The sequence below is a fragment of the Rattus norvegicus genome, chromosome 15, assembly GCF_021556685.1.
Source record: "Rattus norvegicus strain SHRSP/BbbUtx chromosome 15, alternate assembly SHRSP_T2T, whole genome shotgun sequence".
Classification (NCBI taxonomy): Eukaryota; Metazoa; Chordata; class Mammalia; order Rodentia; family Muridae; genus Rattus; species Rattus norvegicus.
Genome location: NC_141548.1, coordinates 77003627 through 77147805, shown reverse-complemented (window position 1 = coordinate 77147805; position 144179 = coordinate 77003627).

Below are 144179 nucleotides of genomic sequence, written 5' to 3'. Positions count from 1 at the left end.
AAATGCAACTCAGCAACCAAGAACAGAACCTTTTCCTAGTACAGATCCACCTTGAATGAATAACTTTCTATCTGAACTAAAATGATTAAAAAATGAGGGGAGGGGGTGTGGGAGACGGAGGAAAGGCGATAACAATTGAAATATAAATACATAAATTATCCAAGAAAAATAAAATGAAAAAACTTAGCAAGCAAGGTTTATTAACCCTATTAACATACCTCTAATACAAACATACTCCCCTAATGTTCAATACCTGTCAGTACTGGCTTAGCAATGGATGACGAGTTTGAGTGAAATGTATCAGACACTCCTTGCAGAAGATAGGCACACCGCCTTGATCTCTGGGACCCTTATGTAATCAGAACTGTGGATAAAAAGAAAGAAAGGTGATAAAAATAAAGTTAGGGTGAATACTACTAACAGGATTAGCCAGGAAAATACGATTTTGCCCTCTCTTTGTTCGGTGAAAGCTAAGCTAGAATATGTTTTTCTCGTCTATAAATAAATACTACCATGTCATAGTCTGGCACAAAACTATTAAGTGGGCAAAGAATCTGAAAAATGACTAAAACTCCACGCCCATGTGTTAAAGCAAAGGATAAAAAACTCGGTATCAGTCTGCGTGGTAGGTATGTAGCTCTACATGACTAACAGGAATTACAGAAAGAACACGAGAGTCAGAAAAACTTCCAGTAAATTTCATATGCCGAGGGACATGAGGACATCTCATAGAATTATAGGAAAGCCTAAGAGAGGCTGAGCCAGGCACTTCGGCCCTATGGCCCCCCCAGTGCTCTCTGGACATAATCCTCCAAGCCACCTCTGATGTTTCGCCTTAACTTCTTTCACACTATCCTTGCCTTGCAAAACTTAAAACAGCTTATATCTTTAGCAATATTAGCTTGGCCTGATTTCTTTTCTTCAGAGAACCAGTGGTGAGCATGTTATAATGCTATGAAATACTGCCTTCCTTTCTAAATTAGATGACTTTTTAGGTATCTTCTTATGTGGCATCATTGTTGATACAAGCTTATACCTAATGATGATATAATTAACTGTTTTTTTTTCCTATAAAATATACTATTCCTTAAGGCCTATCACTATGTCCCTTGGTAGTTACTGTCATAATTTATTTCGCAAGTAGAAGGTGAGTAAAATCAGAAAGGTATTCCCTATTTTGTGGTACAGGTTATCTCACTCAGGGTATTTTTTTTTCTAGATCCATCAATTTACATGTAAATTTTATAATTCAATTTTTCCAAATGGATGAATATTTTTAATTCTGTATGTTAATAGATTACAACATACTGCATATAATATATAATATATTACTTTCCTATATTATATATTGCACATATTATGTATTATATATAATACATTACATGCACACACATCGTGTGTGTGTGTGTGTGTGTGTGTGTGTGTGTGTGTGTTGTATGCAATGTTTCAGGACTGACCCCTGGGTGTTAGACAACCAATTAGCGTAATCACTTCTGAAGAATTCTATTTATTCCTGTCTCAGCGTTCCTTATTCTTCTACAGCACTTTGGGTTAGGTAAACACTTTAGAACTTACATGGCCTGCCTTACGTTGTTGTTCCTGTTCAGGGCATGCTTGGGCAATCATGTTGATGAGACTTTAGGAGTGTAGCTTCTCACATAAATAAGAGAAACAACCAAACAGAAAAGTCGCTGAGTCTCTGGGTTCATAAACTCCAACCCCCTTTTTCTGCCGTGTTCCTTGAGCCTGAGGTGTGGCAAGTGTTTTACAGACATGTCCCTTGTGACTGGGATGCACAGCTAGCTCTGTGTGTAATTTGTTGGGGCTTTCTGTAAGTGCCTCCCTCGTTTCCACAGATGAGTTGGTTTTTGTTTTTGTTTTTGTTTTTTTTCTTTTTTTTTTTGTTATGGTCTGAGAACAACATTTGTTTTGAGATATAGGAACAAGTATTAAGCAGTTGTTAGGGATTATGCTGTTTTAATGTGCTAATTATAGATTTGTCTTGAATATTTCTGACTTTAACGCCCTAGATAGTTGGTTGGGTTTTACTTTCAAGAATGGTTTCTCTCTTGTTGAGAAGGTCTTATATCTATTCAGAAGTCTATTGGACAACCCTGTCCAGCAACACAGAGGAGGCCTCAAAAATGCCTGCTTTTAGGATCATTTAGAAGGACTTGGCTCTTAGAGAAAACAGTTGGTGATCAACTAATATTAGAGATCATCGTTTTTTTTTTTCAAGAACTTTTCATAATCTTATGGTGGATGAAATCTTTCTTGAGCCTTAGAACCATTTGTTTGATTCTAAATGTCTTCAATAGAAATTTCATCTAACTACCACCCCTAAATTTAATAAGCATTATGTTTTCAGTGTCTATTTATAAGAAACAATACTTCTGACAATGATTATCTTAAGAACATAATGAGTTGATTTCTGTTTCTCAGGTTTATTTCCATTACTCTCATAAATTTGTCTTAATTAAAACAAAAATACTAAAATATTCTACTTTTCATTTTTCATTATAGATAAAACCAGTAAGATCTTATTTTCTTCAAGGATAATAAAGTTTACTAAAAGTTATAGGTTTAAGTGACCAAAAACTCTAAGAATCTTTGTTCTTATGTAAAATATTACAGATTTCATAAAATAATGATATATACAAGATTTTTAAAAGCCAAAAGACCAAACTATGAACTGAATATCAGTAAACGATTATCTTCATACTAGTTCTGTCAATAGTAGGTAACTTGTAGACTATTTTATAGACACAATAGAAAGTGATGTAGTCTGGAAACATTTTCACAACTTTCCTTTATATTGAACACCAATGACATTTTACAAGACTGTCATACAGTGTGTCTACAATTATATCAATATATTCCATACATTTCTAGGAAAACTGCTGTGAATAATCACAAATACCTCATGTCCTCTACACTTCTAGATCATAAGGTAATATTTCTACATCCATATTTGTAGCTGTATAAAGTCTTCAGTTTCTCACATTGTTTTACATTTATTTCTATTTTTCTAAAGTACCAAAGAGTTTAATAATTGTATGTAATGTTCTTAAAATAAAATATATTCCCAAATCACAATTTTAATTTTTTTATGTATGTGGTTTTTAACAGCTCTGATTTTTTATGTGGCTATAGATAGTACATGGATTTATATAGGAAAATAATACTCCTTAACTGCAACACCATAGGCACATTATTTGTGGAGGAGTTGACACATTTATGCATTTTGGTTTGAAATTATCAAATTCACTTGAGATAGTTCACATAAATAACAATTTTTAAGTTTTACTCGCATCAATATTTTTTAAAAGGGTGACTTTTATAAATTTATAAACATATCAAATCATATACATTGTGATGAACTGATTCTCCTTTTCATAGCTTTTAATAAAAGGTAAATCATAAATTTATTCTACAACTTCCTTTATCGATATATTTTGGTTAGGTAGATTTTGAAAATTATTTTCCTCAAGCAAAAGAATTGGACATATACAATCGTTAGAATAGTTTCTTTTGTTGTTGTTCCTGTGTGAACTAAAACACACCATGAAGAAACAACTGTACATTGAGCTACAGAACTCTGGCAGGAAGAAATGCATGGATTAGATGCTGCCTCCTCATGAACTCAAGGCATTATTTTGTTTCTTCAACACTGTGCACTTTCAGACATACAGTTCTGTGAACAACTTGATAATCCTGAAGGGGAATACTACAAGGAAGTATTAAGGTTATCAAAAAGTTATAAATAACTTTTAATTACCTAAGAAGCTTGAATTCCAACATTTGTAAATCCCGTTGGACAATGGAGAAGCTTTGGCACTGAGGCTATACTAATCTCCAGCTCTTGCTCTGAGTGACAGTTTAAATGCCCTGCTGGCGATTGTCACCTTTGTGGGCTCAGAGGAATCTAAAATATGGAAACCCACACATACTAAACCTAATCATTTAGTTTTTTTCATTAGAAGATGTTTTAAGATGTTGGAGAAAATATGTTTTCTTTTTCTACTTTGAGAAGGACATAGTAAGAAAGATAAGTAGAGAAGCAGTTATAAAATATGTTATTTATTTTCCAAGAAGTATAAGAAAAAGTCAAATACAGCAGAGTGAAGAAGCCCCAAGAAGGATCTTCATGCAGCTGCATTCCTGAATTTAGAAACTGTTGTCCCTTCTGCTGTCATTCAAAAAGAAAGGACACAGAGTCAAACTGAAGGAAGAGCAGTGGAGAAGATCTGTCAGTCTGTCAGTGTGTAAGTTTGTCTGCCAAACCTGCTTCTCCAAAGCCAGAGCATAGGCCTCAACAGCCTCAGCAAAGAAGGGAGAGAAGCTAACCAAGGAGAAAAGAGAAAGTTCGATGCTGTTAAGTATATGAATTCTCCTGCAGAAAATGGAGATGACAAAACAGACCATGCACAGTAAGCTGCTGCTGCTGAAAAGACCAAGAGATGGGTGTATTTTGATAGTTGTGTACTTCTGGCAACTGCACATTTAAAACACATGTTTTTTATATCAAGTTTTATTAAAAAATGATGTTTTTTTTCTCTCCCACCTCTTATTTTGCTATGCTACGTTGTTAGTACACAGAACACTTGGATTTTGATTTTGGGAGCATGGGGCAAGGAGTCACTTAACAAAAAGTCTTCTAAGCTCAACTCATGACAGAAGACATCTTTACTTGATAGTTTTGAATGATTCTTGATGGCTCCTGAAAGAGACATCCTACTGTTGGCATATGTAGCCAACATGGCAGAAATGTCTTGTGGTAGGGGAATACTCTAGATATATTTTTATATCATCTTCCCCTCTATCATCACCATAGGCTTAACTTCCTTAAAACCAGAGATCTCTTGGAAACTGATACCCAAAAGCTGAGAAGGGGGAGAAGCTTAGAGTAAGAGCCAACATTTCACATTACATACTAACTGTCACAAGCCAACCCTGATTATAAGGAAATAAAAAGAAAATGTTGGAATTTGAAGATCTATAGTCTTTTTATGAAGGAAAGCCTTTTCAAAACATCATATGAAAATTTCATTTGTCATTTTTTGTCATAATCTATACAATAAGTGAGTTAGAAAGTTCTTGAATACCATTGATGACTGCTTGTCCATGTCTTCCCTGTGATAGCATGATTGTTTATGAAAAGTATCTTTAATAAAGCTAGGAAGAGTTTGAAAACAAGAAAATTGAATGCAATGATTTATACACAAGATAATTTCTAATAAAAGACAATAAATCATAAATCTTTTTTACATGTGGAGCATAATATTCTTGTCATTACGTAACCATTTTAAAAGATACTGATGTCAGTAATTTCACATCAAGTAGTGAAAATAATAAATTATAAATGATTCCTACTTCTATCTATGTATTGGATATAAACGTAAGCTTCTAGCTCTATTCAAACAATAAAGTAAGATATATTTTTGAAATATTGCATGCTGAAACTATAGAAAATTGTGTTTATACAAAAAAGTAAAATAAAATTCTGTTTTATATATCAAATCTAAATTTTAATATTTGTTAACTGGATTGCCTTTTAAACTATATTTTAGTAATCTAGAACACAAGACAGAAAACACACATATTTTCAAAAATAATTTTATCTTTCTTCAAGTAATAGGCAGAGAGATAAATATTTCCAGGTACTAGAAAGTGATAAAGTAAGGGAAAACTTCTTATGGAAGACTGCAGAGACTCCGGACGTGCAGTGAAACATTTAAAGTAACATAAAGATCTCATTTTACATTTTTCCATTTATGATTGCTTTTTACCTGAGAAGTTTTTGCACTTCTTTGGTCGTTTAAGAATATGAAAACGATATATAAATCAAATGTTTAGTACTAATTTGTCATGAATGAAATTATCTTTTAAATAGTTATTTGGTGCACACATAATTTTACCACTTATTAAAGATGATAGCGAATTTGCATTTTGATGAGTGGGGTATGCTCATTTATTTTTCACACAAAGATTTTAATGCTACAGAATGTAGAAGATAGGCGATAGTTTTTCAGACTTGATAGACATTTTGGTTCTAATCTGAATCCAAGAGTCCTTTATTGATTTTTATGATATATGTCCGTAACTCAAAGAACAAATTTTCAGTCAAATATTCTAATATAATCCAATACATGGATATACTAATTTGATGCTTACAGACACATGAGAGTGGGAAAATAATTTTGAAATGTTCTTTTCTATAAATTGATATGCTTTGTATGAAATCGTAGGTTCAGTAAAAGCATTGAGGTTCCTAGCATTTAGTAGTGTTAAAACTAATCAGTGTTATTTTTTGCAGGGTTCAGTGATATTGTGTGCCATAGAAGCAACACACTAAACAAAAAGAGCTCAATTTTCTGTATGTAGAATCAAAACTGCCATGAAATCTCATTGTGCAACTTGGGCAAGCATTGCCAGAAAGACCAGGGATTCATCACTTATTTGATTTTACATTAACATTTGTTTAGTTCCAAAACCTTTTCAGCTGAAAACATTTTTCATCCCATATGTAGTTATATTTTATTACCCCAAACTTTAAGAAGCTATGATTTCAGGGTATAGAAATTCTTTCAAAATGTTAATCGAAATCAAATGAAAAATAAAACATCATTTCTATTTTAAAGAGCATGTATAGCAATTAAATTTTGCTTTTAAAATATCAGATTAATCATTAGAAAAAGAAAAAAAGTAAATTATAATGTAATGGTTATTTTTTTTTAATTGGTACAGCTAGAGTTAGCTGGGAAGAGGAATTTTTAACTGAGAAATTGCCTGAGGCAAACTGGCCTGAGTGAATATATGTGGGTCATTTTCTTCAAAAATCATTGATCTGAAGGTCAGAACCCATGCGGATATGCCATCTCTGAGTTTCGGCATTGGATGAGTAAGAAGTTGAATGGTAAGGCTGTATGGTTGTAGCTTCTAATATTAATAGGAGACAGAATCTCAGAGCACACTCCCTAATTCTCGGGTACTTATGGTCATACAGCTCCCTCTTTCACAATATTTGCTGAGCCTTATGAGTTGGAATGATTTGTAGATGTACCTATTAGGCCTGGGCTCACTTCACAACTCTGAAATTTGATTGGTTGGAGATTTCTTTTTTTTTTTTATTAACTTGAGTATTTCTTATATACATTTCAAGTGTTATTCCCTTTCCCGGTTTCCGGGCCAACATCCCCCTAACCCCCTTCTCCTCTATATGGGTGTTCCCCTCCCCATCCTCCCCCCATTGCCGCCCTCCCCCCATAGTCTAGTTCACTGGGGGTTCAGTCTTAGCAGGACCCAGGGCTTCCCCTTCCACTGGTGCTCTTACTAGGATAGTCATTGCTACCTATGGGGTCAGAGTCCAGGGTCAGTCCATGTATAGTATTTAGGTAGTGGCTTAGTCCCTGGAAGCTCTGTTGCTTGACATTGTTGTACATATGGGGTCTCGAGCCCCTTCAAGCTCTTCCAGTTCTTTCTCTGATTCCTTCAACGGGGGTCCTATTCTCAGTTCAGTGGTTTGCTGCTGGCATTCGCCTCTGTATTTGCTGTATTCTGGCTGTGTCTCTCAGGAGCGATCTACATCCGGCTCCTGTGGGTGTGTCTGTTGTAAAGAGGAATTTCCTTGATGAGCACTAAGGATGATACTTCTCTGTATAGACTAAGAAAACGTTAGGGATTAGGATGTTAGAGTGTACTTGACTGTGTCTCTCCTCCAAGATCTATAAGTCTCAACCAACATAACCATCTAACCATGAACTGAATAAGGACATTAAGGATAGACACGGCATAGTCGATGGAGGAAAGCCAATGTGGCCTCAACCCTGCACAACAATTTACACTCACAGAGCTTTTAAAATAGCTCATGGAAAAAGGAGCTACTTCTCTCCTGCTATTCTATTCTGTAAGCAGTGGAATTCAGAAGTCACTCCTGAAAAGATAAATTCCTTCAGCACATATTCCAAATTTTAAGACCTTTCTGAAGAAAAAAAAAGAATAGCTTATATAAAAGTCCTAATAAAGGACATATTTATTTATTTATTTATTTATTTATTTATTTATTTATTTATTTATTTATTAATGAGTGTACAAGAATGTTGTTAGATATTTTCTTGCTACATTCCCTTAGAAGAACAGTACTATTTGGTTTTCCCTAAGGTTCCAGGACTGTCAGTTCTCAAATTCTTGGCCTCTTGAACAGTATTAGTAATGGGTTATATCTCATGGAGTCTACCTTAAATACAATCAAAATTTGATTGGTTACTCTCTGAACGTGCTCTCAAAGTTTATGCTAATCAGTGTGAATCAATTCTATCTCAAGAGAACCACCACTAGCAGTTGTTGGTCCTTTCTCTAGTCTAGGATTGACATAATGGATAATTCTTTGGCTGTTTTTATTTTTGAGTGATGCTTAAGACTATTAAGAACAAATTTCACTCTAGACATCAGAATGTTCTTGATGAGATGGGGAAGGATAACTGTAAGAAAGTGCTATACTTATGGGTTGCGGTGGGTATGAGCTTCTCAAGAATTGGAGTTGCCTATTTTTGTATAAATTTTTAAATTATAAAAGAACACATTAATAAATAAAAAGCTTGTCTTTATATTATATTGCTTGCTTGTTGTCTGAAGGTCTAAGCAATTCTTGATTTTTTTTCTCAAAGACAGCTTTCATAGAATGTTTTTCTCCCACTAACAGAAACACCGTCTTGCTACTTGTCCATAAGAAAGATTATCTTGTTCCCTCAAGATAGCAATGAGTTGAACTTACTCTAAATAGACCCTAATACTCAGGAAACACTGTACCATCAATAGTCATAAACTGTGTGTACCAAATGATTAACTGCAACTTACTTTGGGAAGATGATTAAATTTTCATTTATTTTATGATGTTCACGGAAAAATATGGTTCAGGTTGTCCATAGAATCTTAAAATGTTTTCAAACACCACATTTGGTTTTTCCTTTGAGGACTGCCTACGTTTGATTCTAAAATAGGCTCTTGATAACCCATTGAAAAAGTGTGTTGCCTTTCCATGCCTCCATTTTCAAATTCTAAAGTTATGTTGTTAAAGTGTATTTCTCAGCTTTGGCTTCCTTCTACTTGGCTGCTCGCCAGAGGTTTGCAGTAAATTTGTTTTAGTGAATTACTTTTTCTCCTTTTGTACTTCTTGCCACCTTTGCTGCCTCTCTGTTGTTGGCTAGCTTCCCACTGTACCATGTTAAGCTTCACTTTAAAGCGAGGTGAAAAAAATAAAATCTGTTCATAACATTTTAGACAAGAGATTTATTTATTTAGCGTTGCTAGGTTCCTTTCGCTTCTCCTTGGCTAGATTCAATACATATTCCATCCGAACACTAAATTCAGAAGTTTTAGGATATTAGGTTTCTTTAAAGGGACATCATGAAATATTAAATGAATTTATTTATTTAAATTTGCATTGTGTTATCCATCTTTATTTTCTGAACATCAAGGACACTAACTCAAAATAACTTTGGAATATGTGTCCATGAATTACGAACAAAATCTCCAAAACAAATAAAATAAGTGAAGTTAGGGAAAACTTTGTAAATGCAATGATCCTTAGGTTTCTTGAGAAACCTTTAATTGTCAAAGGCTAATAGATAATTCTAATTTAGAATGAATGTGAATGAATATTTTTTGTTAGAATCCTTGTCTCTCAGTGATTCACACCCTTGAATTTATATATTAAAACCATATCTTTGGCAGTGGCTTCATTTAAGAAACATGAAATGAATCTGTTCATTTTATTTACAAAAATAACAAAATAAATGTAATCATATGTATTTTAAATATTACGGTTAATCCTACAGCCCTGTACTTCATATAAGTTCAGTGGCAAATAGACTCAGACATATTTAAGCAAATGACACGAGGTTTTCTCTGGTTATTTTTTACTGTATGTTAACTATTGTCAGAATGGAAGGTTTCTGTAATTTCATGATGTCAATGTTTAATAAGTTTTCAAACATAAATTATGATGGATACACACATTTACAAACAAAATAATTTGCTTAGTATGGAATTTTTAATGAAAAAAGGAGTTGACTTGGCCAGTATTAGGCAATGTACTGAAACTGTATTTACAAATTCAGGGGAGAAATGGTAACCCACATATTATATTGTATTATATTATGAATTATATTATATTATATTATATTATATTATATACACTGTCCTATTTAGGGTTTACTGCTGTGAACAGACACTATGACCAAGGCAAGTCTTATAAAGGACAGAATTTATTTGGGGCTGGCTTACAGGTTCAGAGGTTCAGTTCATTATCATCATGGCAGAAACACGGCAGCATCTAGTCAGGCATGGTGCAGGAGAAGCTGAGAGTTCTACACATTCTTCTGAAGGCTGCTAGCAGAATACAGACTTCTAGGCAGCTAGAATGACAGTGCTAAAGCTCACCCCCACAGTGACACACCTACTCCAACAGGGCCACAGCTACTAATAGGGCCACTCTCTGGGCCAAATATATTCATCCACCATTCTTAATGGTCTTAAGAAAACATTATGTGACACACTCTATCTTGAGACTAAACAAACCACAACCGTGTAGCAATTATCTATAAATGTATTAACCCACATAAATCTTTATCAAAATTTTGATAGATGTTATTTAAACTCTTAAAATATTAAGGTTATCTCTATTTCCATACTTTATTTATACTAACTAGTTATTCAAGATTGACACATAGCCACTTAACACTAGAACTACTTGAGATATTTTGAGGAAGAGCCTTGTATATTTTGGTATTTGATCCTCAAGACATTTTTACATAAGCTAAATGTTCAACAAATGTCAAAATCTATATGTTGTCTAATGCTTGTTGTATAATTTTAGAATGCACAATAAATTATGAAAATATTCTTAATCTACAGAGAAGGAATGCAAATTTTCTCCCACCAAAATTTTATAATACAGACAATACCTCCATAATAACTGTAAAAGTCAGAAATTGATTTTGTTTATAGTTTATTTTTAAAATATACTGAAATGCTTCTCAATAATTTATTCTTTAACCTACATTTTGACAGGAAAGAATTGTACTCTAAAGTATGATTATTTTGTCAATCCACTTGTATAATTTTATACGTAATTTTAATCAATGAGCATCCATTAAGATCACCAATTTATAAGACTTGCCTTGGTCATAGTGTCTGTTCACAGCAGTAAACCCTAAATAGGACAGTGTATATAGTATAATATAATATAATATAATATAATATAATATAATATAGTATAATATTATGTTATATTATATTTTACTATAATAATATAATACAGTATAATATGTGTGCCATCATTTCTCCCCTGAATCTGAATATACAGTTTTAGTATATTGCCTAATGCTGGCAAAGTCAACCCCCTTTTTCATTAAAAATTTCATACTAAGATCAAATTTTGTTAAATCGTAAGTACATTAACTTTTATTTTAAAGAGAAAATGATTGATGGTGTGCAGAGAACATTGAACAAACAGGAAAACAAACTCACATTTATTCTACTTCTAAATAACACTACATTTTAGTGCATTAATTTATCTGAATGAACTCTCCTACAGTCTTGCTGTCTCTGGGAGCAAAGTGCATGGATATCCTGCCGCAGCAGTGTGCTCACAGTTTGTTTTAAGGGTAAATTGAAAACAACTGTATTCCCATTTTGACAGTGATTATTTCTAAAGAATATTTTCTTTTGTTTACATGACTTGCAGTTGGGAAGGTACTGTGAAATTATCTTTTTCTTAAGAATCACGTACTAGATTTTGAAAAACAATGTCATTATGACATTGTTTGATGGGCATATACAGGAACTGATGGAACACAACCAAGTCTGTTCTGGTTTCAGATATACACTGCAACAATATTGCATTTCAGGAAATAAAGGCTATTGATAACTGAAATACCGAAGTGTTAGCAAATTACAATTAGAATTCAGGGAAACTATCTTCTAGAGCATCCTAGTGAAACTGATCGTACATGTCATTTAAAACAACATAGAAAAGAATATAGAATGAGACTGAATTTTACAAATTCTATTTTTGTTTTAAAAAAGTAGAGATTTTTTATTATTAAAATGCTTTTAGAACCGTAAACATCTAGGACTATAAGGAGACATTGGTACAAAATGGCATGCATAAAAACTAAAGGATATGTCCAGTTGGTGTGAGGAAATTTTTTTTGTAATTACTATTTGTGGATAAAATGCATATCATTTATTGATATTTTATCATTTCTTGAGAGTTTTAATTTCCCAAGACGTGAACTTAAGTGTTTAAACTTAGATTTACTGACTTGAAGGGTATTACACAGTAATTACACACAAATATTTTATATTTATCTCTTCCACTTAAAAGGAAAATCTGAGAGACATAAAAATGTCATTTTCACGCTCACAGAAAATAAGAGAATCCTTGATGAACAATCATGTCCCTATGGCACATCAGTGGCAGATCATCGTAGATTTCCTTTGAAAACCTCTTTAATGTCTCACTAATTATGTTATAAGACAATGAGACAACTAGGAGATTATTTCCATACACACACACACACACACACACACACACACACACACACACGTATAGATATAGATATAGATATATAGATGTGTCTCTGAAATCAGTACCAATAGGAGAATATGAAAGACATTCTTAAGAAATGAACTTCTGAAATTCAATCTTTTACCTTCAATTTTGCAATATTGGAGTTCCAGGTTCTATTATCCCATCCACTGTGTAGCCATCATTACAACTGTAATGAGTTCAATTAGAGTCCTTTATGTAACGGGCATCTTAAACTTCAGTCAGAAATTAAGCATGATTACCCTTTGCTATCATGTGGAGTCTGATGGCACTGTCTAATAGATTTTGATTTCTTATTTATTTCATATCACGAATTAATAGTCATGACTCTTGGACTTCAACATCATAGAAAATGTATCAGAAAATAGCTTAGAGCAGGTCTTGCCTGTTATTATTTTTTGTTTTTCCAACCAAAATACAGGTAACAGAGTCTTATAACAAGCATTTTATTTTGCATTTCTTGTGCTATTGGCTCAAACATATGCCTTCAAATACAAGTGCCATGTTTCATAATGGAGAAAAGGATTGTATACTATAAACTGTAGCAGTTGCTGCTCAAGCAAAGGAAGCTTTTGTTTTATTTCATCATCGCTAACTAAAATGAGCTAATCTTAAATCTCATGTTTAGCTATGGATTTCCAAGAGCTTATAAATTTCTAGACTGGAAAATATTTTCCCATAGATTGCACTAACATGGGAACAAAATATGTACCATATTGGCATGCAAGAATTGATAACCCTAAATTATCATTAGTTTTTTTCTTTGTCGTTTTGCTTTATTTTTGTGAATGCATATTCATTGTAGCACAAAAAATCCCAGTGAATAGAAAAGATTGTTCCAGATTAACAGCACATCTACAATTGTTAAAGTAACTGTTATTCTCCTGATATAATTGCTGTCTCTGAGACTTAATGTCTCAGTCAGCTAACCTAGGACTAGTCCTGAAATCCTCTAGTCATGACACAATGTTATCTAGGCCTAGAATGTTTTTTAGCCTCTGAGAATTACTGCTAAATAAGCTCACACTTCTAGTTCTTTCTGAACTCTCACTGGCTAGTTCAATTTAGCTGCTGGGCTCAAACTCCTCTCCAGATGGACTAGAAAATTTATCTTTTCTCAGGTTCCCGCCTCCTTGAATTGCTCTGCTCCACCCCAACCTAACTGAAAATCTGTTCTTACCTTCTGGATCCTTCTTTCTCTGGCTTCCCGTGTCTAACTTGTTAACTTGTTCTCTCCCAGTAAGGCATCTCTCTCTCTCTCTCTCTCTCTCTCTCTCTCTCTCTCTCTCTCTCTCTTATTCTTCATAAGTCACCTGTCTTTCTTCTCTGTTCTCAGGAAAGTTGGGCATATCCTATTCTGTGAAATCTGTCTCTGATTCTTCACATTACCTGCCTCAATTAAATATTCCTTTCTGTTTTGCTTTATTGTTTTATTTATTTACATTCCAGATGTTAACCACCTGTCAGGTCCTCCCTCCAAGACTTCTTGATACCATCCCTCCTTTCTTTGACTCTAAGAAAGTGCTTCCTGTGCCACTCTCCCCCAACCCTCACCTACCTATATACCCTTCACCTCTTTCACTTCACACCACCCCCTGCTTTCCTATTCCCCAGGGCATCAAGTTTCTACAGGATTAAGTGAATTCTTTCCCACTGAGGCCAGACAAAACAGTCCTCTTCTACATTTGTGTCATAGGCCATAGATAAGCCCATGCATATCTTTGGTTGGTCTTTAGTCTCTGGGAGTTCCCTGGGGTCCAGGTTAGTTGCTATCCTTGATCTTCCTATGGGGTTGTCTTCCCCTTCAGCTCCTTCAATCCTTCCCCTAACTCTTCCACAGGGGTCCCGAATCTCGGTCCATGTCTATCACTTTCAATCATTGATGCTTTCTCTACAAACTAACTTTACCTTCATTGTTTGAGATTAAGGTGTGAGCTAAGGCGGTGATTTTAATATAAACAGGGGTATTAAAGGCATGTGCTAAATTTAAGCCATGCTACAGTGAGAAACGGTTTTTGAAGTAAACATTGGAGTTCATATAAAGATATGATAAAACATTCTGCGATATACAGTAAAATCCTACATACTCATAGTAACATTTAATAATGGAAATATGTAGAATTCAAAAGGACACTTGGACCAGAGGTTATAAAAATGTTATGGGGGTATGTATCAGTTTCTAAGTGTATTTTATATTAAGCATAAATGTCTGTGATATTTTCATAGTAATGGGAATAATTTTGAAGTGATGTCCTGGAGCTGGAAATACAGGTATCTCCTAGAAAAAAAAATTTTTGCTTTCTATATATCAGGAAATATAAACTAGGCAGAAAGTGTCCTTTTAATCACAACCTAAAAATAGCATTTAACCTATAGCAATTCAAGTGTCTCTTCTTTGAAAGCAGACGATCTCTACCTATTTCCTTTGCTCAAAGGAGAATCCACACTGACTTATCTGAGTTCTGTAGTTTCACAGTTCTCACAGGATTTACAAAATTCCTGGCAAAATATGATATGTGGATGTCTTAATGTCCCCCAGAGGCTAGTTATAAGGCTTACATTTCAGTGTACACTGAGCACTTCCTAAAGACTGAAAAATTGAATTGTAGAAAACTAAATAGAATATTTCAAACCAAATATTTTCATATAAGATAAATTAGTGCTGTAAACATTTTGAAAACCAATTTTGTGTTTCTGTTTTTAAATATATCAATATGTATGACTATATGTAGTCACCAACTATGCTGCATAAATATAAAATATAAGTATTATAATTTATAAGTATATACATACAGATAGGTAGATGGCAGATATAGATGATTATACTAAATGACAGATGACATATATAGATACATGGACATGTACATAGCTTGGTAGACAGACTGACAGATATGTAGATAGAGAGAGATGATCAAAGATAGATAAAGAATTGACAGAATGGCATAATGCTTACAGCTCTTATAAAGTCTTGGAAATTTTCATGAGAAATGTAGATTTCTTTAGACTTAATTTTACAGCACTCTGGTATAATATGCAGTGGAAAATTTTTTCTAAAAATTCTAATCAAAATTTTAGAACTTAAAATATGGCTTATTATCTAATTTTTTAATATTTAACTATGCTGTATATTAAAGAACTAAAATATACTTATGTATAGAAGAATATATCTATATATCTATTGAATGATTATCATCTACTATAATCACTGAAATCAATATACATGTATTGATTACATTGAAGTACCATTGAAATATATACATTGATTACATTGAAATGTAAATTATGTTCAAGGTTATAAACATGTTTCTTCATCCAGATTTATTCATATATACATATATTCATATATATATATATATATATATGTTTTCACACAATAGTCAACATTCAGGAAGTAGTTAGTATGTTTTTCTACAGAATAGATCTAATTTTGTAGAGGAATTTTAATCCAGTAACATGGCAAAGGGTACCATCCAAAGACTTTCTAGGTCTATATTACTGAACTTGATTGAAGATATGCCTTGTATTACATTATGATCTGTCTGGAATACAGATATGGTCATGCCCTTAGTATACACCTTTAATCCTAACAATGAGGGTAAAATTAGTTTACAGAAGGAAGCAGCCATATTTGAATGTTCTTGCAAACAAAGCAACAAATTTAGGAAAAATATATATAACATTTTGTAGTATTCATTGATGGCTATCTTCTCTTCAGTAAATGGTGAAGTGGGAGGCCATATTTTATCTGTGTTATAGGCATGAAGGAATCCCTTGGTGTAGGACAGTTAGTTCTTTCTTACAAAGGTCACAGATTTAACTGTGCATAAAGATTCTATGAAATTTCACATAAATGCTTTCTTTTAAATACACACTTTGTTACTTTTAAGCAAATAATCCCAAGTTACATGTCTGGGTCATTTGATTTTCTAGTGCAAACGTAAAAGGTTTTAGAAAACTGCTTCTCAAAGTTGATTACCAGTTTCTGATTGAATCAGTATTTCAGTGAATCTCAATTGCTCTATAACTTTGCCAACCATCATGAAGGTAAGCCTTTTGAATTTTAGCAAATTAAATGGGTAGGCATTTAAAAGTCATTGTGGTTTAATTTGCCTTTCCTGAACCATATGGAAGTTCATTGTGTATACCATTGACTTTGTGTTTTGTGAAGTGCCTCTTCTTTTTTATAGATTAATACTAAGTTAGTTTATCTGCTGAGTGTTTAAGTTGGAATTTGTTCTGTAGATTAACAACAACCTCCTTTTGTGACTCATATCTGATGAATCATTTTTGCTTCAGTTGTTGTTCTGTAAGGTCTCAACATTATTTGGCAAATACAAAATTTTTATTCTATGAAGTTCAATTTATTTATAGATTCAAATGGCAAGCATTTCTGGGATAATTTAAAGTTGGTAGTAAAAGGTGGTTCATTAAAATTTCCCGTGTGCTTTCCACTATGGTTAAAAAAAAAATGCTGTCTTCTGAGAGACCCAATTTTTATTAAACTTTACATTACACTTAAAGGACTCTAACGCTAGCATTTCTTTTCTGATACTGTTGTAAATATTTTTGTTGTTAATCATGTTTCGTGTGTGTGGCATGCATGTGCACTTTCCTGTAAGTTTCACATGCACACATTAAGTTCAGAGAAAAAAACTTGGGGGAAGTGGCGTCTTTACTTTCCGTCTTCTGTGGGCCTCTATTTTTCAGGATAGCTGCTTTGGATTCTTCTGAGAATTAATGGATAATTAGTCCACAAACGTCAAGTGGAGCAAGGTGAATGTCTTAGCTAGAGTTTCTATTGCTATGAAGAAGCACCAAGCCCATGATATCTCTTATGAAGGAAACATTTAATTAGGGCTTTCTTTCAGTTCCAGAGGTTTAGTCCATTACAGTCATTGCAGGCAGTATGGAGGAGATGGTTCTGAAGAAGGAGCTGAGCGTTCTACATCTGTATCTACAGGAAACAGAAGGAAACTGTGTGCAAGACTGGGCTAAGCTTGAGCATGGGAGACTCCGAAGCCAGCATTCACAGTGACATACATTCTCCAACAAGTGCACACCTCCTAATAGTGACATTTACAATGGGCAAAGCATTCACATACATTTGGTTATAGAGGCCATTTGGTATTCAAGGCACCACAATTTGATACCCTGGCCCTATAGGCGTATAGCCAGAGCATAATGCAGAAATGGATTCAGTCTGCCTTCAGAAGTCCACATGATCTATAGCAGTCTCAACTCTGCTTCAAAGTCCAAAGTTCAAAGCCTCTTCTGAGATTCACACAATCTCTTAACTGTAGTCCCCTGCAAAATCAAAATCAAAATCAAAAAGCAGATCACATACTTCTAACATGCAATGACACAAGATATGCATGGCCGCGATAAAAAGACGCATAGTGTGTAAATAGTACAATGACAGCAAAACCAAAAACCAGCTGGACAAACCCCACATACATACATGATATGAAAGCAGTTCCTCTGATACAAAAGCACTCTTCAGATCTCCTGCTCTCTTCAGCTTTGTTGACTGCAACACACTTTTCTCTCTTGCACTCTTCCCATGCTCTGTTAGTCACTTGGCAGGTAACAGACAACTCTCACATCTCCAGCATTTTGGAGTAGTCCGGGCTTCACCTTCAAAACTTCCCATCATGACCTCCCTAGGTGGCCACACAGGGACTTCCCTGCCACTCTCCTGGCCTCAGCAGCTTTTCTTGCTAACAGAGGGAGATTCTGTAACCTGCTTCTTATCCCTGTGACTAAAGCCCGAACCAAGCTGTTGAAGCTGCCAAGTTCTATGGCTTTCTGCATCTGGCATGTGCCCTCTCAGTCAACTGCATTTTTACCAGCTTACGATGCTATGTAAAGAAACCTGGTGGAATGAATCCAAAACTCTTCACCTTAGCCTCAGCAGACTCTTCTGTCAAGAGCAAAAAGCAGCCACATTTTCACCAAAATATCTTAAAAATAATTTCTAAATAACAAACAAAATTTCTTCACTGTAAACTCTTGAGCAAGTCCCCCACAGTTCAAAACACCCTCGGTACCACTCTCTTTAGTACTAGGATAGCCCATTAAGCGCCCACTTAAAGCATTTAACTGCTTTTTTTTTTTATTAACTTGAGTATTTCTTATATACATTTCAAGTGTTATTCCCTTTCCCGGTTTCCGGACAAACATCCCCCTCCCCCCTCCCCTTCCTTATGGGTGTTCCCCTCCCAACCCTCCCCCCATTGCCGCCCTCCCCCCATAGTCTAGTTCACTGGGGGTTCAGTCTTAGCAGGACCCAGGGCTTCCCCTCCCACTGGTGCTCTTACTAGGATATTCATTGCTACCTATGGGGTCAGAGTCCAGGGTCAGTCCATGTATAGTCTTTAGGTAGTGGCTTAGTCCCTGGAAGCTCTGGTTGCTTGACATTGTTGTACTTTTGGGGTCTCGAGCCCCTTCAAGCTCTTCCAGTTCTTAAACCAAAGTCCTAAAGTTTACATTCCTCTACACAAAAGTTGTCGGTCCTTTTATAGCAATACCCAGGTACCTGGTAACAACTTCTGTCTTAGTGTTTTATTATTGTGATGAGACACCATGACAACAGCAAATCTTACAAAGAAAAAAATTAATTGGGGCACGCCTAAATTTTCATAAGTTACGTCCACTACTGTCATGGCAGGAAGCACGGCAGCCTGCAGGCAGACATGGTGCTGAAGAAAGGAGATCAGAGTTCTGCATCAGGAGCTTCAGGAAGCATAAAGAACCTGTGTGCCACACTGGACTTATCATGGGTGTATGTGCCCTCAAAGCCTGCCCCCTCAGTGACAAACTTCCTCCAATGCCACAAGTCCTAAAAGTGACGTTCTCTATGAGTCTCTATGAGGCAATCAAACGTATGAGTATATATAAGACATTTCTATTTAAAATGCCAGAGTTTTATACAGGAGGGTTTAGAGTAAGGAAAAGGGAGAGATAATGTAATTATATATAATGTCCAAATAAGAGAAAAAAATAGACGAGGATTTCCTCTTGATTTTCTGTTGGCAAGAAATTTTAAAATTTATATATGTGTTCAATTTGAAGATCTTTAAGGGGATCTGGGTTCCACTGTTAAAAGCAAATATAGTTCATACTGCAGGTAGCTCCAGTTCCAGGGGCCCTGGTGTTATTTCCTGGCTTCCAAGGGTACTGCATTCTAAGGGTTGATATAAACTCACTGATACTCACACAAAAACTCATAAATAATAATGAAATATATACTGAAATCAATTATTACATAAATAAATTAGAATTCTTTTCCATAGAATTGGAGTGGGAATGCATAATTAAAAAGATTGGAAGCTGAATAAAGCTCCTGCATGAAGCTGACTTTCTCTTTCTAGGTAAAATCTAGATTGTTTTCATGGGAACAAGCATCACACAGGAATTAGCCATTCAGAAGAAGTGTAGCATATATTTTATAACCTTATTTATTATAAACAAATATTTAATGTTGAATATAAAAATTTCACAAGTAGATGCTTGATTCTATCCAAATATAATAGTTGGTTACTTTAAATAAAAACATTAAACATTGAAAGTAATCCTATATCATTAACATGGCTTAACTTAAATTTTCTTCATAACAACAACTATATTTTTTCTTTTTTTTCTAATCTTTCTCTATCTTCCTATTAGGTTGATCATTTCATATAATTCAATTCTATTCTATGATATGGAATATCTTGAATAAAGCGTGTGGTTCAAAACTAGTGTCAAAAATGAGAACAGAATACTTAAGCAAGTTCATAGAAACCAAACACTACAGCATATAATTAAAAGAGTCAAGGTATATTGTAAAGATATGCTTCAGTTTTAAAAGTGTGTTGTGTGTATATATGTGTCTGCATCTATATATTTATGTGTGTGCATGTGTCTACACATGTTGTTGTACACAGCTGTGTGTATAGGTTTATGCATATATGTATGCATGTATGTCCATGTATATGAGTACATATGTTTGTATTTTTGTGCAAGTGGGTGTCTATAAATATGTATGCACATGTGCATTTGTGTGTGCATTCATGAATACAAATGTATGAAATGCATTCATGTGTCTATATGTATTTGCATGTGTGTTTGTATGCTCATGTGTTTGCATGCATTTGTATTTGTTTTATGCATGTTCATATTTGTATGTGTGCATGTGTGTTTGTGTGTCTATACATGTGTGTGTTTACAGAATAAGTCTACATGTGAATACACATACCTAAAGAGTTCAGAAATACATGAAATATTCCGAATCTGTGTGATCTGTGTGCTAAGAAATTACCCATGATTCTCTCTATCCCCAGAGATCTAATCTTAAAATTTGAATGTAAAGGATATTTAAATGATCATTACTCCTAATATTCATTTATTCTACTTACTCATAAACAAATAGTTTAATTAATTTTTTATTTACAAACATATTTCATGAAAGTTTTATAATATCATTTGACTTTCTAAGGAAATCTAAACAAAAAAATTTCCTATACGATAGGAAAATTAGGATAATAACACAAGAACAAAAACAACATCACAATTCTATCAAGCCTAGTTTGATGAGCCAATGTGCTTAGTGGGGTTACTGATGAGAACATATGTGAGTGTTTCTTAGAAGATCATGAGTCATCCAGGCAGCTAGAATACTGCAAAGACCATTCTAGTAAGATTCAGGAGTGCATCATGGGTATTATACCTTTCTGGTTAGTAATTTTATGAGATTCCTGAGTGTGTAAAAGAGTGAGCCTCTGATATTTTTGCCTTATCTAGGGTAGCTTTCATTTCTATTGGGTTGTCTTTTCCAACTTTAATGTAATGATTTTGTTTTATCTTTGTATAGTTTATTTGACACGTGCCATCATTTTCTTATAAGTACCTGTTCTTTTATGGACAGACATGAAGGTGGTAGATCCAGGTGGGAATGGAGCTGGGAAAGAACTTGGAAGAATATGAGGTGGGGAAAAACTGCAATCAGCATATACTGTATGAGATCACTAAAATGGGGATGGGGAGGGGAAATCTGCATCTCTATGAACTGGCTAACAGTTGTCCACTTGACATGACCTCTACAATTCAGACATGTCACTGGTCACCTCTGTGAAACGTTTCCTCCAACAGCTGAATTGAAGGGAAAAGACCTACTCTACCTGAATACAGACCTTATGATGGCATCTAGATGAAAGAAAGCCCAAGACAAAACAAAAACTTAAAAAAGCAAAATCTAAAAGAACAAACAAACAAAAAAACCCAAGCACTTGCTTATGCCTACTTGACTTTATGCTTTCAAATTCATCTACTGTGTTGGAACCTTAATGCTAGTGTCACTGTTGTGTTACTTCGCTGACACCAAAACCTTTTGATATTTCAACATAGGCAGAAGATCAGTGGATCTCTATGAATCCTTTGGGCGTCTAAACCTGAAGGTATATGAGGTATATGTCTTCAAAGACCAAATGGCTACTTGATTCTCGGCCACTACCATTTAAAGACAGATGTAGTTGGGTGACCTCAACCATACTACATATGCCAACCTATCCAACCTTCTTTTATTATGCATTTGTCACACTAAAGAATCCTGACTGCTACAATACACTTTCTACACATTGCAGGCACTTCTGCCTAGGGTCTCTTTCTCTTGCCAGCAAATATTAACTGCTTAAATATTCTGTGACAGTATACAGAGATCGTGAGCCTCTTAAAAAATTTTGTGAGTTTCAGGTTCCCTGTCCTTCATTTCTGGAAGAAATGTTCTAGCTTAGAAAAAAAAAAACCTACATAATATACATCCTAAAAAATGGGGCTCAGGGATTTGTGCAGCATTAAGTACGTGTCACTCCCTATTAGGGTACACTTATTAAATTTAACTTCTGCTAACGTGAAAGTTCAGAATCATAACTAATCTTAGAAATGATAAATAATATAAAATCAGAGGTTAACAAGCATGTTACATTCTAACGTAAAAATAAAAATAGGTTAAAATGTTGTAGGTGTTTCAGTAATAAGTGCAGACAAAGTAAGGATCTCAAAGAGAAGGCAAAACTTTCAATGAAAGAAAAGATTGAAGAAAGTACATAAAGCTTTGTCCTATCATCTATAGCATAGGCCTATCCTTCACAATAATGGCTATTTTAATTTTCAAATTTTACAGCATTCAACATATTTTTTTTTCTTGATGTGACTTCTTTTTTTTATTTTTTTTATTTTTTATTTTTATTATTAACTTGAGTATTTCTTATATACATTTCGAGTGTTATTCCCTTTCCCAGTTTCCGGGCAAACATCCCCCTCCCCCCTCCCCTTTCTTATCGGTGTTCCCCTCCCCACCCTCCCCCCATTGTCCCCCTTGTATATATTTGCATTGATATAGTCTTTGTCCTTCCATATGTGTGTGTGAGACTTACCAAGCATTTGAGATATTACAGGGGGAAACTCTAGCATTCAGATCAATCAAAAATTATCTCTCAGCTACCAGGGAGTCTACCTCAGAAGGACTAACTAATCCTGAATCTTCTTGTCTTTCCCCTGTACCCATACCATTCATTGAATATACTTAAAGTATGCAATATGCTGTGTTGATTATACATGTAGGTACATATACATAATTGTATGTAGTATTCATTATATATGTATATATGAGATATTATTGCTAGTGAAGCCAATTATCACATCCATGTATTCTACATTTATTTTTCCTACTTTGTACATTAAGAGATTTCAAAGGGGTTGGGGATTTAGCTCAGTGGTAGAGCACTTGTCTAGCAAGCTCAAGGCCCTGGGTTCGGTCCCCAGCTCCAAAAAAATAAAGGAAAAAAAAAGAGATTTCAAGGTACACTCAACAAGTTATCAATATATTTTAAACTGTTATTAACTATAGCCTTCATTCCATATAATACTATTCCTAAAAAGTCTGAGGACAAAGTTATTGTGTTTTTTATGCTTTTACTAAATAACAATATCAACTTTCATTCCATTCTTGATCCAGTAAATAAACATGGTAAATAATACATACTATCGATTCTAATAAATATTTTAACATACAGAGTAATATGTAAATATAGTGTAGTAAATATAATGTAACCAAATCATTTACTTTGACATATTTTGTTTGAACTGCAGATTAGTTCTACTTTATTATTACTGTGAAATACCTCAATCAGAAGTTATTCAACTTGCCCTAATGGTTATATTTTAATTTTAAATTATGATAAGGACTAAGAAGAAAACCATTATTCTGATTTTGCTACATAATGTAATAATGAGACATTTTAAGCATTTTATTTAATAGATAGCTTATCCAATCTTTTAAAAGCATCTGTGTTATTTTAGATTTTGTAGAATGAGGTGTATGTATACACGAGTGCAACTTTCTTGCAGGACAGAGTGGGAATTGCAAAATCCAACTTGGAATTAAGTGCAGGGTGTGGGAGCGACTTGATATGGGTGTTGGAAACTGTACTCAGGTCCTTTGAACAAGCAGTGCATCCTCTAAACTGTTGAGCCAAGTATTAACTACAGTTTTATCATTGGTTATTACTATTATTTCAGTAGCAAAATATTTTCCTTCAGTTGCATATATACTAAAATTACAATGAATAGACTTATATACCCCATAATGAAATTTTACTAATAATGCTTTTGATAAGTTGCAAGTGTAAGTCTGGTAATTTAAAAATATTCATGTTTTTCTCAGAAAACTGAGACACTTTACTTTGCATTTACCATGTTGAAAAATCTTACTGAGGCTATCCACCACGTATGGCACCATAAATAAATAAATAAATAAATAAATAAATAAATAAATAAATAAATAAATAAATAAATGAAACAGCATAAACAAAATTATAACATTCAAGGTTCAAGTGTATTTTAATAGCAGAGAATTGATACTAAAAATGATTGAATTGTGCTGAAGTCTTAACTATAATTTTAGCCACTGTATAGACTAGCAATGCAAGGCAAAGTATCTGCAGTGGGACGCATTATAGAAGCTGTTTCAGGGATGTGGAACATGTTAAAGTTGTTTTCCTAGCCTCTAGGATTTGAAATTGATAATGCATTTGACCCTCTCAACACAGTAGACTCACTATCCCCAGAGAGCACTTTCACTGGCTTGTTAATCTCTGTCTAAGTAGTAACCTGTGCTCCAGTATAATAAAGATCAAGTCGGTTAAAGGATCTGTGGTCCTAGCTTAATGCATAAATACTTCTGGCAACAAAGATAAAACCAGAAAATACCCTGAGGTATCCAAGGAACTGCAGAGAGAAGATAAAATTATTCCACTGAGCGGAATTGCTGAATTTAATACCAATAGAGAAATTTTTATCAGTTTATCCTGAAAGAAATTGAAAAAAATATAGTACTTCAAATAATATAACGTTAGAAGATGAAGTGCTTAACTTGTGGTTATTGGTGTAGCTGTCTGTGGACTTCTCTATTTCTCACTAAAAAGGGGAAGTAAATGAATCTTTCAGAGAGGTGTAACTACAGTTTTTCATAAGTGTTTTGAAAGAATATTACTGTTTGCTATGTGGTTAGAGTTCACAAATATTTCCAGTTACCAGAATATTAAGTATTATAAATGTAAAAGAAATCATACTTATTGACGTTTAGGTATGCTGCAAATAGATACCAGATTATTTAAACTGTCCGTATTTCATACCAGACTTACCTAATGCCAACGGTTATGATGATGATGATGATGATTGGAAAGAGGATGATTTAACCCTAATAATGAAATTACCTGATCACTTTGGGCTGCAAAGAAGTTAAGAAGTCAAAGATTTAACCCTAGCCTTTAAAATTTGTTCCTTTAAATTTGTTAGTAGACTTTTCGGCTATTTGAATTTAGTAAGGCATATAATGTTATCTCTTAATATAGACATATCTATTAAGGCTTAATGCTATTTATAATGATATGTGATTTTTATTAAATTCCCTCCATTTTTAAGGCATTTGTAAGGAGGAATATATGATGATGATATAATCATTCCCATTTTTCAAGTCAGATTGCAATACATAGAAAGAGATAGCATAGTATCCTATGTGTCCGGTCAATGCTAGCAGCAAACCACGGAACTGAGAACAGGACCCCCTTGGAGGGAATTAGAGGAAGGATTGAAAGAGTTGAAGGAGCTTGCAACCCCATAAGAACAACAATGCCAACCAACCAAAGCTTCCATGGACTAAACCACTACCGAAAGATTATACATAGACTGACCCAGGGCTCCAATTGCATATGTAGCAGAGGACGGCCTTGTTGGGGCACCAGGGGAAGGGAAACACTTAGTCCTGTCAAGTTTGGACCCCAGTGCAGGGGAATGGGGGGCAATAAGGGGGATGTATAGGGGAAATACCCGTGTGGGGGAGGGGGAGGGGGAGGGGAGGGAATGGGAGCTTATGGACAGGAAACCAGGAAGGGGAATAATATTTGAAATGTAAGTAAAGAAATATAGCTAATGATATATAATATATATGTATATATATATGTATATATATATACATATATATATATATCCTTTCTCATAGCTATGTTCGGGAGTAAGCCAAGTCAGTGAATACTTGCATGACAACCTTACTTTAAATTTCTACTACCCAGTTAAAGCCAAGTGTGGTGGCTTCCCCTCTAATCCCAGCATGTGGTATGCAGACACAGAGTCCTGAAAATCGTTACATAGTCAGCATAGTTTACTTATTGAGTTTCATGAAAGTCACAACCTAAAATACTGACATGGGCAGAATTTGAAGAACCCACATGATGTCAATCTATAGCCTGCTTATATATACAGAGGACGAGGGGAGGGTGCTGCATACACTTTCACACACATAAACCCATGCTTATACATCATATCACACTTACCACATATCCCACACACATATCACACACATGCAGACACATGCACAGAATTATTTGGTGTTCTAATGAAAACTAACCACTTTCTTTGTAGAGATTTCATTTCAAAATATGCAACTGAAAGTGCTGTGTTTCTCACACTGCATCATGTTTTTCTATAACGAGCAGTGCATGTTATTAAAGTAATGGGTTTAGAATCCATGATGTTTCATTCTCCTTACTGATGGGTTATTTAACCCCAAATTGTAGTCTTATTATAGTCTTATTTCTACTTTGATTTAAAAATCATTTGACTTTTGAAGGGATGATAAACACACCTTTTCTTTTCATTTTTTTTTATGTTCGGTGTACATAACTGAAGTCAATCAGCCTTTCACATTATGATGGCTCTGGAACAACTATGTGTCTCACACATCTAGACAGATCTTCCCAGATGTTACAAGAGTTACCATCAATATTAGTGCTCTACCCACATGCCCTTAGATCACTTGTCCTGGTGCTATGTCCACTTTGAAGGTTGATACTTGCTTCATACAACATATCTTCAGATCACAGTGGGAATCACCAGTGAGACTTTGCCCTGAACATTTCTTATCTAACATGTATTGTGTCACCAGGGAAGATTTCGTCCTGAGATTATGTATGTTAGATCTCTTTATTCTGGAAAAGACAATGAATAGTTATAAAATTCTTCCATTGAGAATCCATTGAAAGTAGTCTTACCTGATGTTTCTCTATGTTCCAAATCTTTTTTCATCCTCCAGAAATTTACCCTGCTTTGTCAACAGACACATGTGTTGTAACATATGGATGTCAGCTTGCTGGATAAAGTCAGTTCCTATGTCATTGAGACTTGGACAGAAAGAAGTTGTGTGCACTTCCTTGGGCACTAAATTGTTCTAACTCTGGGTAACTTGTCCCCTGGAAATTCCAAAGAACAATGCAATCCCCTCCCCCTTAAAACCATTTTCTTGTTCCTTTTCCTTACCATTTTAAAAGATACCTAATCATTTTGATAATGATAATTTATTGTGAGACCACTTATAGATTGCCTTATTTATAGTAAATTTTCACTGGTTTGACAAATATTCTTCAAAATTTAAAATTAATGCACTTCCTTGCCAGTAGGTTATTATTTATAAAAAGATGAGAAGATACCACAGGCAATAAAACTAAGAATATGAACTATTCATGAAGATATATTTGCACATAATTGAATAATCCTACTCAATATTTGACCTAAAGTTGTTTTATTTGCTATTGTATTTTTAATTTATTCTTTCAGTATTTCATAGATAATATTTTATCATATTGTTTTATTTCCCCAACTCCTATCTGATACCTTTCTCTGCCGAATCAACTTGATGGTCTTCTCATAAAAATCAAAAAACAAAAAGAAGAAAGAAAGAAAGAAAGAAAGAAAGAAAGAAAGAAGGAAGGAAAGAAAGAAAAAAAGGAAGGAAGGAGAAAGAAAGCACTAAGAATATGAAATTTAATTTGTGTTAGATATCTACTTCTAATCAATGATGTGCTTAAACAAAATGTATGTAAATTATGTATGGTAATATGAGGTATTTTACTATATCAGACAAATGTTTTGTGAATCAAATATTTTACTGAAAACACCATAAAGAGACAATGATCTTTCTAATTGCTCAGATTGAGAGTTCTTGATTTTACTTATATTTCAACAATAGTTACTTTTATAAAGCGTGAAGTGACTTTAATGGTACTGGTGAATAAATTTTTAATAAAATAAGTAGTCTTGTTCATAATTTCAGGAAGAAACAAGAAAAGCTCCAGGTCATAAAGAATACCCCACTCTAAGTAACATGACTTTGTCTGAAATCTATAGAATCGAATCCTCATGGCCTTCCATGGCTCTAATTTTAGATGTGCCATTTAAGTAATACTGATAAAACAATTATGCTTATAATATGCACAAAACTAAGAGGAAAATCACAATTCACATGGTCTTTTAATAATCAGGATAACATTACCTCTGTAATAAGCATTCATCTTGGAGGCAAATGAAGTGTGCGTATTATAGATGCACACTGTTAATGCTTATACTTGAATTGAAATTCAAGTACGTAATACTCAAGTTTATGATACTATATCATTACTAAGGGTTTTACAAGCTCCATAGGTAACAATTTTCAAGGCTATGAGGTTATATTTATAGCTAAGCTTTTTGAGGTCCACGATTTTACCCTGGAGTTATATACAAACAAATTTTTCAAGACTCTAAGATACCAGCAGCTAAAGCAAATCTTTTACTAATATAACACACCAAGTAACTAGTTTTGTCTGCTGAAGAATGGCTAGGTTAGAGTTTGCCTGACTAGGCATCCCTCTGGTTTGAGCTATTTGTGACTTACTCAAGAAATGATCCGTAGTGGGTTGTCTACATTTGCCTGAAATGTCAGCTCTGCTGGTTTCCTAGGGCTGCCTTGTCAAAGAGCATTAAAGGAATTTGTGCATTAACTGAAATTTGTTCCCTTATAGATATGAATACTAAAAGTCTGAATTCATCTTAAAATGTGTGTTTCATTGGAACAGTCACAAAACATTACATTGCCCTTTACATTTTGGTGATGGATGGCAATATGTAATGTTTCTTGTTTTTTAAATATTATTATTATTATTAGTAGTAGAATTTTAGTGTTAGTATTAGTATTATCTAATCTTTTAAACAATCCAATCATTATCTGCCTCCCAGTCTGCCCTCCTACAGTTCCCCATCTTATTCCTTCTCTCCAATTCAAAGAGGACACACCCCACCCCATTCCATCAGACCTCCACATTTGCTGGGACCTCAAATCTCTTGAGGGTTAGGTCCTTCTTCTCTCACTGAAGGCAGACCAGGCAGTCCTCTGCTCTATACGTGTCAGGGGCTTCCTATCACCTAGTATGTACTGTGTCTCTCTTGTTTTGTAGATGTATCAGTCTAATCTTTAGCTCCTTTACCGCATGATGCTCTTTCTCTATTTTATAAAGGTAACAGTCTCAGATGTTGAAATGGATTGGTTCCAAATTCATGAAATTTTCTTAACATGATTATATGTACTCAGAGTATTTTTAAAATAAATCATGTTATAGACACTAATAAATAGTATTTCATCATATCTTTCTGAAGTACTCATTTAAATATAGGGGAGCAAGCTTTCAGATTTCTTCTCCAGTTTTATGCCAAGTAATTTTCTCTTTCATCTATAATTCCCTTTCTCTTCTGTTAATATTTAAATGAGTATTTAGGCAAGTTCAAATCTGTAAAGCACACAAAGTTCAAAGCTAAAAGAATAGAGCAGAAAAGTGACAAATTTCAGTGATGAAAATAAATTTCAAAAAAACAAAATTTAAAAAGATCTTTTCGTAAATAACTATTCTAAATTTAAAAATTATAAAACATTTGAAAAACTCTGAGTCATTTACTCTGAATTTCTGTAACATAGTTGTTGATATTTGAGTAAATATATGAAATGAATGAAAGATTGCAGGAGATGAATTGAACACAGGTGTGTAAAATGCATCATGAGTCAGTGAACTGTAAGTTAAAATTAATTGACATCTGAGTCAAGAACTAAAGAAATGAAACAGTAATGGGTTTCATTATCTACAAGAAACTTGAAAATGTCTTGATGCTGGAATTCGTCCAGAAAGACTGAGGCTATCAGAGAAGCCAAAGCAAATTGAAAAAAGTGAGGTAGAGAAGAATGAACAAGGTGTTAGTAATTGCTTGAGTAAATTTAAAGTTTACTCTTTATATTGCAAATGCTTTGGGAAAAAGTAGCAGTATTTGGAGCATAAAAATACCTGATCTGCATTGTATAAGAAAAAGGGACTATTGAACCTACTCTAATGTGGATTTTTTAAATGAATGAAATAAGCATTGAGCTCTCTCAGGAGGCAGTTATCTAGATGAAAATTAGTAATGCGGATCACAGGTGGCATTTGCAATTATGAGACAGAATTGGGCTCAACTTATGTAGATGCTATAAGAACTATTAATGCGTTGATATTAAGAAAATAAACAGTGTAAAATAATTTCTTGAATAATTTAAGGACATGATGTGTATTAAAAATAAAGGTTTTGAAAGGTCTGTGTGTGAAGGTGAATGAAGTGGTTCGCTAGTATACATGATATTTCTGGTAGGCAAAATTTGCTAACAAGTGAATGAATTAAGGGGTTTGATTGAAGAGTGAAGTTAAGAAGGAACTAGGTAAGAAATAGAAAAGAGAATCTCAGAGGAAGCAGATAAAATAGAAAACATTGACACAACTATCAAAGAAAATGTAAAACATAAAAAGCACCTAACTGAAAACATCCAGAAAATCCAGGACACAATGAGAAGATCAAACCTAAGGATAATAGGTATAGAAAAGAGTGAAGATTCTCAACTTAAAGGACCAGTAAATATCTTCAACAGAATTATAGAAGAAAACTTCTCTAACATAAAGAAAGAGAGAAAAAGAAAAAAGTTCCATAACAATCAAGACACAGAGAAATGTTTTCTCAAACAAACAAAAACATTAAAAAGACAAAGACTAACACAATAAATGAGAAAACAAGATTCTACCTTCTATTTCATCCAAGAAATGCTATTCAAAATGAAAGATATATTTTGCCTTATGGTAAAGGTTTGGAAAGGCATGACATACAAATCGGCCTAAGAAGCAAACTGGGTATAGCCATTTTAATATCTAACAAAATACACTTCAAATAAAATCTAATAAAAAGAGATTGAAAATGACAGTATATACCCATCAAAGGAAAAAGCCACAGAGATGATATTTTAATCTTAATATTTTTGACCCAAACACAAGGATATCCAAGTTTGTACAAGAAACACTACTACATCTAATGACTTTTAAAAACCAACAGTGGTTGAAGTCAGTACCCCACTAGCACAAAGAACAGGTTAGCTAAACAAAAACTGAGAAAATAAATACTTCAGCTAAGAAGTGTTATAAAACAAATGACCCAAGAAGATATCTTACAGATCTACAAATGTTACAGAACATTTCCCCGAACACAAGCTAATATACTTTTTTCCAGCACCGCAATGACTTTCTCCAGAACCAAAACAAAACTTGGACAAATAACAAGTCTCATCAGACAAAAGAAAATTAAAATGCCTTTCTTTCAGAAAATTACAGATTAAAGAAGGGTGTCCATAATAACAGAAATGAGAAAATACTTACAAACACATGGGAACTGAATAGTTCTCTGATTAAAGAAATGTGTCAATGTAGAAAGAAAGAAAGAGAGAGAGAGAGAAAGAAAGAAGGAAAGAAAAGAATTCCTAAAATTTAATGAAAACGGACATATGCATATCCAAATTTATAGGAAACAAAGAAAGTGGTGCCAAAAGGAAGTGCAAATCATTAAGAACCTTTATTTTAAAAAAGAAAAAGAAAGGAGTGATCTAATTCTAGTAACCTTACCCAAAGTCTAGAATTAAAAGAAGGAAGGAAGGAAGGAAGGAAGGAAGGAAGAAAGAAAGGAAGAAAGAAAGAGATACTACCCAGGAGGATAGCCTGTAAGAGATAAACAAATTGAGCACAAAAATCAATAAAATAAAAGCAAAGAGAGCATACAAATAATGAAACAAAGTTGGTTCTTTCATAAATCAACACAATAGACAAACCCTTATCTAAACTAACTAAATGGTAATGAAAGAATATCGAATTTTAAAAAGCAGAAAGGAAAAGAGAGATAAAAACAACAGACTCCACAAAAATCCAGGGAATCACAGGAACATATTAAAAAAGCTAAGTTCCACCAACTGCATAATCTAAAGAATTATATGTATTTGTCAGTAAGTATCATTATCAAAATTAAATCAAGGTAATATAAACAATTAAATATACTTATAACCCCAAAGGAAATAAAAGCAGACATTAAAACTCTCCCATCCAAAAAGAGCCCAAGGACAGATACATTTAGAAAAAAAATTGTACGAAACTTTCAAAGAAGAGTTAACACCAATTGTAGAGAAATTTTATTCCACCATCATAGATGCTCTGGATGCAATAGAGATATATACTTACTACACACCTTTCATCCCAAGCAGTGTAATTAAAATTAGTTTGTAGGAGGAAGAAGCCATGTTGGAAAGTGGCATTTGGAGGGGCAGAATCTATAATGAACCAATGAAAGATTTGCCAGAATGAGTCATAGATTAGACGGCCCCACCTTATATGAGAGAGAGAGAGAGAGAGAGAGAGAGAGAGAGAGAGAGAGAGAGAGAGAGAGAGGTTAGTTCTGTTCAGTCAGTTGATTAACATAAGTCCATTAAAATAAAGAACAAATCAAATTTGTCCACACTTTCTATCTCTATTCATTATAGGACTTCAAATTTTAGCTAGAGCAATAAGACAACTGAAGATCCAAGAGATACAAATTGGGAAGGAAGAAGTCAAAGTATCATTATTTACAGAAGAGATGATGGCATACACAACTGACTCTGAAAATTCCAACAGGTAAATCATACATATGAAGAAAAAAATTACCTCAAATTGGCTGGACATAAGATTAACTCACAAATAATAAGTAGCTTTCACATAGGCAATGATTAATGGACTAAGAAAGAAATCAGGGAAATAATGCCTTTCACAATAAGATCAAATAATATAAAATATCTTGGGGTAATAAAAAAAAATAGCATTTCCTGAGACATATGAGCTACACCATTCTTGGGTATACCCAAAGGACAATTGCTCAGCCATGTTCAGTACAGGTTATTCATAATAACCAGAAACTGGAAACAACATAGATTTCTCTCAAGAGCAGAAAGGTCAAACAAACTGTGGCACACATCAGGATATTCCTCAACTATTAAAAATGACATGGTGACCCGCGGATCCCGGCCCTCAGCAGCTCTCTGCTCCCAGACCCCGTGGGAAAGAGACCTCACTGCCTGGTCAGGAGGGCACTCCTGAGGCTGCAGAGCGGAAGAGACCACCAACACTGCCCACCCCTGCCCACATCCCTGGCCCAAGAGGAAACTGTATAAGGCCTCTGGGCTCCCGTGGGGGAGGGCCCAGGAGCGGCAGGACCCCTGCCTGAGACACCGCCGGAACCTGAAGGAAACAGACTGGATAAACAGTTCTCTGCACCCAAATCCCGTGTGAGGGAGAGCTAAACCTTCAGAGAGGCAGACAAGCCTGGGAAACCAGAAGGGACTGCTCTCTGCACACACATCTTGGACGCCAGAGGAAAACACCAAAGGCCATCTGGAACCCTGGTGCACTGACTCCCGGAAGGGGCGGCGCATATCTTCCTGGTTGCTGCCAATGCAGAGAGCCCGTGGGCAGCACCCCACGAGCGAACTTGAGCCTCGGGACCACAGGTAAGACCAACTTTTCTGCTGCAAGAAAGCTGCCTGGTGAACTCAAGACACAGGCCCACAGGAACAGCTGGAGACCTGTAGAGAGGAAAAACTACACACCCGAAAGCAGAACACTCTGTCCCCATAACTGACTGAAAGAGAGGAAAACAGGACTACAGCACTCCTGACACACAGGCTTATAGGACAGTCTAGCCACTGTCAGAAATAGTAGAACAAAATAACACTAGAGATAATCTGATGGCGAGAGGCAAGCACAGGAACCCAAGAAACAGAAACCAAGACTACATGGCATCATCAGAGCCCAATTATCCCACTAAAACAAACATGGAATATCCAAACACAACAGAAAAGCAAGATCTAGTTTCAAAATCATATATGATCATGATGCTGGAGGACTTCAAGAAAGACGTGAAGAACTCCCTTAGGGAAACACAAGAAAACATTAATAAACAAGTAGAAGCCTACAGAGAGGAATCGCAAAAATCCCTGAAAGAATCGCAAAAATCCCTGAAAGAATTCCAGGAAAACACAATCAAACAGTTGAAGGAATTAAAAATGGAAATAGAAGCAATCAAGAAAGAACACATGGAAACAACCCTGGATATAGAAAACCAAGAGAAGAAACAAGGAGAAGTAGATACAAGCTTCACCAACAGAATACAAGAGATGGAAGAGAGAATCTCAGGAGCAGAAGATTCCATAGAAATCATTGACTCAACTGTCAAAGATAATGTAAAGCAGAAAAAGCTACTGGTCCAAAACATACAGGAAATCCAGGATTCAATGAGAAGATCAAACCTAAGGATAATAGGTATAGAAGAGAGTGAAGACTCCCAGCTCAAAGGACCAGTAAATATCTTCAAAAAAATCATAGAAGAAAACTTCCCTAACCTAAAAAAAGAGATACCCATAGGCATACAAGAAGCCTACAGAACTCCAAATAGATTGGACCAGAAAAGATACACCTCCTGTCACATAATAGTCAAAACACCAAACGCAAAAAATAAAGAAAGAATATTAAAAGCAGTAAGGGAAAAAGGTCAAGTAACATATAAAGGCAGACCTATCAGAATCACACCAGACTTCTCGCCAGAAACTATGAAGGCCAGAAGGTCCTGGACTGATATCATACAGACCCTAAGAGAACACAAATGCCAGCCCAGGTTACTGTATCCTGCAAAACTCTCAATTAACATAGATGGAGAAACCAAGATATTCCATGACAAAACCAAATTTACACAATATCTTTCTACAAATCCAGCACTACAAAGAATAATAAATGGTAAAGCCCAACATAAGGAGGCAAGCTATACCCTAGAAGAAGCAAGAAACTAATCGTCTTCGCAACAAAACAAAGTGAATGAAAGCACACAAACATAACCTCACATCCAAATATGAATATAACGGGAAGCAATAATCACTATTCCTTAATATCTCTCAACATCAATGGCCTCAACTCCCCAATAAAAAGACATAGATTAACAAACTGGATACGCAACGAGGACCCTGCATACTGCTCCCTAAAGGAAACACACCTCAGAGACAAAGACAGACACTACCTCAGAGTGAAAGGCGGGAAAACAATTTTCCAAGCAAATGGTCAGAAGAAGCAAGCTGGTGTAGCCATTCTAATATCAAATAAAATCAATTTTCAACTAAAAGTCATTAAAAAAGATAAGGAAGGACACTTCATATTCATCAAAGAAAAAATCCACCAAGATGAACTCTCAATCCTAAATATCTATGCCCCAATTACAAGGGCACCTACATACGTAAAAGAAACCTTACTAAAGCTCAAAACACACATTGCACCTCACACAATAATAGTGGGAGATTTCAACACCCCACTCTCATCAATGGACAGATCATGGAAACAGAAATTAAACAGAGATGTAGACAGACTAAGAGAAGTCATGAGCCAAATGGACTTAATGGATATTATAGAACATTCTATCCTAAAGCAAAAGGATATACCTTCTTCTCAGCTCCTCATAGTACTTTCTCCAAAATTGACCATATAATTGGTCAAAAAACGGGCCTCAACAGGTACAGAAAGATAGAAATAATCCCATGTGTGCTATTGGACCACCACGGCCTAAAACTGGTCTTCAATAACAATCAAGGAAGAATGCCCACATATACTTGGAAATTGAACAATGCTCGACTCAATGATAACCTGGTCAAGGAAGAAATAAGGAAAGAAATTAAAAACTTTTTAGAATTTAATGAAAATGAAGGTACAACATACCCAAACTTATGGGACACAATGAAAGCTGTGCTAAGAGGAAAACTCATAGCACTGAGTGCCTGCAGAAAGAAACAGGAAAGAGCATATGTCAGCAGCTTGACAACACACTTAAAAGCTCTAGAACAAAAAGAAGCAAATACACCCAGGAGGAGTAGAAGGCAGGAAATAATCAAACTCAGAGCTGAAATAAACCAAGTAGAAACAAAAAGGACCATAGAAAGAATCAACAGAACCAAAAGTTGGTTCTTTGAGAAAATCAACAAGATAGATAAACCCTTAGCCAGACTAACGAGAGGGCACAGAGAGTGCGTCCAAATTAACAAAATCAGAAATGAAAAGGGAGACATAACAACAGATTCAGAGGAAATTCAAAAAATCATCAGATCTTACTATAAAAACCTATATTCAACAAAACTTGAAAATCTTCAGGAAATGGACAATTTCCTAGACAGATACCAGGTATCGAAGTTAAATCAGGAACAGATAAACCAGTTAAACAACCCCATAACTCCTAAGGAAATAGAAGCAGTCATTAAAGGTCTCCCAACCAAAAAGAGCCCAGGTCCAGACGGGTTTAGTGCAGAATTCTATCAAACCTTCATAGAAGACCTCATACCAATATTATCCAAACTATTCCACAAAATTGAAACAGATGGATCACTACTGAATACCTTCTACGAAGCCACAATTACTCTTATACCTAAACCACACAAAGACACAACAAAGAAAGAGAACTTCAGACCAATTTCCCTTATGAATATCGACGCAAAAATACTCAACAAAATTCTGGCAAACCAAATCCAAGAGCACATCAAAACAATCATCCACCATGACCAAGTAGGCTTCATCCCAGGCATGCAGGGATGGTTTAATATACGGAAAACCATCAACGTGATCCATTATATAAACAAACTGAAAGAACAAAACCACATGATCATTTCATTAGACGCTGAGAAAGCATTTGACAAAATTCAACACCCCTTCATGATAAAAGTCCTGGAAAGAATAGGAATTCAAGCCCATACCTGAACATAGTAAAAGCCATATACAGCAAACCAGTTGCTAACATTAAACTAAATGGAGAGAAACTTGAAGCAATCCCACTAAAATCAGGGACTAGACAAGGCTGCCCACTCTCTCCCTACTTATTCAATATAGTTCTTGAAGTTCTAGCCAGAGCAATCAGACAACAAAAGGAGGTCAAGGGGATACAGATCGGAAAAGAAGAGGTCAAAATATCACTATTTGCAGATGATATGATAGTATATTTAAGTGATCCCAAAAGTTCCACCAGAGAACTACTAAAGCTGATAAACAACTTCATCAAAGTGGCTGGGTATAAAGTTAACTCAAATAAATCAGTTGCCTTCCTCTATACAAAAGAGAAACAAGCCGAGAAAGAAATTAGGGAAACGACAACCTTCATAATAGACCCAAATAATATAAAGGACCTTGATGTGACTTTAACAAAGCAAGTTAAAGAATTGTACAATAAGAACTTCAAGACACTGAAGAAGGAAATTGAAGTAGACCTCAGAAGATGGAAAGATCTCCCATGCTCATGGATTGGCAGGATTAATATAGTAAAAATGGCCATTTACCAAAAGCAATCTACAGATTCAATGCAATCCCCATCAAAATACCAATCCAATTCTTCAAAGAGTTAGACAGAACAATTTGCAAATTCATCTGGAATAACAAAAAACCCAGGATAGCTAAAGCTATCCTCAACAATAAAAGGACTTCAGGGGGAATCACTATCCCTGAACTCAAGCAGTATTACAGAGCAATAGTGATAAAAACTGCATGGTATTGGTACAGAGACAGACAGATAGACCAATGGAATAGAATTGAAGACCCAGAAATGAACCCACACACCTATGGTCACTTGATTTTTGACAAAGGAGCCAAAACCATCCAATGGAAAAAAGATAGCATTTTCAGCAAATGGTGCTGGTTCAACTGGAGGGCAACATGTAGAAGAATGCAGATCGATCCATGCTTATCACCCTGTACAAAGCTTAAGTCCAAGTGGATCAAGGACCTCCACATCAAACCAGACACACTCAAACTAATAGAAGAAAAGCTAGGGAAGCATCTGGAACACATGGGCACTGGAAAAAATTTCCTAAACAAAACACCAATGGCTTACGCTCTAAGATCAAGAATCGACAAATGGGATCTCATAAAACTGCAAAGCTTCTGTAAGGCAAAGCACACTGTGGTTAGGACAAAACGGCAACCAACAGATTGGGAAAAGATCTTTACCAATCCTACAACAGATAGAGGCCTTATATCCAAAATATACAAAGAACTCAAGAAGTTAGACCGCAGGGAAACAAATAACCCTATTAAAAATGGGGTTCAGAGCTAAACAAAGAATTAACAGCTGAGGAATGCCGAATGGCTGAGAAACACCTAAAGAAATCTTCAACATCTTTAGTCATAAGGGAAATGCAAATCAAAACAACCCTGAGATTTCACCTCACACCAGTGAGAATGGCTAAGATCAAAAACTCAGGGAACAACAGATGCTGGCGAGAATGTGGAGAAAGAGGAACACTCCTCCATTGTTGGTGGGATTGCAAACTGGTACAACCATTCTGGAAATCAGTCTGGAGGATCCTCAGAAAATTGGACATTGAACTGCCTGAGGATCCAGCTATACCTCTCTTGGGCATATACCCAAAAGATGCCCCAACATATAAAAAAGACACGTGCTCCACTATGTTCATTGCAGCCTTATTTATAATAGCCAGAAGCTGGAAAGAACCCAGATGCCCTTCAACAGAGGAATGGATACAGAAAATGTGGTACATCTACACAATGGAATATTACTCAGCTATCAAAAACAACGACTTTATGAAATTCGTAGGCAAATGGTTGGAACTGGAAAATATCATCCTGAGTGAGCTAACCCAATCACAGAAAGACATACATGGTATGCACTCATTGATAAGTGGCTATTAGCCCAAATGCTTGAATTACCCTAGATCCCTAGAACAAATGAAACTCAAGACGGATGATCAAAATGGGAATGCTTCACTCCTTCTTTAAAAGGGGAACAAGAATACCCTTGGCAGGGAAGAGAGAGGCAAAGATTAAAACAGAGACTGAACGAACACCCATTCAGAGCCTGCCCGACATGTGGCCCATACATATACAGCCACCCAATTAGACAAGATGGATGAAGCAAAGAAGTGCAGACCGACAGGAGCCGGATGTAGATCGCTCCTGAGAGACACAGCCAGAATACAGCAAATACAGAGGCGAATGCCAGCAGCAAACCACTGAACTGAGAATAGAAACCCCGTTGAAGGAATCAGAGAAAGAACTGGAAGAGCTTGAAGGGGCTCGAGACCCCAAAAGTACAACAATGTCAAGCAACCAGAGCTTCCAGGGACTAAGCCACTACCTAAAGACTATACATGGACTGACCCTGGACTCTGACCCCATAGGTAGCAATGAATATCCTAGTAAGAGCACAAGTGGAAGGGGAAGCCCTGGGTCCTGCTAAGACTGAACCCCCAGTGAAGTAGACTGGTGGGGGGAGGGCGGCAATGGGGGGAGGTTTGGGAGGGGAACACCCATAAGGAAGGGGAGGGGGGAGGGGGATGTTTGCCCGGATACCGGGAAAGGGAATAACACTCGAAATGTATATAAGAAATACTCAAGTTAATAAAAAAAAAATGATATGGTGAAATTTGCCGGCAAATTTCAACAGAAAAAAAAAATCATCCTAAGGAGGATAAACCAGATCCAGAAAACAAATATGGTGATTTATTCACCTTTAAGCTGATATTAACCATTAAGTAAATGATAATCAAGCTACAATCAGTAGATTTAGAGAGGGTACAGTGTGGGTCTAATGGTTATGCATGGATCTCATTGGGAAAGGGAATATACGATAGATTTTATGACTATGGTGGATTGGGACAAGAGTGGGATAGATAAGTTGATGGGGGAAAATGAATGGAGAGATAGGTGCTGTGAAAGTTAGGAGGAATTTGGGAGACAGTACAGAAAGCTAGTGTAGTGGAGAATTCTGGCATCTTTGAAAATGATCCTAATGAAGACTCCTTGTAAAAATGGACACTCTTTCTCAACTGGTTATCTATTGTAGCCAGACAAGGCTTCCAGTGTGAAGACTGGGCTGCATTCAATTCAGTTGTTGGCCAATGGAAATCTCCAAATAACCCAGGCTGATGCCTAGATAATGACTCTCTTTTCATTAGCTTATGAGAGAAAGAGAGAGAGGACATTGCAAAGGGTAATAACATGTATCTGACTCTTTGAACATGGAGAAATTGGTAATTGAGCAGGTCCTTCAAAGGAGGCTTCATTCATACCAAGGAAATTATGGCACAGAACTTATGGGAGAAGTCAACTAGTATCTGCTTTGATTTAAGGCTCGTTTCTTGAAAAGAAACCCATTGTTGACACCATTGCATAACCAAGAAACAGAGACCAGATAGTCCAGAATCCTTGGGTAAAACCAAACACGACTGATTCAAAAAATCAATAGAATGATTCCTAATAATATTCCACTATACTCACAGATCAGGGCCTTATTCAGTTATCATCAGAGAGACTTCCTCTGAGATGATTGGAACAGATGCAGAGAACCACAAGTCAGATATTGTAAGGAGAGAGAGAAAGTGACTAAATTGGAGATTCCATTAAATCCCTCCCTGAACAACTCAGAAAATTTTGCCTAAGAGAAAGCTGAAAGTTTGTAAGAGTAACAAGGGATGGAGTCCATCAGGACCTGGGGCCTTCTGAATCAACTAAGCAAGGCTCATATGAGTACCTTGAAATAAAATTCTAAATTCTAAGTACAGCTGCTTCTTGGTTATTTTTTTTACCAAGTCCTCTGCCTATATGTTATAAGTATTGTATTTGTAAGGAACTCCTGATTTTGAGTATGATTGTGTCTCTGACTTTTTAACCTGCTCATGGAATTATTTTCCTCCTGTTGGTTTCAGTATTCAACTTGATATTTTAATATTTGGTTCATTCTAGTAATACTTTATTTTGTCAAATTTTGTTGTTATCTCTTAAAAGCAGTTCTCTATGAGAAACATAACAGGAGTAGACTTGGATGGAAAGGAAGAGGGGAGGAATTGTGATGAACAGAGGGAGGGGAACTATAATTAGCATATGTTATATGAGAACATGGTCAGTTTTCATTTTTTGACAATTTTTAAAATTTATTTAATTTATTTTTTGATTTTTTACAGTCCAATTTTATCCCTTTCCAGGTCCACATTCTGACTGTTTCTCCACCCACACAACAGACCTCCGCACTCCCTGGGGCCTCCAGTCTCTTGAGGGTTAGGTACATCCTCTCTGACTTACTTTAAACCAGAAGTCTTTTGCTGCATCTGTGCTGGGGGCCTCACATCAGGCCGTGTTTCTTCCTGGATGGCAGCACACTGTTTGAGAGATCTACTGGGTCCAGGTTAGTTGAGACTGCTGGTCTTCACATAGGGTTTCCCTCCTCCTCAACTTCTTCCAGCATTTCCCTAATTCAACCACAAGGATCAGCAGCCTCTGTCCATTGGTTGGGTGCAAATATCTGCATCAGACTCTTTCAGCAGTTTGTTGAGTCCTTCAGAAGACAGTCATGATAGACCCATTTTGGACCTTTTGCTGGACTTACTTTTCCTAGGACTGTTTTCCATTTTTGTCCCTGAAATTCTTTCAGACGGGACCAACTCTGAATCAGAGTTTTTGATTGTGGGATGGAAATACCATCCCTCCTCTTGATGCCATATATGTCAACTGAAGGTGGGGTCTACAACTTCTCTTTCCCCTCTGTAGGCAATTCATCCAGGGTCCCTCCCTTTGAGTCCTGAGAGTCTCTTACCTCACAGGAAGTCTGTGGTACATTCTAGAGGGCCCCCGAATTCCAATCTCCCCAGATTACATATTTCCATTCTATTGCTGGCCCTCAGGCCTTCAGATCTGTTTTCCCCCCAATATCTCATCATGTTCCCCCTCTTCCCTTCCCTGTCCCCGTTTCCACCCAGATACCCCCCTTCCCCCTCGTGTGATTGCTTTCTTCTCCCTTCTAAGTGAGATTGAGTCATCCCTACTTGGGTCCTACAGCTTGTCAACGTTTTTGAGATTTGCGGATTTCATCCTGAGTTTTCTGTACATTTTGGGCTAATTCCCACTTAATACTGATTACATAACATTCATGTCCTTATGGGTCTGAGTTACCCTACTCAGCATGGTATTTTCTAGTTCTGCTCATTTACCTGCAAAACTCATGATGTCCTCATTCTCAATAGTTGAATAGTATTCCATTGTATAAATGAACCATATTTTCTGTATCCATTTTTCAGTTGTGGGACATCAGTTGTTTCCAGCTGCTGACTATCACAAAGAAGTCTACAGTGAACACAGTGGAACACATGCCCCTGTGGCATGCTGGGGCATTTTTTCGATTTATGCCCAAGAGTGTTACAGCTGGGTCTTCAGTTAGATTTATTTTCAATTTTCTGAGGAACCTCCAGATTGATTTTTAGAGTGGTTGTGCCAGTTTGCAATCCCATCAGCAATGGCTGACTGTTCCTCCTTCTCCACATCCTCACCATGTGCTGCTAGTTAAGGTTTTGATCTTAGCCCTTCTGATGGGTATAAGGTGGAATCTTTGGGTCGGTTTGATTTGCACGTCCCTGATCACTAAGACTTTGAACATTTCTTTAAGTGCTTCTCAGACATTCAAGATTTCTTCGTTGTGAATTCTCTGCTTAGTTCTATAACCCATTTTTTGGTTGGGTTGTTTGGTGTTTTTGTGATTAGCTTCTTGAGTATTTTATATATTTCAGATATTGGATGTAGGATCAGTTAAGATTTTCCCCAATCTGTAGTTTGCTGAACTGTCCACCTGGCTACGTCCTTTGCCTTACAAAAGCTTTCCAGTTTCAGGAGGTCCCATTTATCAACCCTTGATCTTGGAGCCTGAGCCACTGGAATTCTGTTAAGGAAATTTACCCCTGTTTCAATAAGTTCAAGGCTCTTTCACATATTCTCTTCTATTTGATTCAGTATATCTTGTTTTATGTTGAGGTCCTTGATATACTTGGACTTGAGCTTTGCGCAGGGTGAGAAATATGGATCTATTATCATTTTTCTACATAGAGATTGCCAGGTAGACCAGCACTATTTATTAGAAATGCTTTCTCTTTTCTATTGCATATTTTTGGCTTCTTTGTTGAAGATCAAGTGTGCATAATTGTGTGGTTTTATTTCTGCATCTTCAACTGTGTTCCATTGATCAACATGTTTGTCTCTGTACAAATACCATGCAGTTTGTTTGTTTTTATCACTCTTATTCTGTAGTATAGCTTGAGATTAGGGATGGTCAACTATCCAGAAATTCAGACCTCAGAAGATGGAAAGATCTCCCATGCTCATGGATTGGCAGGATTAATATAGTAAAAATGGCCATTTTACCAAAAGCAATCTACAGATTCAATGCAATCCCCATCAAAATACCAATCCAATTCTTCAAAGAGTTAGACAGAACAATTTGCAAATTCATCTGGAATAACAAAAAACCCAGGATAGCTAAAGCTATCCTCAACAATAAAAGGACTTCAGGGGGAATCACTATCCCTGAACTCAAGCAGTATTACAGAGCAATAGTGATAAAAACTGCATGGTATTGGTACAGAGACAGACAGATAGACCAATGGAATAGAATTGAAGACCCAGAAATGAACCCACACACCTATGGTCACTTGATATTTGACAAAGGAGCCAAAACCATCCAATGGAAAAAAGATAGCATTTTCAGCAAATGGTGCTGGTTCAACTGGAGGGCAACATGTAGAAGAATGCAGATCGATCCATGCTTATCACCCTGTACAAAGCTTAAGTCCAAGTGGATCAAGGACCTCCACATCAAACCAGACACACTCAAACTAATAGAAGAAAAACTAGGGAAGCATCTGGAACACATGGGCACTGGAAAAAATTTCCTGAACAAAACACCAATGGCTTATGCTCTAAGATCAAGAATCGACAAATGGGATCTCATAAAACTGCAAAGCTTCTGTAAGGCAAAGGACACTGTGGTTAGGACAAAACGGCAACCAACAGATTGGGAAAAGATCTTTACCAATCCTACAACAGATAGAGGCCTTATATCCAAAATATACAAAGAACTCAAGAAGTTAGACCGCAGGGAAACAAATAACCCTATTAAAAAATGGGGTTCAGAGCTAAACAAAGAATTCACAGCTGAGGAATGCCGAATGGCTGAGAAACACCTAAAGAAATGTTCAACATCTTTAGTCATAAGGGAAATGCAAATCAAAACAACCCTGAGATTTCACCTCACACCAGTGCGATTGGCTAAGATCAAAAACTCAGGTGACAGCAGATGCTGGCGAGGATGTGGAGAAAGAGGAACACTCCTCCATTGTTGGTGGGATTGCAGACTGGTAAAATCATTCTGGAAATCAGTCTGGAGGTTCCTCAGAAAATTGGACATTGAACTGCCTGAGGATCCAGCTATACCTCTCTTGGGCATATACCCAAAAGATGCCTCAACATATAAAAGAGACACGTGCTCCACTATGTTCATCGCAGCCTTATTTATAATAGCCAGAAAATGGAAAGAACCCAGATGCCCTTCAACAGAGGAATGGATACAGAAAATGTGGTACATCTACACAATGGAATATTACTCAGCTATCAAAAACAACGAGTTTATGAAATTCGTAGGAAAATGGTTGGAACTGGAAAATATCATCCTGAGTGAGCTAACCCAATCACAGAAAGACATACATGGTATGCACTCATTGATAAGTGGCTATTAGCCCAAATGCTTGAATTACCCTAGATCCCTAGAACAAACGAAACTCAAGACGGATGATCAAAATGTGAATGCTTCACTCCTTCTTTAAATGAGGAAAAAGAATACCCTTGGCAGGGAAGGGAGAGGCAAAGATTAAAACAGAGACTGAAGGAACACCCATTCAGAGCCTGCCCCACATGTGGCCCATACATATACAGCCACCCAATTAGACAAGATGGATGAAGCAAAGAAGTGCAGACCGACAGGAGCCGGATGTAGATCGCTCCTGAGAGACACAGCCAGAATACAGCAAATACAGAGGCGAATGCCAGCAGCAAACCACTGAACTGAGAATAGGTCCCCTATTGAAGGAATCAGAGAAAGAACTGGAAGAGCTTGAAGGGGCTCGAGACCCCAAAAGTACAACAATGCCAAGCAACCAGAGCTTCCAGGGACTAAGCCACTACCTAAAGATTATACATGGACTGACCCTGGACTCTGACCTCATAGGTAGCAATGAATATCCTAGTAAGAGCACCAGTGGAAGGGGAAGCCCTGGGTCCTGCTAAGACTGAACCCCCAGTGAACTAGACTGGTGGGGGGAGGGCGGCAATGGGGGGAGGGTTGGGAGGGGAACACCCATAAAGAAGGGGAGGGGGGAGGGGGATGTTTGCCCGGAAACCGGGAAAGGGAATAACACTCGAAATGTATATAAGAAATACTCAAGTTAATAAAAAAAAATAAAAGAAATAATAAAGAAAAAAAAAGAATTGTTTTCATTTTTCTGGTATCTTTGCTTTTCCAGATGAATTAGAGAATTGCTCTTTCCATGTCTTTGAAGAAGTGCCCTGGTAAAGAAATTGGAGAGATCCTACACTAGCAACTTAACAACACACCTGAGAGCTCTGGAGCAAAAGAAGCAAATACACACAGGAGGAGTAGAAGGCAGGTAGTAGTCAAACTAGGGCCAAAATCAACCAAACAAACAAAGAGAACCATACAAAAAAAATCATAAAACCAAAAGCTGATTCTTTGAGGGAATCAACAAGATAGATAAACCCCTAACCAAACTAACAATAGGCCCAAAGGCAGTATCCAAATTTACAAAATAAGAGATGAAAAGTGAGAGATAACAACAGAAATGGAGGCAATTCAAAAAATTCATCAGATCCTACTTCAAAAGCCTATACTCAACAAAACTGGAAAATTTAGATGAAATGGACGATTTTTCTAGACAGATACCACATATCAAAGTTAAATCAAGTGCATGTAAACTATCTAAACAGGCCCATACCCCATAAGGAAGTAGAAGAAGTCATTAAAAAAACCTCACAATCAAAAACGCCCAGGGCCAGATAGCTTTAGTGCAGAATTCTAAGAGACCTTCAAAGAAGAACATGATCTATTTTCACTAATAAAGTTACAAATTTGTTATAGTCTTGCTTTATTCCATTGAAATCAGAAAAGTTCATTATCCTCTATGCAAATTTTCAATGCCTTCTAAAGGCATTAATCAAACATAATATTCTTGGATTTTAACTTTATTTCGAAATGCTATCCAATTCAATATTTCCTGTCACTGTACTTGAAATATTAGATGCTTTGCTATGTTTATGTATAGTATTAAATTTAGACTATATATAAACTATGGAGGTATGAGGTAATTTTCTCAGTTAATTAGAACTTTAGCATTTCAATTAAATCACAAAATAGTTTTTTAAAACGTCATTAAATTAAAATGTGTGGGTGGGAAATAGGAGGAGGGAAGGCAGGGGAAAATAGTATTTCAGATGTAAAAATATGAAAATATCAAATGAATTTAGTCTGAAGCAATTTTATTTATTTGTATTTATATATACATATATGTAAAAAATGTATATATGTATATATGTATATATATGCATATATAGAATCCTTCCAATTTTCTGTATATCCAAATTTTGCATTTATGCAAAATATCAACCAAATTTTACTTTTAATATTCACTTAGTATCCTTTTTAAAAAATCTCAACTTTGCTCTCAAAAATCATTTATCAACTCCCAGATATACTTTTATTGAAACAAAATAAAGAGGGTATGTGCTACTGTAATACAATCAGAACAGGTCTATGAAACTATCAAAGAGTATCAAAATACAGGATTAGTACCAACTTAATGGTCCATGTGTCAAGAGAAGTAAAACTGAAAAAAACACTTATATTTTTCTTTTTGGTGTAAATATTAGAAAACATTTGAAGCAGTAGTTGTGAAAATTCTAATTTTTCTCAATACAACTTATGATGACAAGTTGTGTTAATATAATGTTTACAATGCATTTGTTTAGAAAAAGCATGCTGCAAGAAAATTCTAGCAAATATTCAAATATAATCTAGTAATAGGTATCAATATGATTTGATCCTTTTATGATCTTGGAGAAAATATTAGTTTTCTAAACACTTGGACCAAGAAAATAATAAAAAAAATTCTGGGAAATTTTTATATAAAGCTAACATTTTTGCAATTGTAACCCAGTCAGATAGAAGATCAAATGAAGTCAGAGGCCATGGCTGTATGCACAGACCTGTACAGGTTCAAGCCTGAAGAGGGTGCCAGAGCTGACTGAGGGAATTAGACACTTTTCTCATCCAGAACAAAGAAGCGAGGTATAGTTGATTTCTGCTTGTATAGAAAAAATTGGTTTTAATTTTTTTTCATTTTGTAACATAACATAGCCTCCATGACTATGAGTAGATAACCAACATGAAACAAACTCAATGAACATTCTTATGATGCAATTACTGAATAATTAAATTATAAAATATTTATGTATGTACCATAAAATGCAAATGCCTTTGCTTCACCCTATGAGGCTACATGAATTAATCTATTAATGACTCTATAGCTAGTGAATTGATCATAATAAAAGCAAAATAATTCATTTCATTTACAGGAAGGAAGTGGAAATTTCTGGTTTCTTTGGAGACACAGTTCTATCATGTGATTTTTTTTCTGGAAACTGCATCATCAGGTGATGTTTTGCTGAAGGAAACACATGAGAGGGTGTTTTGCTGAGAACAAATATGAAGTGGTTTTTTTCTAGAACCTGCCTGGAAAAGGGCATGTGATATTTTGGAGGAGTGGATGCTTGAGAGGACATGTGATGTTTAGAAAGTATATAAACATAACCAAAGACAGTAGATGAGGCTATGGCATTAGTTTGGTTTACTATTTTTACTGGCCTTCTTTGGGCTTTGCTGATGCTGGTCTTAGCTAAAAATTCTGTGACATCAGTTCATCTTGCTTTCTCCACTGATGATCTTTTGTCATAACTTAGAAGAGAAAAACTCACCAAAGAATGTCTCATAATATTCCAGCAGTTTTCTCCCACTTGTGAAGACATGGGCAGATTGGCAGAGCATAGAGGTTTCTTCTGGATCAAACTGACATTTGTGATGCCTGAATGGTGTTACCAATTTGTGTAAAGTGAACCACTGATACCTTGATGATGAATACTGAAAGAACTACTGTGAAACAGATCCACATCCCTCTTTGCCCCATTAACCTTTCTTTTCCACTAACTCTGGTGGGTGATAGGTTACAAGGGAAGTTAATTCATTTTTTATATTATTTGGGACTATGGTGAAGGGTGTGGTTTCCCTGATTTTTTTTCTCAGACTGTTTATCCTTTGAGTAGAGGAAGGCTACTGATTTGTTTGAGATAATTTTATACCCAGCCACTTTGCAGAAGTTGTTTATCAGGTTTAGGAGTTCTCTGGTGGAATATTTGGGGTCACTTAAGTATATTATCAACCATCTGCAAATAATGATGTTTTGACTTTTTTCTTTTTGTCCCTTTTCTTTCTTTTACTTCCTTTTCTTGTCTGATTGCTCTAGCTAGGACTTCAAGAACTATATTGAACAAGTAGTAAGAGTGTGGGTAGCATTGTCTAGTCCCTGATTTTAGTGGGATTGCTTCAAGTTTCTCTCCATTTAGTTTGATGTTGGCCACTGGTTTGTTGTATGTTGCTTTTACTATGTTTAGGTATGGACCTTGAATTCCTATTCTTTCCAGGACTTTTATCATGAAGGGGTGTAGAATTTTGCCAAATATTTTCTCAGCATCTGATGAGATGATCTTTTTTTCCTTTGAGTTTGTTTATATAGTAGATTACATTGATGGATTTCCTTATATTAAACCATCCCTGCATCACTGGGATGGAGCCTACTTGATCATGATGGATGATTGTTCTAATGTGTTCTTGGATTCAGTTTTCAAGAATTTTATTGAGTATTTTTTTGTTGAGTATCCCCCTTCAACAGAGGAATGGATACAGAAAGTGTGGCACATTTACACAGTGGAGTGCTAATCAGCTATTAAAAACAATGACTTCATGATATTCTTAGGCAAATGGATGGAACTATAAAATATCATCCTGGGTACACAATCGCAAAAGAACACATATAATATGCACTCACTGATAAATGGATATTAGCCTAATAGCTCAGAATACCTAAGATGCAATTTACAGAATACATGAAGCTCAAGAAGAAGGAAGAACAAAGTGTAGATGCTATAATCCTTCTTAGAAGTGGGAACAAAATTACCCACAGGAAGAAATATGGAGACAATGGGTGGAGTGGAGACTGCAGGAAAGGCCATTCAGAGACTGCCCCACCTGGGAATCCATCCCACATACTGTCACTGAACCCAGACACTATTGTGGGTGCCAAGAAGTGCGAGCCTGATATAGCTGTCTCCTGAAAGACTCTGCGAGAGCCTGACAAATACAGAGGCAGATGCTCACAGACAACCATTGAACTGAGTGCAGGGTCCAGAATGGAGGAGTTAAAGAATGGACTGAAGTAGCTAAAGGGGTTGGCAACCCCATAGGAAAAACAGCAATGTCAACCAACCAGACACTTCAGAGCCCCAGTGACTAAATCACCAACCAAAAAGTACACGTGGAATGATCCATGGCTCCAGCTGCATATATAGTGGAAAATGGCCTTGATGGACATCAATAGGAGGAGAGGCCTGTGGTCCTGTGAAAGCTTTATGCCCTAGGGTAGTGGAACACATGGGGCAGGGGGAGGCAGGAGAAAGTGATTGATAGGTACGGGGCCACCCTCATAGGAGCAGGAGAGGGGGAATATGATAGGAGGTTCCTGGAGGGGAAACCAGAAATGGACTAACATTTGCAATATAAATAAAGAAAATGTCCAATAAAGAAAACAACAACGAAAAAGCATTTTTATCTTATTTTATTTATTTACAGAATTTAAGAACTCTTATTTAAGAAGGTATTTTTAAGAATATAGAGGAGAATCTAGAAATATAAAATTGAATTCAATCATGGAGCAAGATTGGTAGTTCACACTGCATATTCAAAGGTGGGGATACTGAAAATAATTTTATGACATATATACCTTGGAAAAATGAGGGGAAATTATAGTTTTGGCTACCCTTTATCCTTATGTATTATGTATTATCAATTACTTCTCTTTAAAAAATACACATTTTATTTATGTGTATGATTTTATTTGGTGAATTGCATATATGTGCACTACATGCGTATCTGGTGGTCCTGAAGGTGAGAAGAGCATATCATAAGCCCCAGGAATGAAGTTATGGATTGCTATGTGCTACCATGTGTCTGCTGAGAAACAAATCTAATTCTTCTAGAGCAACAAATGATCTTCACTACTGAGTCCTGCCTCCCATTCTCCTCTGCTGTAATGAGTATTGATCTTCTCTTGTGATTAAACTCCAGAAAATTATGGCAGACATTAATTTTGGAGGTTATTTCTTTGTAGATGAAGACGTTTCAAAGGCAAACTCTCCCAATATTTGTTTTGCTTCAGTTGCTCTCATATTAATGCAGGTAATGTTTCAAAGTGGCATATTTTGAGTTACAGCATGTCAAACCTCAATGGCATGTTATCGGATAACCTAGGCTTTTGAAATTTAATAATTTCAAACATATTACATTGACCACTTTGTCAGCAGTGCTGTTCTTATATCAGTCAGGGGCAGAACTGATGTCAGTTCTTTCTGCATTCTAGCTTGATGCCTGGCTTGGTCGCCAAAGTTATCTTATGTGGAGGACATACAAAAACAAATTAAATAAATTCTAGGTAGGGCATTGAAGGGAGAGGAAGATAGGTAGAGACCCGTGTTCTATTATGACATCTGGTGCTAGAGGCGTTAGATGATCGCGAGTTTGCTCTCTGTCCTGTGGCACAGGTATGGCACAGATACACAGAACTCCTCCTAATACCCATTGCAGTTCAGAAAAGACAAGGAAGACAGAGACTTGTGGACCACCTCCCATGCCACACACAATCTGGCCAGTTGTTCTTTGTACTGGTAGGCTATTGCCTCCATTCCAAGCAGCTCAGACAGAAATTGTGACACAGGAGCCAGCCAGTCCTGTAGTTATCCTGCAGCAGGACCCCAAACAATAGATGAGTATATGGCAGACAGATGGAACAGAAAGAAAAATGGAGCTGGTTGAACATTATGAAGAGAAATGGAACTGATGATTCAAAAGTAAAGAGGAGTAGCCTGTCATGAGCCAGGGTGATGTGCAAGCCTGAGCTTCCACTGAGAGCAATGTCTGAGTCGGGGGTTATCCCATGGCGGGTGTTGTGTTGATGTCTATGCCTCATAGTAACTAGAAAACATGGGCATGTTCCCAGTTGGGTCACCTGCCAAGGATGATGTCAATTTCCAGGGGTATAAGTGCTACTGCCCCTCATTGGATGCTGTACTCCAGAATGGTGACCTGATTTCTCACAAGTGACAGCACTCTGGAGAGCAGGCCCTGCAGTGCCTCACTAAGGGAGAGCAATCTAGGTGGTTCTAGGAGCGGTGAAGTGTTTGAGCTGGCCTGGAAAGCTTGAGTGTGATGCCCCCAATACTCATTTCTCCCTGATTACTTTACAGTGTCATGCCTTCCCTACTTCAATAGACGACACTCTCAAATGCGACCCAAGAATACAGCTCTTTCTTTAGAAATTTTGTCATGTGTTTAGTTACCCCAATAAAAACAATACTTTCTAAACTCTCTCTTCCCCCTCATTCCCCATTCCTCTGATTGTTCCCCCACAACTCTGTTTCTTCCTCACCCACACATTCATTACTTAACCTGCCCATTTTTCTGACCACTAAAGCTAAAAGCAGAGATCTTTCTCGTCTCATTCATCACCTTCCTCCCAAAAGTTATCCTGGTTTATTGCTTCCATATTCTGCTTTTTTTCCATAAACAATACAAGTAATGTTCCTTACCTTCAATAATATACTGAAACGAAGTTAGTTATGTCTGACTTAAAATACTGTATCTCAATATTTAATATTGTGTGATGAATGAAGTAGAAAAATGTTAGTATAATAAATAGCATTATAAAATATTTTTCACTTTACTAGTAACAGTTTGACATTTAATTATTTTATTCAATATTCCAGAGTTTCTTACATTGACATATTTAATTTATATATTTTAAATTTGAATTTATCTGTACTGGCTGATGAGGGGTATAATTTAAAGTTACAGTTTATAATAGTTCAGCATCTGGAATGAAAAATATGCAATCAGGCTATACTCTTAATTATGCTTATTGGTGAAAATTTGAAAATCAACAAAAATATCAGAAAGAAATTTTAAGCTATATGAAAGAAGAGATAAAGAGGAATGCAAGAGGGTAAATGAAACATTTACTAAATATATAAAATGAAATTCATAGGCTTGAAATGTAGTTTATAAGAAGTTCAACTACATAGAATGATTAAGACTCTAAATTAACTATCGTAGTGAAAGCAAAGAGGAAATGTAAATTTCACTTTTATTTCCTCAGATGAAGCCATGAGATGAAAGACATTCTAGCCTATTAATTTCCTTCTCAAATTGTTTGAAAACATGGTTTGGGCAGAACCCAGCATGTTTCTCTGTTCTATCTAAGCCTATTCCTTGGCCCTTGAATATTCTAGCCCCTGAACAATTTAATCTTCCAAGCTCCTTGATTCAATCCATCTTCTCTTAGCTTCTGACTAAATGTCTCTGCCTAACCTCATCCTATCTTTGACACCATACTCTCATCCTTTGGTTCCTTCTTATCTCTGACTCATTCATTGTTCAGCTGGGTCTACCTTGTTCTCCTAGCAACCCATCTCTCAAGAACGGTCCCAGTAAAACTGTCATGCACACACAAGTCATCTCTCTATGTGTGTTCTTAAGCACCTTTACTTTCCTGTGCTCTTCTCCTGTGAGTTGGGCTTATCCTGTCTCTGACTCATTCTGTCAAATCTTTCTCTAATTCATCACATTGTCTACCCCTCTCAATTCAATACCACTTTCAAATATGGCTGTTTTCTTCTACAAACTAACCTTATCCTGGTTGTTAGGGATCAAGGGTATATACTATTGGTATGTCTATACTCCAGCCAGAGTGATTAAAAGTGTTTGAAGGGTCTGCATTCCAGCTGTATCACATAAACCTAGGCAGATTTTGGATGTGATCCCTTGCCTTAGTATCCATGTTGCTTGATTAAAATTCCTCTAAAAGGAAGGAAGGAAGACGGGAAAGAGGAGGAATTGGAAGAAGAGGAGGAAGAGGCAGATCAAAGAAGAGAAGGAAGGAGAAAATAAAAAAGAGAATGGAAAAATGTCTCAATAGTTAATAGCACTTTTTAGCAAATGTAAGGACTAGAGTTCAGATCCACATCACAAGCCAGGCATCTTACAAAGGCCAGTAACAAAGGCAAACTAATTACTGAAGATTTTGCAATTCTATCAACAGCTAAGAATGATGTTCAGTACTAATTAATGCAATATTCTAAATTATTATAGTAGACCACATAAAGATGGATTTATGTGTCAGAAAAATTACAGGAAAGAGTTGATACATATGTAAATATAATTTACACTATTATAAAATATATAGGTTATAAAAATATGGTGTCATATTTTTTACTGTTTGTTGTTTTTATAAATTTAATATGAAATAATTAATATAAAAAGAGTAAAAATTCTATTGTAGTCTACTATAAAAATAACTGTAGTTTTAAAAGTAACTATGGTTGTGTGTTTGTAAGTTCTATTAAAACAGCTAGCAAAAATGTCACATAACTAAACAAATTATGTTATTGCCCATGTAGTTCTCAAAGATGCATGTACTATATTTTAATAATGATGTAGAAACATGAAAAAGTCAAATTCATGCCAAAGTTACAGGACTTAGGCTATAATCCCAACTTAAATAGGAAATGTAGGATTTTCACTGAAGTTGTTCAGCAAATTTAAAATAATAGTTTATTTTAAATTTAAAATAATGAATATAATGTTGTAAATATATATTCTGTCTTTGAAACACTTTAAATATACAACATAAATAGGGAAATCCAGGGACCTGCTAATGCCACTTCTCAATCCTACTACACTATGCAAAAGTGAAGTTCCACTGTACATTGAGTTTATAATTAATGATAGCCCAATATGATTGGTGAAGAAAATGTATAAAGATAGCATGACAATGCAAATTATTTTATATCTTGCAATCTTGAAATAGAATTACTTTAAAGTTGTGAACTTACTAAAGTTCCTTTGTAAACCTAAGACAAATAGTAGGAAATGTCTGCATCATTTGAGCATGGGAAGAGCAAGGCGAACCTCTCAGTAGGTTCACACATTTCCCATGAGGCTGAGCAATGGGAAGCTCTGACATTTTGACTAGTTCATTTTCCCAGCTGGATTGCACATGGGGACACTCACGGAAGATACTGTATCACAATGGCCTTGAGCTCCAGGTTCAGTTGTTGGAGAGAATGTCAGTCCCAAGTCTCTAAGCTGTTGGTATGAGGCAATCTCATAGAGGTTTTGACATAAGCCTTCAGGGAATATACAAAACAAAGACATTTTTATTTAAATGGAATTATATCACTTTCCTTTTTCATTTTTGTTTTTCTTTAATCATTCCATTCATTTATGTCTCAAGTGAAGTCCCCCTTCCTGATTACCCTCCACAACCCCACATCCTACATCTGCCCTCTCTCCACCTCTCCTTCCTCCCCTTTGCCTCTGTGAGAGTGCTACACCACCCACCCCACAATTCAACCACCCATTCACTCACTCACTGCCACCCTACCACTTCATCATCCCCTTTTCTGGGACATCAAATCTCCACAGGACCAAGGGCCTCCCTTCCCATCGATGTCAGACAAGGTCATTCTCTGCTACATATGTGTCCCTTTTACAATAATTGTAGGTCAACACAGAAAACCACAACTAGGCATGATGAAAACTATTCTAGGGAAATCTTGAACATTTAACAAGAAAAGTTATTTTTGTTTTTGTTTTTATTTGTAAGTTTAATCTGTATTGAGATACCAATACTCAGTTCTATGATGCCCACCTGGAATCTGGAGAACAAGTAAAATTCATGGCTTTTCCAGACAGTAACCTAACAAGGGGGTAATGAATGCTAGGATTCTGAATTATCAACAACAATCCACTCACATGAATCATGAAGCATTTTTTAGAAGAACTTTAATATTGCTTAAATAGAAGACAAATAAAATTGATATTGCTAATTTTAAAAGCGAGTAGCGTATTAACAGTGTTTCTCCTTGAAATATCTAAACTCATATAAGCTACTTACTAATTTAAAAATAAAACAATCACTAATTTAAAGTAGGAATGAGTTTTGTTCCTGCCACTATTAAAAATTAAGGACAAAAGAACATATTTGAGATAATGGGCAGCCTATTATTTACTACTTAGTTACTCACTCATTGGAAACCAAAGATTGCATCATGGAAGGATCTTCTAAATTGGAAACAAAGTAAACCTTGTCCCTGATAACTAATTAGCTGTGAAGCTTTGAAGATAAACTTATGTTCAAAATGTACACCATAACAGCCAATATATGGTGCTCAATTAAAAATAACTGTCCTTGATTCTTTTATTATATTTCTATTGAATATTTTATGTATTTACATTTCAAATGTTTTCCTCCTCTGCCCTTTCAATCCTCTGTACTCCTCCCCCTATTTCTGTGAAAATGTTCCCACTCCCACCCACCGACTCCCACTTCAACGCCCTGGCATTCCCCTACACTGGGGAAACAAGCCTTCACAGGACCAAGGGCTTCTCCTACTGTTGATGTCAGACAATGCCATCCTCTGCTACATATGCCCCTGGAGTCATGTCCCTCCATGTGTACTCATTTTTAGCCCAAACTCACTCTCTTTATCCTGACAGTTCTTCATTTTAGATTTCAGATTATGACTGTGCACATGGAAACCTGAGTTTCCCGTTAATCTGTTTCCCCTCACCTGTCACAGAAATGCAGCTTCTCTCTGTGTGCTGACTTTTGTCCCCTGCAGAACAGTTTCTAATTCATTTAGCTATGTCTGGTAATTACTCAATGAGATTAGTGTTGGCCTCCATTGCTACCCCACCCTTACTTGATAAGCTTGCTCTTCTGCGTAATTCCTGAAGAAGAAATACTGTTAATCAGTACTTTTCCTAGCATATTAAATTTCATCTTTTTTAATTTTTTCTGAAATTAAAGTATAATTGCATGCTTTTCTTTCCTTCCTCCAACCCATTCTGTGCACCTAGCTCTTTCCCAAAAAAATGGGTTGCAATTCATTCATTGTTCATGCACAGACACAAACAGACACACACACACACACACACACACACACACACACACACACACCCCTAAATGTATAAAAACAATCTGCTCAGTCAGTATAAAGTTACTTTTATGTACATGATTTTATCTTTTGATGTAGAGAAATGCATCATTCTCTCGGTTATTATCTCTCCTCGTTGCCAAGGACGGCCCCTCTGGCTGCTTCTCTCCCTCCCATCACTATTTTCCGATGACTCCCCGACTCGGGCCAAAATGAAAATGGCAGCTGTGCTGAAGCCATTATGTTTTCATCCAGGCAAATACCAAGGAGTTTTGGGAACATAGCTCCCACATGCTACTATTTCTCACTATTTTTCAAACTGACATTTCTCTGATTGGATCGCTGGCCTTTGACTGGCTTCCGTTCTGCTTCCCTAGTTGTCGGAGACTGTCTTGGACTGAATGGCCCCCCGTGGTCAGCTGAGTATGGTTCCATCCCCAGATGCTTTATGTTTCCTCAGGAAAAGAAAAAAGTGCTTTCCCGTGCATTTTCCTGCATTCGTCCTTCAGAACACTGCCCTTATCCTACAGTATCCTTGGGTCAAAAGCAAAATGTGTCTAGTCTCCTGGAGACTCTGTTTTGTTAATTTTATTTTTTTTAATTTCCAGCTCTGCTATTTTCCCTTCTGTGTTTGCCTCTAGGACATGAATTTCATTTTCATTGGTACAGCTTGGGTAGGCCTATGTTTTCCTGTAATAACACCGAATCCTTGCAATGACCTTAAAATAGAACCGTCTGTATTATAAACTCAAATTCTTTTCTGATTTATATGATGGACCTCCCAGGTTACTAAAACATAATGCAGTATGAATGTAAGCACTTTCTACAGAGCCATTTCTGTCCTACTGAATTTCAAATTTCCTCAAAATTCTATACTACTGGTTTTTATTACATGAAGTGCTATGTTGAATGAGACTCACATGGTTCTTCATATTTATCATATTCTCTCATTTTAAGAGCCACGTGTATTCAATGAGCTAAAACAAATATAGAAATAGAAACTCTAGAATGAAAAATATGATACATTATTTTAACTCACCCTCCAGATCATAAGGTAAAAATTATAATAGTCATTTCCACACACATATATATAATCATCTTGTGATATCATTGTACTATCACAAAGCTTAGTATAGAGCCTGTTATCTCTCAGAGATCAATAATATGAAATTATTCTCCTATTAAATAAAACATGGTACAAATTACTGGTGGGAAGCATAATGTGTTTCACATTGTCCAGACAAGCACTGACATTTGAAAAATGAATACTCTTAAAAAATTATTTCAGATTAATATGTAGAATATTGTCTAATATCAAATCATTTCATAAGTAAGCATTTTTGAAGGACCAATCAGGAGGATGCCATGTCTTCAGAGATAGTAAAGTAAACACATTGTTATTTTTTAACCTTAGATGTTTAGGTTAAATATTAGATGTAATAATATATCAACAAGATAAACTGCTAGTTTCACATTATTCAATATAGCCATATTCAATTATTCCTAATTCTTACATTTTAAAGGCTTGTTTAATTATATAATCTGTACTATTGTTAACCTACTTCTAGAAGCTACTTGTTATTATCTTTAATTTTTTCTCAATTAAAATACCTATATAATCACTGTAACTTTGGAAAATTTCACCACACCTGTGTTTCAGGATTTCTTTGTTCTAATCCCCTGAGTAGTAATTGTACACTCAAAGTGTAAGTGTGTATTCAAAGTATCTTCCTGTTACAACTAAGTTTTTACTGTTAATATTTATAATTTCATAATCTCTTATAGCTCCCAAAATCTTTAATGACCAAAGAAAGTGGACACTTAACTGTTTAAGGAGCAACAAAGTATAGTGACATAAATGCATTCAAAAATAAATCTTGGTACATTCTGCATATATTGTCAGAATTTATGAGCCTAAGTTTGTTTAAAAATTGAGCAACATACTACCCACATTAGTAATTTATTTCATAAATTCTTGAAAGCACGGCCATTATGTCAGAGGGAAGGGGCTACAATGCACTGCTGTTCACTACAAAATGCAGAACAATCACAGAAGGGTCCCTCTGGGATTGGAGAAGCAGTGTCACCAACTTCTGCTAACAAATGACACTATAGAAGAGTATAATAATTCAAGCAGTTTACTGTCTCCTCTCTATTTTACTTTGTTCTTATTTCTAAGGAAGTAAAACTGATTTTTAATTAATTATTTTATTTATTTACACTCCAAATGTTACCTTTGCAACAGTTAAGGAAGCTGGAGCCATGGGTCAGTGAGTTCACAGAGAACTAGTCTGTTTAACATACTTTATCCACCACAGCATTTGTTAGTTTGTAATAACCCCATTTCTATTATTTACCATATCAAAAATGTACATGTCACTAGTTAAAGCATATGATTATATTATCTCAATTTTTTAAAGAAAACAACACAGTAACTATTGTTTTTGTTTTCTGAATGAATACTTCCTTCTGTTTGGTTTGTTTGAGACAATCTGACGAATTAGTCAAGGCTAGCCCATAACTAACATTCATCCTGCTTCAGCCTCACAAACTGAGTTACGTATTTACACTACAAGTTTCACTTGAAAATATCCTCATTAAGACAAAAAAAATGGCTCAATGAAGGAGTGTGGCATTTTGAATAAATCATATCAGCATTCAGAGATTAGTAAATTGCATTTTATTTCAAAATAGACAAAAATTAAGTATAAAAGGTTTATGAAACCTACAAGAGTCATGAGGAAACTGTTACATCATCTCTTAATTTTTTTCTGATAAAATAACAAAAAAATAATGAGTGACTAATATCCAATTTGTACCTTCTCCATTTCAAATGTTATGGTAACAAACTTTATAAGTCTTTCAACACACTGCTGAAAGTCTCTTAAGTTCATTCTACAGACTTTGTACATTTTAGTGACAAATCATGGCCTAAACATTCATGCAATCACACAAAACTAGACTGCATTGCAGAAATATCTTTAGTTCAGTGTAAAATGACCCTAGAAATAGCCTTTCTACTTGTCACATCGCTGCTATTGCCTTTAGCTGAGGCAACCATTTTGTATTTTTAAAATTCCAATTCCGGCTGTTGTACTTTAATTCTCAGTAGAAATGACTGCCGTACCATTTTCAGAATCTCTGTTCACTTGAGTTACATTTAAGTGTTTTTCTATAAACTGAATAATATTTTTAATAGCAATATGTTCTCTTAGTATTTAAGGTGTAAAAATAATTCCTATGATTGGCAGTGTTTATGGAATATTATCTATATTCCATATTTATATGATTTTATGTTTAAATACAATGTAAGTTCATCTCCTTAGATAAAAATGAATTATCAGTTAACTAATTAAGCTTTTACTGTCTGACTTTTCTTGGAACAGTATGACTAAATATCTATTTACACAAGATTGGGCACTAATATCAGACCAATGGGAAAAAAAAATCAACACACATGTAGCCTAGTAACTACTGGACTTATTGGTGTTACTTACAGGAGTGTTGGTGAGAGATTTCCTAGAAGAAATTGAAGGCTCAAAAGCAGCTGTTTCTCTAAAGAACCCACCCACGCCTAGGGGAAGACTCATGAACACTGTACTCACCGACCTCCTTGAAGATAGCTCTTTCATAGAATCTACTGACAGCAATTGTTAATGTTCATATATCTCTAGAGATGTGAACTTCCCAAGGACTGGTAAATCGTTTATGCTCTATGAGTCTTCTAATTTTTCATTTACTGTCTGAGTCTGAATGACCGACTTAAGGATATTAGCTTAGGGGATCTACACGCATCTGTAGATACATGTGTTAGCTAATAGAAGCCAATAGTCCTTTGTAATGTGAATGGGTATATAATATCACATTTGCTTTGGCACTTGAAGGGGGAGAGCATATGAACAGGGCTAGGGAATGGAAAGGGAAGGGAATCATATAATTACATTGTATTTTCAAAGACTTAAAAGCGAATGGTATCCACAAATAGATATAGAACTTCCTGTCTTAGTAACAGGAAGTGGTTGTATGATAGAAACCCTCAGTTCTAACACAGAACCAGGGAGACTGTTTTGAGGGGTTTATCTATAATATTGGTACATTTCATTGCCAATTCAGTATTCTTCCGTGGCTACAGTTCATTCCGGTTCATGAACTACACTTTTACAATATTTCAACAAAATTATAATAAAGATTTGGAAATCAGCTGAAGTTGGTATATGGTTAGGCTTGATGGACTAAGGTAAATTTTACATGAAGGTGTTACAATAGTATACTATAAGGGCATCATTTTAAAGTGTTGTGTACATGCCAAAGATATTGCTAGGTGGTCAGGATCTCTGCTATGCTATTGCAAAGGTAGTTGGTTGTATTCCCAACACCCACATAGCAGGTTACAGCTAAGAGGGTGTAACTACTTAGTGTCTACTCCTATAAGAGCAGGAGATCTCGTGCTCCCTCCTAAACTACATTGATGTTGATGCTTACATTACTCAGATACATTCCCATACACGGGAAACTAAATAACTATTGTAAATTAAGACCAATATGTAGTCAAAATCTTTTTGCATTGTTATATCTAACTTACGTAAGATTAAAAAGTTATATAAACTGAATTATTTTAGTCATTATGTGTATAGTAAATATGTATTTAATTAGCACTCTATAATCCCTAAGTCATATGTAATTAAAGTAACTAAGTCGTTTTTTTTTAAAAAAAAAACATTGAACTATTTATGTTATGAGGGATATTTTAATATATTTTAGAATTTTATGCTATAGGATGTCCCATGGCATTTTAGTGGTATTGAAGTTATAGTTCTTTATTTTTGTTTTTGTTTGCTCTCTAAGAATACTTTTTATTAACGATATCATGAGCAAAATGTATGTGAAAATTTTAAGAGTCTCCATACAACTTTTGCAGGAGAATATGATTAAGATGCATAAGTCATTGGTGACCAATATTCAGTGAAATAAAATGAGGACATACAACTGCAGAAAAATTGCTGCTACACATCAAAATGTATCTAGGCCATATTAATCAGTCAAACATAACTTCATAATGAAATATGTAGACTGTTTTGTGAATTTAGCCCCAAAAATAGTTTCGCCCTGATATTTAATTTTTCAGTTTTATGCATGCTTGAGGTTAATTTTAATAATTTTTGTCACCTGTCTTTTTACCCTCTCCATGTTGGCAACTTTTCATGTTCCAATAACTGCACTCGTGCCTGCCTTGTGAAAGACTCATTGCAGTTTGAGGATTAGTCTGTAAAGGGTCTGTGTCATTTTCAAAACCTTGATTTAGTAAAGCTATTGTTTTAAAAATTTGTAATGGCATAAACTCATTCATTCGTTCATTCATTAAATATATGTATGTTGGGGAAAGGGAGCATACATACCCTAATAGAGGACAAATACTGGAGGTAAAAATCTCTGCTTTCATGTTGGTTTTGGCGATTTAATACATTTCTTCCACTTTGGCCAGGAGTGCTTTTACCTGATGAGCCATCTACTTTCCCTTACATAAAAAAACATTTTCTAGTAAACCCAATTATAACACTAAACGATAACACAAAACATCAATAGTGAAAATAAAATAAAGTTGAAATGAACAGAGCAGAAGAAAATGGCAGATTAAGGCAGTTAGAGGGCAGAAAAAGAACAGGAAATGACGGTGACATAATTACATGAGGTCTGCATGATTATATTGTATAGGAATTTACATATATTTGCTGCAGTCATCAATATGAACCACGCATGAAAAGTGATATTTTCTGGGGAATATTGTACATCTTTAGTGCATGAAAGAAAATAATATTTCTGAAGCAGCAGGCTTGGAGACTACTAAGTATTCCGACTTTTGTCCTGAGAATACACTGTTTCTGTGATTTAACTACTTTCTAAATCTGTAGTCACTGGATTCTAAGCTGTGAGTGAGCTATAATAGTTAACGGAAGATGTGAAGGGCTGAGGAGATTAATCTCCCAGCAGCATGCTGACCAGGCAAGCACAGGCACCTGTGCTTAGATCCTAAGCAGCCAGGGAAAAACTAAGACTAGTGTCATAGATCTGCAACGCTAGTGTTTGAGAAACAAAGGAAGCTAGGTTCTTGAATCTCATTAGTCAGCAGACCATGATCATCAGTGAGCCTTACGTTAGTAAAGGAAGGTGGAGGAGGGGAAAAAGAGGGGAAGAATTGGGTACTAGAGGAGATGTAGGAGAGGTACAGAGGGTCAGGAAATTGAAAAGAGGTGTGTAGCAAAGGGGAATGGGGAACTGGGGGTAGCAACCAGAAAGTCCCAGATGCCAGGAAAGCAAGAACCTCCTAGAACCCAATTGAGATGACGTTAGCTGAAATACCTCACAAGGGGGAGGGAGAACCTCTGGACACCATATTCAGAGGTTAGGCATGGCCCCTGTTGAGGGATGGGGCCACCTACCCAACTCCAAAATTTAAACCCAGAATTATTGCTGAGTAAAGAAAATACAGGAACAAAGAGTGGGCAGAGACTGAAGGAAAGGCCATCCAGAGACGGCCTCACCTAGGGATCCATCCCATATGCAGTCACCCAACCCTAACACTATTACTGATGCCAAGAAGTGCTTGCTGACAGGATCCTGATACAGCTGTCTCCTGAGAGGCTCTGCCAGATCTTGACCAATAGAGATGTGGATGCTCAATGTCAACCATTGGGCCAATCACAGGCACCACAAAGGACGATTTAGGGGAAGGACTGAAGGAGTTGAAGGACCTTATCTGGCATCAGTGGGAGGGGAGGTCCGTGGTCCTGTGAAGGCCTGATGCTCCAATGAATGGCAATGCTAGGACTGTGAGTCAGGAGTTGGTGGGTGGGGTTAAGGGGGTGGGATAGGGGCTTTGCAGTGGGAAAAGTGGAAAGGAGATAACATTTGAAATGTAAATAAATAAAATATCCATTTTTTAAAAGTAAATAGAAAATCAGTAGAGAAACTCACAGAACTTTGAAGGACACATTTACCTTAACACACACTACAAATAAACACACACGTAGGCACACACGGCATATAAGTAAGCAAGAAAAGTAGACATTGCAATTAAAATAACACAAAGACAGTTTGCTTTACTGAAATGCAACCTCTTATTCTGTACTCACTGAAAATTGCAATATCTAGAATATAGTTTCTGTAAGAAATTAACTTACTGTTATTTTAGTCCCTGCTGTACTATAGAAGATTTAGTGGTCATTTAAATAGCATGATCAAAAAATTAGGGAAGACAGAGCTTACTCTGTTTGATGGGTCTAAATATGTGTCCATCATAGAGGGGAGGTATGGCAACATGCAGGCACAGCCACAGGAACAGATGGAGAGATCACATTATAAGCTTTCAGTATGAAACTGAGACAGCGAACTCTAATTAGGGCAATTCTATAAACTTCTGAAGCCCACCTCCAATGAACACTTTTGTAAGCACAGCCATGCCTTCTAAGCATCCCTAGCAGCACCAGAAAGGAGAACAAATGATCAAATGTCCAAGTGTATGGGGATATTTCTCACTCAAACCAACACAGTTATGTTCTCACGAAAATCTATACATTAACCTTAGCTCTGTCGATTATAACTGGGAAGCTTTATTGAAGGAATTCAAAATATGTATCTCAAACTTTTTATCAAAACAATTTTTTAAAAGTCACAATGTTATTTCAAAGATGAGTTAAAAATTATATAAGTAGGAAGATAATATTGTTTGCTGAAGTAGAATAATTTTTTCACAAACCTTTTTCTCATTAGGTTTCAATTCTTAAGACCCTAAGGTCATGAAATCTGTTACTGCCCTAACAAGTATCTTCCAAGTATCAGATGGGGTGAATTAGTTATTTTGTTTGTTATTATCTGTAGCCTTTTCAGCCAACTTGTGCAATCTTGTGTGCTGGACCTGGAATCTGAGGAAGAAGCTGAAACAATGGGGTAAACTACAGTATAATGCTGTAGACAGCCTTTAGTATCAGTGTAGTTTGATATACAAATATAAAAACAACAACCACCACCACCACCACAACAAGGACTGTAGCTTCTGTCTCCATCCCTCAGAAAGGAGAGACACCACAACATTCTTCTCAAAGCAGTTTCTTCGGGAACCTTTCTCTCTGCATGCAAGCAGCAATCTCTCTTTTCTTCCCTTCCTCCTTCTCCAGCCTCCGAGCACACTCCCTTATATCCTCCCTCAACTCCACCTCCTCAGTCCAGACTGTGTAATCTCAGTTCATAGGTCCACGTCACATGGCCTGATCTTGCTTCATGGTGCGCCTGCGCTGCTCTCACAATGGACGTGGCTAGTTTCAGGTGTGTGAGGAAGTCAGGTGCTAGTCATGAGACTTAGCTGCAGTCCTGGGCACCATCTTAGGACTGCCGCCACACCCGCTCCCCGCAAACAACAACAAAATCAACAATCTTATGAAAATTATTTGAGGTCAGCAAATCATGGTCAGAAAAACGTAAATAAATACAAGTAAGCTTATACTAAAAGTAACAGATCAACCCTTTCTAAAACCTAACTCAGGACAGAATAATTTAAAATAATCGCCGGGTAAGTACTATAGGTACTATACATTATATCTTGGAAAGAGTAAAAACAAGGAAGAAGGATATCCAGCTTCAGAATACACTAACCAGATTAGATTCTACAGTGATGTGCTGGCATACAACAGGAGTAAACATGACTTACAAACTGAATGTAAATGTTTGTCAAAGGAGGCACAAAATTACATCCTAGAACAATCCAGGGAATAAAATTCCCCCAAGGTGAAATGCTATCAGCTTCCCTCCCACCCCCGGATCTCTCTCACAGTTCCCCAATAAATGGATCAACATGGCTCATGTTTTCTTTCTTTCTTTCTTTTTTTTTAACTGTGTTTGGACAATTTTCCTTTGTTTTTAAATGTTAACATTTTTCTTTTTCTTCCATCTTTATTAAATTGGGCATTTCTTATTTACATTTCAAATGTTATTCCCTTTCCCGGTTTCCAGGCCAACATCCCCCTAACCCTTCCCCCTCCCTGTCTATATGGGTGTTCCCCTCCCCATCTCCTTGAATTATCGCCCTCTCCCCAAAAATCCCATTCACTGGTGGTTCAGTCTTGTCAGGACCAAGGGCTTCCCCTTCCACTGGTGCTCTTACTAGGCTATTCATTGCTACCTATGAGGTCAGAGTCCAGGGTCAGTCCATGTATAGTCTTTTGGTAGTGGCTTAGTCCCTGGGAGCTCTGGTTTGTTGGCATGTTGTTCATATGGGGTCTCAAGACCCTTCAAGCTCTTCCAGACCTTTCTCTGATTCCTTCAACGGGATTCCCGTACTCAGTTCAGTGGTTTGCTGCTGGCATTCGCCTATATATTTGCCATATTCTGGCTGTGTCTCTCAGGAGATATCTACATCTGATTCCTGTCAGCCTGCACTTCTTAGCTTCATCCATCTTATCTAGTTTGGTGGCTTTATATGTATGGGCCACATGTGGGGCAGGCTCTGAATGGCCATTCCTTCAGTCTCTGTTCTAAACTTTGCTTCCTTATCCCCTCCTAAAGATATTCTTGTTCTCCTTTTAAAGAAGGAGTGAAGCATCTGCATTTTGGTCATCATTCTTGGGTTTCATGTGTCTGTGCATCTTGGGTAATTCGAGCATTTGGGCTAATATCCACTTATCAATGAGTGCATAGCATGTGTGTTTTTCTGTGATTGGGTTACCTCAGTCAGGATGATATTTTCTAGTTCCATCTATTTGCCTATGAATTTAATGAAGTCATTGATTTGATAGCTGTGTAGCACTCCATTGTGTAGATGTACCACATTTCTGTATCCATTCCTCTGTTGAAGGGCATCTGGGTTCTTTCCAGCTTCTGGCTATTATAAATGAGGCTGCTATGAACATAGAGGAGCATGTGTCTTTGTTGTATATTGGAGAATCTTTTGGGTATATGCCCAAGAATTATATAGCTGGGTCCTTAGGTAGTATAATGTCCAATTTCTGAGGAACCTCCAGACTGATTTCCAGAATGGTTTTCCCAGTCTGCAATCCCACCAACAATGGAGGAGGGTTCCTCTTTCTTCACATCCTCGCCAGCATCTGCTGTCACCTGAGTTTTTGATCTTAGCCATTCTGACTGATGTGAGGTGGAATCTCAGGGTTGTTTTGATTTGCATTTCCCTTATGACTAAAGATGTTGAACATTTCATTAGGTGGTTCTCAGCCATTCGATATTCTTCAGCTGTGAATTCTTCATTTAGCTCTGAACCCCATTTTTTAATAGGGTTATTTGTCTCCCTGCAGTCTAACTTCGTGAGTTCTTTGTATATTTTGGATATAAGCCCTCTATCAGTTGAAGGATTGGTAAAGATCTTTTCTCAATTTGTTGGTTGCCATTTTGTCCCAACGACAGTGTCCTTTGCCTTACAGAAGCTTTGTAGCTTTATGAGATCCCATTTGTCGATTCTTGATCTTAGAGCATAAGCCATTGGTGTTTTGTTCAGGAAATTTTTTCCAGTGCCCATGTGTTCCAGATGCTTCCCTAGTTTTTCTTCTATTAGTTTGAGTGTGTCTGGTTTGATGTGGAGGTCCTTGATCCACTTGGACTTAAGCTTTGTACAGGGTGATAAGCATGGATCGATCTGCATTCTTCTACATGTTGCCCTCCAGTTGAACCAGCACCATTTGCTGAAAATGCTATCTTTTTTTCCATTGGATGGTTTTGGCTCCTTTGTCAAAAATCAAGTGACCATAGGTGTGTGGGTTCATTTCTGGGTCTTCAATTCTATTTCACTGGTCTATCTGTCTGTCTCTGTACCAATACCATGCAGTTTTTATCACTATTGCTCTGTAATACTAATTGAGTTCAGGGATAGTGATTCCCTCAGCAATCCTTTTATTGTCCAGGAGAGTTTTAGCTATCCTGGGTTTTTTGTTATTCCAGATGAATTTGCAAATTGTTCTAAATCTCTGAAGAATTGGATTAGAATTTTGATGGGAATTACATTTAATCTGTAGATCGTTTTTGGTAAAATGGTCATTTTTACTATATTAATCCTGTCTAAATGTTAATTTTTAATGTGTTTGATTGTTTGACTGCAGACTGGTTCAGAACTGAATAAAGATGTCATTGCATCCTCTGGAACTTGAGCAATAGAGCAACCATATAGGTGCTGAAACCAAATATGATACTTCTTCAAGCAGAAAATCAAATCATCTCATTCCTCCAGCTATATGGTCTTATGATGTAATATTTTAAAGTAGTTCTTTTAATGGCAAGTATTTTATGGTCTGATTGCAGTGATTGAATAAAATATCTTGAAGTACTCAAAATGATGTAATATCATCAATGAATATAATTTTGTGAAGTATAATTAGAAATGAATGCAATTTTCTGTACCAATAAAGGAAAGATAAAATATTTGATGACTAGAAACACTTACTCAACTAACAAAAGTTATTTTTATTTGACACAACAGTTAGGAAGCCAGATATTAAAGAGAAAAGGCATTCTCATATCATATTCAATAGCAATTCAGCTTTGGTCAACATGCACATTGAATGATCCATCCCACATACAGACAGTAAATCCTGACACTATTGCATATAGCAAAAGTGCTTGCTGACAACAGTCTGATATAGCTGTCTCCTGAGAGGCTCTGCCAGAGCATGACAAATACAAATGCGGAAGCTTGCAGCCAATCATTGGACTGAGCATGGGGACCCCAATGAAGGAATTACATAAAGGTCTGAAGGAGCTAAATGGGTTTGCAACCCATAGGAAGAACCATAATACCAACCAACCAAACACACCAGAGCTCCCAGGGACTAAACTACCAACCAAAGAGTATACATGGTTGGACCTAGGCTCCAGTTGCACATACAGCAGAGGATGGCCTTGTTGGACATCAATGGGAAGAGAGGCCCTTAGTCATGTGAAGGCTCCATTCCCCAGTGTAGGGGAATACCAGGGTGGTGAGGTAAGAGTGGGTGGCTGGGTAGGGAGCAGCCTCATGAAGCAGGGGGAGGAGGGATGGGATAGGGGGTTTCCAGAGGGGAAAGTGGGGAAGAGTATAACATTTGAAATGTAAATAAATGCAATATCCAATTTTAAAAAGAAAAACAACCTTTAAAAAAGAAAAAAAAAGATCCCATGTCTACAAGAATTTTAAAAATCTCAGAATCAATTAAATTTAATTTATAACGTAAGCAACAAACTATGTGCTCACTAGTCAGTGACTAATGGTGGTCTCTATATATGAGGACTGCATTCTGCTCTTTATACTTTATGCTGAATGTTTTAGTAACTACTTCAGAAATGAGGCCAGCATAGTTCATTTAGTATGGTATTATAGCCAGGCATGATAAAGACACCCTGTATTCCCAGCACTCCAGAGGTCAAGGCAGGAAGTAACAGAGTAACGTCAGAGTGAGTTGCATTGTGTAATATCTAATTGTCTGAACTACATTGTGAGATACTGCTTCAATATGAATCAAAGGCAACAATAAAAAGACTTACAGCACTAGAAAGCAGAAGGAGTTAAGGAAAAGGAAGGGTACTGGGCAGCGGAAAAGCAAAGAGAAATGAACTGGCTGGTCCTAAGGAAACCAATGAACATGGATAACTGAAATCTTCAAACTTGATTCGAATGAATCATTATTCAATATCTAAGAGTATAATACTGATAGTTTTAATTTTCAAATTGACACAATAATGAATGACCTGAGGAGACAATCGCAATGAGAAATTGTATACATTGAACTGACCTGTAGACATCTCTCTGGTGATTTTCCTAATTATCCTAATTTATATACCAATCCATCCTCCAACATGGGTGGCAGCATGGCTTAGATGGGTTTTACTGAATGATATATTCATGGAGCAATTGATATGAACACAAACAAGTGAGCAAATGAGAAAGTGTGTCCATATCTCAGTTATCTGGAGAGTGGAACATTCTTGTCTTTGTGATCTGGATAGTGGATGTGCTGTGAGTGTCTGCTTACAATACCTGATTCAATTATCCCAGAGTGATGGGCTAACATTTACAATTGTTGAATGTAATAAATCTTTTTTCTTTCAAGTTAAATTTTATCCAGGTATTGTTTTTTTAAACAATTAAATTAAATTAAAACTCCAACAATAGTGCCCAACAACAGGAGGTTAAGATGATATATATGGAAAACCATTTTTGAGGTTATATTATTTTCTTTCTAATATTGCTTTGAACATAAATTTGCCACCTTCTTTGAAGAGATAGATGCTTCATATTAATATTTAATGCTCTTAACACAGAAGGGACCATTTCTATCATCAAACACCTTCATTTCTATATTCTCCTTTATTAAATAATTTCCACAACATTGAGAAATCTGTTTCAGAGACTCTGTTTACTTCAGTTGAGGTATAAGGGAGCAACTAGTCATAAGCATTGTATAGACACCTTTCTTTCTTCAGATAAATAGCATTTATATATTTTTAGAGAGTTCCTGTTTATAGTATTGAGGTTGACTCCTTACCTATATTCCTTTTTGTTGGGGTCCTGTTCATATTAGAATAGTAAAGAATGTTTAAATTCCCTTCTCTTTCTGATAAATTCCAATTGTGACACTAGAGTTGGACTTTTGCTTGAGATCACAAGGAGAAAGAAAGCCAAGAGACCTTAACTTAAAAACCCAAAGCACAAAATGTGGGAAAACTAAAAAATTTCAAGTATACAAACTAAGTTTACTCTGTTTTTAAATCAGTCTTTTTGGCTCTATCTCTTTGCAATTTAATGTTTTAATCTACATAAAACATTCATATAAAGGGTATTTAACACCTTGTATGAGATGATTTAGTTCGAAAGCTTGTTTATATTTGATTTATGACAATTTTTTGAAAAATATATAAATTAAAAAAAAGTGTTTCAACATTTGTTCTTCAAGGAGCTACATCCATATCTTATTTCTCTCTTATAAATGTATTAATCAATGATTTATTAAAATCTCTAATCTCAAGTCATATACCTTAATGTTATGGTAATGATATACTGGTAGCCGGGCATACCAGCTACTCTACATAAAATTCCAATATTTACCTTGGAATACAGTGCATTAAAATATAAAATACTAAGCCAAATGTAATTGGAAGTTATAGCATGGATAGTTATACTCTAGCATTTGGGATCACTTGGATTTCAGAGGCCTAAAAGTATTCAAATATAATTATATGTCCAACTCCAGAAAGAATAAACAGGCAGAAACTATTTAGATTTCAATTTTGAATGGAAAAATATAAGTATTGCTTTCCAGTGTGGGTGGAAACTGTGAAAGAGGAGTGAAATGATGTAAGAAGAATAAAGGCACTAGTTAAGAGCTTTCACTAAAAGGGGTGGGGATAGCTTTACTTCTACACCTGATTGTCTTGAAGTGTACACATGATTTCATGACTGAATTTATTTCTTAGAACATAAAAAATCTATTTCAATAAAATCATGAACAAGACTTTGTGTTAAGTATAAAATACAATCATTTCATGACTTTCCATTGTTATTCAAGAATCCCAGTGTGGGGGTTCGGGATTTAGCTCAGTGGTAGAGCGCTTGCCTAGCAAGCTTGAGGCCCTGGGTTTGGTCCCCAGCTCCGGAAAAAAAGAAAAAAAAAGAAAAAAAAAAAGAAAAAAAATCCCAGTGTCACCAAGGGAGAGTGCTCAATAATATTTTCCAATATTATCTGTTCTTAGATATCACATCATCACCCAAGATTTTATTTCCCATGGACTATTGTTTTCCAGTTTAATCCATAAGGAAACTGGCTAATACTGGATATAGAAATAAATTCAACAAAAACTAAAATCAACGAACTCACTGTTATTTTAATCCAACATATTGAGTTATGGATATAAGAACAAATGGCCATGAGAGATATTAAAGACACAGGGCTCAGAAAGCAGAGTATTCTCCTACAAGGATTGGCATGAGTTACTTGAAGCATCCTTCCAGATAATTTGATAACATTAAATACATCACTGTTTAAGTCAGCTACAACTTTGTATGTGCTAGGCTGTCATCTTCTCTTCTTATCTTTCGTCTCACTTCAAGAAGAGCAGAGACAACCAGTAACCCAGTCACATCTAGACACACTGACAACTTCCAAATGTGGACTAAGCAGGTCTTAATCTCATTCAGTCACCTGTTTCTGTTTTCTAATTCAATTGCTTATCTGAGATGTGAGCAGTGCCTTTCTACTTCAGGAGGAACTGATTTGGTTCCACATTGCAGTCTGCCATTATAGACCGCTGCCATCCAGAAGCCAAGTAGCCAAGTTACAGAGTAACAGAAATAGGTGTTAGGAATGACAGTAAGCTATGGCTTTAATCATTAAGTCATGCTAGCTTTATTACTAAAGGACGAGGCAGCAGTGTGGTACTGTTGTTAGTTTGTAATGCATTTTATAATAAACTATAGCAGACACCTAGGCTGGCAAGTTGCTAATAAAAATAGTGAAATTATTAAATTTTTGTGTGGGTAAGTAGAAGCAAATTGTGAGGATCTGAGACCCAACCTTCATGGATTTTGCTTACTATTTTCACTCCTTGCTATACATGGCATGGCTAGGATACAGATGAAGGGCCGTGTGGAGGAGATATTTTTCACACTGATAATTATTTTAAAGATATTTTAAGTTTAATGTGTTGCTCTTCCTATTTAAATTTTAAGAACACAATATGTTTTTTAAAAAAATAAAAATTTGAAGGTAAAAACAAAACAAAACAAAACAAAACAAAAGGCCTGATCTCTAAAGTAAGGAGAAATAAGGTATATTGAGGAGAATTATGATAATAATTTTAATATTAAAATACACTTGCCCATGTGAAAATAAAAACCACATAAACTAGAAAAGAGGGTGGCCAACAAATAGGGAGAGGGAATCTAACCTCACATTTATTTTATTGATAGCTTCCTCTGGAACTGTATTTAGTTTTAAAGTGCTCTTCAGAGTATAATTCCCTGGGAGAAATTATTCATAAATGGCACTAATGAGTGTCAAGCTGTATTTCAATGCATTTAGAAAATTGTCCTATTAATTAATGGTGTAATTAAGCTTTTGTCAGTGACATATCATATTTCTGACAGGAATAGATGGCCTGTGTAAGTCAGTGCCAGGCAGCCATCCAGACAGCTGCTGCGTATAATGGATGGTAGCAATTTAGAGCAGGTTTACAGGGAGGGGACCACCTACATGGGGGAGGCTGGCAAGTTGCATACAAAACCATTTCTGCACACTGTATGGCAGGAAATAACTGTAACTGAGATTGATTTGACCCCCTTCCTAGGACAGCACATTAGCCTTTTACCATTAACCATAAATAGTGCTTCCCTGAGCTTTGGTGACAAAAATGTCAATTAGTTTCTAAATTTCATTTTCATTTCATTCTGTATTCTAATCCTATCTACATATTAATGTGAACATGGTAGAGACCAGCTAGTTTAGGATGCCTCACCAGAGCTAATAAGTTGAAATTCCCTCTCATTGATGAAAACAGTTACACGCATTCCCACATTACCGCATGACCACAAACCTCTTTTTATAGGATTTGCTCCACTTTCTATTGCCTGTCTTGTATCAATCAGTTTATCACACACAGGAAGGTTTAATTCTCAGAACAGGACCACAAAAGAACTGAAATTGAAAGAGAAGAGAGATCAAAATTCACCCACATCAACACAATTAAATATAAATCATTTTATTCTGTTCCTCCCTCTGAAGCAGATCTCTATTAATACTTCTATTAATAATTTATATTCAGGCCTCAGCTATCAAGGTCTTAAAATTGAATAAAATTCAACTACAAGGGTAAAATTTCCTTGACAGGAACATGAGGTTTCTGTGCTTCAAATTACTCATTTTAAGAAAACTGGTTTTTCTCTTGTAAAGTTTCATATTTTCTACTCATCAATAGTAAATTTATTTTTCTGTCTTAGAAGTTAGTTTGACCAATAAATATATATTCATACTTTATCATACATAATGCATAGGGTCACTTTCCTGATATTTTTCTTGTTTACATACAGTGATAAAACAGTTAGTTGGCAGTGATTCAGAAATCAATGTCACCCTACTAAAATATTTTGAAATAGGACAGGACATTAAAGATCACCTATTTCGACCCACTTCATTTTACAGATGAAGAAAATGAACTCTGAGAGATTATGCAATTTGCCCAAGGTCGGGCATCCAGAAAGTGTCAAGTCCTGACAGCCACAACTCCATTCAGAGGTTGTTTTCAAAGTCATTTTATTTTCTTTGTAAATGTAAGAGTTTAGATTTAAACAGAAACAGAATGTTAAGAGAACCAAGATGAAAAAGTGAGAGAGAGCATTGGACAGGCTAAAACAAGGACTGCTAAGAGAACCTAAAGGAGGAGACAGGGAGGAAACAAGGGGGAGGCCAGGTAGGAAGGAGACAGGGCTAGCAAGAATGGCAAAGGAGTGTAATGATCTTCGCATGATCCACAAAGGTTCCATTTCAATCCTCTTAAAATTGCTCAATAGTTTGATGTATAAAGGGCCGACTTTTGGATTCAAGGTTTGATTCGCTGCGTTTTACATGAGACCCACAAATGTTATGTTCAAACATCTTATTTTCTAAGTTTAAAATCTTTTTCACATGGGTTCAAGGTTACACAGGTATATTTCCAATACTTTATTCAACTCCTCATAAGCTATAAACATTCTGTGTCAGAGATTCCAAAGTTGCAGTGATAGGTATGACTTTGGGGGTTCATAGTCCATTTAAGTGGGGCTTGAAAAGTAGGTGATCAGCAAAAGAGCATCATAACCACTCCCAAGCTGCTCCTGTTATTTTGTTCCAGATGAGTCTCAGAACTAAGTACTATATGAGAAAAAGGGGAGGACAGCTAGATGATGGTAGCTTTAGTATCTTTTAAATTGGCCCGTGTCCCCATCTTTTTTTCTGGAATGTACCGGTTCTGATCACTATGAATTACTAAAGAAAAACAAACGGCCTACTTAAGCCAACAGTATTGAGAGAGGAGTTCACACACAGCACTGAGACACAGGCTGTCCTTCTCTGGAGGGCCTTTTCTATGACAAAATAAAAGCTAATGAAATGTTTCTTCTACTCATGGGACATTCCCATTGAAAAAACTATTTAAAGATTAGATTAATATTCCTTACAGTAACATATATTGTAAGTATGTAACATGATTCTGTCCTGGATAAATTATGAATTGCTTAAGTGCACAGATTCATTTATGCTTAATGGGATTTTCTACAAGGTTATTTTAATTTATACACAAAGAAATGAAGATACAAACATTAACCCAGAAGATAACAAACAGGACAGAGGTGTTTCCAACTAAGACATCCTCACTCTGAAAGTTATCAGGAGATGTCATCATTCGCCTGATAGGAGAGAAGACAGTCATGTTAGTATACAAAAAAATTAGAAGAGTTTCTCCTTCGTGGTCCTCAGAAGTCAACACTATGGACAATGATGCCTCTAGGAAAACATTTTTGTATTATGCAAAAGTTAAAGAAAAGTGTTGGGAATATTGCTGTAGGTAGCATACTAAATATGGCCACTTAGACACAATTTATATCTAAATGAAAGACTACTTCACCCTCAACAATCTGAGATCACATCTATCTATTCAATGATGCAGGTATGATATAAACGTGTAGAATTATTTTCTTAAGCAGCCAACATCCTGGCTTCTTATTCAGCAGCTCCTGGTTTGGTCAGAGACTTCATTGAAGCAAGACGTTTAACAAAAGCTAATATAAGCAGTTGGCTGTAAGAGGTTACTACACACATCAACCGAGGTAAGTTAGCTAGACATCTGGTCTTGGGTTGCTAGAATAGATTTGGATTGCGTTCCATGGGATTTTTATCTAGGAGATAAAATTCTAGCTAAGCCTGAAAGAGCCTCAGCTCTATACAAGACAGAGAAAAGTGCATTTTCTTGACATGTGGTAATAGGGCTCCCTATTTAAACTGCCTTACACTAGGTAAACTGCCTCACACACAAACATTTAAAAAAAAGAATTCAGATTGCCAGCCCACCAAATGAAAGCAGAGGATATAGTTCTATATAACCCTACCCTCAAGGATGGGGAAAAACAGAAGATTGGTGAAGCTAAATGGATGAATAGTTCAACCAATGATTAAACTTCAGATACATGAGAGATCTTGTCTCCAAAATAAAAGTGAGAGCAAGCAAGCCTCAGTAGGAAAGGGGACTTGCTGCCAAGCCTGAAGACCGCGGTCAACCTCTAAGTCCAAAAGATGTGGAGGAGAGAGGTGATTTCCCTGAACTATTTTCCTATCACCACATACTTTCTGTGTCATGCTTACTTCACTCCCAATAAAATGGAAATAAAAGATTCAATAAAGACTTTTGGAGGCTCATGATTTTATATATTACCCATCAGCAAATATACACATGAACATGTATGTACATAAAACATACAAAAAAGCAAGCTTGGGATATCACTCAATATTTAAAGTGCTTGCCTTCCAAACACAAGATTGTAAATTCAACCAACAATATCCACTTAAAAATGGAGGCATGGTGGTATACTCTAAGAATCCTAGCAGTACAAATTGGAGTCAAGATGATTCTCAATGAGATATGGAATTATAGAAAGAATATTTGCATTTTGTATTTGTGCTATAAATATTTTCCTTTTCCTTTCAGAATCTGTACTATGGCCAATATAGTTGAGTAAACTTGGGGTGTTTCTGGTTAGTAAAGACCCTGTCTTGAAACTAAGTACAAGAAGAAGAAAAGGAGGAGGAGAAGAAAGAGGAGGAGGAGGAACAGGAGGAGGAGGAACAGGAGGAGGAGGTGGAAGAGGAAAAGAAGAAAAAGAACAAAATGGATGGTACACAAGGCGCAACATACAAAATCATCTGAAGAGTTTTATTTTCATTGGAAGGGTGTGATTGTTGGAGTAGACTTGAACAATAATAAGAACAAAGCAAACCACATCCATCAAACTATCCTATCATCATCTATATTCATCATTACTTAGATTTGAGTTTCTGAAAATCAGATTAACTGAAATGAATGCCTCATATTGCATCAATTCACTTGTGAGGCAATACCAGTGTATTCTCATCTCATGACGAGGACTGTAACATCAGTGATGAGAGAGCTCTTGTTCAATCTCCAGATAAGGGAAACTGGTTTATGTTAATCTCCTCATGGATGTGTCTTAGTTTGACTAGTGCCATGAACACATCAATTCCACAATTTTTCAGCTTGAGTTTTTATACTGTCTGGTGTTTATTTATTAATTTGACAATGAATAACCCCTCTGTTCTCCAGCTTGTAGTGTGAAGATATTTTAATTTGCCTGGGGACACCTTTGCACAGGACGCTCAGCTAGTTTTGATATTTTGTTATGTAAGGAAACTGCTAAATAAACTTCTTAAGCTGACACTCATGGCCAAAGATAACTGTCACAGTTTCACTCTCAACATGCTTATTTCTCCCCCTATTCTACTCATTTATTACATAGCTAATGGCTCAAAGTTATAGTACTATTTACAATATAAATATTTTGTAAATATCCATATTTCTTTTATGTCTCAGTCTAATTTTTTTCTTTTGCTAGAGAGTGTCAAACCATCCTATTAACCCACACAAATCCCCATGCCATTTTCTTACCATTTACTAATTCTATATTTAAAAAACTAAATAAATATAATTATTTCTTCTGGAAAATCTAAAACTCCAAATACACTGGATAGGAATTGTATCACAGTGTCACCTGCCTGTGCTGTGACTATTTTTTCCTGAGCTTCTTAATTCCCTGATTATAAAACTTCTAGAGTATTGTGATGTCTTATTCATCATCAGACCCTGAGTGAATTATCGCATTTTTTTCTCTTACAAAATCAAAATACTGAACCAACCAACAAAGGCATGAAACCCAAGTATTCAATGTTAAACAACAATTTTACCAACTATGTGATAAATTTTCTTCATTGTCAAAATGATATTGCTTCATTATAAGAATATTTATAACTTTTTATTTCACATAAAATTTTGGAACAAATAATAAATGGATTCACATATAAGAAATAAAAAAATAAAAATAAACGACTTAAATATTATTCATGAAAGATTTTCCTTTATTAATCTTATTAATCTTATTTTAAGACTCAAAATAGCTATCAAGATAAAAGTCTCACAGGAAACTTTTTGACGAATTTATTAATGATCAGTTATATATGAAATGTTCAAAAAGGAACTCAGTATTCATTTGAATATCTAATATATTTAAATTAAATTGGCAACTCATTATCATGACTAAGACATAGAATTACTTTGTCATAAATTGTAGGTAATCTGTATTTCCACATTATGTCTATTACCAGTAATAGAGTTTTAATGTGGTACTTACACTTTGATAAAAGAGAAATCGTGTTACAACTAAAAATATATAGGATGTGAATGGAGAAAAAATGGATAAGTGCAGGCGATTAAAGATGTAGGAGAGAATGAAAAATAGTAAGAAAAGCCACAATGGCTAAAGAAATAGCTACTGGGAAAGACAAGGGGAGAGAAAAATGGATCATAGTTGTGTGATGCCCTAGAAATGTTGTAAGGAGGATTGTTACAGAAAGCACAACAGAAAAGTAGAGTATCTCACACAGTGAAGTATAATCTGAAATACACAGGAGCCACTGTTATTCTGCAGGAATGAAATGATGTAAAGTGAAATATAGATACTATGTCTCACAGCTGCATATCTTTAAATGTTAATTTCTCACATGAACAACAGAATGTAGGAGAATGAGGAAATGCTGTTGTTTTTCTTATGATTTGTCATGGCCTGCCTAAAGTGATAGATTTGTAGTCTTCAGGTTTTGAAAGTCATGGTTGTAAAAGGTATAATCCAGAACAGTTTTTAAGGCAGTGGGAAAAGAGAACATTCATAGGAATGCTATGAAATTTAATCTTATCACAGTGAAATCCAGGTGTCTTCCTTAGGTCCCATTGAATTCAGCAGCAATATATACCCAGAGTCAAGGGGAGGAAGATGGTTAGGAGATCATTAGGTTAAATGATTCCAAATATAGTTGAAAAATATAATTTTATATAAGTATTTTTCTCCTATGAAATCTAATACTGTATTTTTACAGAGGATTTTCAAAAAAGGATACATGTTATATATAAGCTATAATAACTTTGTGGTTCACTCTTTGAAAATTGGTTACAGAATAAACAAAGAAAAAACATCCATAGTAGGCTTTAAGAGTGAATATTTTGGAACCTCCTATTATAAAGAATAAAGCAAATGGACTCTAACTTATTTCCTTTCTTTCACACATGATTAATTCCATAGTATACAAAAGTAAAAAAAATAAAACTGTAAGTTAAAAGCAGGTAGAAAAATTACAATGTTGAGATACTTTCTGTATCCATAACATAAATGCTCATTAAATAGCTTAGTATTTCATAAATCCTGAGACTCCAGTATTATTTGAATGTTTATGCATATAAGAATTATATTTAGAATTTAGTAATATAAGTTTGATAAATATTGATATACCTCACATTTTTATATTTCTATTGTTAGCTTCCTGGAAAGTTTTTGTTATTATTAGTTTTAGTAATTTTTAATGCTTCCACATTTTTAATTTCTTTCTTGTTTATTTAAAATGGGTGTTTCATAAAATATATATTCTGATATGCTTTTTCCCTTTTCCAACTCATCTCAGATTCTTTTCACATCTCCTCCTAAACCAAATTCATACCCTTTCTTTATATTGTGAGGGAAGAAAAGCAGGAATCTAAGTAAGAATTAAAATAAGGTAAAGCAAAACAAACAGTAGCAAAAAATAAAGGCAAAAGATTTGAAGAAGAAACACAGATAGCCATAGAGACATTTATGTTCACTCACATGGAGAACGCAAAACTATAATGGATACATAAAATGCCCATAAAGTTAAAAAAAAATCCTGGTAAGCACTATGAAACAAAGCACTTCCAAAGATGCCATCGAGTCCATTTTGATGTGGTGTTCTACTGCTGGACGTGTGTCTATCAAGTGAGACGCTAGGGAAGAAAACTAACACTTCAGTAGACAGCGGTTATTTGGCCATAGCTTCAGGGTTAGGAATGGGAGGGAGCCCGCATCCACGTCTCTGAGTATGGGGATCCCATTCGTTCGGCTCAGACCTACAAAGAACCCTATGCGTGTTGCCACAGCCTATGTAAACTCACATGTGCATTGGTTCTGCTGTGTTCCTTAATGTCCTCCACTCTGTCTGTCTTTTACAATCTCTTCTACTCTTCTTCTGCAGGGTTCTCTGAGCCTTTTGAGGAAGGAATTGATGGGAGACATCTCATGTCAGGTTGAGTGTTCCAAGGTCTCTCATTCGCAGCACATTGTCCAGCTTCGGGTCTTCAGGCTTTGTTAGTTTGTTAGTTTGTTTAGGGATTTTTTTTTATTTGTTTGATTTTGCTTTTGTTCTGTCGCCTGCAGAAGGAATCTTTTCTGATGATGAATGATCAAGAAACTATTATTTAATGTAACTGCTTAATTCTTCCTTTCCCTTTGCTACCTCCAAACCCTTCCATTTACCCCTCGTTTCTCTGTTTCATGTTCATGACCTCTTTTATCATTAATGTTGTATACACATATGTATATGTGTATGTTCATGTTATACCTTTCTTTCTAAATATTTAAATACAAACTATTTCATATGTTTATTATTCATATGTACGTTTTCAGGTGTAGCAATTTGTTTTCAGAAAAATAATTGGTAAACATGATCTTCTTTGAAGGCTATTTTTCCAGCTCTCAGCACTCTTTCCTTGCCTGCAGCTTTTCCTGTGGGATTGATGCCTCCCAGACTTCCCTTATCCCCCTTTCCCTTTCATTCACTGTTGTCCTTGTTCAGAACATGTTTAGGGAGTCATGCTGATGAGAGTGTTTTATTGTAGCTTATTACACTACTGCGAGACACAATCACCAAGAAAACACCCTGATCCTCTGTGACTCTTTAGGTTTTCAAACTCTCTTCCACAAGGTTTCCTAGGACTTTGGTTCAGACGAAGCTTTGTGTCTTTTGAGAGTTGGCCTCATTTATCTGCATTTTTGTTTGATTGTAATTTTCTGTAATGATGTTCATCTGTTACACAAAGATGTTTCTTTAATGAGGGATCAAGACTACACTTGTCTATGGATACATGAATTCATTAATATTTTTAAATTCATCTGCATAAGAAGAAAATAGTCATCTCTGGATGATGAGCAATTAAAGCACATTTTCACATTATTAATTGCTCTAATTTTATTAGCATACATTTTACATATGAAAATAAATAGACATATGTGTACATATTTGGTTTATGCTTGTGCTCCCATGTACATATTGGGTTAAAATTTTCTTTTGGACCAGTAGAGACACTTGATTGTCTTTGTTGGCATGGAGTGAAGTATAGTTTTTGAAGAACAAGTTGTTTGAATGCATGCAAGTGTGTGGCAAAAATTTTTTTCTCATTTTCATAGTCCTTTCATTCACATTTAGGCTTGTGAAGAGAAAAGTTGCAGGAACTGTATCTAGGAATCGTGCACAATTCTCCTCTTCTCACTTCCAGGCTGTTAAAGTACCCTACACACCTGCATTTTCAGACAAGAATTAAACTAAATGCTACAAGGATTTTAAATGACTCTGTTCTTCTGAGGAAGGATGGACATTAGCACATCAGCAGATAATTCACTTGAGAGACTTTTGTAGCTATAAATATTCACCTTAGGATCAATTCTCTGACTAGTCACTTATTTGTCATAGAATTCCTAATGAAGGTCCCTAATTGAGGAAATAAATATATCATGGTATTGAGCAGGTGCACTTTCTGTAGTTTTTCTTTCATTCTGCAAAATTCTAACTCTTAAAATACTATGGAATTGCAAAATTTCTTAAGCAAATGAGCAAAGCAGCCTTGCAGAATACTTGACTTCTTATACATGCTATCTTCTGAGTGCAAGTACATATGTTACAACATGTTAATGTGTCATTTTTATATTCCTGGTTAGCTAGAGTTTCCCCTATCTCATTCTCTTCCCTACCATCATTATTTCTTCTTAGATTATGTTTTTCCACATGAGAGAGGTTAATTGCCAGGGAAGGGTACAAAGGGGTGACAGAGGAAAAAGGGCGAATGTCACAAAGTGTCTGCCTTTTATTTGGGCAGTGACGGAACTGCTCACAGGTAAGGTTGGGAGTCAGCCAGGTGGATGTTGGGAATGTGGGAATGTATGGAATGTATGGCGATTGCCATGATAACCTATGGGTGATGGTCACCATCATAGCTAGATTCAGAGGCAACCTGAAATTGTAAAGCCAGTTCCTGCTGTAAAGCCAGTTCTTAATGCCAACAGACTGTATTCATGCTTTAAAGTTTATTCTGATACTAGATGATCTTTAATTCAATAACTATAATTTTAAAGCTCAAATTGAACAGCGATATGGTTGTAAAACTCCAAGCGTGTAAAAGAGTTACTTACCAATTGTAATCTGTCAAAGCTAATGAAATATATAAAGATAATTACTATAACCAAGTTACTAGTCAGTCATGCTCAGTAATGCAATTTATTTACAGGGGTAAGATTGGAGGAAGAGACCAATTTGTATAGCCCATCATATATGTTGTCTTTATCGATTAGCGAAGTTAAGTTGGTCAAAACAAATTTAAGGCAAACTAACAGTTTGTTACGTGTAGAATAATACTGAAAATCAGTTATACTTTTAAAAATTAGCTCTAAAATATTGAATGCTTGCGTAAAATGGATTAAACTTCCAATACATTTGTATGTGGAGAGCTTTTGGGGATATTGGGCCAGGAGGAAAGAAGAAAACTCAAGGTAGCAATCTGACTTTGGGCCAGGATTCAGGAAATAGGCTCAAATTAAGAACATTTACATTTGAGTTAATGCAAAGCTCAGAGCAGAATTAGCTGTGGGGCATTCCTTTTGTCTTGGTCATCCTTACTAGCCCCTAAAAAAATCCCATGTTTATGGGATTTTGTTTATTCCCTTGCTCTTTCCAAGACACAGATCTGATCTTACTATTTCCCATGTTCTTAAAGTGCTATAAAAGCTTAAATCAGCTATGGCGATAAACTGGACGTGGCTAGAAAGAAAAGCTTTGTATGACTTAAGGAGGGACCCTATTTATTCACAATGAAGGGATATCTTTGTCTGCTCAGTGTATGATTGCCTGAAGTGCCTCCAGAGGAAAATGGGATGCACCCACCTACAGGAGAGAAAACACTTTCTATTTTTCTGCTTAGGGAAGCTTGGAAGTGTAGTCTTTTAGGAGGAAAAAACCATTTGAAATAACTCAAGTCGTCATTAGATAAGTGTGAATAATTTACCACATTAAGAGTTTTGCAAATAATAAGTAAAGATGGTGATTTAAATGAAGGTATTCAGTAGATAGGAATTGGAAAGGAGCAAATGTTGCTTAAAGATGAGCAAATTCTATTTTTACAGAAGAAGTAGTTTCGCAACATTTACACATATTGCAATGGCAAAAGTTAATAAGAGTTCACTTAAACAGTTTGATGACAGTTCAGTCAATGAATGTGCCTCTGTCCCGACCAGAGAACTAGAGACTGAAACCCAGAAATCACAGACTGATGAAAACGAGAATTTATTTCTCCAAATTTTCCTGAGTTCTACAAATGCATGCAATGGCATGTGCACCACAAAACAAACAAACAAAAAACAAAAAAAAAACTGCAATAAAATTTGTATAAAAGAATAGATTATACTCTGGCCTATATGATATTATTGTTAGAAACGGGCCCTGAAATTCAAGCTATACTGGTTATTTGATAAATCACTTTATTACAAAAATTTCTTTTAAAACGTAATAATTTCATATGTATTATAAAATACAAGTGGCTGTTATAATCAACATTCATGTTAGTATGAGTAAAATGTTTTGACTGTCATTATATGTATCCTTTTTCCTAATTTACACGCTAATATTGGATATTTTCCAAAATTTGAGTTAAACTACAAATTTCAGGATTATACAATTGCTTGGCAAAGAAAGACATGAGTATGTAAGATATGTGCATGAAATTTTAATCTTAAAATTCTTAAACAGTACTATGTTTATTTTCTTGAAATTCTATCAGAAATAATTTACCCCGCATTTAGGAAATTTATAACGATAAATAGAATGATTTTAATTCATGCTTACATTTACTTTCAAATTTACATGCATGGGGATCTAAGTATTTTTTATCACCATAAGCTTTTCAAAATAATATTTAATGAATAAGTACATATTTCCATATTTATATATGTTACCACGCATCAAGGTTAAAAAAAAATGTGTTAGTATTCTCAATTAAATTTATTGCCTTCTAAAGTTAATCACCTCATAAGTTTCTAATAGTTCACATATTGCCATACAGCAGTTCTTCTTTTTATTGGATAGTTTATGTATTTCTGCCATACAGCAATTCTTAAGAAAGCAGTTGATAGCCCTCACAGGTGTTCAGTAGCACTTTCCTTTAAGATAAATCCGTGCTAGAGAAGTGAATACTGAATTCGATGCTGATGTGATAAAATACATCTGCTCATATGTTGCTTTATTCCAAGAAAAAGTAAATAGAAGAAGAAATAAACTATATACACAACAATATGACTCTTGAGAAAAAGACTACCCATTTTTCTGTCTGAAGTAAGTCAGGGAAAGAGGAAGTATTTTACACATGTCACAGGGATCTGCCTTACCCTTGTCCTTAGCATATACAGCATTTCAAAATTTACACTGGCCTATCAGCTCCTTGTTGCATGTGTGAAGACAATTTACTCAGCAGAGCACTTCCTTGCTCTCTTGGGAATCCAGTGGATTAATCTCCATTACAAAGCTGTATCCACATCACTAATGGCTCATGGGTTGCTGCTAAAGAGTCTCATTTTTATCCATGATAAAACTGTGCCAACAGATTAGCATATTTGGAATTTTAAGGCGAGTATTTTAATACCTACTTAAACTGGTAAGTTGATTCATAAAGATATTCAAGGGACTGTTGCAACACTGATAAATGTGCTTACAAGGCGGAAGTTGTAGAAAAGTTAGCACAGTTATTGGGTACGGAGAAACAGTCCTAGTGTAATTTCTGAGGTCAAAACAGAGCAACACTCAAGATATTCAACATACCAGTTCAAGATTAGATGGAAGAAATGTAACATTTATCATTCCCTTTTAGAATTCAGACATGAATATAATATAAACTCAATGTATATATTATATGTGTTTTGTTTCAGCAAGATAATGTAAATGAGTAAAGCTATTGATTGACATTGAAATATAAAAAAAATCAAAGACTGTTCTCCATGATTTTCCCTAAATGGTCCTCATGTGGTGAATCAGCATACCAACCCTCCAAATTACAGAAATAATATGGAATTTTTTTAATTAATTAATAATTAATTACATTTATTAAGCATTTTGGATTAAATTTATACATGAATGTTTGTATACTTTACAATATTTAAACTTTATTTACTGTACCAGCAGTAAAGACATAAGTATAATTAGATTTCATTTGCTTCTGTAAATCCAAACTGTTGCTCTGTTTGCCTATAACTTTTTTTTTCTTTGCGTGAACAAGAAAAAAAGAGTTTATTTATTACAAGAGTCTGTCAGCCTTCACACCAATTATCCTGTCATCACTGATTAGTGTTGTTTTTTTTTAATTTTCTTTTTTTTTGTTTTAATTTTTGTTAGATATATTTCTTTACTTTCATTTCAAAGGTTATTCCCCTTCCAGGGTTCCTGTTCATAAGCCTCCATTCCCTTCCCTCCTCCTCCCCCATACAGGTATTCCCCCATATGTCCCTCTTATTGGCCCTCCCCTCATATTCCCCTGCACTGGGGTCCAACCTTAGCAGGACCAAGGGCTTCCCCCTTCCCCTGGTGCCCCAACAAGGCTATTGTCTGCTACATATGCAGTTGGAGCCCTGGGTGAGTCCATGTATAGGTTTTTGGTAGTGGTTTAGTCCCGGGAAGCTCTGGTTGGTTGGCATTGTTGTTCTTATGGGGTTTCAAGCTGCTCCAACTCTTTCAATACTTCCTCTAATTCCCCCCAAGGGGGTCCTATTCTCAGTTCAGTAGTTTGCTGCTAGCATTGACCTCTGTATTGGAAATGCTCTGGATATGTCTCTCAGGAGAGTGCTATATTTGGTCCCTTTCAGCATGCATTTTCTAGCTTCATCAATCTTATCTAGTTTTGGTGGCTGTATATATATGGGCCACATGTGGGTCAGGCTCTGAATGGCCGTTCCTTGAGTCGCTGCTCTAAACTTGCTTCCATGTCCCCTCCTATGGATATTATCCCTTCTAAGAAGGAGTGGGACCATCCGCATTTTGGTCATCCTTCTTCTTGAGCTTCCTGTGGTCTGTGAATTGCATCTTGGGTAATTCGAGCTTTTTGGCTAATATCCACTTATCAATGAGTGCATACCAAGTGTGTTTTCCTGTGATTGAGTAACCTCACTCAGGATGATATTTTCTAGTTCATTCCATTTGCCTATGAACTTCATGAAATCATTATTTTTGATAGCTGAGTAGTACTCCATTGTGTAAATGTACCACATTTTTTGAATCTATTTCTCTGTTGAAGGGCATCTAGGTTCCTTACAGCTCTGGCTATTAAATTGTGAGTATGCCCTCTGTGTTTTGAATGCTATCTTCATTATAAAATGGGCTGTCTTAATGTCATTTTAAATCATAGTTACAGTTTTTATACAAACACTGAAAGAAATATTCTGTTATTCATCAATTCTACATTTGTACAGAAAGTCATGTAACCTAAGCTAATATATTAGTGTGTATATAGTATGTTTTACAGGGGTTGGGGATTTAGCTCAGTGGTAGAGCGCTTGCCTAGCAAGCACAAGGGCCTGGGTTCGGTCCTCAGCTTCGAAAAAAAAAAAAAAGTAAAAAAAATATGTTTTACAGAATAGGAGGTAGGATTGTTTGAAGTCTTTTTCAATATAATTATAGTATGAAAATTCATTTTAAATGAGGCTCACAATTCCAAAATTGAAATTAAAATTAAAAATGGAACAGTTGAAAAACATCATGATATAAGGTTAGGTAATATCTTCACAGATACCACACCAGGATAACTGTCAACCAGAACAAGCAGAGCATTGTGGTATAAGTGTTCATCCCACTGGATCAAAATAAGAGCACTACCACAATTTTGAGACAAATTTGAAGCAAACTTTAATTAAAAACTAGAGAAGATGATCAACTCTGGACAGGTTCATTCCAGGATTCTGAGAAGTTGGTGATGAGTCACATTTTGCAGGGCTTTCATACAAGCAAATCCATAAGACTGTATTTTTCACCAGATCAAATCAGGAGCAGGCATACTACTCTAATTGGTCAATCATTGGAAAGTGAATACTATTTGTATTAGCAGCGGATAACATGAAGCAGAAACAGAGAAGCTTGAGGAAACAGAAAGAGAAGGCAGAGATTGCTGAATTGCTGTGCAATTTCAGGTATACAAAGTAGATAATATCTACATGCATGTTATACACCATTACTTTTACACTATGTTTTACAACATGTTTTATACTATTCATAATGAGATACTTTTGGAATGTAAGTTTTATGTTTCTTTCTACAGGTAACAAAACTAAAATTTATGTGGCAGAGGATGGAATTGTGTAGCATTAAAGGGAGGAAAAGCCCTTGGTCCTGTGAATACTTGTTTCCCCAATTTAGGGTAATGCCAGGTCATTGAGGTTGGAATGACTAGCTAGGAATAAGAGCATCCTCATAGAAGCTGGGGGAGTGGGGAGGGAGTATGGGAGAGGTGGGAAAGGGGATAACATTTGAAATGTAAATACATAAAATATTCAAGAAAATAAAATCATTAACAACTACATAAATATATAAATGTGTGAATGCATGCCAATGCCTGAAACCGGGATAGTGAAAACTATCCTTAGCAATAAAAGAACTTCTGGGGGAATCACCATCCCTGACTTAAAGCAGTGTTACAGAAAAATAGTGATAAAAACTGTACAGTATTGATACACAGACAGCCAGGTAGATCAAAGGAATAGAATTGAAGACCCAGAAATAAACCCACATACCTATGGGTCACTTGATCTTTGACAAAGGAGCTGAACCATCCAGTGGAAAAAAAAAACAGCATTTTCAACAAACGGTGCTGGTTCAACTGAAGGTAAGCATACAGAAGGATGCAAATCAACCCATTCTTATTGCCCTGTACAAAGCTTAAGGCCAAGTGGATCAAGAATCTACACATTAAATCAGATACACTCAAATTAATAGAAGAAAATGTGGAGAAGAATCTTGAACACATGAGCACTGAAGAAAATTTTCTGAACGGAACACCAAAGGCTTATGCTCTAAGATTAAGAATCAACAAATGGGATCTCATAAAACTACAAAGCTTCTATGAGACAAAGGACACTGAAGATAAGGAAAAACGGCAACCAACAGATTGGGCAAAGATCTTTACCAATCCTACATCCGACAGAGGTTAATATCCAATATATAAAAGAACTCAAGTAGATAGACTCCAGAGAGACAAATAATCCTATTAAAAATGAAGTAGAGAGTTAAACAAAGAATTCTCAACTGAGGAATATTGAATGGCAGAGAACCACCTAAAGAATGTTCAATGTCTTTAGTCAACCAGGAAATGCAAATCAACCATGAAATTCCACCTCACACCAGTCAAAATAAAAACTCAGGTGACAGCAGATGCTGGCAAGGATGTAGAGAAAGAGGAACACCCCTCTACTCTTAGTGGGATTGACAACCACTTTGGGAATCAGTCTGGAGGTTCCTCAGAATATTGGACATTGCACTATCTGAGGACCGACCTATACCTCTCTTGGGCGTATAACCAAATGATGCTCCAATGTACAAAAAGTACATGTGCTCCACTATGTTCATAGAAGCCTTATTTATAATAGCCACAAACTGAAAAGAACCCAGTTGACAGAGGAAACATAAAATTTGGTATATCTACACAATGGAGTATTACTCAGCAATCAAAAACAATGACTTCATGAAATTATTAGGCAAATGGATGGAAGTAGAAAATGTCATCCTGAGTGAGGTCACCCAATCACAAAAAAACAAACATGGTATGCATTCATTGATGTGTGGATATTAGCCCAAAACCTCAAATTACCCATGATAAAATCCACAGACCACATGAAGCTCAAGAACAAGGAAGATCAAAGTGTGGATGATTCAGTTTTTCTTAAAAGGAGGAACAAAAATATTCATAGGAGGAGACATGGTGACAAAGTTTGGAGCAGATACTGAAGGAATGGCCATTCAGAGCCTGACCCACCTGGGGATTCAGCCCATATATATATATATATACAGCCATCAAACCTGGACAATACTGATGAAGCCAAGAAATTAATGCTGACAGGAGTGTAATGTAGCTATCTCCTGAGAGGCTTTGCCAGAGCATGACAAATACAGAAGTAGAAGCTTGCAGCAAAGCGTTGAACTGAGAGTGGAATCCCCAAGGGAGGAGTTAGAGAAATGATTGTAGGAGCTGTCAGGGATTGCAACCCCATAAGAACAATAAAATCAACCAACCAGAGCTCCCAGGGACTAAACCATTACCCAAAGTATACACATGGTCAGATCTAAGGCTATAGCTGCATATGTAGCAGTGGATGGCCTTGTTGGGCATCAATGTGAGGGGAAGACCTTGGTCCTGCCAAACCTTGATGTCCCAGTGTAGGGCAATGTCAGGATGGTGAGGCAGGAAGGGGGAGGTGAATGGGTGGGGGGAGGCACTCATACCAGAGGAGAATGTCAGGATGGTGAGGCACGAAGGGGTGGGCAGATGGGTGGGGGAACACTCACAAAAGAAGTGGGAGGTTGGATGGGATGGGGGTTTATGGACAGAAAACTGGGAAATGGGATAACATTTAAATGTAAATAAAAAATCCAATAAAAATGTAATAAATTGTAAAAAATCCAATTAAGAAGAAAAGAAATTTTTAAAAAAGAATGGATACATAAAATGTGGGACATTTACACAGTGGAGTACTACTCAGCAATCAAAACAATGACTTCATGAAATTCATAGGCAAGTGGATGGAATTAGAAAATATCATCCTGAGTGAGGTAACCCAGTCACAAAAAGCACACATAGTATGCACTCACTGATAAGTGGATATTAGACATAAAGCTCTTATTACCCAAGATACAATCCACAGACCACATGAAGCTCAAGAAGAAGAACGACCAAAATATGGGGCCATTTCTATACAACCTACAAACGTGGATTCATTATACCACATATATTTCATATTCTATATATAAATAACTTTTACTGAATAAAACAAATATAAATCTATTTTGAAAGGTAGGAGAGATGTATCATTATATCTACAACATTGAGCACTTTGAACTATTGAACAGGATTTAATATTTGAATACAGATTAGATATAGTCCTCTATTTTCCATAGTTGAGGTTATTTTAAAATTACAAGTAAGCATATTAACTTAACTGAATTTACTACATGGACTTTTCTTTAAAATATTTATAAAATTAGTGCCATTTATTATTTTTTGCTTTATAATATTTTAAGTTTTAATTTAACAATATTAAACAAATATGTAATATGCATTCAACCTGTTTTTACCTCCTTAACCTTCCTTGTCTACTCTTGCTGCCACCATCTGAGTCCCCAGTCTTTTCTCTGTGATATGGTTTCACTTCTGTTTTTACATGCTATATACATCAAACATACAATATTGTGAGAAAAATAAGGAAACCATAATTAAAGAGAAAATTTTAAAAATGAAATGAAAATAATATTATGGGTTTATAAAATTCAGACAAGAGTATTGTGAGAATATTATTTCTGGAGGCATCTCATTTATTATAATCAATCAAGCTTGCCCAAGTATATATATTATGTACATGTAAGGATTTACTAAGCTTGGCTTCAGAATTTTACCATTTTCATGGGATTCTTTTGGTTATGACCTTTTGAGGTTCTTAGTGGTTTTATAACTAAGGGCTAAAATATATCATCAATCATTTGCAGGTGTATATCACTGGCTAAGATCAATTTCTTCTATAGGTGCAAATATCTGCAGGTAGTAGCATCATAATTATATTTTTATCAAGGATCAAAGGGATACATTAGTTTCTAAATACATAATCTTACATTTTATCATACATACATATGATTCACATTCTGAAATTAACAATTTGAAGCATGCCGAATAACACTAAATCATTTAGCCAATAATGTAGATTTCCCCTGCTGATAAGAAATTTTGCTGAGCTATAAGGGAATGTATTCTTGCCACTCATTTTCAAATAGAAATAATATGGAAATGCAAATATCAAACATACATATGAAAAAACTCATTCTAATTAAAATATAATTAAGAACACAATCTTCCTTGAATAAACAAAAAGGTAAATGATGGAGAAACACATTCACCACGGGTAAATTGTAGTTTGCTAGCACCATGAAATAAAAAACAACAGTGGAATGCTACTGAGATCCTGGCTGCACTGTGTTGCCAAGTGACTCTAGGATGTGAGAGATGGCCATTGATTACTACTGTCTGAAGTCTCTGTAGTAACTTGTAATGCAGAAGGTTACTTTGCAATCTTTCATAACTTTTAAAATGTTTATTGTTATTATTATTATTATTATTATTATTATTATTATTATTATTATTATTTGTGTTTACTATGCTATCACATTTTCTTTCAGAAATGGCTGACCATGTCCAAGGAGAGTTCATCTACCTCAGTTCACTTCAGGCTCAAAGATGGAGTCTTGTCCTAGAAATATCAAACCTAGTAGGGGAGGTCGAGTCCCAGGATGTTTGAGAGAGATGGCTATCATTTAAGTATTTAAGAAAGAATGAAAAGGAAATTGAATTCTTTTTAAATAAAAATACAACAATGAGAAGGCAGCTTAAAATCATATAAAATCATTACCTCATAATAAAACACAAGAGTTAAGAAATTAATCCATTATAGACAATCATAGGCTTGAAGTACAACAAAAATGAAATTGAAAGGTGGTGATGATAGAATACTAAGACCAGTGAACTAATATCACTTGAATTTCAGAAACAATGGAAGATAAAAAGGATATTATCAGTATGATAATATGAGGTTTATTCCCAGGCTCAGATAACTTAAATTTCCAGAATAAAAATGCCCAGATCGAGTCTAAGTACAATAAACTTTAAAAAGGCTTGTAACAAGACAAATCATTGTGAAATTGCAGAACAGAAGGTAGAGAGAGAAAATCCTAAAAGCTTCTGGAGACAGGGATTAAAAAAAGTAGTTCATCAACAAAAGAGTATAAATGGATTGCATGTTTTAGTAGCCACCATAGAATCTAGATTTATGAGGGCATGGTAGGCAGAAAGCTTCCAGCAGCCATCTTGTGCTGTTATTTTCGAGCCCTTATAAGAATGAAAGTAATGGAGCAAACTGGGTACCTGTGAAAGAGGTATTGGCTTCTGATATTACCACTGGTCCTCAATTTCAGCTATTCTAAAGGCTAAATTCACTGTATGCTCAACAGTGCTAGGTAGATGCATGATTCATTACCTATCAAAGGCTATTTTTAGTTGGATTTTTGATCTAGAAACAAAATATCATGATACACATAAGTACATTTATCATCAGTATTATACAAACAGATGTGTATACACATTCAAAGTATTTATCCCTTATTGTGTATTTGAAATTAAAGTATTTGTCAGGTATCAATTAAAACACCCTCTATAAATGACAGATATGTTTCTTTTGACCAAGGTAATGGATAATGACACTAATTCAGAATTTTTAGGTATAAGTGAAGACAACATCTCAAGAAGTAACTTTTACTATTTAAAAGCTCAGCCCCTAGCTTGGTAGGAATAAGACAGGAAGGAAATTGTAAGAGGGGAGGAGTCATCACAGGTGTTTTGGCTATTAGAAGAATTCTCTTGAATGTTTTTTTTTAAAGTATTTTCCCCCAACATTACTCATTAGTAAAGGCTCAAATGGAGTGGAGCTGAGAATGGATTCAAACTTCTATAAGTGTAATCAAAAATAATTCCTTTTGTTTTGATGAGTTGGTTACCTGGGAGGTTTATTGCAATATCAGAAAGCTGCTCGCATAGAAAGCAAGTGATTCATTGAGAAAGCTATATTTCCAGGAAAAAGGTAGAAACTGAAAATATAATACCGTCACATACAAGCTGAGCAGGGGTGCTATCTTAGGCATGATCCTAAATATGGCAACCACTACATTTTCTAAGTTAGTTATTTCACAGAATTTTCTTGATCTATGATAAGTAATCTGCAGATTTCTTATTTGTTAATTTACAGATATGTGCTTTCAGGCAGTCCTGATTTTATGGGCTTGTGTTACAGCCCACATCCATGAATAAAATTTATATATTATCTATGCAAAGCCTTATAATACAAAACAAGGTAATCAAAAGAACTAAAAGTCCTAAGACCAAGAATGGGTAAGATAAGTTATTTAAACTTGTTTGAGAGTAAGCAACAGGAAGCCTGTGGCTTTTAATTGCAATGAAGCAAGATGACCTTCAAGTAAATGATACCCTCAAAAAGAATGAAAGAAATAAACAAGCCAGGGACTGAAATGTGAGATATAAGACTCCTAAAAGTCTGAAGGAAGTTCTATTTTCCCTTTGTTCTTGTCTACCTGGGGGGTAGGAAGGAAACGGTCAGGGCTTGTGTTCCTTCTGGTGCCCCAATTCCAGTTCTGTAAGATTAGAACCCTTGACTGCTTGACAGGTGATTGGCTGTTTGTTTAAGCTGTACGTTAATAGATATCACATTTTCCAACTTGGCATCTCTAACCTCCTTTAGCAACCTAATTCAGATTCTATGACAGTCTTTGAATGTGACCATACAAAACTGAATTCTAACTTCACAGAAATGAAAATTTTCTTTCTCAGCTCTGATCTTGTGACATGAACCAGTAAACACTGGGTGATTCATCCCATTGGGAAGTGGAAGCAACCAGCCTTGAATTTGTTCCAATTATCTCTCTGCTAAATCTGCTCTCTCTCAATTCTGTCATGCTTCATTTCAGTTCTCCACATGACCACAAAACATGATTTTTGTTCTTTTTAAAGCACATATTTGATCATATTACTTTTCTAATTAAAAATAATCAGTGACCTCCTACTGAGTCAAAACGTAACATTCTACCTCCTAAGAACCTTCTAATTTCCCACCTCTCATTTTTGACCCACAAGTATAGCATTATTTTGTTTAGCATAAAAAATGGCCACACTTTTTAAATTACTGTAACTCTGATTCTTTAGATAGAAAATTTACTGTAGATTTTATGTGAAAAATACTAGTCATCTCTTTGTTCTTCTTCATTTGTACAAATGGAGATTTTTACTACTCTTTATCATGGGGTTATATTTTATTTAATTTTTCCTTTAGGTATCTTTATCTACAATATAGAATCGGTTTAGCTATCTTTCTAAAGGTTGTATGAAATACTTCCTGGTCTAACCACACTATTTATACAATTTGATTTTATAATTTTTATTTAACATGGTCAAAGTATAAAGTCTCTACTCGTTAGAGTAGAAATAGAGGTTTGGAAGTCCATACAGTGTGAAATGCTGAATAACTATTCAACGAGACTTGAAAATAACTTTAGTTAATTATTTTCAGAACATCTTTATAACTATTTTCCTTTTTGAATATATAAGTGTGAGTTTTTTAAGTGTGTGTGTGTGTGTGTGTGTGTGTGTGTGTGTGTGTGTGTTAATTCATGTCTTTTCATTTTACTTTGATCCATGATAGCTCCTGGCAATCTAGTGTCATTGAATAACCTAAATTTTATTTCACAATTTTATCTTCTGCTTGGAGCAAAATCAATTATTAAAAATCACCATAGTCCTCAGAGTTTCTCACCTTTCCAGAGAGTTCCCAGCATGACAGTCACTTGTCATAATCAATGGTAAACACTTTGTGCCTGTAGATAGTTTAAAGCACATCAAATAATCTAATAGTCTAATGATATGAAAGCATGCAAGTGACACCAACGAAACACCTATGTTGAATGTTGAGTATTTATCAAGCTTGAGACGGACATATAAGGAAAAACATCATCTTAAATGTGTGAGAGAGATATCTCACATTCATTTTGCAGCAAGATGATATTTACTATTTTTATACACTTTTACATATAGACCAAATGCCAGCTCTCTCTCTCTCTTTTTCTCTCTATGTACAATGGTGCAGTTTACCTGCATTGTTTTGTATAATATAATAGTTCCATGAAACTTCATAAGTTTTGTAGTACAAATATAAGTCATTGAACAATCCCATGTAAAGGATTACTGACACTTTCTATTTCAACAATATTTTAATAAATAAGTAGGGAGACATTTTAGGGTGTTTTTGGATTTTTTTTAGTAGAAAATTAAAGGTCTGGTGCAAATAGTTAATTATCTGTTAGCTGCACGATTTATTATTTGCATTTCATATCCTAATTTGGGGTTATTGATATCTGACTTTGTACAGCAAAATTGCACAGCAAAATGTTTTAAGAATATAGGTCTCCATAAACCAAAATAATAAATCATTGTTTGTATATTTATATATATATATATGTATATATATATGTATATATATATATAATTCCTCAGACAAAATGAACACAAATACAAAGAAAAATAAAGTCTAGCCATAGCAACACTGGGTTCACTCCTCTAAATCTATGAACAAAAGAGTGTGGGTTTTGTGTTTGATGTTGTTTATTCTCTTGTGTCTGATTTTATTTACTATTTTCACTGTCAAAGCAGAAATTCCATACACAAAAACATATATCCTTCTGTAAGAGAAAACTGGCCTTGGGCAATATATTTTCCCAAATTCTGGAAAAATACTAAAATAGCATAGCATAGAAATTAAAGAGTCACCATTTGGTAAAATCTAAATGTTCCTGTCTAAATGTTAACACTTCAACATCAGTTAACTGGTTTATTGTCAGGAGAGTCTACATTTCAGGATAGGTAGTATTTTCTATCCTTGGAAATTGAGATATTCTTATAAAGCTTGAAGATATATATTTGAACTAAAAAATACCCCAAAGATTAAGAGTTTCAGAGACATTAGAAAAACAAAAATAGTTCACTTATTGACAGTTTCCAATATGGTGAACTAGGTCCACTGTCCTGCTCAGATGTTCACATGGTGATAAAAAGGGCAGATAAATTACTTGATTTATCCTAAGCTATGAACTTTCCTTGAGACATTGAATTTTTCTTTCTGTATATCTCCTAACCTCTGTGAGGTGAGGATGAAAATACTGATGATCCAGTTATAACTTCACAAGACTCCAAGAAATGCACGGGAAACCCCTCCCTCTTTCTCAGTGTCAGTGAGTTTCACTAGATGTATATGAGAGGTAAGATGTACATCAGAAGTAAATTTTATTTGCCTTTCAATTTATTAGGAAGGAAAAGCTAGGCTTGATCAAAGATACATAAAAACTAGTTTTATTTTTAATATTAAAATTATATTTGGGGTACGTGTGTATGTGTATGTGTGTGTGTGTGTGTGCGTGCGCGTGCGCGCGTGTGTGTATGTGCAAGTATAGGTCCAGAATGACATGTAGGAATCTTGCTTTCCACCTTGTAGTTTTTCTGGATTAAACTCACAACACCAGATTCACTGAAACATCCCCTTACCTACTGAGCCATGCTGGCAGCCCTACACCAAAGTGTTAATATATACATTCTAGTATATACATTCCTGTTGCCAATAGTATCATTTTGCACCATCATATTTCATAATAGAATAGATTTTTAGAATAATATCAGTATAATTACAAGTTAAAATGTGGTATCATTAGTTCATATTTATTCTACTTGGTTAAATGTTAATATAAACTGTTGTTTATATTTGTTATTAAACTTAACTTTCCTATTATATTTTCAAATCATTCATTTACAAAAGACACATTCACTTTTGTTTTCCCACTAAGCAAAACTTATCTAGAGGTCTTTTAGCTTCCTGAAAAGCCAATTTCTTTAGGAACTTTCTATGTCATGGAATTCAATTGCTAGGAATGTAAAAATATATATAGGAATCAGTTTAGGGAATGGTCTAGGAGAGAAGAATGAATTCTGAAATCTATATAAGGAAATGAAAGCGAACCTCTTTCTGGAGCTCATGTTTTATTTAACTGGTAATATTTCATATGGAAGTAAAGTGGAGCCATAAGTTACCTACTATCAATGAAAATTTAATATGTTATTTTGACAGCACTGTATGACATAATGTAAGAAATCACCTTCATCCTCATTTTATATAGGTCAAAGTTCCTGACTTTTAAAAACAGACTAAAGTGCACTTATCTGTAACTCTATAACCTCTGACATTAGCTAACATTTTACATTTTATCTATCTGTTGTGTTATTCAATGCTAATTTTGTGGTTATTAGATGGCACATTCAAATTTAAAAGTCAGGCAGAACGATTGAAAGGAGTTGTCAAACAAATGTATTTAAAGTTGAAGGACATGAATACTTTTACACAAATATAAGTCATTGAACAATCCCATGTAAAGGATTACTGACACTTTCTATTTCAACAATATTTTAATAAATAAGTAGGGAGACATTTTAGGGTGTTTTTGGATTTTTTTTTAGTAGAAAATTAAAGGTCTGGTGCAAATAGTTAATTATCTGCTAGCTGCACGATTTATTATTTGCATTTCATATCCTAATTTGGGGTTATTGATATCTGACTTTGTACAGCAAAATTGCACAGCAAAATGTTTTAAGAATATAGGTCTCCATAAACCAAAATCATTGTTTGTATTTTTATTGTGGTTTATGCAAGTATTTTAAAAAATATTTTTATTTTTTTAATTTCTAGGCAGAAGCAGACAAAAATCAAATATTTTGCTATGACACTGCTTCAAGACAAAGATCATGTTTAAGATATAAACTCTAAAAATTAGTAGTATAAGACTAAAGTTAACAATATCCTTATCTTAAACTGCCCAAGATACACGGGGGGATAAAAATAATAATACAATCTAAGTCACAAACGGTCAGAACTAAAAACTCAATATGAATAACTATAGTATAATAAAATCTGATCTATCTTATTTATGTCAATGTATAATTTGTAGAAAACCAATCGGTTGGCAAGAAAATGAATAGGAATCAAGCCATCTAGATTTTAGATCTAATTCTCATTATGAATAACTCTATTGTTAAAATTTCTACAATGGGGCATATAAAGCATGTCTACTTCCTCTTAATGGCTCAATAATAAACTGATTAATGATTTCACTAAATTCTCTTGTGGGAAAACTATGTTTATTGGACTTACCTAGAGAGAACTGCTTGTGGTTTACCTACAGGGTGTGGGAGTTCTTCCCATAAATTCCATACTGAATATACTGAAAAGACTTTACCCAGAAGGTCTGATACCTTCCCAACAATTCCAGTCTCACCAGGCCCATGTACTTTAAACCTATGCATCTCAACCTCCCTAGTACTCTTTAATGTATTTCCTTATGTTGTGCTCACTCCAACCATAATTCATTTTTGTTACTATCTAATAACTGTAGTTTTGCTACTACTATGAATAATAATTTAATTATCTATGCTTCCCAATCGCCTTATGCAACCCAGGTGAAAGGGTTATTCACCCCTGAAGGGATTAAAGTACACAACTTGAGGAACACTGCTCTGGACTCTCCCAAAGGCCATGTGAAATTAATATACTGTCGTGTACAACAGTGGTAGGGAGAGGTTGCATACTCACCTAAGGGTCTTGGTAGTCTTTCCTCAGTCAATGAAGATATGTGCTATCAAACCTAGCTAAGGTAATTATTTTTACAGTGGCATGCCACAAGATGATGGCTACTTATTTTGAGAGTATTCACACAGAAAAATTGGCAGCTTTTAATGATCACACACAAATCTTCTATAGATTATAACTATGTGTATTTTCTGTAGAAATAAACAATGATTAATAGATGAGTACAGTGTTATAAAAGAAATTATACATATATATACATGTATACACACACAAACACACACACACACACACACACACATATATATATATATATACATATATGTATTATATCTAATGTTAAGCTTGGAAAGCCACATTGTACTAGATGTATTGTGGAAAAATAATGCATTTCGTCCTTCACTGCTTCTTTTTTAAAGAAACTTCTAGATTTCCTTGAAAAGACACACATATGTCTCACTTATAGACGCTTGATAGTCTGATGATTTTTCTTGACAATTAGATAACATGCATGTTTTATTCTCCTGATTTTGGTGGCTGTGACTCTTGCATGGCCACTTACTTTCTGGATCTCATTGGTGAGAGATTCTGATGTTAACAATTTCTTCTCATCCTACCCAGGGTTTTGTATCTGTTTCTCAAGCTCAACGTCTATGCTCTGTTAAATACTGTCAGCTTCAGATCATTTTTCAGGCCCATAAGGATGACCAAAAGTCTCCTGGGTATTTTCATAATAGCTCACAATTTACTATTATTATTATTATCATTATTATTATTATTATTAGGGTTATTATTGAGACTTTTGTGTAGGTCATTATCCATTGATTAATCTGAAAACCTTATCAACCCACAAACTGATCACCTTGAATTATATGGTTTATCTTCTTGTGCAGAGCTCTCCTGGTAGTTCAGCCACTTGTCCAGTTGGATCTGAAACCATTGCCACATGCCTCACCTAATCAGCATTCTTGGGAAGAAAAAAATAACAACACAAATGTCAACAGAACAGAGAGGATTACCCAAAGGTTATTAGAGCCACTAATTGAGTATAAAAGTTCATAATTTGAACAAATCATATTGGGATTTTATTTATACATTTATATTTGAATGGTAATGGGGTATTGATTTTGTAGATCTCATGGGAATCAACCCAAGAAAGATATATAACAGGGAAAAGTAGATGACAACTAAAAACTATAGTCTTCATGGACTTGTTGGTCTAGAAGGAATTGGTTTATGAGCAAGAATCTGTGTCCTAGAATAGAAGGTCACTTTCTGGGAGCCACACAAAGCAATTCACACAAATTAATCACTGTATATTTACAATAAGAAAAATTTAAAGAACAAGAGGGGGAGAGAGACACTGAGGGATAGGAAGGGAAGAAGAGAGGAAAGAGGGAGAGAGAGAGCACTTACGATACCAGCAGCAGAGGAAAAAAAGACAGGACAGTTGCTGATAAATTCCTTTCCTTTTTCTCACTCCACTGAAGCAAACCTAGATGTCTTTTTAGAAAGATGACTCTGGGTGTGCCCATTAACACTCCTTTTACAAAACTGGACTTCCAGATACTCAGAGCAAATCCACTAAATCCTGGCAGAGAACAAACATGTAGATGATAGCAAGAAACTGTATGAGAACTTTTCAGGGTTCAACAGAGAAGAATGTGGGTGGGAGAGAGTATGCACAGAATCCAGATACTAAGTGTAAGCCAGTATGTTCAACATGGGATTGGCAACTCAAATATAGCACTAGTGTTTGGTATCTGACTCCAAGAATTGCCCCAAAGTGTGACATTCATGTTTGATATAAACCTATCTCAAAAAAAAAAAAGAATGTCGAGATAGAAAAACACATTGTCTTAACATGTCCAATAATGAACATGAACTTCTGGCCTAGTAATCAGTATAATGAAGTAAAATTAAATCTAACACACTTTATCATTTCCTCTGGCAGAACCTACATCTGGTAGAAGAACAACACAATTCTCATCTCTACTAATTCACAAGTTAGTGATACTATCCTACCATATGCACACATTTGTGTGTGTGTGTGTGTGTGTGTGTGTGTGTGTGTGTGTGTGTGCGCGCGCGCGCGCGTATTCTGGTTAAAAGGTTTTACTTAACCTAAAGACATGTCAACTATGCTACTTCTTGGAGTTTTACAATTTTGGCTTCTACATTTAGGGCTCCAAGCTATTTTAAAATTGAGATTTGTGCATAGTGTATGGAAGGTTCCACCTTGGTTTATTATACATTCATATATTATTATCAAAATTTAGTTTGTTCAAAGGAAAACTACTTTTTCTCATTGAAATACATTGGCATCCTTGTCTAAAATCAATTGCAGTTTATCTATGGACTACTAATTGCATTATGTAATCTGTCTGTGTATCTCGTTTTACTATTGTATTGAATTACATCTTCATAATCACAATTTTTATGACAGAATAGTAAAGCAAAAAGACTAACTTACTAAAAAACAATGGGTAAAATTTGGATATTAATGCTAATGTAATATCTTTGACATGGCAATTTACATAATAAAATTAGGAAAAGTCAATTTTTTTCTTTCTCCTCCAGCAGAAAATAAATTTTCATCAGTGTTTAACTTTCCTTAAGAATTCTTGGGGGGGGGAGGGGATTGTGTTTGGGGGAGAGCGGAATATGATCTGGTATTAGATGGGGGAAAAGGGATGAAGCTCTGAAGGTCAGTAGAAAAAAGCTAAACAGGCCACCTTGGGAGGAAGGAGGTTAGGAGGACCCTCTAGAATAGACTACAGACCTGGGAAGTGAGAGAATCTCAGGACTCAAAGTGGGAGGGAGGAGCTAGGTGAAATGCCCTACAGTGAGGAGAGAGAACTTATTGAGTTAACCTCCAGCAGAAAGACAGAGCATCAAGTAGGGAAGGGGTTGATATCCCACAGTCAAAGCTCTGACCCATAATTCTTCCTGTCTGAAAGAAATGCAGGGATGGAAATGGAGAAGAGCCTGAAGAAAAGAAGGTCCAGTGACAGGCTCAAAGTGGGATCCAGCTCAAGGGGAGGCCCAAAGACCTAAAACCATTACTGAGGCTATGGGGCATTCAGAAAAAGGGACGTACTGTGACTGCTCTCCAAAAGACACAATAAGCAGCTGAAAGAGTCAGATGCAGATATGTGCACCCAACCAATGAACAGAAGCCTCTGACCCCTCTAGTTGAATTAGAGAAAAACAGGAGGAAGCTGAGGAGGAGGGCAACACTTTATGAAGACCAGCTGTCCCAATTAACCTGGACCCCCAAGATCTCTCAGACACTGGATCACCAACCAACCAGCATACACCAGCTAAGATGAGGCCTCCAACACATATGCAATAGAGGACTCCCAGCACTGGGTTCAGTCAGAGAAGATGCACCTAACCCTCAAGAAACTAGAGGTCCCAGGAAGTTTAGAGGTCTGGTGGGATGGGTTGGTACATCCTTGTGGAGACATGGGAGGGAGTGGTATGGGATGTGGAACTGTTGGGGGTAGACTGGGAGGGAAAGTATATAAATAAACAAACAAACAAACAAACAAATAAATAAATATTGAGAAAAAGTGACTCCACAAGTAAAGACATGTAACACTCTGTAACATGGTACCTTTTATTAGAAAATCAAGTATACACGAATGGCTTTCAGGGGTTTGGAACCCTTAAAGACACCAAATTTTGTATTTGCTCTAGTACCTTGCATAAAATAGTGCAGCAATTGCATACAATCTACCCTTATTCTCTCATATAATCTAAATCACCTATATATTACCTTCAATGTGAAATAAAAAATAAATGTAAATGCTATGTAAGAAGCATTTGTAAACATTATTTGTGTGTGTGTGTGTGTGTGTGTGTGTGTGTGTGTGTGTGTGTGTGACTGTCTTGTCCATATGTGCTAAAAGTTTCTTCATGGAGGCCTGTATATCCATGTTGCATCAAATTTATATTCTAGTATCCCATTCCATTTTTGAAATAAGTCATTCCAATTGGATACTATTGAGATTTAAAATATGCTACAGTGATATCTAAGATGAGTCCCCAGACGTTGTTCTGTTTTACTCTAAGTATTCAGTTGTATAAATCGACTCAGACCAGGAGCATCTGGAGCATCACCAAATCAAGAGAATGTTGAGAATAAGTTTAGATAGAAAGTTTTGTGTTTTCAAATTTTAAACTTTGATACTAATATTTGTGGCTGAATACTGATTAATTCACTAGATCATATCTTTAGACTGCATACACTAAAATAATTAAACCTATTCACAATCATCTAAAAGTGACTCCACATGAAAACAAATCAGGAATGGATTATATCTAAAAAAGTTAATGGCCATTGAAATCCCATGGAAACCCTAAAATATTGTCAATGCATTTGGTTTCTCTTCATAAATTGCTGGTAAGGTCTAATTACTGAAGACAAAATCTACATAACTCATTGAATTTGGAGAAATATTAAAATAAAACTTAAGTAGAATCATATCTTATTTCCAGATACATTTTCATGTATATTAATGTTTGTTTAAATTTTATACAACTGTCTTATGTTTGTTCTGTTCACTGATAATTGTTTACATTAATTAGTTAAGGCAAATCTGCTAAGTCATGAACAACTTTTTTACTTTGTCCTTCAGAATCTGTACTTCTAAATCTGTGACCCTGAGGTCCTTACTCTACATGCTTTGTTACAAATCATCTGGGAAATTTTCCAAGAATATTGACTCACAGCCAGGAAGCTGAGAAAGTGTTGCAGGGTCATAAGAATGTCAATGAAGGTTAGGAAATATCAAACCAAAAACACTCTAAACTCAAAACCCCAACGCCAATATCACAAGCACATTTACAATCTATCCATGTGAGAAACTCTGCTGTATCAGTACTATTCTCCTTCATTAATTGGTTCTTTTAATGTTTGTTGTTAAGCAGATGAGTTGTTATAGAAATTGAAATACATGCACAGTAGTATCTCAATTAGAGAAAAATTCTTGCCTACATAGCAGTATGTGGTTGCTAACCTTGGTTGTTGCCTTGACTGAAATCACAGTTAAGGAAAACAATCTGGTCACTCTTATGATGGATCTTCTCTATGAGGTCATTTGAACTAGAAAGACCTGCCACAAATCTGGGTGAAACTTTCTGATGACAGACTAGATTTAAGCAAATGTACTAAGAACCACTGTAGTTTTGCCTTCATTCTCACTGAGAATTCCATTTATTATGTTGTTGAAATTCTCATTCTCCAAATCTACAACAATTTACACTGTATTAAAATATAGACTAAAGACTAAGAACTCTCTAGGAGTCCCCCATTTCTTCAGAGTTTTATTGTGATGTTTATGTATTTATGTATGTATGTATTTATTTATATCTGAAGTGCTTCCTATTGTCCCAGTCTCCTGCCTCACAGAGTTCATCCTCCCATCACTCTCTTCTCTTCTGAGAGGTTGCCCCACCCCATGTAACCCCAAAACTTAACATATCAAGTCCCTGCACCATTAGGCACATCTTCTCCTGCCATGGCCAGATGAGACAGTCCTACGTGCCTGAGGCCTCAGTCCAACTTCTGTATACTCTTTAGTTGGTAGCCACTCTCTGAGAGCCACCAAGCATCCAGATTAGTTGACTCTGCTGGTCTTCAAGTGGAGTATTTATCTCCTTCAGGGCTTTTAGTCCTTTAAGTAGCTTTCATAAGGGTCCCGAACCTCCATCCTAAGTTTGAATAGGGTATCTGCATCTGACTGTGTCATCTGCTGTGTAGAAGTTCTCAGAGGACATACAGTATGCTAGCTAATCTATCACCAAGCATAACAGAGTGTTATTAATAGTATCAGGGACTGGTGCTTGCCCGTGGGATGGATTTCAAGTTGGACCAATTACTAATGTCCTATTCCTTCACTCTTTAATATATCTTTGTCATGACATTGCTTTTAGACAGGACAAATTTTGATTGAAAACCTCTTTTCAATCTTTTTGTGGTTAAGTTCTTGTTATTACTCCTCAACTGGGGGTTCTACCTGGCCCTGTCTGGTTGCAGGTTCCCACTGTTAGGCATCTTAGTTAATGTCACTCACATTGAGTCCAGGGAGACTCCACCATCCCAGATCTCTGGGGCTTTCTAGAAATTTCCTCCCTTAACCTCTTTCCCTGCAACTGCAGATTTCCATTCATTCTCTTGACCCTCTCGCCCTTCTTTTCTCTCCCCACTCCTGATACTGATCATTCCCCAATTTCCCTCACCATCCCCTCTACTACCCTTGTCCCTTCCTCCCTCTGCCTCCTATGACTATTTTATTTTCCCTTCTAACTGAAATTTAAACATCCTTGCTTGAGTCTTCCTTCTTTGGTTATATCTGGCATGTCATGGGTATTCTGTACTTTATGGTTAATATCAATTTATCAATGAATGCATACCAAGCATGTTCTTTTGGGTCTTTGTTATCTCACGCAGGGTGATAGTTTCTAGGTCTATTCACTCACCTGCAAAATTCATGATGTCCTTGTTTTGATAGCTGAATGGTATTTAAATTATGTAAATTAACTATGTGGTTTTTTTTTCTAACCATTCTTCAGTTGAAGGACATTTGTGTTGCTTCCTGATTCTTGCTGCTAGGTATCAGGCTGCTCTGAGCATAGAGAAGCATGGATCTTTGTGAGATATTGGAGCATCTTTCAGACATATGCCCAGGAGTGGTATAGCAGGGTCTTCTGATAGAACTAGTCCCAATATTCTGAGAAACTGCCAGACTGATTTCCAGAGTGGTTGTACCAGTTTCCAGTGAACAATTGGGGAGTATTTCCCATTTTCCACCTCCTTGCCAGCGTGAGTTGACACTTGAGTTAATGACATTAGCCAGTCTGATTTTGGGTACTTTTGATTTGCATTTCTCTGAAGACTAAGGGTGTTGAACATTTCTTTCTTTTACAGGTTCAGATTTTTCTTTAATCATTATCGAAAAATCTCAAGAAATTCTTTGTTTTCTTATTGGATATTTTTTTAATTTACATTTTAAATGTAATTTCCTTTCACCCACCAAACCGCCCACCTCTTCTAGCCTCCCTGTCCTGACATTCACCTACACTGGGGGGGGGTCCAGCCTCGGCAAGACCAAGGGCTTCCCCTCCCTTTGGAGGCCATCCTCTGCTACATATGAAGCTGGAACCATGGGTCTGTCCATATGTACTTTTGGATGGTGCTATAGTACTTGGGAGCTCTGGTTGTTTAGTATTGTTCTTATAGAATTACAAACCCCTTCAGCTCCTTCAATTCTTCGTCTAACTCCTCCAATGAGGACGGTGTTCTCAGTTCAATGGTTAACTGCAAGCATTCGCCTCTGTATTTCTCATGATGTGGCAGAGCCTCTCAGGAAACAGATATATCAGGCTGCTGTTAGCATGCACTTTTTGGCATCAGCAATATTGTCTGGGTTTGGTGGCTGTATGTATATGGGTTGGGTCACCAGGTGAGGCAGGCACTGAATGGCCATTCCTTCAGTCTATGCTCCAAACTTTGTCTTCATATTTCCTCCTATGAATATGTTCCCTTTTCTAAGAAGGACTGAAGTATCTGCACTTTGGTCGTCCTTCTTGAGCTTCATGTAGTATATGAATTGTATCTTGGGTATTCCAAGCTTTTGGGCTAATATCTACTTATCAGTGAGTGCATATCATGTGTGTTCCTTTGTGATTGGGTTATCTCATTCAGGATGATTTTTCCTAGTTCCATCCATTTGCCTATCAATTTCATGAAGACATCGTTTTTTAATAACTGAGTAGTACTCCATTGAGTAGATGTTGCACATTTTCTGTATCCATTCTTCTTTTGAAAGATATCTGGATTTTTTTCCAGCTTCTGGCTATTATAAATACAGCTGCTATGAACAGAGTGGAGCATGTGTCTTTGTTATGTGTTGGAGCATCATTTGGGTGTGTGCCCAGGAGTGGTATACCTGGGTCCTCAGGTAGTACTATGTCCAGTTTTTTGAAAAAATGCCAGACTGATTTCCAGATTGGTTGTACCAGCTTTCAACCCCACCAACAATGGAGGAGCGTTTCTCTTTCTCCATATCCTTGCCAGCATCTGTTGTCACCTGAGCTTTTGATCTTAGCCATTCTGACTGTCGTGAGGTGGAATGTAAGGGTTGTTTTGTTTTGCATTTCCCTTATGACTAAGGATATTGAACATTCCTTTAGGTGTTTCTCAGCTATTCGATATTCCTCAGCTGAGAATTCTTTGTTTAGCTCTGTACCCTATTTTAATAGGGTTATTTGATTCTCCAGAGTCTAATTTCTTGAGTTCCTTGTATATATTGGATATTAGCCCTCTATCGGATGTAAGATTGGTAAAGATCTTTTCCCAATTTGTTGGTTGTTGCTTTGTCCTAATGACAGTGTCCTTTGCTTTACAGAAGCTTTGCAATTTATGAGATCCCATTTGTTGATTCTATGGACAACTGTAATTCCACATCCACTGCCCACCCTTAACAGGCAATCACTGTAATAAGGACAGGTGGTCTGAGAGTGCAAGCTAATCACACATGCCTGGGAATGGCTGAAGTGGGCACAAAGGGAACAGACTCTCCAGAGACTGGCTTCAGTGAGACAGCTCATTTAATTGTCACGGAACAAAGGCTATTTAACCCATGAGGGGTGAGTAGCTGCTATGGGATGAATGCACATAATTGGCCCAGGCAAGGGTATTGAGTATGACTCATTAACATGAGGAGGTATTCCCACTGCTATTAGACATAAGGGTAGGGGAATTTTATTCTGACTCCTAGTATATGACCTTCTGTGTGTGAGTAAAAGTAGGGGGTACAAGACTACTTGCACTGGGACATGCAGGCCTGAAGCAGAGAAGGGAGCATCTCACTCCTAGCACTCTGAAGATGAGGTTTCCAGGGTTGGGCTAAATCCCACTCTGCTCAAGATGGCTCCTCCTGGTTCTATGGTTCCTGGCCCAACAAGCAACCTCATGAAGATAGAAAATACAAGAAAATGGCCTCTTTCTGTAATATTTCCAAAAGCAAATAAAGTTTAATATTTTATGCATTCATGCTGGATTAGGCAGCCTATGTCAGAAACCTTTATAAATTTGGATACCACATTTTATTTTATTATCTATAATAGGAAATAAATAATGTAGTATCTAAATAAACATTTGTGTTTATAATCCCATGTATAATTAAGTGATTTAATATGTGAATCTATTGCTTACAATAGCATCTTACACGAAGAGGCATTGTGGATTAGCTCATAGCATGAAATTTTTCTCTATCAATTCTAAGAAAGAAGCGTACTGGTTAGGTTTTCTTTTCTTTCTTTTTTTTTTTTTTTTTTGTTCTGTAGGAGTGAGGGAGGAACTGTCTAAGACAACAACAAGCATTCATAGTAAGAACTCATCTAAAACAATGAGATTCTCATTTACTGAGTAGTATGTTCAGTACTCAGGTATAAGTGGCTCGCCTTGCTCTTATGAGTGCATTACGACTGTTTTATAGGCCATGCAACCAGGATTCATATTCAAACTCTAACACACTATGTACATTTTTTTAGAAAAAATGAATTGTTTCTCTTCTTTCATCTTAATAGAATACAATAATATTTAAAAGAATGATATGAACAGTGTCTTGGTATTTCTCACTTGAAGGATTTCATCTTTGGGACAATTTCAAAAGTGATTATCATAGCATTGTCCCAGTATAACTAGTAAACATGACCATGACCTCTAAAGTCATCTTCCAATTTCACAATATATTCCTAATATATTGCTATTTTTTTTAAATTATCAATGTGAAAGATGTACTTAGGACATTTTCTAGCTTAGTTCATGGCAAATTTAATTTTTATTTCATTTTTATCTTAAACAAAATACTTTATTATTTATTCATCTATGGTGCAAAAGCACAATCATCTATATTTACTCAACTTTATTCCTTTTATATTTTCGGCAGAAAAGGCTAGTTCTACACATTAGCTATTGTACAAAGTGCAACAATAAACACATATGTAAAGGTATCTCACTGGAGGGTAGGAAGTTATTTGGGCACACGTCAAGGGATAGCATAATTGGAACATGCTGGTTTCTAAGTTTTAATTTTTATGAAACTGCCATGATGCTTTCCAAAATTGCTACACTTCTTATTTCTCCTCTAGAAGTATGGAAGTATCCCTCTTTCTCCACATTTCCTCCTGAATATGTTGGTTTTTGTGTTTTTTCTTTTCATTCTGATTTAGATAGAATTTCATTATCTATATTACTGTAAGTCCCTTTCATCATTCCAAGGATCTTTCAAAAGAGCTAGAAAAACAAACTGTGAAGTTTATATGGAAAAACAAATGACCTAAAAAAAGGCAAAAAATCCTAAATCAGAAATAATGCTAAAGCTATCATAATATATGATCTCAGTTACTACTGCAGATTTGTACTGTCAAGGGCATCACTACACTGGTGACAAAAAGCTCGTGTGTAATGGCGCTCCAGAGAGGAAGCTGAGATAAACGTATACAGATTGAGCTAATAAATATGATAAAATTGTCAAAAGCATAGATACGACAAAAGATAATCTTGTTGAAAATAATACTGAGAAATGTTATTCATATTCAAAAAATATATTTAGTTCTACATTTCTCTTTTTTCCCTTGGATATTGTCTATATTCTTAGTATTTATTTATTTTTACACTCCAGATAATATTCTCCTCCCAGTCCACCCTCCGAATGTTCTACATCTCAGAACACCTGCACACCCCACTCACCCCACCAGACCTCTAAACTTCCTGGGCCTCCAGTCTCTTGATGGTTGGTTATGTCTTCTCAGACTGAACCCAGTCCTGGGAGTCCTCTACTGCATATGTAATAAGGGCCTCGTCTCAGCTGGTGTATGCTGTCTGGTTGGTGAATCAGTGTCCGAGAGATCTTAGGGATCCAGGTTAACTGAGGCAGCTGGTCTTCTTAAAGGGTTGCCCTCCACCTCAGCTTCTTCCAGCTTTTCCCTAATTCAATCAGAGGGGTCAGCAGCTTCTGTTCATTGGTTGGGTGCACATACCGGCATCTGACACATTCAGCTGCCCGTTGGGTCTTTTGGAGGGCAGTCATGATAGATTCCTTTTGGGAGTGCTCCATAGCTTCAGTAATAGTGTCAGCTCTTGGGGCCTCCCCTTGAGCTGAATCCCACTTTGGCCTGTTGCTGTACCTTTCTTTCCTTCTCCATTTTCCTCCCTGAAATGGTTCTTCTCCATTTTCATCCCTGCAGTTCTTTCAGACAGGAACATTTATGAGTCAGTTTTGACTGTGGAATAGCAACCCCATCCTTCACTTGATGCCTTGTCTTTCTGCTGGAGGTGGGCTCTACAAGTTCCCTCTTCCCACTCTAGGGCATTTCATCTATGCCCGCCATCCCCCGCTTTGAATTCTGAGAGTTTCTCACTTACCAGGTCTCTGGCACATTCTGGAGTGTTCCCTCATCCTTCCTCCTCCCCAGGTCACCTGTTTCCATAGCCTCCAGGGCTTCAGTCCTTTCCCCCCACTCAATAGCAGATTATGTTCTCCTATACCCCCACTCCATCCCCTTTTTCTCCCCTGTCCTTCCCTCCCTTCCTCCTTGTGACTGCTTTCTTCTCCCTCCCAAGTGGGACTGAGGCATCCTCACTTGACCCTTTCAGCTTGTTGACCTTTTTGAGTACTGTATCTTGGGTATTCTGTTTTTGTTTGTTTGTTTTGTTTTTGTTTTTTCATTTTTTGGGGGGCTAGTATCCACTTATTATTGAGAACATACTGATCGTTTCTATCTCCGTCCATTTGCCTGCAAAACTCAGGATGTCCTTGCTATAAATAGCTGAGTAATATTCCATTGTGTAAATGAATCATATTTTCTGTATCCATTCTTCTTATGTGGGATATCTGGGTTGTTTCCAGCTTCTGGCTATCACAAATAAGGCAGCTGCTATAGTGGAACGTGTGCCCATGTGGCATGGTGGGCATCTTTTGTTTATATTCCCAAGAGTGGTATTATTGGATCTTTAGGTAGGTCTATTTCCAAATTGGTTTCCAGAGTGGTTGTACCAGTTTTCAATCCCACCAGCAATGGAGTAGTGTTCCTCTTTCTCCACATTTCACTAACTTGTGTTGTCACCTGAGGATTTGACACTAGCCATGCTGACTGGTGTAAGGTGGAAACCCAGAATCATTTTGAACAGAAATTAATTCAAAATGGGGCAATCCGTTTAACATGACCTATACTTTGACATTACCAGAGGCAAAGAATTAAAAATACTTTAAATATAGGTATCTATGAAAAAACTCTGCAAACAACTCTTAGAGTACTGGAAACAACCGAAAACTTGATAAATGAAATCACATGATACTAAAAAATATTTTTCCCATTAAGAAAATCAATGACCCAAATAAAGAGACAATGCATCAGAAGAAATATTTTTCAACTATATATAATGAAAAATGTTAATATTGATAATATTTCAATAATTTAAAATTAAAAAGCAATGTGCTCAGACTTCCAAACCAGTATATGGACTACTGATCTGAATAGATAAACGTAAGAGAAGAAGCTCTGCCCACAGTGTACACATCAAAACCTGACAGACAACTGTCTGTCATCAAGCAAACACAACCACAGTAGAAAGGTCAGGTTGTATCTGCCTCGAATGAGAATATACCAGTCATATATTCCTGAGTGTCACAGTCAAGTACAAGGCAATATATTATAGCACAAAGACTCACTAACTAGTTAAGCCAAAAGCATAGATATTTTAAAGATCTTAGTGTATCAAAACTAAAATTTAATCCATAGCAGGGGACTGTTTATGAAAGCTTTTGTTATATATTCTGGTGTAGGAAAAAAAAAACTTTCCTAAAGCTAAGTGGCTGCTTTATTTGTTTTCTGTCACACATTGTAAATGGCCTTTAAAAGTCAGTAGCTGTTACTCAAGAATAATGAGGTATATTATTTTCTCAATGCACATGCAAATCTCCAATTAACACTAATAGGATTTATGGCAGTGAACTAAAGGGACAGCTACTTCAGTGTTTTAAAAGGAAGAATCTTGATTTTTTGATATCTACCTTTTTACCATCTAAGTGCCGACTGGCATTAAGCATCAATTTGCCTCTTCCATTTATGTTGACATTCTGAAATACTGTCTTTAAAAGGCAATGCATTTTAAAACTAAGATAATACATTACATGAGACTTAAAAAATCTACTTGCAAATCCCTCCTCTGGCATTAATTCCAGAATGATAAAGAACAAATACCAACATATTGAGAACCAGAAGTGATAGAGTCTCAAATATGTACGGCAAAATAGTACTTTAAAATATCTTCATACAAATACAGAGTTCAGAGCTCTATAATCTCTCTAAGAAACAAGTATATACATCACATTAATATTTCCTTCCTTTAGGAATCAGAGAAAGAACTGGAAGAGCTTGAAGGGGTTCGAGACCCCTTATGAACAACAATGCCAAGCAACCAGAGCTTCCAGGGACTAAGCCACTACCCAAAGACTATACATGGACTGACCCTGGGCTCCAACCTCATAGGTAGCATTGAATATCCTAGAAAGAGCACCAGTGGAAGGGGAAGCCCTGGGTCCTGCTAATACTGAAACCCAGTGAACGTGATTGTTGGGGGGAGGGCGGCAATGGGGGGAGGATGGGGAGGGGAACACCCATAAAGAAGGGGAGGGGGAGGGATTAGGAGGATGTTTGCCCGGAAACCGGGAAAGGAATAACACTCGAAATGTATATGAGAAATACTCAAGTTAATAAAAAAAATATTTCCTTCCTTTGTTCCTAAAATTGTGGTGTGTTCATTTAATTAATCATCCAATAGATAATTATAAATAAAATATGAAAACTATGCCATTTAACATGAAGCAACATTTAAAAGCATATTTTATTTATTTTAATTTCTTTGTGTGGAGAAGGATGCTGGAGCTCTGGGGAACACCTAAGGGATGACAGAAATCTTGCAAGGGTCACTTCTTTACTTCCACTATGTGGGCACTATGAATTAAAATCTGGTGGTCAGGCTTGACATCAAAAGCCTTTACCTATAGAATAATATTACTAGCCATTAAAGAGCATTATATAGTCTAAAAATAATTTAATATTATAACTAAGAATTTTTATAAATATAAACACTTCAATATGGCATACAGTCATATATGTGTGTTGGGATCTTTATGGTAATTATGTTAAGATAGTAATATTACATTATATTGCTAAGGTATAAACACATAGAGAAATGTATAGAGAAGCTAAAGTCCCATTTATTAGAGTTAACTCAAAAGGAATAAAAGATAGAAAGTAAATGGAAAGAATGAGTTGATACAATCATAACATACTCTGTGGCTCCATAAACAAAAGCATTTCTGACTACTGTTACTCATAGCACCTATAATAGTTATTTTCTAAAACAGAAGAAAAACACCCTCTGAACCCAAAATTAGTAAAATAAATCCTGACTTATTACGTAAGTAGAATGTTCTTTACCAAACGTCAACTCACCTGCGATGCAATGATGTCTTAACAAAGGATTATGATTCTCTTCTAAGTGAAGGGAAGTAGACATTTTAAGACACCAAACTACTGAAATGAGAGTGATGTTTTATTGTTCATCCCTACTGAATGTCTATGGAAAATGCATTGACTTCATTGTGGCTGTGCCTGGATAAATGCCCAGAACACAGTAGGTACAATATAAACATGTTTCGATGGATATATTAATTAAAGTACTTTTCAGAAATCCAATGTGCAACTTCACAATGTATTTAATCTTTCTTTGACCTTGTTAAGAGCAAGGTAATCACCTGGGTTTATGATATCAATTGATGATTGGATATAAAAGATTGAACACAATGATTTAATATACATTTACATATGATAAGTAGCAGTTGGCAGGATAAATTTATTCTGATAACATTTGATGAGAAAAATTATCTGCTTTGAAACACACCATTTTTGTAATTATATATTCCATATACTAATTTATTCATAGAAAGTAACATACCATCATGTCCATGGATGTATTCTTAGAAAATCAGAAAAGAAAGGGTTCTTTAAAATGCTTAACAATTTTTCTGTACTTTTTAATTAAAGTTTGAAGAATGATTAGTATAATATATTTCTATATATTATAAAATTAGAAGAGTTAAATTATATTTAGGTAAGTCAATGAGTGTTTATTTGTTAATGTGTTACTTTGCTTTAGCATTACTGATAAAATGTCAATTTGTTATGTGAAATGTGAATCAGCTATATAGTTCAATGAGTCTGTGAACTGGTGTTTTATTGAATGTTATTTTCACTTTAAATGTATTGGTATTGATTAGGAATATTATTACATCTTAGCTCATTGTCCATTTAATATCAGAAAGGAAAACCCTGGGTCTTTCCCTGCAAGCCATACAGTAGTTAATCTCTCTAAACAGAACATCAAAGAGGTCCATTGGATTGTATTTTAAGTTTTGAGTTTGTCCTTAGCTGTTTTAATTCTCTGCATGACTTGATACTTTATTAAATTCATCATTTTGTGTCGTCCTTCAAAGAATATAAAGATATTTTATTGAGCTCATTTCAAATGGTTAAAACTCCCCCTCACTGATATTTAAAATATAGGGACACTTGATAACTTTTGTAAGTCTAAGATGCTTATTAAATCTTAACTCATTTATATATATTATATAGTCAAGAATTGTAATATATAAATATATTAATATTAAACAGACATTCAATTTTATTATTTTAATGTGTTTAAATATCTTGTCTGTAGGCATAATATTTTTGTCAATCATATAAAGCTTACCCTGGTGCTATTGCCATACTGATTTCTCTGCCTTCTTGTCTTGTTTCAGTCTGAAAATCGCTTTGGTATGTCTATTGCTAGAAGTTCCTGTCTCAAGTTTGGACAAACATTGCCCCTCATTCATTCCCTGCCTTGCTAATAAAAACCAACAAGCCAACACAGAGATTTAGAAGAATAAAGTGGACCTACTAATCCTAGGATGGGTGGAAAAGAGACAGGAAGTGAAGGTGAGGACCACAAGCAGAGGTAGAGAAAGAAATCAGAAGAGAACTGGACAAGAAAGGGGAAAAAACATGCAAGTAAGATGGGGATATTGTCTGCAAGGAAGGCTGAGTAGCTTGGGGGTGTAGAATGGAGTAATAATTGCTCAGTATTTGACTGAAGGCAATTTTAATAAATCTTTGTCTCTCTGTGTGGTTATTAGGAAATCAGTTGCTGAAGAATTAATGTCACTGTACTAATTTATGAATCTATATTAATATAATAACAATTCAACACTGGTCTACATGAATGTCTGTGGCTTACATGCATGTCTGGTGCCTGCCGAAGCCAGAATAGGTTGTCGAATCTCAAGGAAATAGAGATAGTGAATATTGTAAGCTGTTGGAAAAGCTCAGAATTGAGTCTGAGTCTTATGGAAGAACAGCTAGGGCTCTTCATGTCTCTTGCCCTACATGAACATCAGTATAGGAACTGAGACCCTATTAAGTTGGATGGCCTGATGTGTGGGAGCCTTCAACTTTTAACTTGTCCAATGCTGGGATTTTAAATCTGTACGACCAATCTTAGCTTATGCTAAATTTATCACAATGATCTCTTTTATGTCATCATTATAAATATTCAATAAATATTTATCTTTATATAACCATTATTTCCCTGCTCTTGTATAAGAATACAAATAAAAATATTAGAAGACAGGCATGGAAATTAATCATCATTCAGTCTTCTTTAGATGATTACACAATAATTTCATTGCTTTTCAACAATTTGTTGTCCTTTATCTTTAGACTTATCCACTGTGTTTGAAAATTAGTGTTATTATATTAATTTCTTAGGTAGAAAAGAGATGAAAGACATATTCATGATTATTAAATGAATTGGCACAAGGCTGTATATTTACATGCACTAATCTTCAACACTCTACATTAATCATGATGAAAAGCTGCCATATAGGTCATAAGTTACTCAGTGGATGGCTAAGGACATGGCTTTTTGGTCCATTGTGTATCCTAGGAGAGCTTCGCAATTCTGTTCACAACAGAAAGAACTTGTCCCTGGTACTGAACTCCTACATGCCTTTGGATCCAAAGTACAAATGAAATTAAGGAGGTTTTGCTTACTTATAGATTTCATCAGGATATTGTCTGTTACTGTTTTACTGTGGTAGGGAGACATAATAGCCAAGGCAATACTTATGAAAGAAAACATTTAATTTGAGGCTTACTTACAATAGCATTTATGGACATGAAATTTTATACTTCTTCACTTGGTTACATCTGTGAATCCTCCTACTTCTCATTCCATATATGTTACTGTTCAGTTATTACTTCTAATGAAACTTCCTTTATAAATTTAGAGTTAAGATCTTTTGAATTATGCAATGGTCACATACAAAGGTATGTTAATATGCCATTTGTAGATTTTAATTTTTAATATTTTAATTTTAGCACAACAAATGGAATATAAAATTTTTATTATTCTTACTATAGAGAATTCAAAATATAATACCCATGTATTTTGCCATTAATAAGGTATAATATCCTTTACCTTTTGTCGTAGTCAGGATTTCTATTCCTGGAGAAAACATCATGACCAAGAAGCAAGTTGGGGAGAAAAGGGTGTAGTCAGCTTACATTTCCACATTGCTGTTCATCACCAAAGGAAGTTAGGACTGGAACTCAAGCAGATCAGGAAGCAGGAGCTGATGCAGAGGCCATGGAGGAATGTTTCTTACTGGCTTGCTTCCCCTGGCTGCTCAGCTTGCTTTCTTATAGAACCCAAGACTACCTGCCCAGGGATGGCACCACCCACAGCAGTCCTTCCCCCTTGATCACTAATTGAGAAAATGCCTTACAGCTGAATCTCATGAAGGCATTTCCTCAAGTGAAGTTCCTTTCTCTGTGATAATTCTAGCTTGTGTTAAGTTGACACACAAAACCAGCCAGTATAGCTTTCTAGATTTATTTTTATGTGCATGCGTGCGTTTGTATGCTATGTGTGTGCCGGTACCCACCGCAGCAGGAGAGGGCATCACAAACTCAGGAGCTAGAGTAATAGATTGTCTGGGGTCACCTAACCTGGGTACTGGTTTCAATTTTGCTGTACAAGGAGGAGTTGAAGTGGAGCTGAAGTATTTGAAGTCTGGCCAGCTCACCAGCAACATTTGTGTGTGGGTGGGGATGGGGGAGAGAGGTGTTTATTTGAAAAGCAGTATCTCTCATCTCCAGCTCTGAGATATTGAATCAAAAATTACACTTTTACCGGATCTCCAGGTGATTCATAGATACATTAAATTTTAAACAGCTCAAAGTAAATTACTCAACCATCGTTCGACTCCCAGTTTTAGAAATATAAAAATCTTCTTTAAAAAATCACATCTCTGCCACCGCATTAGCAATAATTAACATTTCCAACCAGTTTCATTCCCTTCAGTTTACCTGTTACTATGTTACAATGCTTAGCTGAAGGAACTCATTATTTCACTCTGTTGGCTAGGAATTTATTGTATATCAGGAATGGCTGGTGGAAAGACTTACAATTTCATGAGATACTTTTATGGACCCGAGTAGAGAGGAGTATTAGGAGTTTGTTACTCATCAATTTGTTCTCCACTCTGAAATAGCTACAATGTTAACTACAAAGGTAACCAAACCTGCTCTGAGTTATTGATTTTAATATTTAATTGCTACCTCACAGGACATCTGTTCTTTGAGAGTAGTGAAATCTTGAATCAGTAGGACTTGTGATGTCTCCTGGGTTTAGGAACAAATGCCCTTTCGACCCAAAATGAGTTCAGATGGATAGTCAAATTACTTGTTATAAGTTGAATGTGTGAATCTGCAAGAAAATGCCAAATGTATCCATTTCAGGTTGATGAAAATAGATTTTTATCACTATGGAAATGTCAATTTCCAGCCACATTTTAAACATACATACAAACATTTGTTCACGTGTAAATATTTTTCAGGAATTTCTGCCACAAAGCATTTCACATAAAATTTGATATTACAAGTCTGGCCAGTTTAGTATGTTACAAAATATTGTTCAAAAGTATAAAAAGCTTGCGTTAGTTAATTTTAAAGTTCTTTTTTGTGTATTCTAAAGAATGTAGTTAGATTTGAAATTATTACCTATCTCAAAATAAAATTACTTTACAGATTTTTAATTGTTGATTCTGTTATCTTTAATTAAGATGTATATGTTCTTTTGGTAATTTAGTATGTTGAAGTTTCAGAAAGGTGATAAATATTTACCTATGTTCTTATCATTCAATATGACATCTGAACATACTATTCGATATGTAGTACATAAAAGCCATTTTTTCCTTTATAAATTTTGTTGTTTAAAAACAAAAGAACTCTGAGCTACTAAGCAAACATAAACATTTTCTTTTTTCTCCAGGAAAGATTTAGATTTCTAAGTAACTCTCTTTGTTTATTTAATCCTTTACAGATATATTTTCTTAGTAATTTAAGATCTATTTTTTAAAAGATGACAGTAAAAAACTTACATCCTGTACTTTACTATATTCATAATGAGTATTTGTTACAAGTAAATTTCTAGGGTAGTCTATATCATGATTATATGATTCTATTTGAAATTTGATATTTGGTATATACATTAGTAAATCTAATGTATATACTAAAATTTTATAGAATAAAATTAAGCATGTTTAGACCATAGGAGACTAGTTAGTGATATGGCTAGCCAATAAACTACTTGTGATAGAATTTTGAACCCTGTGTTATGTTCTGTCTATAACCCTAGTACTAGAAAGGAGAAACAGATCCATAGAGTTTTCTGAATAGTCACTTAAGACATGAGTTGTCACAAAAAATAAGACGGCAGAACAGCTGGAGAAGATACTCAACTTCAACCTCTGGCATGCACATACACATACATACAAAACCAACAGGAAGGCATAAATGCACATTAACATATTTTATTAATTATTTATTTGCTTTACATCGCAATATGCAAATCCCTCTCCTCCCAACTCTGCTACCAACACACAGCTCCTCTACCCATTTCCCGCCTCCGTTTCTCCTTGAGAAAGGGGAGGTGCCCACTGGGTTTCATGATCCCACCTTGGTTCATAAAGTCATTGAAAGACTAGGCATGTGCTTTCCCACTCAGTCCAGAGATGGTGGTGCAGTTAGGGGAATGGCATCCACAGGCAGGCAATAGGTTCCAGCACAGTCCCCACTCCAGTTGTTGGGGAATCCACAGGAAGATTAAGCTGAATGTCTGCTATTTGTATGCTGGGTGCCTAGGTCCAGTCCATATTCTCTCCTTGGCTGGTGGTTCAATCTCTGCGAACCCCAATTGTCAAGGTTATTTTCCTCTATTGATCGTCCTGTAGAATTCCTATCCTCCTTGGGTCCCCCGGTCCTTCCCCCAACTCTTCCACAAGACTTTCAGTTCCATCTAATGTTTGGCAGTGGGTCTCTGAATCTGTTTGCATTGGATGTTGGGTGAAGCCTTGAAGAAGACAGTTATACCTTTGGTTTGGAGTTACCTCACTCAGGATGATACTTTCTAGTTCCATCAATTTGCCCACAAAATTCAGTAGCTCACTAGCATCTTTTTGTAGAAATGAACCATATTTTTTTGTTGAGTTTTCATCTGAGAGACAAAAACAAAATTAACAGCAACTTAGAGTATAATCCGATGAAAGAGTTAATACAGAAATTCTAGTGGGAATAATAAGTCCTTATATTCTATTTCATCACTTTTCTAACAAATTTTCTACTTTGGTATTTTGCCTTTACAGCATGACACTTAATATTGAAAATATGAGATGGTAAAGTATGAAAAACATAGCTTTTATATTAATTTCCAGAATTTTCAAATATGCTTAAATACTTCCTACCTTTTGAACATTTTTCTCATATACAGTCTAAATTCTACTTCCTGGTATTTGATCGTGCATAAAATATGAAGCTTATTCAACTTTGCGGATGCAAAGTTAAGGTAATTCCTCTGAACACGGAAGTGAACTGAAAAGGTAGATTTTTTTTATATTCATTTGACCAAAGAAAGCAAAACCTAACTTTGCATTTCATACAACTTGAAAATAAGAAAGAATAATTACTGCCCAATGTAAAGTTTATAACGAATGACAGAGGTTTGAGAAGAGAACAATCTTTTTTCTCTACTGGGAATATGGGGATTTGAGCACTTGCTGATGAGTCAGGAAATGGATATGCAGAGAAGAGGAACAAAAATCATGGAACTAAAGAGAAATTTCTGGAAGAGCTGCCGGAACATACTGGCAGCAATTCTTGATCGTAGACACAAACTCTTTAGTGTGGGTAAAGTATGCAGCTGGCCTTGTTTACTCTCTGGAGAAGTTTTCAAGGTGACTCAGAGTCACTCTCTCTCCTCCAATTAACAGCCATGCTCATTACCAGGATAGCGCTGGGGAAAATAATGCTTGCATTTCCTATTTACCTCTGAAGTGGAAATTCTTCGGATTTCCACACTTAAAGGCATATTCTCACAGACACCAACACTCCGTCTTAACATAAAATGAAAGGAAAATATTTTAGCATATTATACTGGGCCTCAGAAGTACATTTTTCTTTTATGAATTGGTAATATCATAATATTACTCAAACTTGTGTGAGGTAATGACTAAAACACTAATAAATCACTTGATCTCTTGCTCATAATAATGTGCTATATGTTTGACTTTGGGTATTTCCCAATGGTCAAGGTCCAAAAGATTTGCTGTTCAGCTCTTAGAATTATTGGAAAGTATTTAGATAACTGAAAGGAAGCTCATATTTGACAATTTTATATGATTGTACTTCCAGAAAGCTTCCTTATTCCTTGAAGCTAACACAGAAATTCATGATGCTCTCTCATTCCCATATCCCCTATATTCCCATATGGCCCTCTGTAGTGTCCCTTATAATTAATTATTCCATTTTCTGTGCAAGAGTAGGAAACAATTGTTATGCACTGTGTGTGCCATTAACACAAATAAATTCACATTCTGCTGAAATTTAGCCTTTATTCAATACATATTTCATTAGAACTTTATATTTACAACTTTTCCCAAACACTTTCAACTCTTTTGCAGAGCCCCTTTGAATTATCCTCATAGTTATTGTAATCTCTGGACTCCGTATGTTAATTAATATTTAAATTTACTTATTAAGAATGAGAAGCATAGCAAATGGGCAAAGATATAGGTATTAAAATACCTATAAAAATACTAAAATCTTAATGTAAGTAACCTAGTTCTAAAAGTTAGCTCTTAGTTTGTGGAATGCATTATAACAGAATTGTGAGGTGCACAGTAGACTGTAACGTTACATGGAAAACCTCAATAATTGGCATGTTTCCACCAATTTTATCTTTTATCGTTTAATTGCATGCAGGAATATATTTGTAAGAGCAAGACACCAATGGACCATTGTTATCTGCATTTTGACTCATCGTGCCTTTCTGGGACGCGTTCTATCTACTGCTTTGCAAAGCTTCTTCGGTGATCAGTAAGAACTACACTTATCTGCCAGTATAACAGAAAACATTACAATGCAGGTAGAAATTTTACTGGTTTAGGAAACGTGCAAAATTACATTCTCCTCTAGATATTTTGGCCTCACCAGGCGTGGATAGTTGGCTAGGATAAATTAATAGTCATTAAGTTCATCATATTTCACAGGCCATAAGAAAAAGTAAATAACTGGTGGTTTCCAACAAGACATAAGTGCCACTATTGCCGTTTTGCTGATATCTCGCCATGATAGGATTCAGTTTTCCATATCACACATTGAAGTACAACTGTTGATTGATTTGTTCTCTTGATTAGCACTCTCTGATACAATGTCGTCTAGTGCCTAGGGAGGAAGCTTCTGGGTCAGATACAGCTCTCTCCAGCACTACCTGTGTTCTGAATTGCATTGTGTCCTCAGTAATAGGGACTTACCTTCAAAATCTGGGAGGAAAAAAGGACCATAAGAATAGCTGATATTTTATTGTGAACTACTTATTCTAACCTGACCAACAACCCCAAAACTTTCCCATGTCTAATAATTAAGATTTTGTTAATTTAAAACTGTTGCCCAGAACATTATCATCTCAAGTAACATAACTGTATGCACATACACATATAACACACACACACACACACACACACACACACACACACACACACACACGGCTTTCGTAATAATCTCCATCTACTACAAACAGAATATTATTTTATGAGTATTGATCGCTATACTCATCTGAAGTGTATATATGTGCATGTTTGTGTTGTGTGTGAAATTTTATTTCAAAAAATAAAATTTTTTATAAATAATATTCTCTCCAGTTAAGAGTAACCAATTGACTACCAATACCAAATAATTAGCTCTGAAACATGCATTTAAGTAACATATTTTATCTACTGAATACGTTGCATATATATATATGTGTGTGTGTGTGTGTGTGTGTGTGTGTGTGTGTATGTCACAATTATTAATGAAAATGAGATCATAAATTTGAAAGAGAGCAGGGATGGTTATATTAAAGTGATTGGAGTGGACTCTTGATACAGGAATATAGATGCAGTCAGCAGCAGGAAACTGCTGGTTTCCGCCAGCACCCTGAACTGAACTGAAACTGTCCCACAACTCCCTGTACCCAAATCCCTTGGGGAAGCGAGCTGGACCCTCAGAAGTGTGGATAATTCTGAGACCTCAGGGGAGACAAAAACTTCTGCACAAATTCCCAAACCACGAAGAAAACATCTAGTGCCCTCTGTGCCCTCTGGGCATAGCGACCTAGGAGCAGTCAGGGGCAGAACCCTTCAGGTTTTTGCCTGTTCCCAGAACTGAAAGCCAGTCTGGAGGAGTGCCTACATACCTGAGAGCAGAGGTAAGACCAACTCTTTTGCACCAAACAACCCATCTGGAGGCTTCAGGTCACACAAACCCAGGAGAAGCTCTCTATCCCAGATTTGGCTGAAAGAAGACAGGTCTACAGCTTGGTTGCAGAAGAGGAACATCCTTATAGAACAAGTGGAGGGGGATGGGATAGGGGGCTTATGACTGGGAAACTAGGAAAGAAAATAACATTTGAAATGTAAATAAAAATTATCCAATTAAAAAAGTAAAGTGTTTAGAGGGAGGAAAATTAAGTATGAAATTATGTGATTATATTATAATCTGAAAACTTAAACATATATGAAACTGAAGTGTAAATTAATTAAAAATTATAAATACACATGGATGTCCATAATTATAAGAATGAACTACTGAAATTCATGAAATGTAAAACACACAGACATGCATAGTAAAAGGAGGGAAAACTATATACTATTATTACATGTAATTCTAATGCGTGCATTTAGAAATTTATTTTGTTTTATCTGTCTTCAATTATTCAATTGATTAATGCATAAATCTTCTTTAACTCTTTTAATAGGCATTGGGGTAATTTACATTTACTACATTTTTACCAGCAAACATCTACTAATGTTTATGGCAACCATTATCTTGATCATGACCCTTAGATTTATTACTGGAAGTTTTGAATTAAAATCTGCACTTAGGATTGGTTCCTTACAGGAGGCAATGGGAAACATCTTACCAGACATGCTTCGTGAGGGTATAACTCATAAAATATTGTGTAAACAGCTTAGAATCCTTCATAATATTTGATTAAGAGACACTATAATTTTTGGTTGCATTACATACAGAGACATTGTATAACCTGTTCATAGTAATGTAATAATTGGGAAATGTATTTTTGTGTGATATAATAATTTATAATATACATTTAAAGATTCTGTGTTCTAACCTATACTACTTGCATTTTTCTATTCCCTATGTTTTAACTACTTTTTGAATTCTGTGTCTTAGATACTATTATATACTGGAAGGAAAGTATTCATAACATTACATAATCCTTCCAAATTATCATGGGTTCTTGGAGGAAATTGACAACTAGTTAAACAGATGGAATTACTAATTCAAAAGCCAGGAACATAAGGCATCCCTTTCTACCCCTCATTAGAAGAAATATACCTCATTTTAGACATAAGTGTAATTTCTTCCCACACAGACCTGATGTTATCTGACATTTATTATGGTAAACTATTTACAACAAAAAGGCTACATTATGAAAATAAGTCTATAGAATATTTCCTATATGCTCCGACATTAATCATACTACTCAAATACATTCTTCGTGCTTTCAATGTAGCATGATTCTGCTCATTATCCCAGATTCTTCCCTTTCTCTATTCTTAGTAATATAAAAATTTTAAAGTAGTATACAGTTAGGGGTGTGCTAATAATAACACATTGCAGTCAATATATGTTTACCTGTTTCAGAAGCTATATACTGAGCAGACATTCTATAGTAAAAGTTTGACCAACTCCTAGGAATTGTTGACTGTGATGAATCTTACTTAACAAGATCTAAAAAGGTTGTGTTTCTCAGTTCTTAATAATTTGCTCTGAAAAATACTCTTGTGTTTTGTGAAAATCATTTTTAATGAAAAGTAATGAGAATGCATAATAAACTTAACTCAAATACTTTATGGTAAAATCTTACAAACAAGAATTGCATGAGAAGTGTTAAACATTGAGTCAATGACAAGATAAGAAGACCCAAAAATTAATTTGAATGAGCAAATAAAAAATGACAAATAATGTAAATTCATTAAAATTTTAAATATGCTTCGTACCCAAAGTCTTTAAAAAAATTAGTAAAATTTTCTTTGTCAATATTAGTTTTATCTACTTTTAAGAAAGTATTTTAATACTTTATTTAAAACATATTCATTAATCTGTTAGCTACAAGCACTGTATGTCACTTCTTAAGAACTACATTATTGGATCTAAATCATTGGATGAAGAAGTTATAAATGGGTACCCAGAGCAATTAAGACAGAATAATTGGTGGATTCCAGTAGTTTTATGCATTAAATGATGTCATGCCCACCTCGTCCGGCAAGGAAGATGCAACACCGTTGGATTCTTCTCAACAGCCTTTATTGCAGGACCACCTCATTGCTGATGGGGGGTGGGGGTCGAGCGGCAAAAGCGTTCACCTTATATACACAACAGGCTGGGGCTATGCTAATTGTCTTTCAGGGATTGCGGAGCACGAATCACCCCACTATCACCCCACTATCACCCCACTATCACCCCTGCTACTTGTCCTCCAGGGATTGGCAGAGCTGAATCCCTCATTATAGCATATTACCGTCCTGGCCAACTTACACCAGGTGCAAAACCGGCACATGTGCAGTACCGTTTTTCACCACAGGAGGGCGCCCTACAAAATGATGCTTGTGCAATTCCAATATATAAACAAATTATAGAAGTAATTTTCGAAATTAATGTAGCAGTAATCCTTTTTCCCAGATAAATTTTGTAGATGGCAGGGTTGTTTCTATCTTACTTTATACACAGTCAAAATTTATAACATTAAATAACCCTTAGCCATTCTTTCTGCTGGCTCTCAGAGCTTCACTTCTGTTCCCCAACCCAGTACCTTGGGAGGTAGGAGGTTGGGAGACCCTCTAGAATGTACCAGAGACCAGGGAGATGAAAGGCTCTCAGGATTCAAAGGGTGGGACCCTGGATAAAATGTCCTACAGTAGGGAGAGGGAACTTATAGAGTCCACCTCCAGTAGAAAGACAGGGCATCAAGAGGAGGAGTGGGGTTGTCATCCCACAGTCATAAACTCTGACCCAGAATTATTCCTGTCTGAAAGACCTGCAGGGACAAAAATGGAGAAGTGCCTCAGAAAAGGATATCTAGCGACAGGCCGAATTTGAAGGCCTGGCACTGTTTTTGATGTTATGGTTTGCGCACAAAAAGGAGCCTATCACAGTTCCCTACAAAAGACCCAATAAGCAGCTGAGTCAGATGCAGATATGTGCACCCAACCAATGGACAGAAGGTGCTGACCCCTGTGGTTGAATTAGGGAAAAGTTGGAGGAAGCTGAGGAGCACAACCCTATAGGAAGACCAGCAGTCTCATCTGACCTGGACCTCTAAGATCTCTCAGACACTGAACCACCAACCAGGTAGCACACGCCAGCACACATGTACAGCAGAGGACTGCCTGGTCTGGACTCTGTCAGAGAAGATGCTCCTAACCCTCAAGAGACTGGAGACCCCAGAAAGTTTAGAGGTCTGGTGGGGTGGGGGGTGTTGAGACAGCCTCCTGGAGACTAGGGTGATGAGGGGATGGAGAGGAGGTATTTGATGTGGAACAGGTGGAGATTAGACTGTGAGGAGGATAAAATCTAGAATGTTAAAAATGTTTTAATTAATTATGTCTGATAATATTCAACCTTAGCCATATGTTAGAAAATATTCAACCATTCTAAGTGTAAAGTTTGAAAAGTTGACAATTATACGCATTTATGTAATTCACTTGTCCTTTTAAAAATATTGAATTTTCAATCATTTCCCTTTTAGCTCACAATTGTTCATATATGAAATTATCTGATTTATTATATTATAGATTATAATTTTGGTAGTTAACATTATTTAATTTTTGATTTTAAAATTCATTAATGGTGTTGCTATTTATAAAGGTTTTGAGATTTATTCTAGCCTTTACTTATGATTTATATTTTCTTATTTTCATTTGTTGTTAGACAAGTATTATATAAATACATAATTTAATGTACAATAATATGTACGAATGTTGGTTCTATTCTTTGTTATTGGAATAAATACTGCCATAAATATCTTTCAAGAGCATTGATGTGGGCATATGTTCTCCTTCTGTTTTAAAGTCCATAAGTAATAATTCTATTTCTTATAAAGTACATATGTTATTTTGTAAGAAATTACCAAGTTATTTGTGGTTTTATAGGTCTGTTCCTAGAACCAATTTAGGAGACTTTGGCTGCTCCAGAAATTTTTCCAGTAGCTAGTTCTTTAAATTTTTCTAAATGATATCCATTCTAAGCATTCTGTATAAATACCCTGCTATGTACTTCTTTCCTCTAATTTGGCATGATAATTGCCGTTATAGAGGAATGGTGGTCATCCACAGTTGATCTGCTGAGTTTGACGTCATTAAGTATCCTCTAGAATTTATGAGTGATGAATACTCAAAAGTCTCACGTAGAGAGCCTCATTACACCCCTCTCCTCAAGACTGTAATACACAAGGTAAAGAATGACTGAGGTAGAACTCTTTAGTAGCATAATTCTATCGGTGTCTCCCAGTAAGACTTCTTGATCCAGAGAGTCAACCTAGTTGGTATTGTGGTGTTGAAACTATAAGTTGCTTTGGGGTCTTCCTTGTAATACAGCTATTTCTGAGTAATCTATTCAGTAAGTAATTATCAGGATACACAATGGGTCACCAAGCTGACATTTAGCAGAATCTAGTATTAATCAACCCACACCCTCTTTATATAGACAAAAAGTCCTTGATTTTTCTTTCTATATACTCAGGAAAACATGTATTCCTGAATTCCCAGTGTGCCTTCTATATTTTTAATATGCTTTTTCTTTTTTTTTTAATTCTTTTTCGTTTGCATCAGTGTTTTACATTGTAGTCCTGGCTACCCTAAACTAGCTTTATACACCAAGCTAGAATGAAAATCAAAGAGAACTTCCTGTTTCTCTCTCCTGGGTATTAGAATTAAAAACAGGAGCCATAATAATTGCCCAATATGATGGTTCTTGATAAAAATACAGTATATTTTTTTCCTTGATTGTTGTTCATTCTCACCATATCTCTTTGGGTTAAGAAGCTCAAAACATTCTGCCAATGGAGAAAAATCAGTTCATCTTATTTCATTGTGTCTTTCACATATATTGTATATAATGAATTCATGATGTAGATCCATAGACTATTTTACAAATTAATAATAAAACTCTTATAATTGAATAAGGATGTTTGTTAGTTATGACTGTTTGTTCAGAAGTATATCAGTAACTTATACGTGATGTATTTCTTTCTTTCTTTTTTTTTTTTTTTTCTGGAGCTGGGGACCAAACCCAGGGCCTTGCATTTGCTAAGCAAATGCTCTACCACTGAGCTAAATCCCCAACCCCACGTGATGTATTTCTAAATTGGACATGTTTATGTATGTTCTATATTGCTATGTACATCATGAAGACTCTGGGTAGATGATCTATAACTGAGCATGCTTCTATGTCCTCTTTCATTCTTTATCAAATAATCGTTATTACTAAATACTAAAACTGTATGTTTATTTAGTTCTTTTGTTGTCCTTGAGTGTTCAAAATTCACTAATAATACCAACTAGACCTCAAGTTAGGGGAAGACAAAGGAAAGTATGATCCAAATGATTACAGTTGTAAGTAATCAAAACTTAAAACTGTTAGGCAGGAAAAAAGGTTTCAAATCATTTTGAGAGGAACAGGACTCCACGGGTGTCCTGTGTAGAAGACGTAATGCTTTTTCCTTGTGCTTGGCACAATCACCGAGACACTGACCCTCCATTTCCTGTTGTAGCTGAACCATTTGGTTATGGCCTTGATGCTCAATCTAATTCCAATACTTTAAAGTTCCCATCATTGTGTGCTTGTGTCCCAGGCTTGCAGATAAACACCAAACTTTTTTGTCTGATAAACTGGGTCAGCACCAGTTTTATTGTACAGTAATGTAATCATGTGATCCTAGAATTTTCCAGAGTGGAAGAGTCCTCAGGCTAGGTCTTCTACGCAGTTAAGTCTACTTCTCAGCCAATAATCTCATGTTGTAATATGTTATGTTTCTTCTGTTCTGTTCTTATCTCCAATTATGCAACCCACACAGACATTATTTTAAGATTCTTACTCCTTGGAAGCCTTGTCCTCCCTCCACTTTCTCCCAGGTAGTGGTTCTCCACTGAACCCCAGGCCCAGAACCCTGGACCTGCCTATATATGTCTCTTCCACCCCTCTATTTGAGGGCACAGTCACATAATGTCACTTGGGTAAAGATGACATGACAAGTCTCTTCTCTCAGGCAACCAGGTCTTGGGTACCTGCATTTAACATTACAATACACAGCACCAGACCAAACCTCAACAGGGGAGACTTACAGAAGAGTTGGGATAAAGATTGAAAGACTGAGGAGGATAGGGACTAAACAGGAAAATCAACAAAGTCAACTAACTTGGGCTCTTGAAGGATCCCAGAGACTGAATCACCAACCAAAGAGCAAGCACAGGCTGGACCTTGCCCCAATGATTTTTGATGGTAAAGTCAATGAAAACTAGTGCTCAAAAAACATAGTAATGTATGTTTGTGAACCTGTTTTTCTGTGTGGTAGGAACTTAACTTTTGAATACTATGTGTAAATAAGAATGCATTAGGTGAAATGCCATGGTCTGTAAACAGCTGTAAAGCTGTCCAAATGGTAGCAAGCCCACACGATCTCTGGTCCTCCCCCTTAAGCAGCACATTACTTTGTCTCTGTCCTTGAATCTTGCTCATCCAATGAGTAGTCACGATACACTCTTGCTTAGATTTGAGGCATCCTCTGAGACTTATCTGTGCATATATCTAACCTTGCCTCTGGCTTCTCAGTTCCTGATAGACAAAGTTCTTTTCAGAAATTTTACTCTGGGCTACTATTTACTAATATTATATGAAGGCCTCTTTGTGATTGTGATGAGTTTTCTAAATAGTCTGAGGTGAATTATTGAAGTTTGACAAGACACACGAAATCGATTTATTAAATGCTTTGTGATGGTGAACATGAGTGATATTTCTGAAGCCAATTTTGAATGAAGAAAGTATTTTGAAAGAGGTGTTTGAAAAGAAAGGGGTATTAGGTAAGATTAGGACAGCATTCTAACTAGCACAACTTTAAGGGTCTCTTTGCATAATTGTCTTTTTGTGTCCTACCAAAAACAAGAGTAGCACTTTATTATTTTTGTACCTGACTTAATCACTTCATTTTCAGGAGTTGTCTCTAGGTCATCCAATTGTCTCCTCATTAGATTTACTTCATTGGTGTTTTGTTGTTCACAACACAGAAATAGTGACTATGGCTTCAGTAGCATCTTCCTCATTGTCAGCCTCTTTTGGTAATTCCCTTTCTTGCTTCGGCAAGTGTTGAATGCAGACATCTAGACTTGTGTGAAAAGGAACCCTGTCTACTTCCTGAACTTATACTGTGGATCCTTTCAGTCCTACTTGGTATTTCTTGAAACTGCTCATGGAAAGAGAAGCTGTTTTCAGAAGGGATACATTATTAACAATATTTCTGACCAAAGCTATTCTTTTGAGACATTTATTTAGTGAAATGGGTGGTTTATACTCTATTCAAAATCTCTTCCTCTGAATACTATGAATTATGTCATTAAGTGACACTCTCTCTTAATAACTTTCATATATTTAATACTTATAATAAATTCAATATAAATAACAATTCATTCTAGTTAAGCTATGTATTTGTCAGCGTCAATACAGTTGTCTCTGACAATATTGACTGATTTAATTAATTGGCTAATTTATTAAATACCCAATTTTATTTCATGAGGTGTCAGAAGCAGCATATAGCCTGTAATATGGTGCTATAATTCCATGATTAAGACAGGCTTATGGCTCACCTTGCTTCTTCTCTCATATATAAAAATAAGAATCCATTGTTCCAGAGATTTTTAAATTAATTTTATCAGCTCACTTTGCAGTAGTGATATGAATTGATGTTTGTGGTTTTCCATTTCTTTTTCTAAAATTGAAGTTTTAGTAATCATTTCTAGAGAAGGAATATGAAGGTGTTGTTTAAGAATTTATATATTTGGCAGCAGCTCTCTGCTCCCAGACCCGGTGAGAGAGAGACCCAACCGCCTGGTCAGGTGGGCACTCCTGAGGCTGCAGAGCAGAAGAGACCACCAACTCTGCTCACCCCTGCCCACATCCCTGGCCCAAGAGGAAACTGTATAAGGCCTCTGGGCTCCCGTGGGGAAGGGCCCAGGAGCGGCAGGACCCCTGTGCCTGAGACACCGCCGGAACCTGAAAGAAACGGACCGGATAAACAGTTCTCTGCACCCAAATCCCGTGGGAGGGAGAGCTAAACCTTCAGAGAGGCAGACAAGCCTGGGAAACCAGAAGTGACTGCTCCCTGCACACACATCTCGGACGCCAGAGGAAAAAGCCAAAGACCATCTGGAACCCTGGTGTACTGAAGCTCCCGGAAGGGGCGGCACAGGTCTTCCTGGTTGCTGCCGCTGCAGAGAGCCCGTGGGGAGCACCCCACGAGCGAACCTGAGCCTCGGGACCACAGGTAAGACCAAATTTTCTGCTGCAAGAAAGCTGCCTGGTGAGCTTGGGACACAGGAAAGCAGAATTTCTCTAGGACCGGGCACGTTCTGTGTTTACCGGAAGTCCCACACCCGCGGATCCTGGCCCGCAGCAGCTCTCTGCTCCCAGACCCGGTGAGAGAGAGACCCAACCCCCTGGTCAGGTGGGCACTCCTGAGGCTGCAGAGCGGAAGAGACCACCAACTCTGCTCACCCCTGCCCACATCCCTGGCCCAAGAGGAAACTGTATAAGGCCTCTGGGCTCCCGTGGGGGAGGGCCCAGGAGCGGCAGGACCCCTGTCCCTGAGACACCGCTGGAACCTGAAAGAAACAGACCGGATAAACAGTTCTCTGCACCCAAATCCCGTGGGAGGGAGAGCTAAACCTTCAGAGAGGCAGACAAGCCTGGGAAACCAGAAGTGACTGCTCCCTGCACACACATCTCGGACGCCAGAGGAAAAAGCCAAAGACCATCTGGAACCCTGGTGCACTGAAGTTCCCGGAAGGGGCAGCACAGGTCTTCCTGGTTGCTGCCGCTGCAGAGAGCCCGTGGGCAGCACCCCACGAGCGAACCTGAGCCTCGGGACCACAAGTAAGACCAAATTTTCTGCTGCAAGAAAGCTGCCTGGTAAACTCAAGACACAGGCCCACAGGAACAGCTGAAGACCTGTAGAGAGGAAAAACTACACGCCAGAAAGCAGAACACTCTGTCCCCATAACTGACTGAAAGAGAGGAAAACAGGACTACAGCACTCCTGTCACACAGGCTTATAGGACAGTCTAGCCAATGTCAGAAATAGCAGAACAAAGTAACACTAGAGATAATCTGATGGCGAGAGGCAAGCGCAGGAACCCAAGCAACAGAAACCAAGACTACATGCCATCATCGGAGCCCAATTCTCCCACCAAAACAAACATGGAATATCCAAACACACCAGAAAAGCAAGATCTAGTTACAAAATCATATTTGATCATGATGCTGGAGGACTTCAAGAAAGACATGAACACACTTAGGGAAGCACAGGAAAACATTAATAAACAAGTAAAAGCCTACAGAGAGGAATCGCAAAAATCCCTGAAAGAATTCCAGGAAAACACAATCAAACAGTTGAAGGAATTAAAAATGGAAATAGAAGCAATCAAGAAAGAACACATGGAAATAACCCTGGATATAGAAAACCAAAAGAAGAGACAAGGAGCTGTAGATACAAGCCTCACCAACAGAATTCAAGAGATGGAAGAGAGAATCTCAGGAGCAGAAGATTCCATAGAAATCATTGACTCAACTGTCAAAGATAATGTAAAGTGGAAAAAGCTACTGGTCCAAAACATACAGGAAATCCAGGACTCAATGAGAAGATCAAACCTAAGGATAATAGGTATAGAAGAGAGTGAGGACTCCCAGCTCAAAGGACCAGTAAATATCTTCAACAAAATCATAGAAGAAAACTTCCCTAACCTAAAAAAAGAGATACCCATAGACATACAAGAAGCCTACAGAACTCCAAATAGATTGGACCAGAAAAGAAACACCTCCAGTCACATAATTGTCAAAACACCAAACGCACAAAATAAAGAAAGAATATTAAAAGCAGTAAGGGAAAAGGTCAAGTAACATATAAAGGGAGACCTATCAGAATCACACCAGACTTCTCGCCAGAAACTATGAAGGCCAGAAGATCCTGGACTGATGTCATACAGACCCTAAGAGAACACAAATGCCAGCCCAGGTTACTGTATCCAGCAAAACTCTCAATTAACATTGATGGAGGAACCAAGATATTCCATGACAAAACCAAATTTACACAATATCTTTCTACAAATCCAGCACTACAAAGGATAATAAATGGTAAAGGCCAACATAAGGAGGCAAGCTATACCCTAGAAGAAGCAAGAAACTAATCGTCTTGGCAACAAAACAAAGAGAATGAAAGCACACAAACATAACCTCACATCCAAATATGAATATAAAGGGAAGCAATAATCACTATTCCTTAATATCTCTCAATATCAATGGACTCAACTCCCCAATAAAAAGACATAGATTAACAAACTGGATACGCAATGAGGACCCTGCATTCTGCTGCCTACAGGAAACACACCTCAGAGACAAAGACAGACACTACCTCAGAGTGAAAGGCTGGAAAACAACTTTCCAAGCAAATGGTCAGAAGAAGCAAGCTGGAGTAGCCATTCTAATATCAAATAAAATCAATTTCCAACTAAAAGTCATTAAAAAAGATAAGGAAGGACACTTCATATTCATCAAAGGAAAAATCCACCAAGATGAACTCTCAATCCTAAATATCTATGCCCCAAATACAAGGGCACCTACATACGTAAAAGAAACCTTACTAAAGCTCAAAACACACATTGCACCTCACACAATAATAGTGGGAGACTTCAACACCCCACTCTCATCAATGGACAGATCATGGAAACAGAAATTAAACAGTGATGTCGACAGACTAAGAGAAGTCATGAGCCAAATGGCCTTAACAGATATTTATATAACATCCTATCCTAAAGCAAAAGGATATACCTTCTTCTCAGCTCCTCATGGTACTTTCTCCAAAATTGACCATATAATTGGCCAAAAACGGGCCTCAACAGGTACAGAAAGATAGAGATAATCCCATGCATGCTATCGGACCACCACGGCCTAAAACTGGTCTTCAATAACAATAAGGGAAGAATTCCCACATATACGTGGAAATTGAACAATGCTCTACTCAATGATAACCTGGTCAAGGAAGAAATAAAGAAAGAAATTAAAAACTTTTTAGAATTTAATGAAAATGAAGATACAACATACCCAAACTTATGGGACACAATGAAAGCTGTGCTAAGAGGAAAACTCATAGCGCTGAGTGCCTGCAGAAAGAAACAGGAAAGAGCATATGTCAGCAGCTTGACAGCACACCTAAAAGCTCTAGAACAAAAAGAAGCAAATACACCCAGGAGGAGTAGAAGGCAGGAAATAATCAAACTCAGAGCTGAAATCAACCAAGTAGAAACAAAAAGGACCATAGAAAGAATCAACAGAACTAAAAGTTGGTTCTTTGAGAAAATCAACAAGATAGATAAACCCTTAGCCAGACTAACGAGAGGACACAGAGAGTGCGTCCAAATTAACAAAATTAGAAATGAAATGGGAGACATAACTACAGATTCAGAGGAAATTCAAAAAATCATCAGATCTTACTATAAAAACCTATATTCAACAAAATTTGAAAATCTTCAGGAAATGGACAATTTCCTAGACAGATACCAGGTATCGAAGTTAAATCAGGAACACATAAACCAGTTAAACAACCCCATAACTCCTAAGGAAATAGAAGCAGTCATTAAAGGTCTCCCAACCAAAAAGAGCCCAGGTCCAGACGGGTTTAGTGCAGAATTCTATCAAACCTTCATAGAAGACCTCATACCAATATTATCCAAACTATTCCACAAAATTGAAACAGATGGAGCACTACCGAATTCCTTCTACGAAGCCACAATTACTCTTATACCTAAACCACACAAAGACACAACAAAGAAAGAGAACTTCAGACCAATTTCCCTTATGAATATCGACGCAAAAATACTCAATAAAATTCTGGCAAACCGAATTCAAGAGCACATCAAAACAATCATCCACCATGATCAAGTAGGCTTCATCCCAGGCATGTAGGGATGGTTTGATATACGGAAAACCAGCAACGTGATCCATCATATAAACAAACTGAAAGAACAGAAGCCCATGATCATTTCATTAGATGCTGAGAAAGCATTTGACAAAATTCAACACCCCTTCATGATAAAAGTCCTGGAAAGAATAGGAATTCAAGGCCCATACCTAAACATAGTAAAAGCCATATACAGCAAACCAGTTGCTAACATTAAACTAAATGGAGAGAAACTTGAAGCAATCCCACTAAAATCAGGGACTAGACAAGGCTGCCCACTCTCTCCCTACTTATTCAATATAGTTCTTGAAGTTCTAGCCAGAGCAATCAGACAACAAAAGGAGATCAAGGGGATACAGATCGGAAAAGAAGAGGTCAAAATATCACTATTTGCAGACGACATGATAGTATATTTAAGTGATCCAAAAAGTTCCACCAGAGAACTACTAAAGCTGATAAACAACTTCAGCAAAGTGGCTGGGTATAAAATTAACGCAAATAAATCAGTTGCCTTCCTCTATACAAAAGAGAAACAAGCCGAGAAAGAAAGTAGGGAAACGACACCCTTCATAATAGAACCAAATAATATAAAGTACCTCGGTGTGACTTTAACCAAGCAAGTAAAAGATCTGTACAATAAGAACTTCAAGACACTGAGGAAAGAAATTGAAGAAGACCTCAGAAGATGGAAAGATCTCCCATGCTCATGGATTGGCAGGATTAATATAGTAAAAATGGCCATTTTACCAAAAGCAATCTACAGATTCAATGCAATCCCCATCAAAATACCAATCCAATTCTTCAAAGAGTTAGACAGAACAATTTGCAAATTCATCTGGAATAACAAAAAACCCAGGATAGCTAAAGCTATCCTCAACAATAAAAGGACTTCAGGGGGAATCACTATCCCTGAACTCAAGCAGTATTACAGAGCAATAGTGATAAAAACTGCATGGTATTGGTACAGAGACAGACATATAGACAAATGGAATAGAATTGAAGACCCAGAAATGAACCCACACACCTATGGTCACTTGATTTTTGACAAAGGAGCCAAAACCATCCAATGGAAAAAAGATAGCATTTTCAGCAAATGGTGCTGGTTCAACTGGAGGGCAACATGTAGAAGAATGCATATCGATCCATGCTTATCACCCTGTACAAAGCTTAAGTCCAAGTGGATCAAGGACCTCCACATCAAACCAGACACACTCAGACTAATAGAAGAAAAACTAGGGAAGCATCTGGAACACATGGGCACTGGAAAAAATTTCCTGAACAAAACACCAATGGCTTACGCTCTAAGATCAAGAATCGACAAATGGGATCTCATAAAACTGCAAAGCTTCTGTAAGGCAAAGGACACTGTGGTTAGGACAAAACGGCCACCAACAGATTGGGAAAAGATCTTTACCAATCCTACAACAGATAGAGGCCTTATATCCAAAATATACAAAGAAATGAAGAAGTTAGACCGCAGGGAAACAAATAACCCTATTAAAAAATGGGGTTCAGAGCTAAACAAAGAATTCACAGCTGAGGAATGCCGAATGGCTGAGAAACACCTAAAGAAATGTTCAACATCTTTAGTCATAAGGCAAATGCAAATCAAAACAACCCTGAGATTTCACCTCACACCAGTGAGAATGGCTAAGATCAAAAACTCAGGGGACAGCAGATGCTGGCGAGGATGTGGAGAAAGAGGAACACTCCTCCATTGTTGGTGGGATTGCAGACTGGTAAAACCATTCTGGAAATCAGTCTGGAGGTTCCTCAGAAAATTGGACATTGAACTGCCAGAGGATCCAGCTATACCTCTCTTGGGCATATACCAAAAGATGCCTCAACATATAAAAGAGACACGTGCTCCACTATGTTCATCGCAGCCTTATTTATAATAGCCAGAAAATGGAAAGAACCCAGATGGCCTTCAACAGAGGAATGGATACAGAAAATGTGGTACATCTACACAATGGAGTATTACTCAGCTATCAAAAACAACGAGTTTATGAAATTCGTAGGCAAATGGTTGGAACTGGAGAATATCATCCTGAGTGAGCTAACCCAATCACAGAAAGACATACATGGTATGCACTCATTGATAAGTGGCTATTAGCCCAAATGCTTGAATTACCCTAGATCCCTAGAACAAACGAAACTCAAGATGGATGATCAAAATGTGAATGCTTCACTCCTTCTTTAAATGAGGAAAAAGAATACCCTTGGCAGGGAAGGAAGAGGCAAAGATTAAAACAGAGACTGAAGGAACACCCATTCAGAGCCTGCCCCACAGGTGGTCCATACATATACAGCCACCCAATTGGACAAGATGGATGAAGCAAAGAAGGGCAGACTGATGTAGATCGGATGTAGGCCGGATGTAGATCGCTCCTGAGAGACACAGCCAGAATACAGCAAATACAGAGGCGAATGCCAGCAGCAAACCACTGAACTGAGAATAGGTCCCCCGTCGAAGGAATCAGAGAAAGAACTGGAAGAGCTTGAAGGGGCTCGAGACCCCAAAAGTACAACAATGTCAAGCAACCAGAGCTTCCAGGGACCAAGCCACTACCTAAATACTATACATGGACTGACCCTGGACACTGACCCCATTGGTAGCAATGAATATCCTAGTAAGAGCACCAGTGGAAGGGGAAGCCCTGGGTCCTGCTAAGACTGAACCCCCAGTGAACTAGACTATGGGGGGAGGGCGGCAATGGGGGGAGGGCTGAGAGGGGGACACCCATAAGGAAGGGGAGTGGGGAGGGGGATTGTCCATTTCCTGAAGATTTTCAAATTTTTTTGAATATAGGTTTTTATAGTAAGATCTGATGATTTTTTGAATTTCCTCTGAATCTGTTGTTATGTCTCCCTTTTCATTTCTGATTTTGTTAATTTGGATGCACTCTCTGTGTCCTCTCGTTAGTCTGGCTAAGGGTTTATCTATCTTGTTGATTTTCTCAAAGAACCAACTTTTGGTTCTGTTGATTCTTTCTATGGTCCTTTTTGTTTCTACTTGGTTGATTTCAGCTCTGAGTTTGATTATTTCCTGCCTTCTACTCCTCCTGGGTGTATTTGCTTCTTTTTGTTCTAGAGCTTTTAGGTGTGCTGTCAAGCTGCTGACATATGCTCTTTCCTGTTTCTTTCTGCAGGCACTCAGCGCTAGAGTTTTCCTCTTAGCACAGCTTTCATTGTGTCCCATAAGTTTGGGTATGTTGAACCTTGATTTTCATTAAATTCTAAAAAGTTTTTAATTTCTTTCTTTATTTCTTCCTTGACCAGGTTATCATTGAGTAAAACATTGTTCAATTTCCACGTATATGTGGGCATTCTTCCCTTATTGTTATTGAAGACCAGTTTTAGGCCGTGGTGGTCCGATAGCACTCATGGGATTATTTCTATCTTTCTGTACCTGTTGAGGCCTGTTTTTTGACCAATTATATGGTCAATTTTGGAGAAAGTACCAAGAGGAGCTGAGAAGAAGGTATATCCTTTAGCTTTAGGATAGAATGTTCTATAAATATCCATTAAGTCCATTTGGCTCATGACTTCTCTTAGTTTGTCTACATCTCTGTTTAATTTCTGTTTCCATGATCTGTCCATTGATGAGAGTGGGGTGTTGAAATCTCCCACTATTATTGTGTGAGGTGCAATGTGTGTTTTGAGCTTTAGTAAGGTTTCTTTTACGTATGTAGGTGCCCTTGTATTTGGGGCATAGATATTTAGGATTGAGATTTCTTCTTGGTGGATTTTTCCTCTGATGAATATGAAGTGTCCTTCCTTATCTTTTTTGATGACTTTTAGTTGAAAATTGATTTTATTTGATATTAGAATGGCTACTCCAGCTTGCTTCTTCTGACCATTTGCTTGGAAAGTTGTTTTCCAGCCTTTCACTCTGAGGTAGTGTCTGTCTTTGTCTCTGAGGTGTGTTTCCTTTAGGCAGCAGAATGCAGGGTCCTCGTTGCATATCCAGTTTGTTAATCTATATCTTTTTATTGGGGAGTTGAGGCCTTTGATGTTGAGAGATATTAAGGAATAGTGATTATTGCTTCCAGTTATATTCATATTTGGAAGTGAGGTTATGTTTGTGTGCTTTCACTCTCTTTGTTTTGTTGCCAAGACGATTAGTTTCTTGCTTCTTCTAGGGTATAGCTTGGCTCCTTATGTTGGGCTTTACCATTTATTATCCGTTGTAGTGCTGGATTTGTAGAAAGATATTGTGTAAATTTGGTTTTGTCCCGGAATATCTTGGTTTCTCCATCAAGGTTAATTGAGAGTTTTGCTGGATACAGTAACCTGGGCTGGCATTTGTGTTCTCTTAGGGTCTGTATGACATCAGTCCAGGATCTTCTGGCCTTCATAGTTTCTGGCGAGAAGTCTGGTGTGATTCTGATAGGTCTCCCTTTATATGTTACTTGACCTTTTTCCCTTACTGCTTTTAATATTCTTTCTTTATTTTGTGCGTTTGGTGTTTTGACAATTATGTGACGGGAGGTGTTTCTTTTCTGGTCCAATCTATTTGGAGTTCTGTAGGCTTCTTGTATGTCTATGGGTATCTCTTTTTTTAGGTTAGGGAAGTTTTCTTCTATGATTTTGTTGAAGATATTTACTGGTCCTTTGAGCTGGGAGTCTTCACTCTCTTCTATACCTATTATCCTTAGGTTTGATCTTCTCATTGAGTCCTGGATTTCCTGTATGTTTTGGACCAGTAGCTTTTTCCGCTTTACATTATCTTTGACAGTTGAGTCAATGATTTCTATGGAATCTTCTGCTCCTGAGATTCTCTCTTCCATCTCTTGTATTCTGTTGGTGAAGCTTGTATCTACAGCTCCTTGTCTCTTCTTTTGGTTTTCTATATCCAGGGTTGTTTCTATGTGTTCTTTCTTGATTGCTTCTATTTCCATTTTTAATTCCTTCAACTGTTTGATTGTGTTTTCCTGGAATTCTTTCAGGGATTTTTGTGTCTCCTCTCTATGGGCTTCTACTTGTTTATTTATGTTTTCCTGGAATTCTTTCAGGGATTTTTGTGTCTCCTCTCTATGGGCTTCTACTTGTTTATTTATGTTTATTTATGTTTTCCTGGAATTCTTTCAGGCATTTTTGCGATTCCTCTCTGTAGGCTTCTACTTGTTTATTAATGTTTTCCTGTGTTTCCCTAAGGGAGTTCTTCATGTCTTTCTTGAAGTCCTCCAGCATCATGATCAAAAATGATTTTGAAACTAGATCTTGCTTTTCTGGTGTGTTTGGATATTCCATGTTTGTTTTGATGGGAGAATTGGGCTCCGATGGTGCCATGTAGTCTTGGTTTCTGTTGCTTGGGTTCCTGCGCTTGCCTCTCGCCATCAGATTATCCCTAGTGTTACTTTGTTCTGCTATTTTTGACAGTGGCTAGACTGTCCTATAAGCCTGTGTGTCAGGAGTGCTGTAGACCTGATTTCCTCTCTTTCAGTCAGTTATGGGGACAGAGTGTTCTGCTTTCGGGCGTGTAGTTTTTCCTCTCTATAGGTGTTCAGCTGTCCCTGTGGGCCTGTGTCTTGAGTTCACCAGGCAGCTTTCTTGCAGCAGAAAATTTGGTCTTACCTGTGGTCCCGAGGCTCAAGTTCGCTCGTGGGCTGCTGCCCACGGGCTCTCTGCAGCGGCAGCAACCAGGAAGACCTGTGCAGCCCCTTCCGGGAGCTTCAGTGCACCAGGGTTCCAGATGGTCTTTGTCTTTTTCCTCTGGCGTCCGAGATGTGTGTGCAGGGAGCAGTCACTTCTGGTTTCCCAGGCTTGTCTGCCTCTCTGAAGGTTTAGCTCTCCCTCCCACGGGATTTGGTTGCAGAGAACTGTTTATCAGGTCTGTTTCCTTCAGCTTCCAGAGGTGTCTCAGCAGGGGTCCTTCCGCTCCTGGGCCCTCCCCCACGGGAGCCCAGAGGTCTTATACAGTTTCCTCTTGGGCCAGGGATGTGGGCAGGGGTGAGCAGTGTTGGTGGTCTCTTCTGCTCTGCAGCCTCAGGAGTGCCCACCTGACCAGGCGGTTGGGTCTCTCTCTCTCACGGGGTCTGGGAGCAGAACGTGTTTTTTTTTTTTTTTCTATTGCACTTGTGTCTTTGATTTTTCTTCTCTATCCTGGCCTATTGAAACATCAAAAACACAGGAGAAAAGGTATCCATTGCCAGAACACTTCTTTAACAAGCCAAACTACCAAATATAAGTCTAATATTATGTGTCTACCTGTGGTGGTTAATTGGGGTTGTCAGATTGACTTCATCTGAAGTCAACTAATACTCCAGCCTCTCAGTGCTTCTGTGGAGAATTTTTCATGGATAACATTATTTGTGGTAGGACAACACATTCTCTATCTAAGTCATTTGTTCTAGTGACAGAGCACATTCAGAGACATAGGAGGAGGACGTTTTTTATTTTGGCTGGTTGCTCTCCTAACACAAGCAAGGAAGACAATGCTATAGTAAAGCTGAGTACAGAGAACTAGCTCAAGAGGCTTTCTTGGGAAGCAAGAATGTTAACAGCTCCTGGGTTAAAGGCCATTCCTGTGATATTTTCATAAATAATCTGTCTGCCTCTTGTCCTTGTCCTGAGCATTATCCTGAAGCAAAATTTATAAAAGTAACATGCAAAATGACATTTCAAGACAGTTTAATAGATGTTGTCTCGTGGCTCCTGGTAATCACTCTTATGCAGATCTATATGGCAAAAGAGCACATGCAACGAAAAGCAATACAGGGTGAGCAGTTTTAAACACAAAGGGAAACAAGAACAAACACCACTGCAGCCAAGGATTGTGTTGAAAGAGATAAGCAGATTAAACAGAGGCATTTTCTCCAGTGGAGTACCCAGAGGACAATATCCTACCCAGCTAAGCTTCCAACATGTGAAAGGAAAGGTCTAATGAATTGTTTGCCTCTAGATAGGGACAGCAAACAAACTCTACTGCTGTTATGACTCAAGGCGGGGCAGATAAATTTGTTAGTGTCTTTCACATTGTGCTGGCTTTAGAGTCTTGAATGATACGTGCATGAAAGAGATAGGGAAATTTTCTCTATGGTTTCCAGATAGATGCTGAGACCAGGAATATGACAGAGGTGTCTTTGCATGAAGACCCTGAAATGCCAATGTTATTGTTTTGAAGAAGCCAGAGCTGTGAATTTCTGCCAAGAAGAACTGTATCTGGCACGTAGAACCAACCTGAGAAATGGAGGGAAGAGAGTAAAAAAGTGAGAACAGGAGAAAGACATAGAAGGAGAGAGATGTCCCAGAGACCAATGCTGAAAGCAAATACCTCTAAGCACTTTGACACGTGACTGCTGAGTTTTTCTTGTTTGAGTTAAGTATTGTCTCATTACGTCCATTTCCATCCATTTTGGAACAGTACTGCATATCACGGGCCACACTGTATTCTGGGAGTATGTAAAATCTTTTTGGTTGTTTTTGTTTCTGTTGTTGTTCTGGTTTTACAGATTTTATTATTAAGATATTGCCTTGTTTCTTAAAAGATTTTAATTATTGGTGAGAGACTATCGGGACTTTTTGATTTACACTAAATGTCTTTGTATTATGATACAACATGTGTTCTTCAGAGTGAAAAGTGATGGTTTAACTGCAAAATACCTTCAATAAACTCAGGGAATTGAATACCTGGTACACAATTCATGATGCTATTTCTGGGATTCGGGAGATATGGCCTTGTTGGAAAGACTGTGTCATTGGAGGAAAACACTGGATGCTTACAGATTTGTACATTTAAGTTGTATCCTCTCTGTTCCTTCCCTGCAGTTAGAGTTGAAAGATCTCACCTACTTTAGTTGCCATGCCTACCTGTTAGCCATGATATTGATGGTCTCTTATACTCTAGAAACACAAGCCCTAAAGAAACCATACCTTTTTAATTTTCCTTGTTCATATTCTTTTATTATATCACTAGAGAAGTAACTAATATGTAACCATAAGTTAGATATATTCATTGAGGCATGCTTTACAAAATATTAAATTAAGATCGTCCTTCCCATTGGGGAATAATATTTTTTCAGGAAATGATTAGATTGTTATTCACAGTCAACATCACCAACAACAGAATAATCATTGCTTCAGTTGTATGCTTTCACAGTGCCTCCACATCACCAACGACAGAATAATCATTGCTTCAGTTGTATGCCTTCACAGTGCCTCCACATACAAATTTCAGCAAACTGATTTGATCTTAGAGTCTTCTTAGGTCCATAAGATTTCATGACACTTTTAGGTTTGTTATGTTATTTCTGGTTTAGGTATCACGACTATTAGCTGATGTTTAAATTCTGTGATGGTTTCCTGCTAGCACATGGCATAATAAAGATAATGTATAATAATTATATATATACGAATGATGCTTTCTTTTCCATAGACTCATGTGTTGGAATGCTTGGCACACAGTGTGACACTATTAGGAGGTGTGGCCATGTTTGGACAGGTGGAATATATGATTTGAATGCCCCCATACACTAGCAACTGGTGATAGTACCCTGTTAATTTTGGGTAATGAATATTGCCCTGGTAGAATCCAAATTCGATTGGTCTATCAGTGACTTATTGCACATTTGGCTCTTTTGGAGCTGAAGAGAAAAATAACCAAAATGTCCAGTCCAATGATAATGCCTTGTATAGGCCTACTTTGGGGTCTTATCCTCGAACTCTGCCCAGTGTAGAAGAGTCCATCTTTTTCCTGTCACCTTTGGATTAAGACGCAGAAGTTTTGGCTCCTCTAGTCCCATGTCTGCTTCCCTTGATGATGATAATGAACTGAACCTCTGAAACTGTAAGTCAGTCCCAATTAAATTCTGTCTTTTATAAGAATTCCCTTGGTCATAGTGCATCCTCACACCAATGGATACACTAACTAGAGAAAAAAAAATCTCCTAAAACTCTGTTCTGATTTTTTTATTTTTGAACATTGTTTACTGTGTTTTTATTTACGTTTCAAATGTTATCTGCTTTCCCAGTTGCAGTCTCTTCCCTAAACTTCCTATCCCATCCCCCTTCCTGCCTCTTCTATGAGGGTGTTCCCCCACCCATCCACCCACACTTTTCTGCATTCCTGCCCTGACATTCCACTACACTGGGTGGGGTCCAGCCTTGGCAGGACCAAGGGTTTCTCCTCCCATGGGTGCCCAACAAGGTTATCCTCTGCTACATATGCAGCTGGAGCCATGGGTTGTCCATGAATATTCTTTGAATGAAGGTTTACTCCCTGGGAGCTCTGGTTGTTTGGTATTGTTGTTCTTATGAGGTTGCAAACTTTTGAACTCCTTCAATCCTTTCTCTAAATCCTCCAATGGGGACCTTGTTCTTAGTTCAATGGCTACAAGCATTTGACTCTGTATTTGTCATGCTCTGGCAGAACCTATCCGGAGACAGCTATACCAGGCTCCTGTCAGCATGCACTTCTTGGCATCAGCAATATTGTCTGGGTTTGGTGGTTCCATGTATATGGGCTGGAACCCTAAGTGGAGCAGTCTCTGAATGGCCATTCCTTCAATCTCGGCTCCAAACTTTGTCTCCATATTTGGTCCTATGAATATTTTTGTTCCACCTTCTACGAAAGACTGAAGTTTCCACTCTTTTGTTGTCCTTCTTCTTGAGGTTCATGTAGTCTGTGGATTTTATCTCGGGTAATCTGAGCTTTTGGGCAAATATCCACTTATTAGTGAGTGCATATCATGTGTGTTTGTGTGTGTGGGGGGTTACCTCACTCAGGATTATATTTTCTAGTTCCATACATTTGCCTATGAATTTCATGAAGTCATTGTTTGTAATAGC